At 29.1% G+C, this 113068-nt stretch overlaps 2 protein-coding genes across 6 annotated transcripts; both read left to right on the top strand.

Annotated features, from left to right (window-relative positions):
• The first annotated feature begins 8330 nt into the window (after nucleotides 1–8330).
• Nucleotides 8331–37917, top strand: Alp12 (Alkaline phosphatase 12). Of its 3 annotated transcripts, none has more exons than XM_075299719.1 (4): nucleotides 8331–8429; nucleotides 34053–34627; nucleotides 36413–37535; nucleotides 37608–37917. In XM_075299719.1, exons 2-4 carry the CDS (start codon nucleotides 34133–34135, stop codon nucleotides 37736–37738), a joined length of 1749 nt encoding a protein of 582 aa, XP_075155834.1. In that variant the 5' UTR covers nucleotides 8331–8429; nucleotides 34053–34132; the 3' UTR covers nucleotides 37739–37917. The 3 variants fall into 3 exon arrangements, with proteins under 3 accessions (XP_075155834.1, XP_075155836.1, XP_075155835.1); XM_075299721.1 differs by having other exon boundaries at nucleotides 8362–8429; nucleotides 34058–34627; XM_075299720.1 differs by lacking the exon at nucleotides 8331–8429 and adding an exon at nucleotides 26926–27008.
• Nucleotides 37918–38569: 652 nt separating this feature from the next.
• On the top strand, nucleotides 38570–110853 carry LOC142228461 (ceramide synthase). Of its 3 annotated transcripts, none has more exons than XM_075298899.1 (5): nucleotides 38570–38678; nucleotides 56292–56824; nucleotides 104206–104725; nucleotides 104790–105116; nucleotides 109498–110853. In XM_075298899.1, exons 2-5 carry the CDS (start codon nucleotides 56538–56540, stop codon nucleotides 109645–109647), a joined length of 1284 nt encoding a protein of 427 aa, XP_075155014.1. In that variant the 5' UTR covers nucleotides 38570–38678; nucleotides 56292–56537; the 3' UTR covers nucleotides 109648–110853. The 3 variants fall into 3 exon arrangements, with proteins under 3 accessions (XP_075155014.1, XP_075155016.1, XP_075155015.1); XM_075298901.1 differs by lacking the exon at nucleotides 38570–38678 and adding an exon at nucleotides 38881–38905; XM_075298900.1 differs by lacking the exon at nucleotides 38570–38678 and adding an exon at nucleotides 56003–56130.
• The last annotated feature ends 2215 nt before the right edge of the window (nucleotides 110854–113068 follow it).

Raw genomic sequence — 113068 nt, 5'->3', positions numbered from 1 at the left:
CAAAAAACATTCGATATTTTTATGCAATTCCCCATCAAATAAAATACACAATTATTAATAAAATAAATAATATTTGCAAAAAAAAAGAGTTTCTTTTGGTGGTAAGAATTCATGCCGATAAGGCAGTTTTTCTTTGTATTATAGTATAAATATCAGCATGAACTGCGCAGCTTTAGCGTTTGTGTATAACAAAACGCATTCGATAATTTTTTGCAATTACACGATAATTAATAAAAATCAATATGATTTACAAAAGAGCCCTTTGGGAAAAGATTGCATGTCGATAAAGAGGTTTTACTATTCAATTAGGTCAAATAAGCGTTACAATGTTACAAAAAAATTTAAAAAAAATGTAAAAGTAAACTGTAAACTACGCAGAATGCAGATCTAGTGTTAAAAAAACATGGTTTCACAATTTCATTGGAAAATATTCGAATTTTTGTCTCTTTTTTTTAATTTATGAACCACGTTCTAGAATATCCCTCAACGTTAACACTGCCAAGGGCAACTATCATTCATGTCTGTTCTGGGTCTCACCGCACTGCACACACAGTCTTCACACCTCTCAAAAAGTTGCGTTGTTTTGATTCACACGTGAGAATATTTTTTGGACCTCTGATCGTAAAATGTAAGCAGTTGATTTTTCCATGCAATGCATTTTATTTGCATACAGAAACTAAACCTATTTTGCCGGTAAAACTACAGTAGACTTTGAAATAAAAAGTTAAAACAACCTCTTAACATGTACACCAGTCAGAAAATATTTTTGTTAAAATTTTAGATAATTTTCTTAAATCGTATTTCGTGCCATATGTAAGGGATTTTGTTCAATAAAATGTGAATAAAGTCCGACATGCACTTCTATCGAAAATGTCGTTTTACTGTCGATAATACAGTTCAGTTACACATTTTTATGATGGCCATAATTGATATAGTTCGGGTACTGATAACACAGTTCAGTCAAAATTTTATGAGAGTAATACACATGCAGTTCGTGTGTCGATAACACAGTTCAACAATTTTAGATCAATCATGCCTGTTCTGGGTCACACCGCATTGTGCACCACACTATACACTTTCTACACACCACACACAAAGTTAGTTGTTCTGAGTCACACGTGTGAACACTTTTTTCGGACTTTTAATCGAAAAATGTGACAGCTGATTTTTTCTGCAAGCCATATTATTTGCAGACAGAATTTATAAACAAAACATATTTTGCCGGTATAAACATAAAAAATTAAAAGTAAGTGCGTAATTAAAAGCCATAAAATGCCTGCCGGATTTTTGTTAGCAGTGAATAATGTAAGGACAAGAGCAATTTATCAAGAACAAATAAGAAGGCGATTTCTACCTTTGTTTTGATTTGTTTTTTCTATCCCTCCTCAATGTTACTCATGAACAAACGATCGCCGTGTCGTTCTCGTTTTTGTTTTTGACGGCGGAGAAGTTTTTATTTTGGTTTTGGTCAAACAGTTTTTAACATCCATACATTAAAGGAAATTGAATTATAGTGCGCATAATTAACTATTCTGTTAAGGTTTTTCTCATTTGTATTGCTTAAATATTTACAATAATATTGAAAACAAATTTTCTATCGTGGCGGCCTCCATGTGCAGAAAGATATTGGCGGCGTTAGTTTTTTTTTTAATTTGCTCAGTGATTTGTGCACCAAGAACACTTTGCAGAATTGAAAATGCCATATTTTTCATGCAATAAATTTGGTAAAATTCACTTTTCTTAGCCCATTGATTTTGTAAAAGTTATAATTTAATTGCCTTACATTTTCAAAAAGACCTTTGATTTGTTTAGGAAAGCGGATAGTATTCACAAAAATCAAAGATAATTTTGCTTAAAACTTTTTTGTGTTAACTTTTAAAAATTGTGGCAACATTATACTTTCGAACACACTGAAAATCAGCTGATTAAAACAACCCCAAAATTTATACACCAATCAGAGGAAATTTCGGTTCAAATTTTAGATGGATTTTTAAAATCGTGGTTTCTGCCATATATAAGTGACTTTCCCAATAAAATTTGCAAATATTTATAAAAAACATATTAAAGTTTCAGAATCTGTTATTTATTTGTTATAAAAACTTCTAACTTTGCATACGATGGCTGTACACTAAGCCTACACAAAAGAAATGTTCGTGTACATTTTCAGGTCTATGACGGTGTATAGTGTTGGCCAGAACACCTTTTAAGTGTGACACCATACGTAACTTGTACATGTGTGTACCAGAACAGACACGTATATCATACAGTTCGAATATCGATAACACAGTCCATACATACCATTTGTATGAGACCTATAGTCTAATGCCTATATTCATAATAATTTACTGTAGGTTTATCGAAGGAATTTGTATGGTAATAGTAGGTTTAAAGTTTATGTTAACTTTTATGAATATGGGGGTATATAATGTGAGTATCGATAACACAGTTTGTTTTACATTTCTTATGGGAGCAACAGTCGTTTGAGTGTCAATAACACAGTTTGACAATTCTTATGGGAGCAATAGTCGATTTAGTAGTAAATGGTCGATAACAACACTCAGATAATTTCTGATATCAAAAATAAAATTAAGCGGAAATTTCATTAGAAGTGCACGACGGCCAATAGCAAAACTAGTCATGAATTTCTTAAATTGCGGCATGCACTTCTATCGAAAAATTACTGTGGATAATACACTTTAGTTACAAATTTTTATGATATAGTTATTGATATAGTTCGAGTACCGATAGCACAGTTCGATCAAAAAAATCTATAAGAGTAATAATATACAGTTCGAGTGCGATAACACAATCCATTCCTACAATTTGTATGAGACCTATAGTCTAAATAATTAGAGTATCGATAACACAGTTCGTTTTACATTTTTATGGAAGCAACAGTCGTTTGAGTGTCAATAACACAGTTTGACAATTCTTCTGGGAGCAGTAGTCGATATAGTAGTAAATAGTCGATAACAACAATCTGATAATTTCTGATATCAAAAATAAAATTAAGCGGAAATTTCATTAGAAGTGCACGACGGCCAATAGCAAAACTAGTCGAAAATGTCGGTTTACTGTGGATAATACAAATTAGTTACACATTTTTATAATATAGTTATTGCTATAGTTCGAGTACCGATAGCACAGTTGGATCAAAAAATCTATAAGAGTAATAATACACAGTTCGATTGCCGATAACACAGTCCATTCATATAATTTGATACATATAGTATAAATAATTTGAGTGTCGATAACACAGTTTGTTTTACATTTCTTATGGGAGCAACAGAAAATATTTTTGTTAAAATTTTAGATAATTTTCTTAAATAAAATTTCGTGCCATATGTAAGGGATTTTGTTCAATAAAATGTGAAGAAAGTCCGACATGCACTTCTAGCGAAAAAGTCGTTTTACTGTCGGTAATACAGTTTAGTTACACATCTTGATGAGAGTCATAATTGATATAGTTCGAGTACCGATAGCACAGTTCAGTCAAATTTTTATGAGAGTAATAATATATGAAGATAACACAGTTCAACAATTTTTTATAGTAATATTGTACAGTTCGAATGCCGATAACACAGTCCGTCCCTACAATTTGTATGATACATATATTCTAAATAATTTGAGTATCGATAACACAGTTTGGCATCTCTTATGGGAGCAATAGCCGATATAGTAGTAAATGCTCGATTACAACACTCAGATAATTTCTGATATCAAAAATAAAATTAAGCGGAAATTTCATTAGAATTGCACGACGGCCAATAGCAAAACTAGTAATGAAGTAAGTAATTATGGGAAAGTTGTAATTGCTATAAATTTCTTACAATTTGAAAATTATCCATACCGGGTCCAAAAAATACATAATAAAACTGCATTATCGGCACATACACGAAATTTCCGCTAGACGTGCATACCGAGCTTAACCTGCGCGGAGTTAGTGACATTGCTCCCTTTTAATAACAGAGTTCTAAAATGAAGGATGTAACTAAGATTCAGTGGGACGGATAGTTAATGTTGTTAATTTTATGGGTTTTAGTGTCAATTCCCACAAAAAATAGGATAAACTAGATTGGATTGGACTCTGTGTTACCGTTGATAATTTCTAAAATGTAACATAAAAAGTTTGAATTGCCATAATAGATAGATTTCATACTCACATGCCACAGTTTGCAATTGATTGCTGATTTGAGACAAGAATTGACCATAATATTTGGAAAGGCTCGACAAGGTGATTTTGCATAACGATAACGCGCGGTTGAGTTTTGCAAAAACTCTAAAACTTATTTGGAAACACACAAAAGGGAAGTTGCTTTACACTAAAGCATTATTATGGATTGTTTACATTTTACTCCAATAAAAAATGTATGGTGAGATACTGTATTATCGACATTTGCACGAAATATTCGCTAGAGGTGCGAAAGTATGAAAATATTTTCATTTACTTCTAAGGTTGAATATAAATTCTGCCCCCCGTACGAAATATATCGCAAAACTGTATTATGGGTACACAAACGAAACTCCGCAACGAATAGGCAGTCGATAAGACAGTTTCCTCATGTGTATCTTAAGCTCGCTACCCATAATAAATTCTGAAAATTCCGTAATGTGCTTTACAGACTATCAGCTATTCCGGACGACAGTGCTCGTGTCGAACATATCCCATATATTGTGCACATTATAAGTTAAGTCCGAAGGCATAATCGATACTGCTGCATGTTTATGGGATCGATAACACATTTACCGATTATTTAGTCATCGCCGCCAAGTCGTATCGATCCGACACACTGTTAGATTCTTTACAAACACCGACATTCGGTCCGGAATAATTGATAGTCTGTAAAGCGCATAAGGCGTTGGACTTGGGAGCCACCGTGGTGCAATGGTTAGCATGCCCGCCTTGCATACACAAGGTCGTGGGTTCGATTCCTGCTACGACCGAAGACCAAAAAGTTTTTCAGCGGTGGATTATCCCACCTCAGTAATGCTGGTGACATTTCTGAGGGTTTCAAAGCTTCTCTAAGTGGTTTCACTGGAATGTGGAACGCCGTTCGGACTCGGCTATAAAAAGGAGGTCCCTTGTCATTCAGCTTAACATGGAATCGGGCAGCACTCAGTGATAAGAGAGAAGTTCACCACTGTGGTATCACAATGGACTGAATAGTCTAAGTGAGCCTGATACATCGGGCTGCCACATAACCTAACCTAACCTAAGGCGTTGAGGTGGAGGTGCATAGTGGTCGGTAAGCGAAATTTTCGCTCACCCAAAGAAAATTGACCAATGTATCACGGTTGCCACTCGAGCAAAAATAATCTAAATTTTATTTTCTATCGAAAATTTTGTCAACATTTTATTTCTATAGAAAATTTTGTAAATTTTTTTTTTTATGGAAGATTTTGTCAAACTTTTAGTTGTAAAGAAAATCTGTCAAAATTTTAGTTGTATAGAAAATTCTGTCAAAATTTTGTCAAACTTTTGATTTTTACAGAAAATTTTGTCAAATTTTTATTTCTATAGAAATCAATAGAATATTCTATAAAAAAATTTGACAACATTTTGTCAAAATTTTATTTCTGTAGAAAATTTGTCAAAATTCTATTTCTATAGAAAATGTTGTAAAAATTTTATTTTCTTAGAAAATTTTGTTTCTATAGAACTTTTGTCTCAAAATTTTGTCAAAATTTCAATTCTATCGAAAATTTTGTCAAAATTTTATTTCTATAGAAAATTTTGTCAAAATTTCATTTTTATGGAAGATTTTGTCAAACTTTTAGTTGTAAAGAAAATTCTGTCAAAATTTTAGTTGTATAGAAAATTATGTCAAACTGTTGATTTCAACAAAAATTTTGTCAAATTTTTATTTCTATAGAAATCAATAGAAAATTCTAAAAAAAAAAATTGACAACATTTTGTCAAAATTTTATTTCTATAGAATATTTAGTAAAAATTTTATTTTTATAGAAAATTTTGTAAAAATTGTATTTGTATAGAACATTTTATTACTATAGAACTTTTGTCTCAAAATTTTGTCAAAATTTCATTTCTATCGAAAATTTTGTCAACATTTTATTTCTATAGAAAATTTTATTTCTATAAAAAATTTTATTTCTACAGAAAATTTGTCAAAATTTAATTTTTATGAAAGATTATGTCAAACTTTTAGTTGTAAAGAAAATTCTGTCAAAATTTTAGTTGTATAGAAAATTCTGTCAAAATTTTGTCAAACTTTTGATTCCTGCAGAAAATTTTGTCAAAATTTCATTTCTAAAGAAAATTTTGTCAAAATTTTATTTTTTTCTCTATAGAAAATTTTGTCCAAATTTTATGTCTTTAAAAAATTTTCAATATTTTATTTCTCAAGAAAATTTTGTCAAAATTTTATTTCAATAGAAAATTTTGTCAAATTTTTATTTCTCAAGAAAATTTTATTTCTATAGAGAATTTTGTCAAATTTTTATTTCTATAGAAATCAATAGAAAATTCTATAAAAAGATTTGACAAAATTTAGTCAAAATTTTATTTCTATAGAAAAATTTGTCAGAATTTTATTTTTCCCCCTATTGAACATTTTTTCAACATTTTATTTCTATAGAAAATTTGTCAAAATTTAATTTTTATGAAAGATTTTGTCAAATTTTTAGTTGTAAAGAAAATTCTGTCAAAATTTTAGTTGTATAGAAAATTCTGTCAAACTTTTGATTTCTACAGAAAATTTTGTCATATTTTTATTTCTATAGAAATCAGTAGAAAATTCTATAAAAAATTTGACAACATTTTGTCAAAATTTTATTTCTGTAGAAAATTTTGTCAAAATTTTATTTCTATAGAAAATTTTGTAAAAATTTTATTTTTATATAAATTTTTTTTTCTATAGAACTTTTGTCTCAAAATTTTGTCAAAATTTCATTTCTATCGAAAATTTTGTCAATATTTTATTTCTGTAGAAAATTTTATTTCTATAGAAAATTTTGTCAAAATTTTATTTTTATGGAAGATTTTGTCAAACTTTTAGTTGTACAGAAAATTCTGTCAAAATTTTAGTTGTTTAGAAAATTTTGTCAAACTTTTGATTTCAAAATTTCATTTCTATAGAAAATTTTGTCAAAATTTTATTTTTTCTCTATAGAAAATTTTGTCCAAATTTTATGCCTAAAAAAAATTTTCAATATTTTATTTCTCAAGAAAATTTTGTCAAAATTTTATTTCTATAGAGAATTTGTCAAATTTTTATTTCTCAAGAAAATTTTGTCAACATTTTATTTCTATAGAGAATTTTGTCAAATTTTTATTTCTATAGAAAATTTTGTCAAAACGTTATTTCTATAGAAAATTTTGTCAAAATTTTATTTCTATACAAAATTTTGTCAAAATTTTATTTCTGTAGAAAATTTTGTCAAAAGTTTATTTCTATAGAAAATTTTGTCAAAATTTTATTTCTGTAGAAAATTTTGTCAAAAGTTTATTTCTATAGAAAATTTTGTCAAAATTTTATTTCTGTAGAAAATTTTATTTCTATAGAAAATTTTGTCAAAATTTTATTTTGACAAACTTTTAGTTGTACAGAAAATTCTGTCAAAATTTTAGTTGTTTAGAAAATTTTGTCAAACTTTTGATTTCAAAATTTCATTTCTATAGAAAATTTTGTCAAAATTTTATTTTTTTCTCTATAGAAAATTTTGTCCAAATTTTATGCCTATAAAAAATTTTCAATATTTTATTTCTCAAGAAAATTTTGTCAAAATTTTATTTCTATAGAGAATTTGTCAAATTTTTATTTCTATAGAAATCAATAGAAAATTCTATAAAAGAATTTGACAAAATTTAGTCAAAATTTTATTTCTCAAGAAAATTTTGTCAAAATTTTATTTCTATAGAAAATTTTGTCAAAACGTTATTTCTATAGAAAATTTTGTCAAAATTTTATTTCTATACAAAATTTTGTCAAAATTTTATTTCTATAGAAAATTTTGTCAAAATTTTATTTCTGTAGAAAATTTTGTCAAAAGTTTATTTCTATAGAAAATTTTGTCAACATTTTATTTCTGTAGAAAATTTTGTCAAAATTTTATTTCTATAGAAAATTTTGTCAAAATTTTATTTCTATAGAAAATTTTGTCAAAATTTTATTTCTATAGAAAATTTTGTCAAAACGTTATTTCTTTAGAGAAAAATTTTGTCAAAATTTTATTTTATTTTATATATATTCGTTCCTAATATTTTATTAGATTTTCTAAATATCTATACAAGTTTAAAAAACACGACTATTACAATAAATGTAACCCATATACACTCTATATAAGTATATCCATGCCAGTATGAAATAGTTTCTCATTAGTTGCCCACCAACGGGTGTAAGTGATTGTTTTCTCTTCTTTGTGTTGTCGGATTGTGAACTAGGCATTTGATTAATATATGGCGATATATTGTGAGTAGAAATGAAAACATTCTTACATACTATAGTTTTTTTATGGCCACTCACGCTATTTGCTCATTGTCAATTAAGTAATATAAATAATTTATTTGAAAATGTATTTAAATATTAAGATTAACATTGCAAATATAACTCTGATTGGTTAAACATCACTTCCCTGGAATAAGGTTTAGAAATTAATTGGCTTTCTTCAAAAAAAAAAAAATAATCGAATAGAAAATGATTTTCACAAATTAGTGAGAATTTCATTAAATTCTGGCATTGTGCTATTTTCTCGTATATATTTTTAATAGAACGCAATACGCACCACTAAGAAAAATTTTCCCAGCATGCATATCTAGCGAATATTCATTCTTCTACTCTTAAAGTACAGGTACTAAGTTCACGTTTCACAAGTGAAAATCGAAAATGTTTTCTCAGTTATTTTTTTAAAGCTTGGTATGTACCTGTAGCGGAAATTTCGCTTGCCTGCCAATAACACAGTTTTGTCATGTATTTCTTATGGGAACTAAGATGTAAACAATCGATAACAGTGCCTCAGAGTATTTTGGGTAATAAAAGTGTCAATATATTTCTTATGATTAGCGGAAATTTCATTGCTATATTTGCTAGTGAAAATTCAGTAAAGCGTTGTTATCGACTTTTTATATTTTCTTCCCATAAAGCCCGGTATGCAGCTCTTGCGAAAATTCCTGTTGCATGCCGATAATACAATTTCACCATGTATTTCTTATGGTAGCTAAAATGCAAACAATCGATAACAGTGCCTCAGGGAATTTTCGGTAGCAAAAATACCAATACATTGGACTTGAAGAAAACAGGCCTATTATTTCGTTAAATTTTTATTTTCATAATCTTATCGTTTTTTTGTGAAATATCATCAATAAATTGAGACAACTAACTAAAATATATAATATTCACGTGCAAACATGCCGTTATTTTATCTCTACAAAAAGCCAATGAATATTATTTGATTTTTTTCAAAAAAAAAAAAAACTACGTAAGTGAGCAAAAAACCTTTTATGCTATGATAAAATCTGTACAATTCTGAAGTGGTCACTTTAATTTAAAGGGGAAATTAAAAACAAGACAGAATAACAAGCCATAGTGAACTCATCGATTTGATACAATGAGTTATCAAAAGATTATTTTCCATATTCAAAATATTTTTTTTTAACATTTTATCAATGGAATTTATATGGAAATGTAGGATTATGTTGATCACATTATGAGAGAAGAAGCCTACAAGTCGCGCCGAAAATTTTGTAGCTAGTCGACAACGCCGCCGACAACGCCGACGACTAAGTCCCCTTATCTAAAGTGAAATCTACCAGTCAAACAATTAACATATGTTACATACGGATACTTTTAGTTTGATATTTTAATGGTCCAAAAAGTATTGGAAAACTAGAGCGAAATATTAGTTAGATCTTTTACACGGTGATTAAATTTTAACAAATTTTTCTACAGAAATAACATTTTGAGAAAACTTTCTGTAGAAATAAAATTTTGAGAAAATTTTCTATAGAAATAAAATTTTGACAAAATTCTCTGGAAAATAAAATTTGGAAATTTTCATAGAAATACAATTTTGACAACATTTTTATAGAAATACAATTTTGACAAAATTTTCTATAAAAATAAAATTTTGACAAAATTTTCTATAAAAATAAAATTTTGACAAAATTTCCTATGGAAATAAAATTTTGACAAAATTTCCTATAAAAATAAAATTTTGACACAATTTTCTATGGAAATAAAATTTTGACAAAATTTCCTATAGAAATAAAAATTTGACAAATTTTTTTATATAAAGAAAATTTTGAAAATATTTTATTTCTATAGAAAATTTTGTCAAAATTTTATTTCTACAAAAAATCTTGACTAAATTATATTTATGGAAAATGTTGTCAAGTTTGACAAAAATTTCTATTGAAATTAAATTTGTACAAAATTTTCTATAGATATAAAATTTTGACAAAATAACATTTTTACAAAAGTTTCTATAGAAATAAAAATTTAGTCAAAATTTTGAACAGAAATAAAATTTTGTCAAAACTTTATTTCTATACAAACTTATCTCAAAATGTTATTACTATAAAATTTTATATAAAATTTTGAGAAAATTTTCTATAGAAATAAAATTTTGACCAAATTCTCTAAAAAATAAAATTTGGAAATTTTCTATAAAAATAAAATTTTGTCAAAATTTTCTATAGAAATAAAATGTTGACAAAATTTTCCATTGAAACAAAATTTTCTATAGAAATAAAATTTTAACAAAATTCTCTATAGAAATAAAATTAAGTCAAAATTTTGAACAGAAATAAAATTTTGTCAAAATTTTTTTGTCAAAATTTTATTTCTATACAAAATTTTCTATAGAAATAAAATTTTGACAACATTTTCTATAGAAATAAAAATTTGACAAATTTTTCTATATAAAGAAAATTTTGAAAAAATTTTATTTCTATAGAAAATTTTGTCAACATTTTATTTCTACAAAAAATCTTGACAAAATTATATTTATGGAAAATGTTGTCAAGTTTGACAAAAATTTCTATTGAAATTAAATTTGTACAAAATTTTCTATAGATATAAAATTTTGACAAAATAACATTTTTACAAAAGTTTCTATAGAAATAAAATTTAGTCAAAATTTTGAACAGAAATAAAATTTTGTCAAAATTTTATTTCTGTACAAACTTTTCTCAAAATTTTATTTCTATACAAAATTTGGACAAAATTATCTATAGAAAATGTTGTCAAAATTTTGTTGCTATAGAAAATTTTGGTAAAGTTTTATTTCTATAGAAAATGTTGTAAATTTAATTTCTATAGAAATTCTTGTCAAAACTTTATTTCCACAAAAATAAAATTTTGTCAAAATTTAATTTCCATAGAAAATTTTGTCAAAATTTTCTATAGAAAAAAATTTGACAAAGAATTTTCTATAGAAATAAAATGTTGGCAAAATTTTCTATAGAAATAGAATTTTGACAAAATTTTCCATTGAAACAAAATTTTCTATAGAAATAAAATTTTTACAAAATTCTCTATAGAATAAAAATTAAGTCAAAATTTTGAACAGAAATAAAATTTTGTCTAAATTTTATAAAATTTTGTCAAAATTATATTTCTATACAAAATTTGGACAAAATTTTATTTCTATACAAAATTTGGACAAAATTATATCTATAGAAAATGTTGTCAACATTTTATTTCTATAGAAAATTTTGGTCAAATTTTATTTCTATAGAAATTTTTGTCAAAACTTTATTTCTACAGAAATAATATATTGTCAAAATTTAATTTCTATAGAAAAAAATATATTTCTATAAAAAAATCTACAAAATTTTATTTCTATAGAAATAAAGTTTTGACAAAATTTTCTGTAGAAATAACACAAAATTAGTATAGAAAATTTTGTATAGAAAGCAGGGTTGTCCTGTCGCAAACTGTGACTTTTGCGACATACGTTTACGACGGTATAATACGTATGTCGCAAAAGTCGTAAACCAAATGTAAAAACCCTAATTTTGAATCAAAGAAATTGTGAATGTTTTTTAATTTAATTTAGTTAGGCTTCCCGATAAAAGGGATGCAAAAAATGCTTTGTTCAAAACTCCACTAGTTTTACATCTCTCATTCGCAACTCCAAACTATTCTTGGTTTGCGTGGTCCATAATGTCCAGTGGCATCAGCGAATGACTAGCTACAATATTTAAAATTTTTAATTTGTATGGAAATTGGCTCTAAGAAGCCAAAACGTGATTTTATAAAATTCTCCTTCTTCCTTCTAGTTTCTGCATAAATTTTGGAAAGAAAAGATGAGCGAATACCGGCCGTCACGTTTACTACACCATCAAGTAGTTCATTGTAATTTCGGCTTGGAGTCTCCAATTGAAATAACTCTATTCTCAGGTTTTTTTACTCATTAATAACTTCCTGAGAATTTAAATTTCTTCGCACATATCATCATCTTGGATATCATTCGCTGCCTAGCTGAAGGGACTGAAGTATTTTGAGTTTGCGACGTTTGTTACTTTTCTTACATTTACGACGCGTATGTTACGTTTACAACTTTGCGACAGTCGCAAACCTAAAATAGCTTAATACAGACCATCTCTGATAGAAAGTTGTTCCAAACGCACTACTTTAAAAGCACTTTAAAAAATTTCATCGTAAAAATATTCTTTATTTTAACTACACAGGAAGTTATTTTAATTCAGTTTTTTATAAATCGTTTTTCGTATTTTAAATGGGTAATTTTAATTTTTTTCTTAATAGTCAGAAAAAAACTAAGAATTAATAAAATGGTAAAAACTATTTTGTCGAAAAAAATGCTAAATCCAATCTAGAACAATTGCAAATTTTTGATAATATTTGAGGTCAAACGTTTCACACAAAAAATCATAAAAAATTATAAAAATTAGTTATTTGCCAAAATATTACGAAATGTTTTAATTCACGTCAAAAATACTGAATTCGAATCACACCTTAAGAAGTGATGCAAATTCAATGCAACGGCTGTTGAAATGGTGGACATCCGTCCTATGACAAGCCCATGTTAAATTCATCGCTTCTTCGTCAATTTTGCACCACTTCCAGATACAAAAGAATATTTTCACTACTCTTTTTGGCAACGCTTTTTTGCTGGGTAATTATTATAAATAAATTTAATAATTTTTGTCGTTTCTAGTATCGTTTTTAATTCAAAAATTTGTCTTGTAACAATATATAACAAATTTAAAAAAAAAAATAGTTATTATAATTTTACACTTGTGTACAATCTATAATTTTTTATTCAAAAATTTGTCATGTAACAATATATAACAAATTTAAAAAAAAAAATAGTTGTTATAATTTTACACTTGTGTACAATCTATCATTTAAGCTTATCATTACAATTTTAAAAAATTTATTATTTGTACGATAACTTGTCCACTTTTAAAAGTTCATTGAACTCAAATCAAATTATAATCAATATGGTGACGTATATAAAACAAGTAAGTAAAGTCTAAAGTCGGGCGGGGCCGACTATATTATACCCTGCACCACTTTGTAGATCTAAATTTTCGATACCATATCACATCCGTCAAATGTGTTGGGTGCTATATGTAAAGGTTTGTCCCAAATACATACATTTAAATATCACTCGATCTGGACAGAATTTGATAGACTTCTACAAAATCTATAGACTCAAAATTTAAGTCGGCTAATGCACTAGGGTGGAACACAACGTTAGTAAAAAAATATGGGAAATATTTAAATCTGAAGCAATTTTAAGGAAACTTCGCAAAAGTTTATTTATGATTTATCGCTCGATATATATGTATTAGAAGTTTAGGAAAATAGGAGTCATTTTTACAACTTTTCGACTAAGCAGTGGCGATTTTACAAGGAAAATATTGGTATTTTGACCATTTTTGTCGGAATCAGAAAAACATATATATGGGAGCTATATCTAAATCTGAACCGATTTCAACCAAATTTGGCACGCATAGCAACAATGCTAATTCTACTCCCTGTGCAAAATTTCAACTAAATCGGAGTTAAAAATTGGCCTCTGTGGTCATATGAGTGTAAATCGGGCGAAAGCTATATATGGGAGATATATCTAAATCTGAACCGATTTCAACCAAATTTGGCACGCATAGCTATAATGGTAATTCTACTACCTGTGCAAAATTTCAACTAAATCGGAGCAAAAAATTGGCCTCTGTGGTCATATGAGAGTAAATCGGGCGAAAGCTATGTATGGGAGCTATATATAAATCTGAACCGATTTCAACCAAATTTGGCACGCATAGCTACAATGCTAATTCCACTCTCTGTGCACAATTTCAACCAAATTGGGGTAAAACTCTGGCTTCTGAGACCGTATTAGTCCATATCGGGCGAAAAATATATATGGGAGCTATATCTAAATCTGAACCGATTTCAATAAAATTTGGCACACTTGACTATAGTACTAATTGTTCTTCTTGTGCAGAATTTTATGCAAATTAGTGTAAAACTCTGGCTTCTGGGACCATATAAGTCCATATCGGGCGAAATATATATATGGGAGCTATATCTAAATCTGAACCGATTTCTTACAAAATCAATAGGGATCTATTCTGAGCCCAAACACATACTTGTGCCAAATTTGAAGTCGATTGGACTAAAACTGCGACCTAGACTTTGATTACAAAAATGTGTTCACGGACAGACGGACATCGCTATATCGACTCAAGAGCCCACCCTGAGCATTTTTGCCAAAGACACCATGTGTCTATCTCGTCTCCTTCTGGGTGTTGCAAACATATGCATTAACTTATAATACCCTGTTCCACAGTGTGGAGCAGAGTATAAAAATTATAGACAATAAAGGGTAAATCTACACCTTAGAGAAGCTCACCACTGTGGTATAACAATGGATTGAATAGTCTAAATCAGCCTGAAATATCGGGATGCCACTATACCTGACCTAACCTAACCTACACCTTAGAGCAGGGCTGTGGAGCCGGAGTCGGAGTCGGAGTCTTGGAGTCGGAGTCTGAAGATTTTGCTGGAGTCAGAGTCGGAGTCGTAAAAATTTTGCTCGACTCCGACTCCGGCTAAACCAAATTTTTTAAAACACTTTACATTTTTGTAACTAAGCAAGTTTTTACGCAAATAAGTTTCCATTGCGTTATTCATTCGATCAATGTACTTGTAAATGTAATTGTAAATGAAAATCAACTTCCAATTACAGCTATCTTTTTATGTTTCCTAGAATGTTAGACTAGCAAATGGGCTGGATCGATCCATTTTAATGCCCATATCAATTTATTTGAAATATTTCGAACAATCGAAATTATTTTTTTTTAATTTTATTTTAAGGCCATGAATTCAAAGTTGTTTTTTTATAGAAAATTTTGTCAAAAGTGTTATTTCTATAAAAAATTTTGTCAACATTTTATTTCTATAGCAAATTTTGTCAAAATTTTATTTCTATAAAAAATTTATTCAAAATTTTATTACTATAGAAATATTTTTTTCTATAGAAAATTTAGTCAAAATTTTATTTCTATAGAAAATTGAGTCAAAATTTTGTTTCTATAGAATATTTTGCAAAATTTTATTTCTATAGAAAATTTTGTAAAATTTTGTTTGTTACACAAAAATTTTTTCAAAATTTTATTTCTATTGATAATTTTATTTCTATAAAAATTTAAGTCAAAATTTTATTTCTATAGAAAATTTTGGCAAAATTTTATAGTAATAGATTTTTTTATTAGAAAATTTGGTCAAATTTTTTTTCTATAGAAAATTTAGTCCAAAATTTTGTCTCTGTAGAATATTTTGCAGAATTTTATTTACTACACAAAAATTTTTCTAAAATTGTTTTTTATTGAAAAATTTCCAAAATTTTATTTCTATAAGAAAAAATTGTCAAATTTTATTTCTATAGCTAATTTTCTCAATTTTTTTTTCTTACTGATGCTCATTGATACTCACTGCTATAAAAAATGTATTCAAAATTTAATTACTATAGAATTATTTTTTTTCTATATAAAATTTAGTCTAAATTTTATTTCTATAGAAAATGTAGTCAAAATTTTGTTTCTATAGAATATTTCGCAAAATTTTATTTCTATAGAAAATTTTGCAAAATTTTGTTTGCTACACAATTTTTTAATTGTATTTCTATTGATAATTTTTTCAAACTTTTATTTCTATAAAAAATTTTGCCAAATTTTATTTCTATAAAAATTTTATTCAAAATATTATTTCTATATATTTGGTCAAAATTTGATTGCTATAGAAAATTTTGTCAAAATTTTATTTCTGTAGAAAATTTGGTCAAAATTTTGTTTCTGTAGAAAATTTTGCAAAATTTTATTTCTATATAAAATTTTGCAAAATTTTATTTACTAGACAAAAATTTTTCCAAAATTGTATGCTCACTGATACTCACTGCTAAGTCGAAAACTTGTAGAAATTACACAAATTTTCAAAATTTTCAATTAATGAATCATAAATGCATTTTTGCGATATTGTCTAAACAATTATAAATATTTCCCAAATATTGCTTGAGATTTTGTATAAGTCTGATTTGAAATTTTATCAAAATGTATATCTAAATACAAAGTATTGCAGAGTATATTATAATCGGCCCGCCCGACTTTAGACTTTCCTTGCATTTTTATTTTTTGTTAAAATTGTGTTACGTCCCATAACGTTAGATTTAAATTTTAAGTGCATAGATTTTGTAGAAGTATATACAATTTTGTCTAAATCGATTCAGATTCAAATTCATGCATATGGGAATATAAACCTTTATAAAGCTCGCAACAAATTTAAAGGATTTGAAATAGTATCAATAATTTTGGTCCACAAATACATAACATATACTGTTGGTATCTTCTCATATTATGATGGGTATTTATATCATTATTTTATTTATTAAACATTGCCCTAAATTGGAAATATAGAGTTCAATTGGCATCTAATGTGAAATTAAAACCTTTCTTTGCACACATAAATAAATACGATACTTTATATCGATCCACTTACGGTACCCCCACAATAGAACTACAAAGTAGTGGTATTAAAATGAGAGTTAGTTATATTACCCGGAGTCGACTCCGGAGTCGGAGTCGAGCTGATGAAAAATGCTGGAGTCGGAGTCGAGCACAATTGGCTCGACTCCACAGCCCTGCCTTAGAGTGCCCTGTTTTCACATAGATCAATTGGAGATCTCCTATTATGTGTGTAAACATAATCAGAGAGTAGGAAATACAAGAGCAGCGTTGCCACAAACGAATTTTTTTTTGACGAAATTTTTTTCCAACATCTGACCAAAAATTCACTCCATCGGACACAATTGCAAATTTCGAAAAAATGCCTTAATAAAATATTTGTCAAAATTTTATTTCCATAGAAAATTTTGTAAAAATTTTATTTCTATAGAAAATTTTGTGAAACTTGTATTTCTATAGAAAATTTTGTTAACATTTTTTATAGAAATTAATTTTTGACAAAATTTTGAATACAAATAAAATTTTTTCAAAATTTACTTTATATAGAAAATGTTGTCAATTTTTTTTTATATATAGAAAATTTTTTCAAAATTTTATTTGTATAACAAATTTGGACAAAATGATATCTATAGAAAATTGTGTCTATATTATATTTCTGTAGAAAATTCTGTCAAAATTTTATTTCTATAGAAAATTTTGTCAACATTTTAGAAAATTTTGTCAAAATTTTTTTATATACAGAAACTTTTTTCAAAATTTTATTTCTATAACAAACTTGGACAAAATTATATCTATTGAATATTTAGTCTATATTTTATTTCTATAGAAAATTTTGTCAAAATTTTATTTCTATAGAACATTTTGTCAAAATTTAATTTCTATAGAAAATTTTGTTAAAATTTTATTTCTATAGAAAATTTTGTCAAAATTTTATTTCTATAGAAAATTTTGTCAAAATTTTATTTCTATAGAAAATTGTGTCAAAATTTTATTTCTATAGAAAATTTTGTCAAAATTTTATTTCCATAGAAAATTTTGTAAAAATTTTATTTCTATAGAAAATTTTGTCAACATTTTAGAAAATTTTGTCAAATTTTTTTTATATACAGAAACTTTTTTCAAAATTTTATTTCTATAACAAACTTGGACAAAATTATATCTATTGACTATTTAGTCTATAGTTTATTTCTATAGAAAATTTTGTCAAAATTTTATTTCTATAGAAAATTTTGTCAAAATCTTATTTCTATAGAAAATTTTTCAAAATTTTATTTCTATAGAAAATTTTGTCAAAATTTTATTTCTATAGAAAATTTTGTCAAAATTTTATTTCTATAGAAAATTTTGTGAATATTTTATTTCAATAAAGAACTTGGACAAAATTATATCCATAGAAAATTTTGTCAACATTTAATTTCTATAGAAAATTTTGTCAAAATTTTATTTTTATAGAAAATTTTGTCAAAATTTTATTTCTATAGAAAATTTTGTTAAAATTTTATTTATATAGAAAATTTTGTCAAAATTTTATTTATATAGAAAATTTTATCAAAATTTTATTTCTATACAAAATTTTGTCAAAATTTTATTTCTATAGAAAATGTTGTCAATATTTTATTTCTATAGAAAAATTTGCCAAAATTTTATTTCTATAGAAAAATTTGCCAAAATTTTATTTCTATAGAAAATTTGGTCAAAATTTTATTTCTATAAAGATTTTTGTCAAAATTTTATTTTTAGAAAATTTTGTCAAAATTTTATTTCTATAGAAAATTTTGTAAAAATTTTATTTCTATAGAAAATTTTGTCAAAATTTTATTTTTAGAAAATTTTGTCAAAATTTTATTTCTATAGAAAGTTTGTCAAAATTTTATTTCTATAGAAAATTTGGTCAAAATTTTATTTCTATAGAATTTTTTTTTTAATTTTATTTCTATAGAAAATTTGGTCAAAATTTCTTCATTTGTCATTTTGGTATTTTGTATCAAAAACACTCGAAAATAAGAAAATAGGAAATTATGACCGACAATGTTATCGTAAATTCCATAAATTTTGACTTCTATAATTGTTTATTTATTGAGCATTATTAAAATAACAATGATATTTATTAATTTTATTATACTAATTGAATTAGAGGGTTCTTATCGCAGTCTGAGAATTTTAGTACTAATTGAGAATTATTTTTAGACGCTATTTGTGGAATGGAATTTTAAAGATTTAACTGCGGTAACTAAACGTTGTTAAACCAGTGAAAGTTTAATTAATCCATGTTAATTGTAATTATATTGGATTTATACAATTGTTATTATTGATTGTTTATTACACATTTATCTAGATTTTTATATTACACCAGATAAGCCGATAATCATATAATATGGAAAAAACAAATAACCCTCATATGAGCTCATATTTAAGTCTATAAACCTTTTTGAGCTACTCAGGGTAAATAAACTGCGATATACAGATTTCAAGTTGTAACATAGACCAAGAAAGTTGTAGACGTCCCAAGTCCATTCACAATGATTTTATTTATTGCAGTGCAGTGCCCTCTAAATTTGCAGTCAAGTGGCTCAATTTCTTTTTGAAGAACGAGAATTACCCTACACCCTCAAAAAAAATCGCTTCTTTAACATATGTTCCAAACATATTTTGCAGGAAGCACATATATTATTGCATACTGCCGAAACATTAATATGTTTGTTTTATGTGAACATATTATATGTTTGGAAGCATTTTGAGCCAAAAATATTATATGCTTGGAAGACTTTTTCCCAAACACGATTGTGCTCATTCCCTAACATACTCGTAATTTTCACTTCCACGAAATTTTTTAGTTATTGGCACCTTTCTCTGTAATACAAATAATGTTGAAGAAATTATTCACTTTTATAAATTTTTTAAATTTTACCTTTCGCCTGCACGGAGAATCGAACCGAGGACCATACAGTTTGTAAGCCAACACACTATCCACTGGGCTACGTAGCTGTTATAGTCACCAGTAGATAATTATCGTTTTAAGTTACATTTATATAGCATAGTTTGCAGCGCCCACGAGCCTATGCAAACATAACATTATTTAACAGAAACATACATTTGTTTGCCACGTGGAGCAGTGGTTAGCATGTCTGCCTTGCATGCAAAGGGTCGTGGGTTCAATCCCTGCTCCGACCGAACATTTTTTTTTTTTTTTTTTTAATTTAACATTTATATTTATACTATATTATTTTTTTTTTTTTTAATGAAACTTCGAAATGTGCGTTATTAAAGATTTATAGTCTGTAACAGTGCTTGATATAAACGAAATTGACTGATTTTTGGATAAAATATTATTTTTTTTGCAAAAATAACAATCTTGTAATAAAAAACTGTTTTTGTACAAAACTTTAAAATTTGGAAGGAATTCAAAAACTAACAAAAGAAGAACGTGGAGTCGAGTATAAACATACATACATAATTTTATAATATAAACATAAATTTATTTAGGAGTGAACAGTTTTTTACTAGCATTTAACACCATCGCTCTAAAATTCCTTTTATTTTTCTTTAATAATTCATTTTAAAGAAAATAAACTTTTTAAATTGTTTTAGCTGTAAAACTCGAACTTAATGCCCGCTTTTATATTTGATGGTGTCCGTCAACTCCTCGTGGACTACTTTTTAATAAAGAGGAACTAAAGTTTGTTTTTTTACATTTTACTGTGTAATTTTTCACTATTTCCTCCTTATTTCATTTTACTGTCCCAACTCTAAAAAGAGTATAGTGCCCTTTCGTTATTTTTATGAAGACCCCTGATTTCTTTTAAAGAACCAAGAAAAAAATTGTGTCCATAATGCCAAAATGATAAACAAAACACATGTCCACACATACATAAAATGCTGCTCTCAAGGCGAAAACATAAGCTGTTTGTTTTTCAAATGTCTATTCTCTTGGTTCAGAATGTATATTCTCTTTATTCAAATTAAATAATATTTAGACTTAAACATATCAAATTTTTGGCCTTATCATAACACAGTTTTCCGAAACAACATACAAGCGGTTTCACAGAAATTGTTCTTTTTTGACTCTTTTGCTGTGTTATATTGATATCTTTCGTCAACTCTCCCGGTTTCCATCTCTATTTCTCTCTATACTCTCTCTGTCGCTTTGAATAAAATATCACAACATATGTATGTTTAGTCGAAATTTGTAAATTTATATATGTTTGTATTCACACATATGATTTTTATGAAACATTCATGCCCCAAACATAATATTTTCTAACATATTAACATAGATGTCCCAAACATTTAGTGTTAGTTTAGGAACATTACATGTTCGCACTTAAATATATTGTGGTTTAAAATCGTGCCCGAAACACATTTTGTTTATATCGGAACATATGAAAAACATATTTTTCTAACAGTGTATAAATCAATCAATTTGCTAGATGTACGGAATTTTAATTTCTTTTACCATTTTTTTTTTTGTTTTATCAAAAGAAAAAAGGTACGCCAACAAACTACAGCTCTGTGAATGACCAAGAACCGTCTATAGATTTCTGGGTCAATGGCGTTTTTTTTTTCTTGTAAGATGTGTGCACTTTTTTTCTATAAACAATTGTGTCAAAATTTTATTTCTATAGAAAATTTTGTCAAAATTTTATTTCTATAAGAAATTTTGTCAAAATTTTTAGTTCTATGGAAAATTTGTCAAAATTTTATTCTATAGAAAATTTTTCGAAAATTTTATTGCTATAGAAAATTTTTCGAAAATTTTATTGCTATAGAATATTTTGCCAAAAATTTTATTTATATAGAAAATTTTGTCGAAATTTTATTTCATTGTTGTTGTTTTTGATTTTAGCTTAAAACCATGCATTGACTAAACCACAAGTGTAGCTTAACCAACAGAATGTTTGTCAAAATTATTTGGGCAAAAGAAAAGAATGTTTGTCAAATTTATTTGGGCAAAGCCTTATAGACTGCAAGATGGTTGGATGGACGCACCTTTCGGAATTACCACATTCCTCACCAGCATCCTCTACTTGCAGCAAAACTATCAACCAATTATCAGAATAAATTCATGCAGTTCACTAAACCCAAAGTGAACAACACTTGAACCTTCCGAAAAAAGGTTTATTTCCATAGAAAATTATGTTAAAATTTTATTTCAATAAAAACTTTTTTGTCAAAATTTTTTTTCAATAAACATTTTTTTTGTCAAAATTTTATTTCTATGGAAAATTTTGTCAACATTTTGAGTTCTATGGAAAATTTTGTCAAAATTTTTAGTTCTACAGAAACTTTGTCAGTTCTATACAAAATTTTCTCAAAATTTTATTTCTATAGAAAATTTTGTCAGAACTTTATTTCTATAAAAAATTGACAAAATTGACAAAATTTTATTTCTTTGGAAAATTTTGTCAAAATTTCATTTCTATAGACAATTTTGCCAAAATCTTATTTCTTTAGAAAATTTTGTCAAAATTTTATTTCTATAGAAAAATTTTGTCAAAATTTTATTTCTTTAGAAAATTTTTGTCAAAATTTTATTTATTTAGAAAATTTTGTCAAAATTTTATTTCTTTACAATTTTTTTTTCTATAGAAAATTTTGTCAGAACTTTATTTCTATAAAAAATTTTTGACAAAATTTTATTTCTATAGAAAATTTTTGCAAAATTTTATTTCTATAGAAAATTTTGTTAAAATGTTTAGTTCTATGGAAAATTTTTTCAAATTTTTATTTCTATAGAAAATTTTGTCAAAATTTTTTTTATAGAAAATTTTGTGAATTTTTTTTTCTATAGAAAAAATTAGTCAAAATTTTATTTCTATAGCAAAATTCTGTTAAAATTTTATTTATTTATTTATTTATAATTAATACTAAATTTATAGTAAATATAGTATTAGTATAAAAAACATAAAAAGCATTGGCAATTGAGGTCATCAGCTATTAATTTGTATACTCTCCACAATTTTTATAGAAATAAAATTTTTTCAAAATTTTTTATAGAAATAAATTTTTAACAAAATTTTATTTCTATCGAAAATTTTGTCAAAATTTTTTTGTAAATTTTTTCTTTTCTATAGGAAAGTTTCGTCAAAATTTGATTTCTATAGAAAAATTTTGTTAAAATTTGATTTATTTTTTTTATTTATAATTAATACTTAATTTATAGTAAATATAATATTAGTATAATAAACATAAAAAGCATTGGCAACTGAGGCCATCAGCTATTTATTTTTATACTCTCCATAATTTTTATAGAAATAAAATTTTGTCAAAATTTTTTATAGAAATAAATTTTTAACAAAATTTTATTTCTATCGAAAAGTTTGTCAAAATTTTTTTCTATACAAAATTTTGTACATTTTTTCTTTTCTATAGGAAAGTTTCGTCAAAATTTGATTTCTATAGCAAAATTTTGTTAATTTATACTTAATTTATAGTAAATATAATATTAGTATAAAATACATAAAAAGCATTGACAATTGAGGCCATCAGCTATTAATTTTTTTATTTTTATAGCAACATTTTGTCAAAAATTTTATTTCTATAGAAAATTTTGTCAAAATTTTATTTCTATAGAAAAATTTTGTCAAAATTTCATTTCTTTACAAAATTTTATTTCTATAGAAAATTTTGTCAAAATTTTATTTCTATAGAAAAATTTTGTCAAAATTTTATTTCTTTAGAAAATTTTTGTCAAAATTTTCTTTCTTTAGAAAATTTTGTCAAAATTTTCTTTCTTTAGAAAATTTTGCTGCAAGTAGAGGATGCTGATGAGGAATGTGGTAATTCCGAAACAGCTGTACATCCAACCATGTTGCCGTCTATAGGGCTTTGCCCAAATAAATATGACAAGCATACTTTTCCTCTGTACACTTGTAGTTTAGTCAATGCATGGCTTTAAGCTGAGATCAAAGACAATAATAACGATTGAAGAGAAGCCAACAATAACAAACAAAACGAAAATTTTATTTCTATAGAAAAATTTTGTCAAAAATTTATTTCTTTGGAAAATTTTGTCAAAATTTCATTTCTATAGAAAATTTTGTCAAAATTTTATTTCTATAGAAAATTTTGTCACAATTTTATTTCTCTGGAAAATTTTGTCAAAATTTTATTTCTTTGGAAAATTTTATCACAATTTCATTTCTATAGAAAATTTTGCCAAAATCTTATTTCTTTAGAAAATTTTGTCAAAATTTTAGTTCTATAGAAATATTTTGCCAAAATTTTATTTCTATAGAACATTTTGTAAAAATTTTATTTCTATAGAAAATTTTGTCAAAATTTTATTTCTCTGGAAAATTTTGTCAAAATTTTATTTCTTTGGAAAATTTTATCACAATTTCATTTCTATAGAAAATTTTGCCAAAATCTTATTTCTTTAGAAAATTTTGTCAAAATTTTATTTCTATAGAAAATTTTGTCAAAATTTTATTTCTCTGGAAAATTTTGTCAAAATTTCATTTCTATAGACAATTTTGTCAAAATTTTATTTCTTTAGAAAATTTTTGTCAAAATTTTATTTCTTTACAAAATTTTATTTTGTCAAAATTTTATTTCTTTACAAAATTTTATTTTGTCAAAAATTTTATTTCTATAGAAAATTTTGTCAAAATTTTATTTCTATAGAAAAATTTTGTCAAAATTTTATTTCTGTGGAAAATTTTATCAAAATTTCATTTCTATAGAAAATTTTGCCAAAATCTTATTTCTTTAGAAAATTTTGTCAAAATTTTATTTCTATAGAAAAATTTTGTCAACATTTTATTTCTTTAGAAAATTTTTGTCAAAATTTTATTTTTTTAGAAAATTTTGTCAAAATTTTATTTCTTTACAAAATTTTATTTCTATAGAAAATTTTGTCAAAATTTTATTTCTATAGAAAAATTTTGTCAAAATTTTATTTCTTTGGAAAATTTTGTCAAAATTTTATTTCCATAGAAAAATTTGTCAAAATTTTAGTTCTTTACAAAATTTTATTTCTATAGAAAATTCTGCCGAAATCTTATTTCTTTAGAAAATTTTGTCAAAATTTTATTTCTATAGAAAAATTTTGTCAAAATTTTATTTCGTTAGAAAATTTCTGTCAAAATTTTATTTTGTTAGAAAATTTTGTCAAAATTTTAGTTCTTTACAAAATTTTATTTCTATAGAAAATTTTGTCAAAATTTTAAATCTATAGAAAATTTTTGACAAAATTTTATTTCTTTGGAAAATTTTTTTAAAATTTCATTTCTATAGAAAATTTTGCCAAAATCTTATTTGTTTTGTTTTGTTAGTGTTGGTTTTGTTCTTTAAGCATTGTTGTTGTTTTTTTATTTCAGCTTAAAACCATACATTGACTAAACTACAAGAGTAGCTTAACCAACAAAGGAAAAGAATGTTTGTCAAATTTATTTGGGCAAAGCCCTATAGACTGCAAGATGGTTGGATGGACGCACGTTTCGGAATTACCACATTCCTCATCAGCATCCTCTACTTGCAGCAAAACTATCAACCAATTATCAGAATAAATTCAGGCAGTTTATTAAACCCAACAAAAACCACACTTGAACCCTCCGAAAAAAGGTTTTACATTGATAGCCGGCTTATGCCGAAATAAATTCGAAACAAACATATCTCTTTTCCTATGCCACTGTCAAATCATCGATTTGAATTCACATGGCTGGGTTTATTTTGAGCGTGCCTCCTCTTCTTTTTCCATTTGTTTTGTTTTGTTATTGTTGGTTTTGTTCTTTAAGCATTGTTGTTGTTTTTTTATTTCAGCTTAAAACCATACATTGACTAAACTACAAGAGTAGCTTAACCAACAGAGGAATTTATTTCGGCATAAGCCGGCTATCAATGTAAAACCTTTTTTCGGAGGGTTCAAGTGTGGTTTTTGTTGGGTTTAATAAACTGCCTGAATTTATTCTGATAATTGGTTGATAGTTTTGCTGCAAGTAGAGGATGCTGATGAGGAATGTGGTAATTCCGAAACGTGCGTCCATCCAACCATCTTGCAGTCTATAGGGCTTTGCCCAAATAAATTTGACAAACATTCTTTTCCTCTGTTGGTTAAGCTACTCTTGTAGTTTAGTCAATGTATGGTTTTAAGCTGAAATAAAAAAACAACAAAATCTTATTTCTATAGAAAATTTTGTCAAAATTTTATTTCTATAGAAAAATTTTGTCAAAATTTTATTTCTATAGAAAAATTTTGTCAAAATTTTATTTCTTTACAAAATTTTTGTCAAAATTTTATTTCTTTACAAAATTTTATTTCTATAGAAAATTTTTTCAAAATTTTTGACAAAATTTTATGCCACCCTAAGCTATAGTTCTTCCATTTGAATCTCTTCATTAATTTTTTAATACGTATGCGTTGCGCAGAGTACCGCCACCATATTGATTTGCACTCCATTCGTTTACTATGAATTGTTATAGGTGACATGCTATATAATAAATATAATAAATTTGGCCAAATTGTCTATACACTCGAAGAAAAACTACGATTATACAATATTTTGAAAAAAAAACATTATCATAAAATGTATATCCAATAAATTTTATGATAATGTTGTACTTAAAATGGAAATATTATTTTGGTGGTAGCCAATTCTTAAGGAGAACTGAAATTTCGATAGGAGGTGTCAAATACTCAACTCAAATATCTGAGACGCAAACACTTTTCTTGGCTTGCAAACAAGACTACGAGTTGCAAGTAACAAAGGCTTGACCTGGCTTGTTATCATTCGTTGATAAAAATTATTGCGACGTTTTTTTCCGAGTGTAAGCCATATAACTGAGAGTATGAGATTAAAATGCGTGTGCAGAATGAGGTGGCAATAAACTGTAAAGGTGGTAACGAAGTAGATAGTAATGAAGATAGCAGCAACAACAAAAACCATAATGATGACGATTATATCGTTGTTGTTAATTATTGTATTTTATTTTCTGATTTGTTTAAAAACACATTTCTCAAGAGAGTTGTGAGTTTAGTGTGTTTCAAAGCGTGTTCGGAACAAGTGCTCAATTGTCAAAAATTTTATAATTAAATATTTTTTTTTGGAATATTACCAAGAAAAAAGTATGTTTTCTTATTAAAGCTTTTATTTTTCAATTAAAAAACCGGCAAAATTCCAACATTATTATTGAGATTAATCTTTGGTGAAACAAGTGAAAATATTTTTAATAAAAAAATATAATAATACAAAGAAATGTGATTTTAACTAACTCCTATTTTTTGTTTAACAATCTCACCATTTAACTTATCAAGAGATGCACTATAAATTGTTTGTTTTTGTTTTTTTTTTTCTACAATCATCTGGAATATAAACATCTGTGTGTGTTTTTTTCATTCATGTCAAAGATGTGCTTATATTGGCTTTGGTGGAAGTTATTTTTTATTCCCCTTTGTCAATGACCAAACTTGTTTAGCTTGTTTTATTTTTAAATAATAATGCTTTTAAACGAATCTCCAAAGTATCAAACAAAACCATAATTTCTAGCAATTACTGAAGGCAAATGTCATGGGAAAAACATTTCGAAATTATTTAATTATGGTTCAATCTTGAACTAAGACCATTACTAAATGAAATTTCTGTTACCCATAAGTAAGCCATAGGCATTTTTGGTAGCGAATTTCTCCGTTAGTATGGTGCTACCGATTTTTATATATTTTTCCATAAGAAATGCATTGAAAATAGAAATAAAATTTTGACAAAATTTTCTATAGAAATAAAATTTTGACAAAATTTTCTATAGAAATAAAAATTTGACAAAATTTTCTATAGAAATAAAATTTTAACAAAATTTTCTATAGAAATAAAATTTTGACAACATTTTCTTTAAAAATAAAATGTTAACAAATTTTTCTATAGAAATAAAATTTTAACGAAATTTTCTATAGAAATCAAATTTTGACAAAATTTTCTATAGAAATGAAATTTTGACAAAATTTTCTATAGAAATAAAATTTTGACAAAATTTTCTATAGAAATAAAATTTTGACAAAATTTTCTATAGAAATAAAATTTTGACAAAATTTTCTATAGAAATAAAATTTTGACAAAATTTTCTATAGAAATAAACTTTTAACGAAATTTTCTATAGAAATAACATTTTGACAAAATTTTCTATAGAAATAAAATTTTGACAAAAATTTCTATTGAAATAAAACTAAAAAAGTTCTATAGAAATACAAGTGACAGGAAGTTGCAGAAATTTTCACAAGAGCTATATACAGAGCTTAGGGCCGTTCCATAAAAAAACTCGTTGTCACTTTTACAATCGAACATTATTGTTCGACGCTACTATCGACTGTTTACATTTTACTCGTATAGTGGTACATTATACGAGTAAATTGTAAACCTATAAGAAATAGCGTAAATTCCTGTGGCATAGCACAAATTAAGTTATGTCATGAATTTCATATAAAAGTCGATAAAAATTCCCACGGAATTTTGGGTAGTAAAAATACCAATACATTTTCCTTCTAAAGATATACAAAATATTCGCTTTTATTTACTGCTTTTCCTTTGGAGATTATAAGAATAAAAAGTTGACAAAATTTTCTATAGAAATAAAATTTTGACAAATTTTCTATAGAAATAAAATTTTGACAAAATTTTCTATAAAACTAAAACTTTAAAAAAATTTCTAAAGAAATAAAATATTGACAAAATGTTCTATAGAAATAAAATTTTGACAAAATTTTCCATAGATATAAAATTTTGACAAAAACTTCCATAGAAATAAAGTTTTGATAAAATTTTCTATAGAAATAAAATTGTGACAAAATTTTCTTTTGAAATAAAATGTTCACAAAATTTTCTTTTGAAATAAAATTTTAACAAACTTTTCTATAGAAATCCATATTTTAGAAAAATTTTCTATAGAAATAAAATTTTGATAAAATTCTCTATAGAAATAACATTTTGACAAAATTTTCTATAAAAATAAAATTTTGACAAAATTTTCTATAGAAATAAAATTTTAACAAAATTTTCTTTTGAAATAAAATTTTTACAAAATTTTCTATAGAAATTCATATTTGACAAAATTTTCTATAGAAATAAAATTTTGATAAAATTGTCTATAGAAACAAAATTTTCTATAGAAATAAAATTTTGACAAAATTTTCTATAGAAATAAAATTATGACAAAATTTTCTATGGAAATAAAATTTTGACAAAATTTTCTATAGAAATAAAATTTTGATAAAATTTTCTATAAAAATAAATCTTTTACAAAATATTCTATAGAAATAAAATCTTGACAAATAGTGAATTTACCGTTAGTACGGCATTACCGATTTCTTCCATAAGAAATCCAATGTAAAACTGTATTGTCTGCAACATATCAAGTATGTTATATAAGATTTTTTTATTTAAAGACCCACATGTAGATCTAGAGAAAATTCCTGACAAGTGCCGATAATGCAGTTTTGTATGTATTCCCTAAAGTAGTATTCAGTATGTAGTAGTATGGTAGTATTCAATCAAAAATGGTAGATTTTTTACTGTTTGGTAAAAAACCGACCATAAAAAATTTGACAAAATTTTCTATAGAAATAAAATTTTGACAAAATTTTCTATAGAAATAAAATTTTGATAAAATTTTCAATAGAAGTAAAATTTTGACAACATTTTTTTTTTAAATAAAATTTTCTACAGAAATAAAATATTGACGAAATGTTCTATAGAAATAAAATTTTGGGAAAATTTTGCTTTAGAAATAAAATTTTGACAAAATTTTCTATAGAAATAAAACTTTGTCAAAATTTTGCTATAAAAATAAAATTTTGACAAAATTTTCTATAGATATAACATTTTGACAAAATTTTCTATACAAATAATATTTTCACAAAATGTTCTATAGAAATAAAATTTTAACAAAATTTTGCTATAAAAATAAAATTTTGATAAAATTTTCTATAGAAATGAAATTTTTACAAAATTTTCCTATATAAATAAAATTTTGATAAAATTTTCTATATAATTTTAACAAAATTTTCTATAGAAATAAAATGTTGACAAATTTTTCTATAGAAATAAAATTTTGACAAAGTTTTCTATAGAAATAAAATTTTGACAAAGATTTCTATAGAAATATAATTTTGACAAAATTTTCTATACAAATAAAATGTTGACAAAATTTTCTATAGAAATAAAATTTTCACAAAATTTTCTTTAGAACTAAAATTTTGACAAAATTTTCTATAAAAGTAAAATTTTGACAGAATTTTATATAGAAATAAAATTTTGACAAATTTTTCTATAGAAATAAAATTTTGACAAAGTTTTCTATAGAAATAAAATTTTGACAAAGTTTTCTATAGAAATATAATGTTGACAAAATTTTCTATAGAAATAAAATTTTCACAAAATGTTCTATAGAAATAAAATTTTGACAAAATTTTCTATAAAAATAAAATTTTGACAGAATTTTATATAGAAATAAAATTTTGACAAATTTTTCTATAGAAATAAAATTTTGACAAAGTTTTCTATAGAAATAAAATTTTGACAAAGTTTTCTATAGAAATATAATTTTGACAAAATTTTCTATAGAAATAAAATGTTAACAAAATTTTGCTATATAAATAAAATTGTGATAAAATTTTCTATAGAAATAAAATTTTAACAAAATTTTCTATAGAAATAAAATTTTGACAAAATTTTATATAAGAATAAAATTTTGACAGAATTTTATATAGAAATAAAATTTTGACAAAATTTTCTATAAAAATAAAATTTTGACAGAATTTTATATAGAAATAAAATTTTGAAAAAATTTTATATAGAAATGAAATTTTAATAAAATTTTCTATAGAAATGAAATTTTCACAAAATGTTCTATAGAAATAAAATTTTGACAAAATTTTCTATAAAAAAAAATGTTGACAACATTTTCTATAGAAATAAAATTTTGAAAAAATTTTCTATAGAAATAAAGTTGTGTTAGGCTTTCGTTGCAAAAACAGACCCATTGTTATTCAAATTAATTGACACAATTATAATAATTGCCGCATTATTATTGTATTTTGTATATTTGTATTTTATTTAGGTATATTATTGACATAACATTAATGGTTTATAAATATAGAAATTAGTTACCAAAATTATTTAATTAGGGACCGAAAGAGGTTTGTATAGCCACCTTCCTTAAAAAAATAGTCATGGATTTTATAACAGTCTTGGCAAAAACAAAACCTAAAAATATTATAAAAATATATAAAAACTTAATAATGGCATATAACAGAAATATTCATGGGAGCTTAAAGTCCCATAAGCCCAAAAAAAAAAAACAAAAATGAACCACGAACAAAAATATTTTACTAATTGCAACATTTAGCCAAGTATTCATAGGGGAATTTTAATTCCCTTTGCGCAAGGGAATTCTCAAAATCTATAAAGCTAACTTCCTAGACATTCCTCAAAAACTCATGACCATAATCTAAGAACCACATACGCTTATAAATCTATACAAAGTTGCAAATTCTTTTATGAGGTCTATTTTAGGTATACTGATAAATTTGCCTAAATTATTTACTTTTTAATACCACTGAATCATAAAATGAAGCGGCTAATTTTAGCCTCCGTCGAGTCAATACTGCCACCTTCTCTCGACTTAAATAAAGTTGTTAATTAATAAAATTAGGTTTATAAATTCGGAAAAATTTAATATTTTCTACGACAAAATTCTATTTTTTTATGGACCGCACATACGAATAAAAATAAAATTTGAATTACGGTTAAGTTCTAAAATTAATTTCATAGAAGTTCGCATGCTTTTAATTTCATTTTAAATGGATACTTCCACATTGTCTTAGCGGCGCGCAAACAAATAAATACTGAAATCAAAGACCGGTATGCAACTGTAGCAAAATTTCTGGGATTTTCGCTTGGACGATATTATCGACTGTTTACATTTTGCTCTCACAAAGTAAATATAAAGTAATACCGGGCTTGAACAGGTCATGAATCAACGAAATAATTTAATAAATGCAATGAAATTATTCGTCATTGGTATGAATTTTCTATTTTGTAACGAATCACTACATACTGTTAATGAACAATTTCATTGTCCCTATGAACATACTTCGTTAACTCAATGAATTTCATTGGTTCAATTTTAATGAAATTTGAATTTCTGTGCACAAGGTTCAGTATGCATTCTCTATCGACATTTCTGATACCCAAACGAAATTCATTGAAATTTCGTTAGCAAAATTTTCGGCAGTACAATGTTATCGATCCTTTGAATTTTCTCCAATCAGAAGAACATGTAAAACCGTATTATTGGCATGCAACTTGAGCTGCATAGTGAGCTTAAATGTCGGTGGGAACCATGGTTCCCACTCAAGCCCAAAATAATCTACCAAAATTTTGGAGAAAATTTTACCATAACTAAACAAAAAAAAAAAACTTATATTGCAAAATTTTATTTCTATAGGAAATTTCGTCAATTTTTTTTTCTCTATGAAAATTTTGTCAAAATTTGTCAAAATTTTATTTCTATAGTAAATTTTGTCAATTTTTTTTTCTATAGAAAATTTTGTCAATTTTTTTTTCTACAGAAAATTTAATCAAAATTTTATTTCTATAAAAGATTTTGTCAAAATTTTATTTGTATATATATTGTCAAAATAGTCATTTGTGTGCCGATAACACAGTTGTGTCAAGTATTTCTTATGGAGACAAAATGTAAACAATCGATACAACGATTCATGGAATTATAAGACCTTGTATGTGTCACTAGTGGAAATTGTTTGCCGATAACACAGTCGGGACATGTATTTCTTATGAGAAGAAAATGTAAACTGCCGATAACAACGATCCATGGATGTTTAAGACTTGATATACGCCTCTAAAGGAAATTTCACTTGCGTGTCGATAACACAGTTGTATTTTGTATTTCTTATTGAGACAAAATGTAAACAATCGATAACACCTATTGTATATAGCCTTGCATATAAATGTATAAATTTCATCGAAGGAAAATTTCGTTTGTGTGCCGATAACGCAGTTTCGCTATACATTTCTTGTGGGGACAAAAATCTTACCAGTCGATAACAACGTTTCACGGAATTTTCGTAAGCAATGCATTTCTTATGGGTAGTGGAAATTCCATTAGAGTTGTATACCGGCTTTAAAGTAGCAAAATGTAAACAGCCGATAATGATGTTCATGTAATTTTAATATTAAAAATAGCCATGCTAGATATTCGGAAATACATGGCAAATTTTTTGTTATTGGGGTCTTTAAGAAACACAACTCAAATCTGCTATATCGGCATGCAGCATAAATTCTCACAAGAGCTGGAACAGAGAATGAAGCCGCCGAGTCGCGCCGCCGATTTCAGTCGCCGCCGGCCATTTTTTGCCAGTCGACGCCGCCGCCGAATATGTCGGCTCATCTCGACTCAAATTTAGCCGCCAATTAATCAAAAATATTAGTTTAAATCAAAAAACTTTATTAATATTGTAGTAATTTTAGTCAAAATTTTGAGCCTTTCACCCCCAATGAATCTATCTCAAAGTGTTATAATAATTTTGCAAAAATTTACCTCAGAAAATTTGAATGAAATGTAAATTTGATTGTAAGATTGGTTGTACAACTAATCTCATTACCATTCGAATAACTGCAAATTAATTTTATAATGGATAATTGTCCGCCGCCGAAGAGACTTATTTATATCGGCTTAGCCGTCAAGCCGCCGCCGCCGGATGCAAAAATTTAATGTCAGCCGCCGCCGATAAAAATAGGTCGGCTTCATTCTCTGAGCTGGAAACATTCGTTTGCATGCCACTAATGCAGTGTTCCTTAATGAAGCAAAATCGATTCCCCTTTTTCCCTATTGCAGGTACTTTAAGATTTTGTTGAATTTTCTAACCTTATGACCTAGAACTAATTCCTTAGCTCAGTACCATGTTCAAAAAATAAATTTAAAATTAATTCAGAAAACTTAGCTGAGTTTATTTTCTTCACCATGAATGCTTACAATTGAAATGTAAATTTGTATTAATATGCATAACTTTATACTGTGAAGACAGTATAAAAAATTACATACAAACAAATAGAATTTTTTTCTATCTAAACAAATAAATTTTGTTTCTTATCTTTTTCAGAGTAGTTGAATTAATTGAGGGACTGGACTAGTGGAATATCAACTTCTAAACAACTCAAATTACAACACTCCGTAGAGTCTATGGTCTACACTGTTGCAATGGATAACGATCGTAAACGTATCACAGCTGAAAGTATTAGCAGTTCTATGGAAGTGCCAATGGATGGCTATAGTCAGCACTCCAATGTCGAAATGAAACCAAAGAAACCACGTGTCTTCAAATCGAAAGTTTTCATTATAGCAGTATCATTTTCATCACTTTTGCTACTGGCTATGACAACAGCTTTCATTATCCATTATACAGTGGGATTTCCTTCATCGTCATTGCCAACTGCCGAATATAAGGATACCTTAGAATTGGATTTACCCATTGAACAACGCCAATGGGTCGAACGGGGTCTAAGAGAATTACATGTTGCCGTAAATCGTGTCGATAATAAAAGGAGAGCCAAAAATGTTATCTTATTTGTGGGAGATGGTATGGGTCCAAATACTGTGACGGCAGCACGTATAATGGGCTTCAAGGAGGAAGGATTAATGTCTTGGGAGCATTTTCCCGATATGGGACTACTGAAGGTAAGTCCGTGAGATAAATAATCGTTATCATTGTGTATGGATGAATTTGTAATCGATAAACAGATGATGGCGGAGCTAATTTTCGATAACAGAGTTACATAGAGACATCAAAAACTGATTTAATTGCAAACGGACGGACAGAATATTTCATGAAATTTACGCTAAATTTAGAGCCCAAAAAACGAATTCCAGTACCTAAAAATTGGTGTGCCACACATGGCCAATACAATTAAATTTATTCTATGGTTTGTGGATACTGGTGGTCAGGACACTATTTCCAGTGTGGAGTCCAAGAATGTAGTTACTGATGTCGCACCACTCTGTGGGGCTACGAGCATCAAGTTTAATATTATATAGCCCAAAAATTGAAGGACCAAGAGCATCTACCGGAGGGAAATAATTGTTAAACCGAAGGATCAACGATCGGCGGGTACGGGACTGGGTGCATACCAGATAGGCACAAATGCAGATATCCAATTTCGTTTTTCGTATACCAGCACAGTGATGTGGGCAGACACTAGTGGTCAGGACACTATTTCCTCAGCGGAATCCAAGAATGTAATTACGGATGCCACACCAATCCATGATCAGGTATCTGAGGGAGCGATGAGTGTCGAGTATAATATTCTATAGCCCAAAAACTTGAGAATTGGACCTAAGGGCATATACCAGAGGGAAATAATAGTTAAACCGCGGTATCAACGAGCACCGGATAGGGGACAAGCTGCACAGACACAGACACCGATATCGAATTCAGTTTTTCGGACCCCAGCACAGACATATGGGCAGAAATGTATCTGAAGAGAAATGCACGCTCTCCGTGTCAACTCCAACGATCCCAGAATATTTGAAATAAACCAGAGGAGAATTTAAGTTAAAAAAAATAAGAGAGGGAATATAACTTTGGGAGCCACCGTGGTGCAATGGTTAGCATGCCCGCCTTGCATACACAAGGTCGTGGGTTCTATTCCTGCTTCGACCGAACACCAAAAAAGTTTTTCAGCGGTGGATTATCCCACCTCAGTAATGCTGGTGACATTTCTGAGGGTTTCAAAGCTTCTAAGTGGTTTCACTGCAATGGGGAACGCCGTTCGGACTCGGCTATAAAAAGGAGGTCCCTTGTCATTGAGCTTAACATGGAATCGGGCAGCACTCAGTGATAAGAGAGAAGTTCACCAATGTGGTATCACAATGGACTGAATAGTCTAAGTGATCCTGATACATCGGGCTGACACTTTACCTAACCTAATCTAAGGACACAAAGGGAAGAGATCTTAGGGAATTTTACGCCCATAGAGAAGGAGAGTAAGGGCGTGTGTGTCACGATCGGAAATCTAGAGTTGAGGGAACTTATGTGACGAATAAGAAGGAATATACCTTAGAATACCTCATAAGTCTCTACCCTAGCACCAAGTCCCTTAAATGATGAAAGGCTACGAAGGAAATGAAAGAAGATCAATGGAAGTATTAGCTGATATTACTTAAAGGTTACGTACTGTATCGAAATCCATAACGATCATATGGGAGCGTGAACATGTCGCAATAAGAGGAAACGGAAGGACAAATGCAGGGCGATAAGAGCTAGGACCTTTAAGTTCTAACGAACTTAGGGAACACAAAGCCCATAGAGATCCTTATAATGAGAACACATTCTACAACAATTTCGGGCATTTTTATCAATCAATTAGACCAATTATCTAGCATGGTCAGACGAGAAGCTTATAGCTATAAAAAAAACTTTTACGTTGGGAAATTAGTATAATTTCTATTTTTTATACTTTACAGACTTTTTGCGCAAACAAACAAGTACCAGATTCATTTTCAACAGCTACCGCACTTTTCTCAGGCGTTAAAAACAACTATGAAACAGGTGGTGTTGATTCGACCGTAAGTTTGGGAAATTGTTCAGCGTCCTTGAATCCTGATCATCATGTACATTCCATACTAAAATTGGCTCAAGATGATGGCAAACTTACTGGTTTTGTAACAACGACACGGGTAACACATGCAACCCCTGCAGCTTTATATGCTCATACACCAGACCGCCGATGGGAATGCGAAAATACAATGCCAGCTACAGCTACCGCAGAAGGATGTCGTGACATTGCCCGACAATTAATTGAAGACCCCACCGGGCAAAAAATCAATGTTATAATGGGAGGTGGCAGACAAATGTTAGTATCGAATGTCACAGACTCCATGGAAGATCCCATAGATACATGGTCTTGCAAATCAACTGATGGCCGTAACCTGATCCAAGATTGGGTCAATGTGAAACAAGCCAATAACGAGGCTTATATTGTGGCCCAAAATACGGGAGAATTAGAAGCCATAGATGCTCAGAACACTGATTATGTCTTGGGTATTTTTGCGAATGGTCATTTGAAATATGATCATGAACGTAATACAACCGCTACAGGCATGCCTTCGTTAAAACAAATGACTTTGAAAGCCTTAGAAGTACTAAAACGGAAAAATCGGGGATTTTTATTAGTTGTAGAGGGAGGTATGATAGATCAAGCCCACCATAGGGGTACAGCACGCAAAGCTTTAAGTGAAGTTTTGGCTTTCAACGATGCAATTAATGCAACAATCAAAGCTTTGGGAAGAGATCTAAAGGACACTTTAGTTATAGTGACGGCTGATCATTCACATACCCTGACCATCAATGGTCATGCTGCCAAGGGTGCAAATATTCTAGGAATAGCGGGCAATTCAAAAACTGAAGGTACCCCCTACACAATATTGACATACGGCACAACCTATGAGGGATTCCAAGCAGATGCGAATGGTAATCGCGTCGATCCTACACTACAAAATACCACCGATTGGGAATACACACAACAGGGAGCAATCAATACAGATGAGAACTATCACGGAGGTAGTGATGTAACAATACATGCAACGGGTAAGTGATAGACATTTGCAAGGGAAATTCTTGGCCACTAATGGAATCAATTATTTTATTTATTTCTTTTAGGTGCCATGTCTTATCTGTTCCATGGGGTGCACGAACAGTCCTATGTGTCCCATGCTATACAATATGCTTTACGAATCGGGCGATTCAGTGATAGTACAATAGCAGAAAGTTTAGCAGACTTTTTACCTTAAGAGATTTTTATTAGCAAATATTGAAATTCCGTTTATTTTATGTACGTAACCCGATTTTAAATATTCTTAGTTTAGAAATGTAAAAAAACGTATTTTATTTAGCGTATTCTAAGCCTATTTGTGATATTACCTGCTCAGTTGTTTTTATTTTTTATAATAAAAATTCATGTTTTTAAGAAGATTGGGCTGATATTTATTTCATTGCGCCTAAAATTAATGGTGTTTTCTTTTCTGAAAAAAGAGCTTTGCCTTCATTTTGTCTGTAGAGAATGCGTATTTTTAAAATGCTGCCAACAACATAAAGAGTGCTATCATTTCAGCGGGCAGAAAAGAATTTAAAGAAGGAAACAGGGCAATCGCAGCACTCTCGTTTGTTGGCAGTGCAGAAAATGCCCGCAATTTGTCTCTATGCGTGGCACTATTTTCACAACAAAATGCCTTTTCCCATTTTTGTCTTTTTTAGAAAAGAACCTAAAAAGTAACTTTCCGGGCAAAATGCAAAAAAGTGCGCATTTTTTATAAGAAATGAAAACGTTATAAGTTTCTGACTGGGATGTTTTGAGTGTTCTTCGAACACATATTGATGAAATTCTGGAATTTCGCATAATTATTTTAGCAATCCTGAAGTTTGGACCCTATTGTCTGTGATATTTGCAGAAACGAATTTCGTACAAGTTTTCGCCTATCGCTATGGTTGTGTTTATACATTTAACGTCATATAATACAACGTCTCCAATTGAAAACGTTCCATTACTATCAGACCACGTAACGCCAACTCAAGCGATTGTGTTCTATCTCACCATCGCCAAAACATCTGTTTGTAGAGAACAAAGCCAATTGTCTGCATTGCCAGTAAGGCGTTCGATAACAAAATCTCCAATTGAGTTTCATTGTCTCATATGTTGTTCTTAAATGCTGTTGCGAGAGGATTTACAAAGTGGTTGGTGTTTTTCTTTAAACTAACGATTTCGTAAATAGATGCATTTTTGTGAAAGAATTATTATAACGAATCAATACGAAAGTTTAATAAAAAAGATGCAATTGAATAAAACCATATGTCGGTACATTTGACGGTGAAAAAAAAAAAACGAAGTAACAGCCGGGAAATAAAGTGAAAAATATCAGAGGGCGGTATAGGTCTTTGAGATAAGCAAGATAAAATGAAATGTAAAAAAGAAAATGTAAACTTACAAAGTGATTTCCAATGAATTTTTAAAGTGAACATATTGTATTCAAGTGTTGGTCTATTAACTCGTGTTAAGTGATTAGGTCATTTGCTTATTGCTGCTTTTTTCACTTTATTAAATTTCAATTATCAACAAATGTGAGAGCTGAACACAGTTACAACAACATCAAACATCAGTACCAAACACACATCAATAACAATAACAACTACAATAAAACACCAATATTCAGTGATGCCAACTTCCGAAAGACAAAAAGCACCAAAAATATAATATCGAACAACCCAGCCAATATCCTGCCATTTACAGAATCAGTCTGTCTATTGAGAAAGTCATATAAAGGAATAAATCTTCTATAGCAAATGTTGGGAACAAATCTACTTTAGCAAAAGTTGTTAAATAAAAATGGGGGCTAGGAAAAGGCATTTTAAAAAGAAAAGTAAAAAAATTGTTGGAAAATTGACGTAATGGTGCCCAGCATTCTGGGTTTTGAGACTTTCACCTATGGATAGAGTCCAAAGTGGGCTACTGCGAATCCAGGACCTCTCCGGGTCCATGGTTATGATAATGAAAACTTTAGGGGCCCGTAACTCCGAAAATAGGTCTTTCCGACAAAAAATGGTTTTAACATTTTGTGTTTAGAATCGAAAAGTCTATACGCTGGCCAAAATTTTGGCCAATCGGACAACTTGTTCTGAAGTAGATTTAAGCCATTAATATAAATATAATAGAACATTTTAAACATATTTTCGTCGAAGAATGTTATATAATTTTGTTCTTCATCATCTGGCAACAACAAAGATCTTATATAGTACTCAGATTTTTTATGTGTTTCGTTAGAATTAATCCAAAACAGCAACAATTTTGATACTTCAATCCATATTTGATATGAATTAAAGAATTGATTGTATTGTGATATATTCTCATTTAATCTTTAATTAAAAAATGCATAGCACTAAACGCTCTCTCTACTTCTGCATTAGAAATTGGATAACGGACACTTAGTCCAGCTCAACATTGTGAAGAAAAGAAAATCAAAAATATTGTGACAAAAGTAAATAAAAAAAACCATTTCATATCAAAGACAATAAACTTGAGGAAGATAGGAATTGGCTTGCGTCATACCAAATGTTGCATTTACCATGTTAGTTCAGTACATGTTTGTAATTTTTAAGTTGTTTTTCGTTTTTATTTTTTAAATGATTTTTTTTTTAATTTCCATAATGAAACAATGGTAAATTTTAGGCAACAACAAAAAAATTACGTTTTCCCCTTTATGGAAATTTATTTCGTGCTCTTAATTTCTGTTTATTTGCATTTTAATGCTATGTCAATACTTGTCGTATACGTGTTTGGTTCGAGTATTAAACTAACCCGGTAAATGGTTCGATCTCCTCAGTAGCTAATTTCCTATCTTCCTGAATCTGTAATCTTTGTTTCATATTGCTATCTTACTCAGCAAAATATTTTAAGGATTAGGATAGATCAGGCGTATTTTCGTATACTTGTGATAATCCTTTTGTACTTCGATTTAAGTAAAAATATCAAGGCATCACAATTTTTATCAGATAAACGCGATCTTGCCATATTGTCCATGGACCTTTTATCATAGCTTTTTATTTTATGAGGCACGAATTCCATTTCACATGAACTCTTTATTCATAGGACCTAATCGTTTACTTACGATTTTTGATGAAATTGTGCTGTTTAGTATACCCCATGGCATATCAATTAAAGGTAAAGTCATGAGCAGGCGTGTGTACACCCCATGATATTTAGAAAGTCAAACTAAAATGACACATCCCTTAAGTTGACATTTTGTGTATGTGTAGTGTTGTTGTATTGTAACACAATGTAAATAAAATCAATATTTATGTACACAAAGAATGTAAACAAACCTACTAAACGTAAACAAAGCCTTTGACAAGATGAATATCGATATTAGTCACCTGATTGCATGACTTTACCTCTTTAATATGCCTTGAGTATACCCCATGTATAATAAATTCTTACTCAATGTGTACCATAAATGTTTATTAACTCAATTTGTCGGGTATGAAATCTAAGGGCCGTTTACAGTGAGTGAAGACTCCAATTTATTAATAAAACAATCATAAAAACCCACAATTTTAACAACTTGGAATTATTTTTTCGGGATTCCGAAAAATCCCGGGATCCAAAATACTAAAATCCCGGGTGACAGCCCTGTTATTAACTCAATTTGTCGCATATGAAATTTAAGAGCCGTTTACACTGATTGAAGACTCCAATTTATTAATAAACAATCATAAAAATCCATAATTTCCACAAATTGAAATTATTTCTTCGGGATCCCAAAAAAACCCCGGTATTCAAAATAAAAAATCCCGGGATTTTCGGGAAGGTATTTATCCCGGGTGACAGCCCTAGTACATATTTTTAATACCTGTTTCAATTTCATTCAATTCATTTTGCCAATTCGAAAAAAATACTAAAAGGAAACGCCGATAAGCATCAAGTCGGAGCTTTTTTTTGAAAACACATTAAGAGACTAAAAGCACCAAATTGGCATTACTGCCAATAGTCATAACTTAAGAGAGAAGAAAAAAACTAATGAAATTGTTTTAAGAATTGCATGACATAACCAGTGGTGGGATACGTCTGTCCTAGCTCTATTGTTTATGATTACTAGAAAGTGGTTTTTACAATTCAAATAATGATAAAATGTCTCAGACTCTCAGGGAGAAAATACATTAGGGTTTTATTGACTCTTAGGTGGGGGGTATAAAGGTGGAATGTCTAGAGCAGATACCATTAGGCAAAAAACAAACAACAACAACAGCATTTATAAGTGCCTGAGAGTAATAACAATCATGTGACAATATTTCATTATTACAACAACAACATTTAAAATTGTAATAAATTTTTGTTTTTAAATTTTATTCACATCGCTTGTTGTGCTTAGTGGGGGGACAAGGTGTGGTGGTGTAAAGGTATCACCTACAAAAATGCCTTACCGCAATTCTGACCTAGTTTCTTGGTTTATTTTTTTTTTTGCCATTTTCTTAATGCTTAGTCTGCAATGTTGTAATTTGTTGTAATAATTTCGTTTAAAAAATAAATTTGTATGTGTTCATTGTTTAAACTAAAGGTATTTCTACATAGATGGGTATGTAAAAGTGTTTTTCCATTGTAAAACTAAGACCTAAGTGAAGGTTTTAACAAATGCCACCCAATTGTGGCCAACATTGGAATGACAACTGACTTTTTTTAATCTTTTCGGCGCCTGACTGTAGTTAAGTATTGTGGGAATTTCACACTAACCACCAACATATTATTGCTAACAATTTTTTTTTAATATTGACAGTTTGGATTGGCTGAGATGTCGTGCATGCAAAACGGTATAGCCGCCCCACTGTCAAAGCTAAATTTTCATTGCTCATTGAAGAAGTTTTTCCCTATAGTGGTGACGTCACGTTTTGTTGTTGAACTATACGTAGTTTGATCTGCCTTCCACTGGATGGTCACAAATGGACTAAATTCCGTTTGGTCCGACCATCGAACCAAATCTAAAAATTAAAAATCTTTTGGACCAATTTTGGTTCGATCCGACAAAATGGCAACGCTAGTGACGACCAATAGGGTCAAATGGAAAAAGATGGGCATTCAAATTTTGTTTGCGAAAGACAGATCCCCCTATCCGATAGTAAGAATGCATTTTGAAAAATGTGTTTGGGATTCTTTTTATATGACCTACAAAAAAAGTGGAGGCAGTGCTGCTCGAGAGAAATGTGACCACTATGGCTAAATGGAAATAGATAGGCATTGATTAAAATATGATTTTTCCATATTTTCCCGTTTGGCCAATTTACTAAAATTTCTCTGGGTCATATCGGAATTTTTTTTTATGGAAGTCAAAAAGTCAAACTGCATAGGTTCAAATCCCTGCGGAGGTGGTGGTTAGGTTAGATTGATGTGGCCAATCCTTAGGTTAGGTGGCAGCCCGGTGTGTCAGGCTCACTTAGACTATTCAGTCCATTGTGATACCACATTGGTGGTGAACTTCTCTCTTATCACTGAGTGCTGCCCGATTCCATGTTAAGCTCAATGACAAGGGACCTCCGAGTCCGAACGGTGTTCCACCTTGCAGTGAAACCACTTAGAGAAGCTTTGAAACCCTCAGAAATGTCACCAGCATTACTGAGGTGGGATTATCCACGGCTAAAAAGGTTTTTGGTGTTCGGTCGAAGCAGGTATCGAACTCACGACCTTGTGTATGCAAGGCGGGCATGCTAACCATTGCACCACGGTGGCTCCCAATCCCTAGAGGTGATATTTTTAATAATATTTTCTGTGTTTGTATTATTTTTTGCGACATATAGAAGTAGAAAATTTAAAGTTTCTCTTTAAATGGCCAAATAGAATATTTTTTCAAACTTGTCCAAAAAAGTTAATCGGAAGTGAGAATATAATGAAAGAGAGTCTCAGGATGGGCTTTAAAAGAAATGTTTGTAGAATAACTTCCAATTTACTTAGTCTTTCGGATAACGCACTGCCCCGTTTTTATACCCTTCACCACTACTGTGGTACAGGGTATAAGTTTGTGCATTTGTATGTAACGCCAAGAAGGAAAAGTCTGAGACTCATCGTTTAGTATACCGATCGTCTTAGAATTAAATTCTGAGTCGATTTAGCGATGTCCGTCTGTCTGTCTGTCTGTCGGTGTATTTTTGTGTGCAAAGTACAGCTCGCAGTTTTAGTCCGATTGTCCTAAAATTTGGTATAGGGTCCTGTTTCGGCTCAAAGACGATCCCTATTGATTTTGGAAAAAATCGGTTCAGATTTAGATATAGCTGCGATATATATTTTTCACCGATCTGGTCATAATTGGCGTGTATATCAACCGATCTTCCTCAAATTTCGTACATCCGAATATTTTATGAGTCTCGAAAAACTTGCAAAATATCAGCCAAATCGGTTCAGATTTAGATATAGCTCCCATATATAGCTTTCGCCCGATTTACACTCATTTGCCCACAGAGGCCAATTTTTTGCTCCGATTTAGTTGAAATTTTGCACAGGGAGTAGAATTTGCATTATAGCTATGCGTGTCAAATTTGGTTGAAATCGGTTTAGATCAGGGATCCGGAGCGGTCCATTTTTTTCGCTCCGCTCCGCTCCCGCTCCGGAGAAAAAAAAACCGCTCCGCTCCTCGCTCCGCTCCGAGAAAAAAAAATCGCTCCGCTCCGCTCCACGCTCCGCTCCGCTCCTCTTCGAGAAAATTATAGTACAAACATTGTATTATTTGTTCAATTGAGTTTTATTTTATTTAGAAAAATCGGGCGGTACATATATGGGAGCTATAGCTAAATCTGAACCGATTTCGATGATTTTTTGCACATATAGTTAGTGCTATAGAAGATTACATTTCGCCAACTTTGAGTAAGATCGGTTGATAAATAAGGGTTTTATGACCTAATTTGACAAAATCGGGCGATACATATATATGGGACCTATATCTAAATCTGAACCGATTTCGATGAAATTTTCAGACTTAAAGGGTGATACAGAAGATTATGTTGTGCTAAATTTGACGACGATCGGTTAGTAAAAAAAGTGCAACGTGACCCCATTCGTCGAAATCGGGCAATACATATATATGGGAGCTATATCTAAATTTGATCCGATTTCTTCCAAATTCAATAACGTTCGTCCTTGTGCCCAAAAAAACTCCCTGTACCAAATTTCATCAAAATCGGTTAATAATTGCGACCGAAATCCTGTGAACAACAAATACATGGACAGATGGACGGACGGACGGACAACAAGCGCTAGATCGACTCAGGAGGTGATTCTGAGTCGATCGGTATATATTTTATGGGGTCCAAAATCAATATTTCTGGTAGGCACATTTTTTGGCCGATCAAACTTATTATACCCAAACCACTATGTGGTTTAGGGTATAAAAACCATGCCCGGTTCCAAAGATTTTGTCTTTACTTTAACAGTTTGGGTATTAATTCCGAGCCAAAGAAGCGGAGAATACAAGTAAGGATTCTTTAAAGACGTAATTCTCTTTTAATTTTGGGGGTTATGTACTTGCTTCTGGGAAGCAAATGTTAATTTTTCATTTTTTTAGATTTTTTTCGTCAGTTGTTATCAAAATCCTTTAAAAACGAGTTGTTTTTTTCCATATTAAGACTCGACTTCGAGTAGAAATTATCCTATGTTTCAAGTAAAAAGCGTCTTTAAAATAAAGTGTTGAAAAACATGTCTTATTTTTTAACGATTTTTTGCTTTGTAGGCAAGATGCAAAAAGGAAACAAATTTAAAGACAATTTTATTAATTTTAAAGAATTTTTCTTAATTATTAAAGTCACGTTGACCTTACCTCAAAAATTTTATCTTTCATGTTATGATACACATTTTTAAGTAAAATCACTTAATTATAAGGACATTACAACTTCATTCAAAAGTTTATTGCCTTTTGGACAAGAAAAAAAACTTTATTTTAGAGAAATGCGTCTTCCATGTTAAGCAAAATTTGCATTCTTATTCTAAGGACATGGAATCTTTGACTTCACGACAATATTTTTTTCAGTGTAGAAAACTAAAAAATTAAATATAAATAAGATCGTTTAATTGCATTTATTTGACGTTCATTACAAACATCTTTGTAGTAATACGGGATGAAATTGATCGAAAGTACTGTTGTTACTTTTACAACACATACTAGATATATATTTTGACATTTGCCGTTTTTGAAAACAATTACTAAAAACACGTTGTGTTTTCCCCAATGTACGTACGTACAAAAATACATATCGTACATTTTAAACGTTTACTCACACTGCGCTAAGTACTAGCTAAATTTGAAATTACCTACACAGTGTAATTTCAAAGTTACACATTTCATTCAAGTAATATTTTATTCGGAGCGGAGCGGTTTTTCATTTGGAAACCGCTCCGCTCCCGCTCCGCTCCGGATTTTAGAAATGCCGCTCCCGCTCCGCTCCCGCTCCGGCAAAAAAAGGGCTTGCTCCGCTCCGCTCCACGCTCCGCTCCACGCTCCGCTCCACGCTCCGCTCCGCTCCGGATCCCTGGTTTAGATTTAAATATAGCTCCCATATATAGCTTTCACCCGATTTACACCCAAATGACCACAGAGGTCAATTTTTTGCTCCGATTTAGTTGAAATTTTGCACAGGGAGTAGAATTAGCATTGTAGCTATGCGTGCCAAATTTGGTTGAAATCGGTTCAGATTTAGATATAGCTCCCATATATAGCTTTCGCCCGATTTACACTCAAATGACCACAGAGGCCAATTTTTTGCTCCGATTTAGTTGAAATTTTGCACAGGGAGTAGAATTAGCATTGTAGCTCTGCGTGCAAAATTTGGTTGAAATCGGTTCAGATTTAGATATGTCTCCCATATATAGCTTTCGCCCGATTTACACTCATATGATCACAGAGGGCAATTTTTAACTCCGATTTAGTTGAAATTTTGCACAGGGAGTAGAATTAGCATTGTTGCTATGCGTGCCAAATTTGGATGAAGTCGGTTCAGATTTAGGTATAGCTCCAATATATATGTTTTTCTGATTTCGAGAAAAATGGTCAAAATACCAACATTTTCCTAGTAAAATCCCGCCTGTTTAATCGAAAAGCTGTAAAAATGACTCTAACTTTCCTAAACTTCTAATACATATATATCGAGCGATAAATCATAAATAAACTTTTGCGAAGTTTCCTTCAGATTTAATTGTTTCCCATATTTTTTTTTACTAAAATTGTGTTCCACCCTAGTGCATTAGCCAACTTAAATTTTGAGTCTATAGATTTTGTAAAAGTCTATCAAATTCTGTCCAAATCGAGTGATATTTAAATGTATGTATTTGGGAAAAACCCTTATATATGTGATATGGTATCGAAAATGTAGATCTACAAAGTGGTGCAGGGTATAATATAGTCGGCCCCGCCCGACTTTAGACTTTCCTTACTTGTTTCTTGTCTAGAATATAGAAGTTGAAAATTTAAAGTTTCTCTTTAAATGGCTAAATAGAGTATTTTTTCAAACTTGTCCAAAAAAGTTAATCGGAAGTGAGAATATAATGAAAGAGAGTCTCAGGATGGGCTTTAAAAGAAATGTTTGTAGAATAACTTCCAATTTATTTTGATGGGGACTTAGCCTTTCGGATAACGCACTGCCATTTATTTCTTGTCTAGAATATATATTTTGTTACCTCAAAGTGGCGCCAGTTGCTGAGATTTTTTAATGAGTATATTATAATTTTTGGTTACACACTTGATTAGCCATTTTATATTTACATTTACATGAGTTTTGTTTCATTCTTTATTCATTACCATTCAAGCAAATAATTTGTTCGTTAGATTGTTAGCTGCAGCTAAAACTCATATGTAGGTTCATCTGTAAAAAACGTGCCAGAACAAATCAATATTTGTTTATTTGAGAAATAAGCAAATACGCTTGTGTAATTCTATAAGTTATTCACACCAAGAAGATGACAAAATTGAAAACCTGTTTTATAGCTTATGTGTGCTTTTTTAATTACATACTTACATAGAGCGCCTTATAAATGGAATAGTTTTTGTAAATATCAGTGAATAAGAAACTAGTCAAACATTAATAAAATAATTAACAAATTATTTCACTAGATCAACGCCTCCTCTAACAGATGGGCAAAACAATTTCCGGTTACTAGATTTTGTTGTTGTTGTTGTTGTGATACAGTATTGGGGAAAAATAAAGAATTTATTTTTATTTAAATATTGAATTCTAATCTGAAATCAAAATTTCATATCATTAAGTTAGAATTTACCCATTTCCATACTAAGGTAACAATAGAAAAGATTACTATCTTATTATTACCCATAACACTATGGAAATATCTATTAAATACAAATTTTCCAAGTAATAAAAAATATTCATAAATCATTTAGTGATTATCCCCATGCTTATCTGAGTTAAAATTAACAATAAGATAAGAACGTTTGTACAAATGAACAAATGAACTTTGGAAGTTTTTTTTTTTTTTGAATCTAGATTCTAGAATGATGTGTGTCATTTTTCTATAGTCCATCACGATATCTATCCGTGTTTTCAGTTTGATGGATAATGATAGTGTAGCCATAGTTTAGAGGTGACAATAGACAAAGGGCGGAGGGAGGTATTGAAATAATTGAAAATTTATAAAAAATGCAGGAAAAATTGAGTGAAAATTTGTTTGTTATTGTCGACAATTATTTCTCATACTTTTGGGGGGAAATCTCACCCATAAATTTTTCTTAATTGAAATCAAGCTGTAAAAAAAAAAATATTCTATCAATTACATTCCCTCGTTCACCAGCTAATATAATTGCAAAAAATTTCAGCTGGGAACGTTAAACAAAACAATAAGGAATTTACTAAAATGTTCTCCTTCTATCTATACAAAAAAAATCTGATTCAATCACGAAATTAATTGAGACAATTAATGTTTTAATTGAAATGTCTTCGATTACAAAACTTATAGTATCAATCACTTTTGTAATTGGGCATAAAAAAAACACTTGTTTAAAATTTTAATTGATTTCTTTAGCAAATTTCAATTAGTTTGTTAAAAATTGAATTAATCAATTAATTTTTTAATTAAAAACATAACAATTTTGATTTAATATCTTAACTAACATTGTGTTTTTATTTTTATTAAAAAATTGATTGTTTGAAATAAAATTCCATCACTTTTTTAACTGACGTAGTATACCGAGTTTGATTAGAAATTTAATTGTATATATTAATTATACCCTCCACCATAGGATGGGGGATATATTAACTTTGTCATTCCGTTTGTAACACATCGAAATATTGCTCTAAGACCCCATAAAGTATATATATTCTGGGTCGTGGTGAAATTCTGAGTCGATCTGAGCATGTCCGTCCGTCCATCCGTCTGTTGAAATCACGCTAACTTCCGAACGAAACAAGCTATCGACTTGAAACTTGGCACAAGTAGTTGTTATTGATGTAGGTCGGATGGTATTGCAAATGGTCCATATCGGTCCACTTTTACGTATAGCCCCCATATAAACGGACCCCCAAATTTGGCTTGCGAGGCCTCTAAGAGAAGCAAATTTCATCCGATCCGGCTGAAATTTGGTACATGGTATTAGTATATGGTCTCTAACAACCATGCAAAAATTGGTCCACATCGGTCCATAATTATATATAGCCCCCATATAAACCGATCCCCTGATTTTGCTTGCGAGGCCTCTAAGAGAAGCAAATTTCATATGATCCGGCTGAAATTTGGTACATGGTGTTAGTATATGGTCTCTAATAACCATGCAAAAATTGGTCCACATCGGTCCATAATTATATATAGCCCCCATATAAACCGATCCCCCTATTTGGCTTGCGAGGCCTCTAAGAGAAGCAAATTTCATCCGATTCGGCTGAAATTTGGTACATGGTGTTAGTGTATGGTCTCTAACAACCATGCAAAAATTGGTCCACATCGGTCCATAATTATATATAGGCCCCATATAAACGGACCCCCAAATTTGGCTTGCGAGGCCTCTAAGAGAAGCAAATTTCATCCGATCCGGCTGAAATTTGGTACATGGTATTAGTATATGGTCTCTAACAACCATGCAAAAATTGGTCCACATCGGTCCATAATTATATATAGCCCCCATATAAACCGATCCCCCGATTTGGCTTGCGAGGCCTCTAAGAGAAGCAAATTTCATCCGATCCGGCTGGAACGAAACAAGCTATCGACTTGAAACTTGGCACAAGTAGTTGTTATTGATGTATGTCGGATAGTATTGCAAATGGTCCATATCGGTCCATTTTTACGTATAGGCCCCATATAAACCGATCCCCCGATTTGGCTTGCGAGGCCTCTAAGAGAAGCAAATTTCATCTGATCCGGCTGAAATTTGGTACATGGTGTTAGTATATGGTCTCTAACATCCGTGCAAAAATTGGTCCACATCGGTCCATAATTATATATAGCCCCCATATAAACCGATCACCAGATTTGACCTCCGGAGCCTCTTGGAAGCCCAAAATTCATCTGATTCAGTTGAAATTTGGTACGTGGTGTTAATATATGGCCTCAAACTCCCATGCAAAAATTGGTCGGTATCGGCCCATAATTATATATAGGCCCCATATTAACCGATCCCGAGATTTGGTTTTGGAGCCTTTTGGAGGAGCCAATGTACCAAGCCAAATCATCCGAGTGAGTTGAAATTTGGTACATTGTGCTAGTATATGGTCGTTAACAACCATGCCTAACTAGGTCCATATCGGTCTATAGTTATATATATCCCTCAGATAAATCGATTTCCTATCACACACAAATTGGGCCATATCAAGTTCATAATTGTATATAGCCCCCATATAAGCGACCCCCATATTTCAATTCTGGCTCTCTACGTACCGTTCAAAAAGTCCATATCGATTCGTAATTATTTGTAGTCTTAACTATACATAACTTTTTTGTCTAATATATACCACGTATGGACTAACTCACAATTTAGAAAACGATACCACAAGTTTTAAGATATACCAAGTAATTCGATTGTGGATGACAGTCTTTCGTAGAAGTTTCTACGCAATACATGGTGGAGGGTACATAAGATTCGGCCTGGCCGAACTTACGGCCGTATATACTTGTTTTTCAATTAAATAGTTACATTATTAAACATTTTTCCATCATTGACTTAATTAACTTAATGTTTCTATCTTGATTAAACATTTAATTGTATCAATTAATTTATTGATTGAAAATTTTTTCAACTTCAATCAACTTTTTAATTGGAACCAATTTGGTGATATTTTTTCTGTGTAGATACAATTGGTACAGAAATTTTCCATATTTTCAACTTCTCTATAGAAATTTATTTTCCAGAAGTTTTCTAAATTTCCCCCTCAGAAATGCTTATTATTCCATTCGATTATTCTTTGTGCCCTGGAAGCGATTTCTTTTCAATTTAATAAACATAAAAAAGTCGCTTCGAAACAACCCAATTTGATCGTGTCGGAGCTCTAGGTTTGAACTCTCTTATTATGGTGAAATAACCATGATGCTGAGAGTAAGTCATTACACCCAGGCATATGGTAATGCTAGACGCTATATACAACTGTTTTGACCCATGAAAATACCTTCGGATGTTAGGTTAGGTTGAAAAAGGATTAAGGTTCCACTGTCTCATGTCTGCCGACTTACACTAAGCCAGTATTCGACTTGTTGTGTGCTTTAACTTCTTCTTTCCATCGTACCCTTGTTTTATTCGAGGAACTCTGTGCCTCTAATGAATTCCCTACCTTGTTTTTAGTCCCAGGATTCAGGTTGCTCTTCCTTCATGTCGGCTGAGTTACACCTAAGCCAGTATTGGACTTGTTGTGTGCTTTAACTTCTTCTTTCCATCGTACCCTTCTTTTATTGGAGGAACTCTGTGTCTATAATGAATTCCCTACCTTGCTTTTAGTCCCAGGATTCAGGTTGCCCTTCCTTCATGTCGGCTGACTTACACCTACGCCTGTATTCGACTTGTAGTGTGCTCTAACTTCTTCTTCTCATGTCAGCTAACTTACAACTAAGCCAGTATATGACTTGTTGTGTGCTTTAACTTCTTCTTTCCATTGTACCCTTCTTTTTTCGAGGAACTCTGTGTCTCTCACGAATTAACTACCTTGTTTTTAGTCCCAGTTTCCCTGCTGGGTCAGGTGCCGAATCACCTCTTCGCCTATATGGTTAACTCTTAGCCTAGAAAAGACAGAGCAGGGACAAAGGTAGTATTCCAAAATTCTCATCATTTTCAAAACACGCCACAGATCTGTCTCAACTTTAAGTGGCCGGTCATTATTCCCACTGCCCTCCTCACTGCCGTCATACTCTCCTTGAGTAGATATCCAGTTTCATTGGTTCACATCGCTTGTCTGTCGTGCCATTCATCCAACTCGCCCCGTGTTCCCTGCTTTAAGTTCCTGTTGCCCAGTTGTGGAAACCGGCGCCCTACATGCAGCATCCTCTGCTGCTCCTATTCGTCACAGATCTGATCCCAATTCTAAGTGCCCGATCATTATTCCCACGGTCCTCCTGACTGTCGCCCTACTCTCCTTCAGTAGATCTCTAGTATTTTTCCTGGATCTGGATCATTCCATAGTATTCCGACCGTTTCATTGGTTTTCATCGTGTCATGGTCTCACGTGACATTCATCCAACTCGCCCCGTGTTCCCGTGGTCACTCTTTGCTAGTAAAGGTAGGGTAGTGTCAAAGATAGTGTTCCAAGGCCTCATCATTTTCAAAACACTCCCTACATGCACCATCCTCTGCTGCTCCTATTCGTCATAGATCTGACCTCAATTCTAAGTGCCTGTTAATTATTCCCACTCTACTCCTGGCTGTCGTCCTACTCTCCTTGAGTAGATCTTTCATTGGTTCACATCGCGTGTCTTTCGTGACATTCATCCAACTCGCCCCGTGTTCCCTGCTTTAAGTTCCTGTTTCCCAGTTGCGGAAACCGGCGCCCTACATGCACCACGCTTTGCTGCTCCTATTCTCCTGACTGTCGTCCTACTCTCCTTCAGTAGATCTCTAGTATTTTTCCTGGTTCTGGATCATTCCATAGTATTCCGACCGTTTATTGGTTCTCATCGTCTCATGGACTCACGTGCCATTCATCCAACTCGCCCCGTGTTCCCGTGGTCACTCTTTGCCTAGTAAAGGTAGGGTAGTGTCAAAGATAGTATTCCAAGGCCTAATCATTTTCAAAACACTCCCTACATGCACCATCCTCTGCTGCTGCTATTCGTCACAGATCTGACCTCAGTTCTAAGTGCCTGTTAATTATTCCCACTCTACTCCTGGCTGTCGTTCTACACTCCTTGAGTAGATCTCTAGTATTTTTCTGGTATTTTTCTTATCTGGGTCATCCCATAGTATTCCGATCGTTTCATTGTTCCACATCGCTTTATGTGTCTCCCGCGCCCACATCGCTTTATGTGTCTCGGCCCATGTTCCCTAATTTGTTTTCAGTCCCTGTTTCCCAGCTGAACCAGGCCCCGAATCACCACTTCACCGATATGACTAACGCTTTGCCTAGTATGGCAGTACCTAAGGTTGTGTTCCAAGATCTCATTATGCTTCAGATCTGCTCTCAATTCTAGGTACCCGATCTTTATTCCCATTGTCTTTCTCGCTGTCGTTCTACTCTCCTTGAGTAGTTCTCCAGTCTTTTTTCTTATCCGGGTCATAGTATTCCAACCGTTTCATTGGTCCACATCGCTTTAGGCGTCTCCTTTGCCCATTCATCCAAATCGGACCGTGTTGCCTTTTCGTTCTCTGAGTTCATTTCTCTATGTGTCCTAGCTATTGTCGCCAGTTCATTTGGTCTTTTGCCGCATTTACATTACACTTCGAAATTCACTATAAAAAAGTGATTAAAAGGAATTTGCATTCCAATATGGTTCTCGATCAAACCGTAATATCTACAATTGCCTTGCTTGCGCTCTGGCAATCCACTATAAAAAGGGATTAAAAGAGATTTGCATTCCAATATGGTTCGCGATCAAACCGTAATATCTACTATTGCCTTGGTTGCGCTCTGGCAATCTGTGAAAATGTTCACGTCTTGAGGCGTCGTTATATTTCTGTCTGCGGAATTGTGCTATGGTCCGGTAATCGGCATAGGATCTCGGTGTCTGGGTCCTCCACATATATGCCCAGTTCCTTCCTCTCATTCATCTTCGATCTATGGTCATTTATTTCCCTCTGGTATCTGTTCCGAAGTGCCATTCTTCCAGGACCATCTTACTGGCGTCAAAACGTAACATAGCCACAACGTGCTATGGTCCGGTAATCGGAATAGGATCTCGTTGTCTGGGTCCTCCACATATATACGCCCAATCCCTTCCTCTCACTCATCTTCAATCTATGGGCAGTTATTTCCCTCTGGTATCTGTTCCGAGGTGCCATTCTTCCAGTACCATCTTACTGGCGTCAAAATATCACACTCTGTAGCCATAACAGGTATACGATCATGGATTGTTGCGGCATCCGCTATTTTACCCACCGTCTCTCCTATTATCCTTGGTTTCGTCATGTTTCCGTCCATTCTTCCAATATCTTCACCTAACCTAACCTAATCGCGGCTATAGCAGCTACGCTTTTATCTGAATTTCAATAGGGGTTAAGTCCAGTATCGTGTCTAAAAATTTCTGTGCTGCGCTTCCTCTCCCTTCATGTCACACTCGGTAGCCATGGCCACCTCAAGTATACGATCATGGATTGTTGCGGCCTCCGCCATTTCACTCACCGTCTCCCCCTTTGATTCGTCTTGTTTTCTTCCAATCTCCCAATATATTCAATCTCATCGCAGCTATGGTGGCTAGGCTTTCTATCAGAACTTCTATAGGCCTTCCAGGCCAGTAACGGCTGCAACAAATTTCTATGTTGCACTTCCTCTCCATTAATATCACTTTCCCGGGTTTGGGTATCAAACCAAGTTATGCAAAACCAAAGTTATAAAGACCTTTTATTTCGTACATCATTTCTGCTGAAGATAATTGAACGAGTGGCCTATATGATAGTACCCATGAAAAAGTAGTGTGTGGTAATCGAATCTTTATATTAATAGTAAGTCATTACTCCCACACATATGGTAATGCTTCAATTTTTTTTTATTGAAACTTCTTCATACGCCTAAATTATAGTATCAATCACCAAAGCTAGAAGTGATTACAAAACTGCAATTCCCTCATTAATATAAGCCAGTAAGAAAGCGGTTTAGTAGTTGGTGTGAAAAAAACTAATTACCTAAAGCAGTTTTGTAATCACTTTTAGCTTTGGATACTATAATTTAGACGTATGAAGAAGTTTCAATAAAAAAAGTGCATATTTTAAATATTATAGTATCGTAATATGACATTAACATAACAAAAATCTTAACAAGTTTTTTTACTAACACATAGAAAAATTTGTTTTACTTTTATTTGTTAGTCTACTGTTTTTCGTGATGCTATCAATAATTTACTTTATTTAAATATGCATTTTTTAGAGATGACCCCATTATAAAAATCTAACCTATAGTCAGCAAAACGATCGCAATACAATGTTTTATGAAGCAAGTGCTACAAGAGTGCTTGTGCCTAATACTATTTCTGCCTAATACTATACTGATAGACAGCAACTATTTGGGATTTGCTTCTATAAAATATAAATTGAAAAATGAACTATTCTATAAATGAAAACTTTTAACACTTTGCTGCTTTTTTATTGTTTCCAACAGATAAGGAAATTTTAATGTCGCGTTTAGCCACAAAAATGATAATAAGAACAATTGAATAGGGGTTGATAGATTTCACATTTGCCTGTAAATTAACCTTGGAACGTAAAAAGATCTACATAAAAAAACGTGTTCACTATTGTAAGTAATTTTAAAAATAACCAGTAAGGAAAATACATACAAAAATATTGTTTATATTATTTCGAAATGGAAAAATATTATTTTAAAGAAATCTTGGCATCTTTGATTGATATTATCATTTCCGTGATTATAGTAATTTCAATTAAAAATTAATTTTATATAGTCGTAACTGAAGCTAAATTATATTTGGTGATGTGCAATAATGCAAAGATATTCTAATTAAGGTGCCGGATTCTATTTACGGCTCCTGGGCACTAACAAACCTAATTTAATAAGTCCTTGAATTCATAGGGAATCTTTAGGTATTAAAACTTAATTGTTGGCAACCCTGTACACTTACAGCTACCTCACTCTCACTCACTCACACTTTCGTTGTGAGTAATGATTTGCCGGTTTTGTTATTGTATTGATAGCAAGGTGTCATTTCGATGGGGGCTAGCTTATCACTTTTTAGCTTTTTTAGTGGGGTGTTTTGACAGGGTATTGAGTGCATGTGCACTCCTATCTATGCAATGGTATTTATTTATTGTGTTTTTCTTGGTGTTGTTATTGTAGTTTCTACTGTTGGTGACGAAAATACAATTGCGGTGCGACTTTTAGTATTACGGCGTCAATGTGATGTGATGTGGTTGTGTTTGTTGAATGTGTTGATATAATCGGTACGGGGGGTGACATTATAGTCTCGTGAGTGTATGCTCTATACCAGCTGTTACGCCGTTAGATTGATTTAATCGTTTGTTTGCATTAGAAAACGAAACAATCTAAAAGTTCGATGAGCTCTAAATTTCCGGTCGGTCGTGGGAAACGAAAACATTAAATTTTACGGAATATAACAAAATATTTTGGAAATTGGAAAATAATATTAATAATCGCATTTTTTTTTTATTTAATAATCCATATTGGTGTCTATCTGTATGAGTGTATGTGTGTGTGTGTTTTTTTATCTTCCAGAATTTCCTGAATGCATTTAAGCAACATGTGTTGAACCATTAACAACCCGCCTCCCACAAAACAAAACACCTCAAAATATCTCTTCCTACTGTTTTGGGACTAACCAAGAAATTTCTCCAGCAAACAAAACAATAACTAATCATCCCTTCATCCCGAAACAACAAAACATAAGCTTCCAGTTTCCGTATATAACTCCAGTACCTTTTGTCAATTGCCCTTCTGTAATTGTAGTTAGTTGTGTGAGCAATGGTTGCTGCAGGCTTAAAACAACAATTACGCGGCAATCGTTGCTATGTCTCATTGGCATGTTCCATAGGCTCGATTAGCCTGGCAGCTGGTAGTTTTTTGCAAATACCAAATACCACAGATCGGATATCACTGCAGCGCGGTTTATTCCTATCATCTTTGGGTTTCATCTATTTCATTTCATTGACGGATTTCTGCAACAAGTATTTGCTAGAAACTAGCCATGGCATAAAGTTTCGAAAGAAATACCGGCTCATGATGTCTGATGTCTTGGATATGACCAATAAGTAAGTACTATAAAAATTATATGAAAAAAAATTAAATGTTTAAAAGTGATATTGGAGAATTTTATGGCAAAAGATAATTTAGTTCTATGCTCTCTTTTGTGGAGAGAGCCAACTATGAGAAGGATTTTTTTTCAATTTTTCCCAAGGCAGTTCTGCCTACGAAAAAACACTTAAAAAGGCAATTTTCTCGAGAAGTCAAAATAAATATTAAATTTTGCAAACATTTTATTTTAATTTTCTGTCTTTATTTTTTATTATTTTTATGCTTTTTAATTTAGAAATTTATCAAACATCCAAATGTGTCTCAATCTAAAATGGCCTTCTTCTGTAGGGTTGCCAAATACTTTTGACTAAAAATCTTCATAAATTTGAAATTAATTATAAGCATACGAGTACTCAAAAATGGCTTATCAAGTATGTAAAAAAACTTATTAGAACAGTACAAATAATTATTATAACGGTATAAGTTATTTTAACTAATTTGTGGAATAGATTTTTGAGTACTCGTATGCGTATACTTAATTTAAAATTTATAAACTATACGCAACATGGTATATGCATTTGAAAATATACTATAGTAATATTTAAATTTAAATAAAATTTGTCCACAAACAGTGACTTAAAAACAATATTTTCATAGTAAAAAATATTTATTTATTTATTAACAAATTTAAAACCATAATAAATTATCATATTAAATGAGTAAAAAAAGATATTTTTGTCTTCAATCACGAAATTATAGTATCAATCACCATGATTAATTAAAAAATTACTTGTTATTGTTTTTTCCTTTAAATTGAAAAATTATTGAATTCATTACATTTTTAATTGAATATTTCAAAGATGATTTTTATTTATCACAAGTTTTTTTGTCAAAAAATTTCCATGACTATGCGTGACTGTGTTCAATCAAGTCAAAAATATGATAACATTTTCAAATTACTCCTGAAATATAAAAATGTGTTATTTTTATAACCAAACGAAGATTGTGTTCAAAATTTGATGATATGGTAAATAACAATCAATTTTCTAATTACTGTCCCATTAAACTATTAAAGACTTTTGGTTTTATGAATTTAGGCTTTCAGTGTTGCCAGAAGAGGCGTTTTATTATTACTTGTAGGATTTACCCCTGAAAACACATTTTTTTAGAAAATGCTATTTGGAGTGCAAGAGTTGTGATAAAGGTAGAACGGTCTTAAAATCACACAAATTTATATGTCGTACTCTATGTATGTTTTTGCCTTAAGTTGAGTATTAAGTTCGAGTTTAGCCGCTAATTTTCACTAAAGTGAAAACTAAATCAGTAAAAAAATGGTCATAAAATTATACATATTTGTTGCAGATTTCATGGGGAATATCCCAAAGCAATTTTTCACAAAGTTTGTATTCCTTAAAATGGAGTATTAAAGAAAAGTAATCGTGAAAAAATTACGATTTTAAGCTGAGTACTATGTTCAGTTTTCAAGCTGAAAACCAGCTTGTTTTCACGGTTACTTTTTTTAATTAATTAATATAGAAATATAAAATTATTTGCAATCAATTCCTTGGATCTTTTCCTTCCATTATTTGGTAAGACTTGATCAAAATATAATCGTCTTCATAGATATTTTTGTACTTTTAGTTTAGTGTTTTGGTGAAAACCCCGAACATAGTACTCACCTTTAGCGGCTAAACTCGAACTTAATACCCACCTTTAGTATTAAGAACCTTTCTCAGACCAACTTAGCATTGTGCTAAAATTCAAATTGAAAACATACTTATTTACGGACAATGATGAGTCAGCCTCATTAAGCAAACACTTTCAAATTCTCGACTTTATTATTATTCAGAGCATTGGCCTACAAACGATACGTTTATTAACATTATTGAATAAACCCCAATAAATAATACTTTTTGAATTTCAATTATTTTCAATTAAATTTTATGGATCTAAAGACCTGTAATAATTCTGTACCAGTTCATTGTATTATTCGTTTAACCTGAAACCTGGGATAATTTGCATTAATTTATTCAATACCAAGTCTGATCGAGCATTTAATTTATAAAAACAAACTTAGACATATTTGTCAAACTCTACAGTTCAATTTAAAAATATATACTGCTATTATGAGATCGAAAACTGTTTTCTATACACAGAAAAAAAATTCACGAAAAATTTTCCAATTAAAATTTTAATTGAGTTTGAAAAGATATTCAATTAAAAATTTAATTGAATCAACAAATTTTTTAATTGAAACAAAAATCAATCACAACAATTAATAGTATCAATTAATTTTTTAATTGGATCAATTAATTTTTTAATTGGCATTCAATTAATTTTTTAATTGATACTATCATTTCCGTGATTGAAGACATTTCAATTAAAAAATTAATTGGATCAATTAATTTCGTGATTGAATAAGAAAAAAATTTTTTTGTGTGTAGAAAATTTTGTCAACATTTTATTTCTATAGGAAATTTTTTCAAAACGTTATTTTTATAGAAAAAAAAAATTCCAAAATTTTATTTCTATAGAAAAGTTTGTAAAAATTTTATTTCCATAGAAAATTTTGTCAAAATTTTATTTCTATAGAAAATTTTGTCAAAATTTTATTTCTATAGAAAATTTTTGTCAAAATTTTATTTCTATAGAAAATTTTGTCAAAAATGTATTTCTATAGAAAATTTGTCAAAATATTATTTCTATAGACAACTTTTGTCAAACTTTTTCCAAAATTTTATTTCTATAGGAAATTTTGTCAAAATTTTATTTCTATAGAATATTTTGTCAACATTTTTTTATTGTAGAAATTTTTTCAAAATTTTATTTTTATAGAAAATTTTTCCGAAATGTTATTGCTACAGAAAAATTTTTCAAAATTATATTTCTATAGAAAATTTTGTCAAAATTTTATTTCTATTGAAAATTTTTGCCAAAATTTTATTTCTATTAAAAAAATTTGTCAAAATTTTATTTCCAAAGGATTTTTTTTTTCAAAATTTTATTTCCAAAGAAATTTTTTTCCAAAATTTTATTTCTATAGAAAATGTTGTCAAAATGTTATTCCTATAGAAAATTTTTCCAAAATGTTTATTTCTATAGAAAAATTTGTTAAAATTTTATTTCCATAGAAAATTTTGTCATAATTTAATTTATTTCTAAAGAAAATTTTGTCAAAAATGTATTTCTATAGAAAATTTGTCAAAATTTTATTTGTATAGACAACTTTTGTCAAACTTTTTCCAAAATTTTATTTCTATAGGAAATTTTGCCAAAATTTTATTTTTATAGAAAATTTTGACGAAATGTTATTGCTATAGAAAATTTTTTCAAAATTATATTTCTATAGAAAATTTTGTCAAAATTATATTTCTATTGAAAAATTTTTGTCAAAATTTTATTTCCAAAGGATTTTTTCCAAAGAAATTTTTTTCCAAAATTTTATTTCTATAGAAAATGTTGTCAAAATTTTACTCCTATAGAAAAATTTTCCAAAATGTTTATTGCTATAGAAAAGTTTGTTAAAATTTTATTTCCATAGAAAATTTTGTCATAATTATATTTATTTCTAAAGAAAATGTTGCCAAAATGTATTTCTATAGCAAAATTTTCAAAATTTTATTTCTATAGACAACTTTTGTCAAACTTTTTCCAAAATTTTATTTCTATAGGAAATTTTGTCAAAATTTTATTTCTATAGAATATTTTGTCAAAATTTTTTCATTGTAGAAAATTTTGTTAAAATTTTATTTCTATAGAAAATTTTGTCAAAATGTTATTTTTATCGAAAATTTTGCCGAAATGTTATTGCTATAGAAAATTTTTTCAAAATTATATTTCTATAGAAAATTTTGTCAAAATTTTATTTCTATTGAAAAATTTTGCCAAAATTTTATTTCTATTAAAAAATTTTGTCAAAATTTTATACCCAAAGGATTTTTTTTTCCAAAAATTTATTTCCAAGAATTTTTTTTCCAAAATGTTATTTCTATAGAAAATGTTGTCAAAATTTTATTTTTATAGAAAATTTTGCCGAAATGTTATTGCCATAGAATTTTTTTTCAAAATTATATTTCTATAGAAAATTTTGTCAAAATATTATTTCTATTGAAAAATTTTGCCAAAATTATTATTATGTTATTGCTATAGAATTTTTTTTCAAAATTATATTTCTATAGAAAATTTTGTCAAAATTTTATTTCTATTAAAAAATTTTGTCGAAATTTTATTTCCAAAGGATTTTTTTCCAAAGAATTTTTTTTCCCAAATTTTGTTTCTATAGAAAATGTCAAAATTTTATTCCTATAGAAAATTTTTCCAAAATGTTTATTGCGATAGAAAATTTTGTTAAAATTTTAGTTCCATAGAAAATTTTGTCATAATTTTATTTCCATAGAAAATTTTGTTAAAAATTTTTATTTGTATAAAAAATTTTAGCAAAATTTTCTTTCTATACCTCTAGAGGAAGCACGCTCAAAAACAAACCCAGCCAAATACATTCAAATCGATGATTTGAGTTTGACAAAGGAAAAGATATATGCTGGCAAATTTGTTTAGGCAGTAGCCGACTATCAAACCCTTTTTCGGGAGGTTCAAGTGTAGTTCACTTTGGGTTGAGTGAATTACCCGAATTTATTCTGATAATTGTTTGATAGTTTTGCTGCAAGTAGAGGATGCTGATGAGGAATGTGGTAATTCCGAAACAGCTGTACATCCAACCATCTTGCAGTCTATAGGGCTTTGCCCAAATAAATTTGACAAGCATACTTTTCCTCTGTTGGTTAAGCTTTACTTGTAGTTTAGTCAATGCATGGCTTTAAGCTGAGATCAAAAACAACAATAACGATTGAAGAGAAGCCAACAATAACAAACAAAACGAACATTTTCTTTCTATAAAAAATTTTGTCAAAATTTTATTTCTATTGAAAAATGTTGTTTGCTATAGAAGATTTTATTAATTTTTTTTCTATAGACAAATTCGTCAAAATTGTATTTCTTTAGGAAATGTTGTTAAAATTTTATTTGTATAGAAAATTTTCTTAAAATTTTATTTCTATAGAAAATTTTTTCCAAAATTTTATTTCTATAGAAAATTTTGTCAACATTTTATTTCTATGGAAATTTTGACAAAATTTTCTATAGAAATGAAATTTTGACAACAATTTCTATAGAAATAAAATTTTGACAAAATTTTATTATTTCTATAGAAAATTTTCCAAATTTTTTCCAAAATTTTTTTTCTATACAAAATTTTATTTCTATAGACAATTTTGTTAAAATTTTATTTCTATAGAAAATTTTGTCAAAATTTTTTGTTTTCTATAGAAAATGTTGTCAAAATTTTATTTCCATATAAAATTTTGTCAACATTTTGTTCTATAGAAAATTTTGTCAACATTTTGTTTCTATTAAAAAATTTGTTAAAATTTTGTTTCTATTGAAAATTTTTTTTTTTTCAAAATTTTATTTGCTATAGAAAATTTTGTTTGCTATAGAAGATTTTATTAATTTTTTTCTATAGACAAGTTTGTCAAAATTGTATTTCTTTAGCAAATTTTGTCAAAATTTTATTTCTATAGAAAATTTTCTCAAAATTTTATTTATATAAAAGTTTTTTTTTCCAAAATTTTATTTCTTTTGCAAATTTTTTTTCTGTTGTTTTTTGATTTCAGCTTAAAACCATGCATTGACTAAACTACAAATGTAGCTTAACCAACAGAGGAAAAGAATGTTTGTCAAATTTATTTGTGCAAAGCTCTATAGACTGCAAGATGGTTGGATGGACGCACGTTTCGGAATTACCATATTCCTCATCAGCATCCTCTACTTGCAGCAAAACTATCAACCAATTATCAGAATAAATTCAGGCAGTTCATTAAACCCAACAATGAACCACACTTGAACCTTCCGAAAAAAGGTTTTGCATGATAGCCGGCTTATGCCGAAATAAATTTGTACAAACATATCTCTTTTCCTACGCCACTGTCAAATCATCGATTTTCTATAGAAATTTTGATAAAATTTTCTATAGAAATAAAATTTTGACAAAAATTTCTATAGAAATAAAATTTTGACAAAATTTTAATCTTTCTATAGAAAAAATTTTCCAAAATTTTATTTCTATTGAAAATTTTGTCAAAATTTTATTTCTATAAACAATTTTGTTAAAATGTTATTTCTATAGAAAATTTAGTTAAAATTTTTTTTCTATAGAAAATTTTGTCAAAAGTTTATTTCCATAGAAAAATTTTTCAACATTTTTTTCTATAGAAAATTTTGTCAACATTTTATTTCTATTGAAAGGTTTTGTAAATTCTCTATGTTATTTTAATAGAAAATTTTGCAAAATTTTATTTCTATAGAAAATTTTTTCCAAAATTTTATTGCTATAGAATTTTTCTAAATTAAATGTATTTTTTATTTTTTTATTTATCGCTTATAACTTTCTAGAGTACTCTACAATTTATTTAAATATATTTTTATTTAGTTGTATGTGTTTGTGTGTGTTATTTGACCTCTTTTATTGATTGTAATTATTATTGTCAACAATTTAATTTTCAAATTTGTTTACGTATTTCAAAAACCCTACAGCTGTTATATGTACAGACACTTGTCATAAGTATTTAAAATATTAAATAATTTATTTCCAAACATCAATTCATACCATATTTGTTTGATGCCTATCAATATTACAATTTGGGTGATTTATTTCCTCTATATATCACAGATTTAAACAAATGACGATATGTGTTGTAGACAAAAAGTGGAAATTACTATTTTAAAATCCATTAGAAAATTAATGTCAATTTTAAATAAATTATTTAGATAGCACTCAAGTTCTATTGTTTTGCCATTTAGCTAGGTAGGCATTTAATTATGGGGTTGTGTGTGTGTTTTTTTTTTAATCACATCGCAATTTATTGAGTAAACATTAAGATATTAACCTAGGGTAATTATTTTTAAAACTGTTTAACACAAATTGTAATATATTTTGTATGCTTTTTGCATTTATTTAGTTTTTTAATGAAATTAGGTTAGATTTAAATTTTCTTTTGAATACAAAAATGCAATATGTTACTCATTGGCTTTCAATGAGTCAATGACAAATATCATAAACAACAAGAGCTTTACAAGCTAGCAAAATAGTAATTCTTTGCAAATTTGTCAATGAATTTCAATTGAAAAGAATTATAAATAAACATAAGCTTATTTTTAATTTCTCTTTCAAATCGTTTAGCCTTTTCGCTTTGGCCATCATTTCAATGTCAAAGATTTGCAATAGAAAACAATGTAAATCAAAAACTGTTTACTTGGACAAAGTACAAGTTTAAAGGTTCAAAATTTATGTATCAGCAAAAAACATTTCTGCAGTATGGGCTCAGGTGGGCCTAAGCTTTTTACCGAGATAAGAAAATTCCAAATGAAAATTTCTTTGAGAGGAAAGACCAATTCCATGATACTTCTATTAGATTTTAACTTTCAGTGCCGCACCATTTGGCTATACCACCAGTTACCAGCTTTATCCTTTGCTTATCCGATCCGATAAAAACAAATCTTCGGAGAAAGCAGTTATTTTTTCAGCCTAAATTTAATTTGCTTCAATTCGCTCCTTGGGGATGGAAACACCTTTCCCCAATTCGTAGGAACACAGAAAAAAAATTCACGAAAATTTTTCCAATTAAAATCTTAATTGAAATTTAAAAAATATTCAATTAAAAATTTAATTGAATCAACAAATTTTTTAATTGAAATAAAAATTAATAGTATCAATTAATTTTTTAATTGATACTATCATTTCTGTGATTGAAGACATTTCAATTAAAAAATTAATTGGATCAATTAATTTCGTGATTGAATCAGAAAATTTTTTTGTGTGAAGATACATATTTTAATTTATAGTACACACATTTTTCTTTGATTCAATCACGAAATTAATTGATTAGATTAATTGTTCAATTGAAATTGGGACCAGGTGGGCCTAAGCTTTTTACCGGGAAACGAAAATTCCCGATGATGTTCCTTGCACACTGAAAAAAGTTTTGTCTTCAATCACGAAATTAATTGAAATTTTAATTGAAATGTCTTCAACCACAGAAATGATAGTATCAATTAAAAAAATAATTGAAAGTCAATTAAAAAATTAATTGAAACTATTAATTTTTGTGATTATTTTTTTTTTTCAATTAAAAATTTTTTTTTAAAACTCTATTTAGACTTTAATTGGAAAAATATTCGTGAAATTTTTTTCTGTGTATTTTACTCTAATCATACATCAAATTCAATCAATTTTGTAATATAGTGAGATAAAAATCACTTAATTTTTGACTTAATGATCTATAGACACCCCCTGCAATTGGTAGACTAATCTATTTTATGAATAATTTAGCTGACAACTTAATGAAAAGCTTGAACCATGTAATGGAATTTTCACCTGTACTTGCCAACTCATGCTACTGTTGACGTCGTAACTGCTACCTGGTCATCCTTTGGTCTATCTCCATTGTTTGTTTTTTTTTATTGATAGGATTTTCCCCCATTTTCTTTATAAAATTTCTTTTTGGTAGGAATTTCAGACATAGTCGCATTCTATCCACACCCATTTGTTTGCCATTGTTTTACAACAATTTCCATTAGGGCCAACAAACTAATTAAACGGTCTACGGTTTCTTCTTGATGATAGTTTGTGAAGGAGTGGTAACTGTGTGCCCCCCTCTTCTCAAAACACAAAAATGTAATAATCACCCGTGGACTTAAGTACGTAGCGTGACTGGCTGGTATTTTAATATATTTTGGACATGGTAGCATGTAAATTCATCTACTATTGATTGTGATAATCCTAACGTTAGAAATATTGGATTTTTTATGAGGATATGTCTAATTTAAGAACAAAAACCAATGATTTAAGCTTTCTTTAATAATATGGATTTTTGAAATAATATAAATATAATTGAATACAAAAAAAAACTATAGAAAAATTAGTTTAATATACAGCTCGAAGGACCATTTTGTTTCTTCAATCAATATGAAAATAAATAATTCTGAAACCATCTTGCAGTCTAAAAGGCTTTATTCAAATAAATTTGACAAACATAATTTTCCTCTGTTGGTTAAGCTAAAGATAGTAAAAAAAACAGAAAACTTTGTTAAAATTAGTTTATTATATACCTCGAAGGACCATTTATTTTATTTCTTCAATCAATATGAAAAAAAAAAATAATTCTGAAACCATCTTGCAGTCTAAAAGGCTTTGCCCAAATAAATTTGACAAACACAATTTTCCTCTGTTTCCTCTGATAATAAAAAATCAAAAATACAAAAAACTTTGTTTAAATTACGGCTCGAAGGACCATTTTATTTTATATGGAAAATATATATGTAACAAGTATATACGGCCGCAAGTTCGGCCAGGCCGAATCTTATGTACCCACCACCATGGATTGCGTAGAAACTTCTACGAAAGACTGTCATCCACAATCGAATTACTTGGGTTGTGGTATCTTAAAACTTCTTAACATCGTTTTCTAAATTGTGATTTAGTCCATACATGGTATATATTAGACAAAAAAGTTATGTATAGTTGTCTATAAATAATTACGAATCGATATGGACTTTTTGTATGTAGAGAGCCAGAATTGAAATATGGGGGTCGCTTATATGGGGGCTATATACAATTATGAACTTGATATGGACCAATTTTTGTGTGATTGGGGACCGATTTATCTGAGGGCCATATATAACTATAGACCGATATGGACCTAGTTAGACATGGTTGTTAACGACCATATACTAGCACAATGTACCAAATTTCAAGCAGATCGGATGAATTTTGCTTCTCCAAAAGGCACCGGAGGTCAAATCTGGGGATCGGTTTATATGGGAGGACTGATAGGAACCAATTCCTGCATGGTTGTTGGATACCATATACTAACATCACGTACCAAATTCCAACCGAATGGGAAGAATTTTGCTCTTTCAAGGGGCTCTGGAGGTCAAATCTGGGGATCGGTTTATATGGGGCCTATATATAATTATGGACCGATATCGACCAATTTTTCCATGGCAGTTTGAGGCCATATATTAACACCACGTACCAAATTTCAACTGAATCAGATGAATTTTGGTCTTCCAAGAGGTTCCGGAGGTCAAATGTGGTGATCGGTTTATATGGGGGCTATATATAATTATGAACCGATGTGGACCAATTTTTGCATGGTTGTTAGAGACCATATACTAACACCATGTACCAAATTTCAGCCGGATCGGATGAAAGTTGCTTCTCTTAGAGGCCTCGCAAGCCAAATCGGGGGATCGGTTTATATGGGGGCTATATATAATTACGGACCGATGTCGACCAATTTTTGCATGGTTGTTCGAGACCATATACTAACACCATGTACCAAATTTCAGCCGGATCGGATGAAATTTGCTTCTCTTAGAGGCCTCGCAAGCCAAATCGGGGGATCGGTTTATATGGGGGCTATATATAATTATGAACCGATGTGGACCAATTTTTGCATGGTTGTAAGAGACTATATACTGATACCATGTACCAAATTTCAGCCGGATCGGATGAAATTTTCTTTTCTTAGGGGCCTCGCAAGCCAAATCGGGGGGTCGGTTTATATGGGGGCTATATATTATTATGGACCAATGTGGACCAATTTGTGCATGGTTGTTACAGGCCTTATACTAACACCATGTACCAAATTTCAGCCGGATCGGATGAAATTTCCTTCTCTTAGAGGCCTCGCAAGCCAAATTTTGGGGTCCGTTTATATGGGGGCTATACGTAAAAGTGGACCGATATGGCCCATTTGCAATACCATCCGACCTACACCAATAACAACTACTTGTGCCAAGTTTCAAGTCGATAGCTTGTTTCGTTCGGAAGTTAGCGTGATTTCAACAGACGGACGGACGGACGGACGGACATGCTCAGATCGACTCAGAATTTCACCACGACCCAGAATATATATACTTTATGGGGTCTTAGAGCAATATTTCGATGTGTTACAAACGGAATGACAAAGTTAATATACCCCCCATCCTATGGTGGTGGGTATAAAAATATAAGTCATAGATTTCGGGACTTACTTTTTCTTAACTGGGATATTATAAAAAATTGTATTAATTTCATCATTAATCATTTTGACAATAATTAAAAATATGGAGCAATAATATAGTGGGAGCTCAAATTAAAATTGCGTGATTGTTTTCAAATGTTTGAGAATTTATTCCGAAAAAAATCATAACAGATAAATCGAAGTATTGTCCATCGCTAGTCACTACTTTTTCCTATCTTTCTGGCAATATACGGATACCACAACGACAAAACGATTCGTATTTTGCGTCTATCCGCGAATAGACTCAATTAGTACATTACAAGTCGAAGGACCATTTTTTTTTTAATATGAGAAAAAAATATAGGTAAAGATATAAGTCATAGATTTTCGGACTCATTTTTCCCTAACATGGGTCATTATAAAAAAAAAATTAATACAAAAAAATTAGAATGAAACCTATTCAAATTTCTGCTTGAAGGTTAATTAATTGTATGAAATAAAGGGAAAAATTAAAAATATGAAACAATTTGTAATATAGTGATAGCGGAAATTAAAATTGGGGACTTTTTAAAAATTTTTTGATTATTTATTCCCCAAAAAATTGTAACAGACTGATCAATCGAAGTATTGTCCATCGCTAGCCTCTACATTTTCCCCATCTATCTGTCAATATACGGATACCACGTCGAAAAACGACTCGTCTTTCAAGTCTATCCGCGAGCAAACCCAGTTATTAAATTACAGATCGAAGGACCAATTTTTTTTTATAAAATATGGAAAAATTTACGTAAAGATTCGTAGACTTCAGAACTTATTTTTTCTGGGCATTAAAAAGAATTTAATGCGAAAAATTTAGAAGAAACAAACTAAATTTTCTGCCCGAAAGACCCTTTTTTTATGAAATAAGAGGAAAAAATTAAAAATGGAATTCATTAGAATATTTCCTCGAAGGACCATTTGTTATCAAATAAGAAAAAAATGGTACAAAAATAGTTAGGCATGGTTGTTAACGATCATATACTAGCACAATGTACCAAATTTCAACTCACTCGGATGAAATTTGCTCCTCCAAGAGGCTCCAAAACCAAATCTCGGGATCGGTTTATATGGGGCTATATATGATTATGGACTGATATAGACCACTTTTGGCATGGTTGTTAAATATGATATACTATCACCACGTACCAAATTTCAAGCAGATCTGATGAATTTTGCTTCTCCAAAAGGCACCGGAGGTCAAATGTGGGGATCGGTTTATATGGGAGCTATATATAATTATGGACTGATAGGAACCAATTCCTGCATGGTTGTTGGATACCATATACTAACATCACGTACCAAATTTCAACCGAATGGGAAGAATTTTGCTCTTCCAAGGGGCTCTGGAGGTCAAATATGGGGATCGGTTTATATATAATATAAACCGATATATAATTATGGACCGATACCGACCAATTTTTACATGGGAGTTTGAGGCCATATATTAACATCACGTACCAAATTTCAACTGAATCAGATGAATTTTGGTCTTCCAAGAGACTCCGGAGGTCAAATCTGGTGATCGGTTTATATGGGGACTATATATAATTATGGACCGATGTGGACCAATTTTTGCATGTTTGTTAGAGACCATATACTAACACCATGTACCAAATTTCAGCCGGATCGGATGAAATTTGCTTCTATTAGAGGCCTCGCAAGCCAAATTTGGGGGTCCGTTTATATGGGGGCTATACGTAAAAGTGGACCGATATGGCCCATTTGCAATACCATCCGACCTATATCAATAAAAACTACTTGTGCCAAGTTTCAAGTCGATAGCTTGTTTCGTTCGGAAGTTAGCGTGATTTCAACAGACAGACGGACGGACATGCTCAGATCGACTCAGAATTTCACCACAACCCAGAATATATACAGTAATCCCTCGATTTACGTCGTCTCGGTTTACGTTGTTTCGATTTACGTCCTCAAATTTTTTGTTCCATCAAACTTCGATATACGTCGCCATTCGATTTACGTCGTCGATATTTGGGCCCACTTTATCAGAAACGCCTTCCATAAGTAAAATAAGTATCAACGATGATGGCATCGAAATATTTTCTTCTGAAATTCATACCGAAATTACTGAATTACCTTTATTTTTGAAGTTTTTTATTATGTACATGCACATACATACATAAATGGACTTAGGAGTAAGTATGAACAATTTTTAATTCGGTTTACGTCGTTTCGATTAACGTCGTCAAATTCCGGAACCAATCACGACGTAAATCGAGGGATTACTGTATACTTTATGAGGTCTTAGAGCAATATTTCGATGTGTTACAAGGTTAGGTTAGGTTAGGTTAGGTGGCAGCCCGATGTATCAGGCTCACTTAGACTATTCAGTCCATTGTGATACCACATTGGTGAACTTAGGTTAGGTTAGGTTATGTGGCAGCCCGATGTATCCGGCTCACTTAGACTATTCAGTCCATTGTGATACCACAGTGGTGAACTTCTCTCTTATCAATGAGTGCTGCCCGATTCCATGTTAAGCTCAATGACAAGGGACCTCCTTTTTATAGCCGAGTCCGAACGGCGTTCCATATTGCAGTGAAACCACTTAGAGAAGCTTTGAAACCCTCAGAAATGTCACCAGCATTACTGAGGTGGGATAATCCACCGCTGAAAAACTTTTTGGTGTTTGAGTGCTGCCCGATTCCATGTTAAGCTCAATGACAAGGGACCTCCTTTTTATAGCCGAGTCCGAACGGCGTTCCACATTTCAGTGAAACCACTTAGAGAAGCTTTGAAACCCTCAGAAATGTCACCAGCATTACTGAGGTGGGATAATCCACCGCTGAAAAACTTTTTGGTGTTTGGTCGAAGCAGGAATCGAACCCACGACCTTGTGTATGCAAGGCGGGCATGCTAACCATTGCACCACGGTGGCTCCCAATGTGTTACAAACGGAATGACAAAGTTAATATACCCCCCCCATCCTATGGTGGAGGGTATAAAAATATAGAAACATCGTATAAATTTGTGCTCGAAGGACCATTTTGTATCAAATAAGGGAAAACATGTTAAATATGGAACAATAATATAATAATTATACCTATAAAGATATATGCCCTTTATGTTAGGAAATATATAAAATTATAGACTAAAGATGTGGAAATAAATTAGTACAAAAAAATGGAAAATTTCATTTAAATATCAGCTCGAAGGACCAATTTTCTTTATAAGATATTTTATTTTTTATATAAGTTATACATTTTATATATCTTATATACAAATTCCTTCAATAAACATTTTATTGAAGGAATTTGTATACGAAAAGTAGGTTTAAAGTTCAATTTAAGACTGTTCATAATTTAAATTTTTTTCAATGATTTTTTTTAAATTTGAAAAACAAAAAAATATAATTATTATATGCCTTTCATATTTCCTACATTTTTATACCCTCCATCATTGGATGGGGGTATATTAACTTTGTCATTCCGTTTGTAACACATCGAAATATTGCTCTAAGACCCCATAAAGTATATATATTCTGGGTCTAGATGAAATTCTGAGTCGATCTAAGCATGTCCGTCCGTCCGTCCGTCCGTCTGTTGAAATCACGTTAACTTCCGAACGAAACAAGCTATCGACTTGAAACTTGACACAAGTAGTTGTTATCGATGTAGGTCGGATGGTATTGAAAATGGGCCATATCGGTCCACTTTTACGTATAGCCCCCATATAAAGGGACCTCAGATTTGGCTTGTGGAGCCTCTAACAGAAGCATATTTCATCCGATCCGGCTGAAATTTGGTATATGGTGTTGGTATATAGTCTCTAACAACCATGCAAAAAGTGGTCCACATCGGTCCATAATTATATACAGCCCCCATATAAACCGATCTCCAGATTTGGCTTGCGGAGCCTAAAAGAGAAGCAAATTTCATCCGATCCGGCTGAAATTTGGTACATGGTGTTGGTATATGGTCTCTAACAACCATGCAAAAATTGGTTCACATCGGTCCATAATTATATATAGCCCCCATATAAACCGATCCCCAGATTTGGCTTGCGGAACCTCAAAGAGAAGCAAATTTCATCCGATCCGGCTGAAATTTGGTACATGGTGTTGGTATATGGTCTCTAATAACCATGCAAAAATTGGTCCACATCGGTCCATAATTATATATAGATCCCATATAAACCGATATCCAGATTTGGCTTGCGAAGCCTCAAAGAGGAGCAAATTGCATCCGATCCGGCTGAAATTTGGTACATGGTATTGGTATATGGTCTCTAACAACCGTGCAAAAATTGGTCCACATCGGTCAATAATTATATATGGCGCCCATATAAACCGATCCCCAGATTTGGGTTGCGGAGCCTCAAAGAGAAGCACATTTCATCCGATCCGCCTGAAATTTGGTACATGATATTGGTATATGGTCTCTAACAACCATGCAAAAATTGGTCACCATCGGTTTATAATTATATATAGCCCCCATATAAACCGATCCCCAGATTTGTCTTGCGAAGTCTCCAAGAGAAGCAATTTTCATCCAATCCGGTTGTAATTTGGAACATGGTGTTAGTATATGATCTTTAACAACCGTGCCAGAATTGGTCCATATCGGTCCATAATTATATATAGCCCCCATATAAAACATTCTCCAGAGTTGACCTCCGGAGCCTCTTGGAGGAGCAAAATTCATCCGATCCGGTTCAAATTAGGCACGTGGTGTTAGTATATGGTCGCTAACAACCATACCAAAATTGGTCCAATCACACAAAAATTGGTCGATAACGGTTCATAATCATGGTTGCCACTAGAGCCAAAAATAATCTACCAAAATTTTATTTCTATAGAAAATTTTGTCAAAATTTTATTTCTATAGAAAATTTTGTCAAAATTTTATTTCTGTAGAAATTTTTGTCAAAATTTTCTTTCTATAGAAAATTTTGTCAAAATTTTTATTTCTATAGAAAATTTTGTGAAAACTTTATTGCTATAGAAAATTTTGTTAAAATTTTATTTCTGTAGAAAATTTTGTCAAAATTGTATGTCTACTTTGTCAAACTGAATTATATACGTATTGGATCGATCTTTTTTGATCTAATATATACCACGTATGGACTTACATACAATTTAGAAGATGGTGTTAGGAGGTTTTAAGATACCTTGCCATCGGCAAGCGTTACCGCAACTTAAGTAATTCGATTGTGGATGGCAGTGTTTAGATGAAGTTTCTACGCAATCCATAATGGAGGGTACATAAGCTTCGGCCTGGCCGAACTTACGGCCGTATATACTTGTTTTTATTAAAATAATAGACTATATAGAAATAATAATAGTACAAAAAAAAGAAAAAATTCATTTAAACATCAGCTCGAAGGACCAATTTTTTTATATAAGATATTTTATTTTTTTTTATATAAGATTTAAAGATATATGCCGTACATTTTAGATCACACTATTGTGGGTAAAAGACAGTAATGCCCGCATTCAAAATAATTTATAAACATTTTTATTGAAGGAATTTGTATGGGAAAAGTAGGTTTAAAGTTCAATTTAACTTTTTTTCAATATGGCAGTAAGACTTTGTTTATAATTTAAATTTTATTCAATGATTTTTTTAATTTGAAAAACAAACCAAAAAACATGATAATTATACCTATAAAAATATATGCCCTTCATTTTGGGAAATATTTTTGTTTTTTTCAACTAACTAACGAAATATAGAAATAATTTAGTACAAGAAGATAGAAAAAAGTCATTTACATATCAGCTCGAAGGGCCAATTTTTTATGTGAGATATTTTATTTTTTTATAGAAGATAAACAGATATATGCCGTACATTTTAGACCACACTATTGTGAGTAAAAGACAGTAATGCCCGCATTCAAAATAATTTATAAACTTTTTATTAAGGGAACTTGCATGGGAAAAGTAGATTATATTTAATTTTTTTTTTCAATATTTGAGTAAGACTTTGTTCATAATTTAAACTTTTCAAATGATTTTTTTTTTTCATTTGAAAAATTAGAAATTTAATTGAATAAAAATTTGGTGATTTAATAATTTTTTGAGATTTTTAAAAGGTATTTCAATAAATTAATTTCCTAATTAAATTGTTTTAATTTTAATAGAAAATATTTTTGGTTATAGATGCTTCCGTAAAGATCAAAGTTTATTTACTGCATTTTTATAAATAATTTATATGATTATATTTGATATGATTTTTTTCTTATAAAATAACAATTTCTATTCAAAAATGATTATTCTGGAATAAAGCTTGTTCATAAGAGCAGAGTGTATTTCTTGTTAATTTTTCCTTGGGATTTTTCTTATTTATGGCTGGTAAATGACAGTGAACACCATTTGCTTTTGTTAAGGCGGAATGATCCATATGTTGATCATTGTTAACTGGTAATTTTTTTCTTAGGAATTTTGTAGGATCTGGTAGAATTTTGTTAATATTCTGAAAACGCTTAAAATCGGAACATTTATTTATCTTAGTAATTTTGGATTTTGATGAAATTAAATTACACTTCGTTTTTAATAAAGGAATTTTATGAGCTGGAGTTCTATTTAGTTTTGACTTTAAAGGGTTAAGGTTCATACCGTTTGGCATAATCACTTTTTTGGAATTTTCTAAAGCCTCCTTTTGGGAAGGGAGTTTATTTTGTTGCTTTATATCTTGTTTCTCCTTTTCTAATGTTTCTAGTTTTTCTTTTTGAAATATTTCTGTATTTTCCATTTTCTTCAAAATAGTTGGCACATCATCGATTTTCAAAAAATCAATTTTATGGGTATTTTTAGAATTGCATGTTATTGATTTTTGAACATGGGTGTCTTCTGATTGCCTCTCTATTTTGCTGGATAATTTTCGAGTTTTCTTTTCTAGAGATTTCTTGGAATTTTTTAAAAATGTTCTCCTTGTATTTTTATTCAAAATATCCGTAGATCTTACTTGCATATCTTTTGGCTCTTGGGCGACCATTAGAGGGTTTGGGGAAATTTGTAATTGTGTTTGAGATTTTCCTTGGCAACAAGAGGACTTTTTATATTGAATATCTTCAAGCTGTATACGACTATTGAAAAATTCCACAACAGTTCCATATTTCCTGAGGGATATTAAATTTTCATATTTAAATTTTGCTTGAGGTATATTCCTGCGCCTAGTTAACTGCTGGGTATATTCATCCATATCCGTAGATGATATACCTAGTGGATAACAATGGCTCAGGGATTGTAAGCGAATCTTATGAGATGGTTTCAACATTCTGGGTCTATGAGGTCGCCAAGAATCTAAAATATTTGGGGATTCCTCTGGGTTTGATTGCATCCCCAAAGATTCAATAGATTGCTGAGATAGTTTTTTAGATTTCAATTTCTTTAATCTATTTTTAGGTCCAAATTTATCCGCTTCATCCAAGCGACCTTCACAGACTTTCCTTTTCATAATCTCCAATGATTTATTTCCCGTTGTTTTTTGAAGTTTTGTAGATATTTCCTTTATTTCCGTGTGAGAATATCGGATACCATCTTTTATAGGTTTCATCAACCAAATCATGGAATCGTTTGCCCGTGTCATACCTCCTAAACAGTTTCGATTCGATTTCCTAAAGCTTTGTCGAAATATTCCCAATAAACTTGACCCTCTTTTATCCATTAAATTGCATCTTCTTGTCTCCTTAAATTCATCCAAACTGCAATGGCTTCCCCTTGATGTCGTCACAATATAGGAAAATATGCAATTATCCTTTCTCTGTAGAATTTCTCTATTACCTCCATCACCTGGTTCTTCTCCTCTACTATGATATCTTTTTCTCATTTCTCCCCAAGGACATTGACACTTCTCGCCATCACCATTTGATTTTCCACACATTCCACATGTAGTATGACAGGGTCCTAATTTTATTAAATGGCTTACTGTTGTAAGACGTATCGGTTGTGAATGATGATAGATTTTCTTAATATTTTGGACTATTTTATTGTGGCGACATAATTCGGGTGGTTCGATAAGGAAATCTTCATAAACTGAGAATTTAGACATTATATACTATATTTTAAATGATTTTTTTATTATTATTATTATGTTCTGAGTAATGTCATATGAATGATTGAGGTATATAAGGGTAGAACTTATTGTTAGAAACATTGTTTACAGAAAAACTGACATCTCGTTGGCCCGGCCAAGGGCCATAAAAAATTGGGGTTCATTTTATTTCTATAGAAAATTTTCTCAAAATTTTACTTCTATAGAAAATTTTGTTAAAAATTGTTATTCTATAGATAATTTTCTCAAAATTTTACTTCTATAGAAAATTTAGTCAAAATTTTATTTCTATAAACAAATTTGGCAAAATTTTATTTCTATAGACAAATTTTGTCAAAATTTTTTATTCTATAAAAAAAAATTTTGTCAAAAATCGTTATTCTATAGAAAATTTTGTCAAAAATCGTTATTCTATAGAAAATTTTGTCAAAAATCGTTATTCTATAGAAAATTTTGTCAAAATTTTATTTCTACAGACAAATTTTGTCAAAATTTTATTTCTATAGACAAATTTTGTCAAAATTTTTTATTCTATAGAAAATTTTGTCAAAATTTTTTATTCTATAGAAAATTTTGTCAAAATTTTTTATTCTATAGAAAATTTTGTCAAAAATCGTTATTCTATAGAAAATTTTGTCAAAAATCGTTATTCTATAGAAAATGTTGTCAAAATTTTATTTCTACAGACAAATTTTGTCAAAATTTTATTTCTATAGACAAATTTGGCAAAATTTTATTTCTATAGACAAATTTTGTCAAAATTTTTTATTCTATAGAAAATTTTGTCAAAAATTTATTTCTATAGAAAATTTTGTCAAATTTTTATTTCTATAGACAATTTTTTAAAAATTTCATTTCTTTATGGAATTTTATCAAAATTTTATATCTTTAGAAAATTTTGTCAAAATTTTATTTTAGAAAATTTTGTCAAAATTTTATTTCTTTAGAAAATTTTGTCAAAATTTTTTATTCTATAGAAAATTTTGTCAAAATTTTATTTCTATAGAAAATTTTGTCAAAATTTTATTTCTTTAGAAAATTTTGTCAAAATTTTTTATTCTATAGAAAATTTTGTCAAAATTTTATTTCTATAGAATATTTAAACAAAATTTTACTCCTTTAACAATTTTGTCACAATTTTATTTCTTTAGCAAATTTGGCAAAATTTTATTTTTATAGAAAATTTTGTCAAAATTTCATTTCTTTTGGAAATTTTGTCAAAATTTTATTACTATAGAAAATTTAAACAAAATTTTATATCTATAGAAAGTTTTCTAAAAATTTTATTTCTATAGAAAATTTTGTCCAAATTATTTCCTGTCGTTTTTTGAAGTTTTGTTCATATTTCCTTTATTTCCGTGTGAGAATATCTGTCAAAAATTTTGTCAAAAATTTATTTCTATAGAAAATTTTGTCAAAATTTTATTCCTATAGACAACTTTTTTAAAAATTTCATTTCTTTATGGAATTTTATCAAAATTTTATGTCTTTAGAAATTTTTGTCAAAATTCTATTTCTTTAGAAAATTTTTGTCAAAATTCTATTTCTTTAGAAAATTTTGTCAAAATTTTTTATTCTATTATACAAAATTTTGTGAAAATTTTATTTCTATAGAAAATTTAAACAAAATTTTACTTCTTTAACAATTTTGTCACAATTTTATTTCTTTAGAAAATTTGTCAAAATTTTATTTTTTTAGAAAATTTTGTCAAAATTTTATTTCGATAGGAAATTTTATCAAAATTTCATTTCTTTTGGAAATTTTGTCAAAATTTTATTTCTATAGAAAAAATTTTGTTTCTACAGCAAATTTTATCAAAATTTTATTACTATAGAAAATTTAAACACAATTTTATATCTATAGAAAGTTTTCTAAAAATTTTATTTCTATAGAAAATTTTGTCAAAATTTTATTTCGTGTTTTGTTTTTTATTGTTGGTTTGTAAAGGGTGGTTAAAATTTCAAGGGCCGATGTTGATTTTGAATAAAACACAAACTATTTAGGAAATTAGTGAAATTTTATTTTATTATGATATATTGGTATTACTCAATTATGTATGGAACAAAATATCGGCCAAATGGGCGCCGCGACCTCGGTGGCACACCTTCATCCGATGGTCCAAATTTTCGATGACGCTGAGGCATAATGGAGGTTCTCTGCCGTTAATGTGCCAAATTATCTCATCCTTTAGCTCTTGAATTTTTGCTGGCTTATCGACGTACACCTTTTCTTTCAAATAACCCCAAAAAAAGTCCAACGGTGTCAAATCACATGATCTTGGCGGCCAATTGACATCGTCATTACGTGAGATAACACGGCCATTAAATTTGTTGCGCAAAAGAGCCATTGTTTCGTTAGCTGTGTGGCAAGTGGCACCGTCCTGCTGAAACCACATATCGTCCACATCCATATCTTCCAATTCGGGCCATAAAAAGTTCGTTATCATCTCACGATAGCGAACACCATTCACAGTAACTGCCTGACCGGCCTCATTTTGGAAAAAAATACGGCACGATGATGCCGCCAGCCCATAAACCGCACCAAACAGTCACTCTTTGTGGGTGCATTGGTTTTTCGACAATCACTCTGGGATTCTCATTCGCCCAAATGCGGCAATTCTGTTTATTGACGAATCCACTGAGGTGAAAACGTGCCTCATCACTGAAGATGATTTTCTTCGAAAATTGATCATCCACTGTTGCCATTTAACACGTTGTTGGATTGTGTATCTCTCCATGGTTCAAATTGAGTAAGTCTGAAATAGAGAAAAGTCAAATAAAATTCGGAAAAAAAACTTGGCGTTTAGGTTCACATTCAACATCGGCCCTTACAATTTAACCACCCTGTACTTCAATCATATTTATTGTTTTGATCTCAGCTTTGTGTTGACTAAACTACAAGAGTAGTTTAAATTTTGTCAAAATTTTATTTCTATAGAAAATTTTGTCAAAATTTTATTTCTATAGAAAATTTTGTCAAAATTTTATTTCTATAGAAAATTTTGTCAAAATTTTATTTCTATAGAAAATTTTGTCAAAATTTTATTTCTATAGAAAATATTTGCAAAATTTTATTTCTATAAAAAATTTTGTGAATTTTTTTTTATAGAAAATTTTGACAACATTTTTTATAGAAATAAAATTTTGTCAAAATGTTCTATAGAAATAAAATTTTGACAAAATTTTCTATAGAAATAAAATTTTAACAAAATTTTCTATAGAAATAAAATTTTGACAAAATTTTCTTTGAAATAAAATTTTGACAAAATTTCCTATAGAAATAAAATTTTGACAAACATTTCTACAGAAATAAAATTTTGCCAAACATTTCTACAGAAATAAAATTTTGCCAAAATGTTCTATAGAAATAAATTTTTGACATAATTTTCTATAGAAATAAAATGTTGACAAAATTTTGTGTGTAATAAAATTTTGGACAAAAGTTTCTAAAGAAATAAAATTTTGACAACATTTTCTTTAGAAATAAAATTTTGACAAAATTTTCTATAGAAATGAAATTTTGACAAAATTTTCTATAGAAATAAAATTTTGCCAAAATTTTCTAAAGAAATAAAATTTTGACAAAATTTTCTATAGAAATGAAATTTTGACAAAATTTTCTATAGAAATAAAATTTTGCCAAAATTTTCTAAAGAAATAAAATTTTGACAAAATTTTCTATAGAAATAAAATTTTGACAAAATTCTCTATAAAAATAACATTTTGCCAAAATTTTCTAAAGAAATAAAATTTTGACAAAATTTTCTATAGAAATAAAATTTTGATCAAATTTTCTATAGAAATAAAATTTTGACAAAATTTTCTATAGAAATAAAATTATGACAAAATTTTCTATAGAAATAAATTTTTATGAAAATTTTCTATAGAAATAAAATTTTGTGAAAATGTTCTATAGAAATAAATTTTATGTGAAAATTTTCTATGGAAATAAAATTTTGTGAAAATTTTCTATAGAAATAACATTTTATTTGACAAAATTTTCGATAAAAATAAAATTTTGACAGTTTTCCATAGAAATAAAATTTTCACAAAATGTTCTATAGAAATAAAATTTTGTGACAATTTTCTATAGAAATAAAATTTTGTGAAAATTTTCTATAGAAATAAAATTTTGTGAAAATTTTCTATAGAAATAAAATTTTGACAAAATTTTCTATAGAAATAAAATTTTGAGAAAATTTTCTATAGAAATAAAATTTTGACAAAATTTTCTATAGAAATAACATTTTGACAAAATTTTCTATAGAAATAAAATTTTGACACAATTTTCTATAGAAATAAAATTTTAACAAAATTTTCTATAGAAATGAAATTTTAACAAAATTTTCTATAGAAATAAAATTTTGACAAAATTTTCTATAGAAATAAAATTTTGACAAAATTTTCTATAGAAATAAAATTTTGACAAAATTTTCTATAGAAATAAAATTTTGCAAAATTTTCTATAGAAATAAAATTTTGACAAAGTTTTCTATAGAAATAAAATTTTGACCAAATTTTCTATAGAAATAAAATTTTGACCAAATTTTCTATAGAAATAAAATTTTGAAAAACTTTTCTATAGAAAAAAAAAATAACATCCCAGAAATCAATTAAAAATAGTGAACTTTTCATAAAGTTTATGCTATACCGTAGTAAAGTAAAATCTTTTTAGTAAAGAATTATATTTGTGAAATGTATATTGTTCATGTATAAAGTTCATGGAATGCAGTCTACAATTTTTGTTGTGTAAAATAAAATTTTTGTAGTGTATATTTTATGAAGTTTTACATATTTGACACCTGATCTGAACTTTTAGAAAAAAATATTTTCAATTTTTTTCTGTTGAACAAAATTTAACAATTTCGCTGCGGTAGAGGAGGAAAAGCTGGTTAAAAATGTCAATGGAACAAGAAGATTGTCTCAATAAATCTAAAAAACCACCAGCAATACCACCAAAACCGCAGCGATTTGCAAAATCAAATTTTTTGGAATCTACAAATCTTTCATCTCCTGGTTTTTCTGAACAAATTAAATCTATAGAATCTCAAGATATCACCAACACATCTCGAGATTATAAAAAGAATCAAAACTTGGAAGTTGTTAAGCAACTTTCGGGCTATACTCCCAAAGAGCTACTGGAAATTCTTTTAACGGCCAGAAGTAAAACTCCATTAGGCTTGGAAGAATTCAAATATTTAATGGAATTTTTGAAAATCTTAACTCAACAGGATAAGGAAACCAGATATGATAATTTAAAAATATTATACAATGAGGGAGCTTTCCATGAGGACTCCTTATGGGTTATACTTAATATCCTTTTTGAATCTCATATCAAATGGACCATCAAAGAAAAAAGTTCTTTGATAGCGTCATTATTTCGATTGAAATTTGTTGAACCATTTCAAAGCCATTTGGAAGAACTTCATCCTCAAGATTTCGATCCTCTTCAGTTATATCGCAAGCTAAATAATTGTGAAAAAGAAGCCCTAAAAAATTGCTGGATTTTTATCTATATCTATAGGTTTTTGGAAAGTCTCAATATGTTGGAAGATGACGAACTGGAGGAGTATTTTAAAATTTTAAGAAATCAAGCTGTATTAAATCCCAATAATCTCCAAGACCTATTCAACTTTAATTGGAAATGGAAACCTCATAATTGGGAACAATTGGCCAAAGGCCTAACACGTGAAATGGAAAACTTTAGAATTCATGGACATTTAAATAAGAAACGAAAATGGCGAAACTATATCCCTAAGTCATCTAAATATGAAACCGTGGTCCACCATCATAACACCCAAGCTTTTCAGCATGTTATGGATTATTTACTTAAAGATGGTCCCTTGAATGATAAGAGATTAGGGGTATTAGAAGAATTTCTGGAAAATCTAACTACCATGAATGATGAAGAGGAAATCTGGCAATATTTGAATACTCTAAAACGTCGCCAGGCCTTCAGTGATAATGCTTGTCTATATCTCATAAATTTATTGCATAAAAATATGGTCTTGGAAAGTGTCAACATTCGTCAACATCTACTCCAGATATTATGCCAATTTATCGATTATAAAAAACCTTTGGGATCTTTGCACAAATTTCCCTCTATTACAAAATATCTTAAACTACAGAATTCAATACAATCTTTTGGATCAAAAAATTCGCAATATTCTAAAGGGGTTTCCACAAAAAGTAACAAATTAAAACTGGATGAAACTAAAAATTTAGAGGGTTCCCAAAAATTCCTTAAAATTACCCGTTATGAGGAACCATCTGTGAGTAGGGAATATAAAAATTCTTTATCCCCAATGGTCAAATTCAAATTCAAGCGAATAGTTAGACTAATGAAAATTGCAAAGAGATTTATTGAACTTTTAAGATTTTATACAAAACGATTTAAGGCTTAAATAGAATAAATAAATAAAATAAAAAATGTGAAATCAATACCACAACAAAAATTTTATTTCTAACGAAAATTTTGTCAACATTTCATTTCTATAGGAAATTTTGTCAAAATTATTTCTATAGAAAATTTTCTGAAAATTCCATTTTTATAGGAAATTTTCTGAAAATTTCATTTCTATAAAATATTTTCTGAAAATTTCATTTCTATAGGAAATTTTCTGAAAATTCCATTTTTATAGGAAATTTTCTGAAAATTTCATTTCTATAGGAAATTTTCTAAAAATTTCATTTCTATAGGAAATTTTCTGAAAATTTCATTTCTATAAAATATTTTCTGAAAATTTCATTTCTATAGGAAATTTTCTGAAATTTCATTTCTATAGGAAATTTTCTGAAATTTCATTTCTATAGGAAATTTTCTGAAAATTTCATTTCTATAGGCAATTTTCTAAAAATTTCATTTCTATAGGAAATTTTCTGAAAATTTTATTTCTATAGGAAATTTTCGGAAAATTTCATTTCTATAGGAAATTTTATGAAAATTTAATTTCTATAGGAAATTTTCTGAAAATTTCATTTCTATAGGAAATTTTCTGAAAATTTCATTTCTATAAGAAATTTTCTGAAAATTTCATTTCTATAGGATATTTTCTGAAAATTCCATTTCTATAGGAAATTTTCTGAAAATTTTATTTCTATAGGAAATTTTGTGAAAATTTCATTTTTATAGGAAATTTTGTGAAAATTTTATTTCTATAGGATATTTTCTGAAAGTTCCATTTCTATAGGAAATTTTGTGAAAATTTCATTTCTATAGGAAATTTTCTGAAAATGTCATTTCTATAGGAAATTTTCTGAAAATTTCATCTCTATAGAAAATTGTCTGAAAATTTTATATCTATAGAGAATTTTCTGAAAATTTTATTTCAATAGAGAATTTTGCAAACATTTTATTTTTATAGAAAATTTTATTTCTATAGAGAATTTTCTGAAAATTTTATTTCAATAGAGAATTTTGTCAAAATTTTATTTCTATAGAAAATTTTGTCAAAATTTTATTTCTATAGAAAATTTTGTCAAAATTTTATTTCTATAGAAAATTTTGTCAAAATTTTATTTCTATAGAAAGTTTTGTCAAAATTTTATTTCTATAGAAAATTTTGTCAAAATTTTATTTCATTCGTTTTGTTTTGTTATTGTTGGTCTTGTTCTTTAAGCATTGTTGTTGTTTTTTGATATCAGCTTAAAACCATGCATTGACTAAACTACAAGTGTAGCTTAACCAACAGAGGAAAAAAAATTATTTCAATAGAGAATTTTGTCAAAATTGAATTTCTATAGAAAATTGTGTCAAAATTTCATTGCTATAGAACATTTTATTTCTATAGGAAATTTTGTCAAAATTTCATTTCTTTACAAAATTTTCTCAAAAAATTGTTACTGTAGACACATTTTGTCAAAGTTTTATTTCTATAGAACATTTTGTCAAAATTTTATTACTATAGAACATTTTGTCAAAATTTTATTTCTATAGGAAATTTTCTGAAAATTTCATTTCTATAGAAAATTTTCTGAAAATTTTATTTTTATAAAAAAATTTCTGAAAATTTTATTTCTATAGAGAATTTTCTGAAAATTTTATTTCTGTAGAGTATTTTCTGAAAATTTTATTTCTATAGAAAATTTTGTGAAAAATTTATTTCTATAGGAGATTTTGTCAAAATTTTATTTCTGTAGAAGATTTTGTCAAAATTTTGTTTCTATAGGAAATTTTGTCAAAATTTTATTTCTATAGAAAATTTTGTCAAAATTTTATTTATATAGGCAATTTTTTTAAAATTTTATTTATTTAGGAAATTTTCAGAAAATTTCATTTCTATAGAAAATTGTCTGAAAATTTTATATCTATAGAAAATTGTCTGAAAATTTTATTTCTATAGCAAATTGTCTGAAAATTTTATTTCTATAGAAAATTTTCTTAAAATTTTATTTTTATAAAAAATTTTCTGAAAATTTTATTTCTATAGGGAATTTTCTGAAAATTTTATTTCTATAGAGAATTTTCTGAAAATTTTATTTCAATAGAGAATTTTGTCAAAATTTTATTTCTATAGAACATTTTGTCAAAATTTTATTTCTATAGAAAATTTTGTCAAAATTTCATTTCTATAGAAAATTTTGTCAAAATTTTATTTCTATAGAAAATTTTGTCAAAATTTTATTTCTATAGAACATTTTGTCAAAATTTTATTACTATAGAAAATTTTGTCAAAATTTTATTTCTATAGAAAATTTTGTCAAAATTTTATTAATATAGAAGATTTTGTCGAAATTTTATTGCTATAGGAAATTTTCTGAAAATTTCATTTCTATAGAAAATTTTCTGAAAATTTTATTTTTATAAAAAAAAATTCTGAAAATTTTATTTCTATAGAGAATTTTCTGAAAATTTTATTTCTGTAGAGTATTTTCTGAAAATTTTATTTCTATAGAAAATTTTATTTCTATAGAGCATTTTGTCAAAATTTTATTTCTATAGAAAATTTTGTCAAAATTTTAGTTCTATAGAAAATTTTGTCAAAATTTTATTTCTATAGAAAATTTTGTCAAATGTTTATTTCTATATAGTCTATAAAAAAAAGAAAACTCGTGACAATTTTATTTCTATGGAAACTGCAATAATGATCCATGACCCATTTTATTTACATAAAATTAATTATGGTTGGTATAGGTTTCTTGATTATTGGCATTGTAAAAGCTACCGTTGCTATCGGATTTGGTGGTGTTGAGGAGATTTTTTGTAATATTTTCATAAGCATCGATTTTTTTTCTTCACATCCTTCTCTATATTCTCGGCTGATATATGTATAAATAAATTTAAATTCTTCCACCGTAATAAGATGCATATTTTTCAATTGTAACAAAGTTTGCTCCAATATCTCATTATCCAATTGTAAAATATCTCGAATGAATTTCTTCAATTCCATAACATGTACAATATTTGGTATGCCACCTTTTAAAAGGCCTTTTAGGGATTTTTTAATCTTGAATATATCAAGAGTGACTGGAGGCATGGGGAGTTCTTTGTTACATATAGGAGTTTCAGGGAAACACGATTGCAAATCCATAAGATATTCAAAATGGGACCAAAGATTTTTAAGTTTTTGTGGATTGAATTTTTTCGCTTTCATTTTGAGATAAATTTCCAATTTATGAAGACACATAAAGGGTATAACATTTTTGTTGTGTAATTTTTCCAAAAATTGTATCATTTCTGTTTCGGGTAGCTCTTTTAATTTCTCTACAAAATTCAACAAATACAAGAACTCTTGAGTATTAAGCTCCTCTTGATTTTGACTATTCATAATATTTTTTAAATAGGTCAACTCGTAAGGATCCATTTCTCCTTGGACTTTCATAAATAAATTTTCGGGATTGAAATAATTACGTTTACCTATTGAATTCTCACGTTCAATTGATTTGTTTAAGATTTTGAAAAAACTATCATAATTCTGCAGTTCCTTTTCAGTTCTGAGATAATTACTTATCACTTTTATATAAGTCAATATTTCCATGTCCAATAATCCTTGATCATGTAATTTACCCATATATTCTTTTTGTTCGGCCATTTTCAATTGTCCCATATTTAGAATAAATGCTATTATAAGAAACATATCATCATTATTCAAAGATCCCACTGAAGGTATATATCTTTGGTATTGTTTAATTACTTCATTTGGAAAAGATTCTCTTTTCTTCAATGTTGGATCTTTATTCTGACCATAGATTTGTATTTTATACAAATAATTGGCAGTGGATTGTTCTTGAGCCTTGAGGAATTCCGACCAATAGGAATCAACGCGATCTGTCTTTTTGTTTTCATAGATTTTGCTTGAATTCTTTTCCATATCACAATGTTTATATTGACACTTTTCTATGGAACATAGGGGTATAGCTGTGGTTATTTTTGCAGATTTTGATATAATTTGTTTTGTGGGATTTGGAGTCATTATTGCAGTAATTTTTCTATTGATTTTTTAAGCTATAAGAAGAATTTTGATATAGGAAATCCAAAAAGAGTTAAGAAAGATTATTTTAGAAAAAGAAAAATTGCTATTATTTTTTAAATTTGAAAATTAAATCATAGCCTACAATTTATGCCCATGACAATTTTCTTGAATAAAGGGTTTCCAAAAAGCATATTAGAAGTTAATAGCCCATTCACATTAACATAGGCTCGAAATCTACTAAAAGTAGATTTGTAAGGCAAATGATAGTTGAAATCTAATTAAAGTGGATTTTGGAAGTTGTAGATGTCACCTCTACCATGATGCATCTACAGCTGATTACTATATGTATAGGAAATTTTTACAAAATTTCATTTCTATAGGAAATTTTCTGAAACTTCCATTCACATTTTCCTTAACTATAGAAATTTTTTTAACTATAGGGCATTTTCTGAAAATTCTATAGATTTTTTTTTTTAATTTGCTTAACTATAGGAAATTTTTTTGAAAATGTTTTCTGAAAAATCCCTTAATTATAGGAAATTTTCTGACAATTTCCATAAAATAGGAAATTAACCTTAACTATATGAAATTTGTTTATTTATAAGAAATTTTCTCAAAATTCCATTTCGATAGGAAATTTTCTTAAAATTTCCTTAAATATAAGAAATATTCTAAAAATTTCATTAACTATAGGAAATTTCATAACTATAGAATTTGTTCTGAAAATGTCCTTACTTTTCAGAAAATTTCCTAAAAGTATCATATGAAATGAAATTTTCAGAAAATTTCTTAACTATAGGATATTTTTTATAACTTTCCGTAACTATAGAAATTTTCTCAAAATTTCATACCTATAGGAAATTTTTTTATGTGTATAGGAAATGTTCTGAAAATTCCCTTATCTATAGGAAATGTTCTGAAAACTTCATTTAAATAAACAAATTTCTTTAACTATTGGAAATTTTCATTTCTGGAGGAAATTTTTGGGAAAATTTCCTCTCTATAGGATACTTTCTGAAAATTTCCCTAATTATAGGAAATATTCTAAAAATGTCCTTAACTATAAGAAATTTTCTCAAAACTTCATTTCTGTAGGAAATTTTCTAAAAATTTAATTTCTGTAGAAAATTTTCTGAAAATCTACTTAACTATAGGACATTTTGTGAAATTTTCTTATTTAGAAGAAATTTTCTCAAAATTTTATTTCGGTAGGGAATTTTATGAAAATTTCCTTAAATATAGGAAATATTCTAAAAATTTCCTTAACTATAGGAAATTTTCTGAAATTTTTTTATTTATTAGAATTTTTCTCAAAATAAAATTTCTATAGGATACTTTCTGAAAAAATTCTTAACTATAGGAAAATTTCTGAAAATTTCCTTAGCAATAGGAAATTTTTCTGAAATTTTCTTATTTATAAGAATTTTTTTTCAAAATTCCCTTTCCTATAGAAAGGGAATGGTTAGCATGCCCGCCTTGCATATACAAGGCGTGGGTTCGATTCTTGCTTCGACCGAACACCAAAAAGTTTTTCAGCGGTGGATTATCCCACCTCAGTAATGCTGGTGACATTTCTGAGGATTTCAAAACTTCTCAAAGTGGTTTCACGGCAATGTGGAACGCCGTTCAGACTCGGCTATAAAAAGGAGGTCCCTTGTCATTGAGCTTAACATGGAATCGGGCAGCACTCAGTGATAAGAGAGAAGTTCACCAATGTGGTATCACAATGGACTGAATAGTCTATGTGAGCCTGATACATCGGGCTGCCACCTAACCTAATCTAACTATAGGTTTTTTTTCAACTTTCCGTAACTATAGAAATTTTCTCGAAATTTCATACCTATAGGAAATTTTCTTATGTTTATACACTCAAAAAAAAAGTTTATTTGGATCCAAAGATTTTGACCTTCATATAAGGATTTTGATATTGATTCCGAGCCAGAGATGCGGCTTCTTTAAAATAAAGAAATTTTTTAGCGAACTATCTCCCTTTAAATTTAATAGAGGACCAATAAAATTAAAATTAGGATACAGATCTGATTTGTTAAATTTTCATTCTCTTTTCGCGGTTTATTAATAAAGGTACGTACAAACAAATGTCAGTTTAAAAATCCAAATTAGAACGCATGCTTCAAAATAAAAAATGTTTTATTAATTCCAAAACCAAAGACGCTAAATCCTCAAAAGAAGTCTTAGCCTATATTTGAAGAATTTTTTTCTTAAATTTAAATTTGTTGTCAGATTTTGTTAAGTAAGGGCTTAATTTCTTTATAAAGATTCCAACTACACGTAAAAAACCAAAATTGATGTTAGCATCGTGTTTTATATTTTATGTGAATTTTTATATGTTTTTTTCTGCCACATTTTTACTAAAAAAACGCCATTTTTAACCTTTTTAAGCCGCCAACATCCAAACTTCTTTCCCGATTTGAAAATTTTCTGAGAATGAGTTATAGACGGCTCAATTTTCTTTAATTTGAGTAGTATTAGGATCAAAAAGGTCAAAGAAAACGAAAGATATGCTCAAAATTGTAGGTGTACCTCCAAAAATTTAAAAAGAAAAAAAAATTAAAAAAATTGTATCTCGAAAACCAATCGACAGAAAATTTTTTAAAACTCATTTTCGTGTTTCGTAGGTCAAAATCAATAAGAAAAAATATGCTAGAAACAAATCACAAAACGACTGTTGGCTAGTGCTATCGGAAATGTTCTCAAAACTTCATTTCTGTAGGAAATTTACTAAAAATTTTATTTCTATAGGAAATTTTCTCAAAATTCCATTTCTATAGAAAATTCTAAAGGAAATGTTTAGAATATTTCCTATAGTTAAGGAAATTTTCAGAAAACTTCCTATAGAAATGAAATTTGGAGAAAATTTCTTATATTTTTTAAAATTTCAAGGAAATTTTCTAAAAATTTAATTACTATAAAAAATTTTCATTTCCATAGGATTTTTTTTGAAAATTTAATTTCCATAGGAAATTGTCAGAAATTTTCTTTTTTATAAGAAATTTTCTCAAAATTTCATTACGTGGGACGTTTTCTGAAAATCTCCTTAACTATAGGAAACGTTCTGAAAACTTCATTTATATAGGAAATTTTCTTAAACTTTCTATAACTGTAGGAAATTTTCATACAATTTCTTTAACTACGTATAGGAAATTTTCAGAAATTTTTATTTCTAGGGGAAATTTTAGGGAATATTTCATCTCTATAAGATAATTTCTGAAAATATAGGAAACATTCTAAAAATTTCCTTACCTATAGCAAATTTTCTGAAAATTTTTTTAACTATGGGAAAATTTCTCAAAATTTCCTTAACTATAGGAAATTGTCTCAAAATATCATTTTTGTAGTAAATTTTCTAAAACTTTGCATTTTCTTAAAAATTAATTTCAGTAGGAAATTTACTAAAAATTTAATTTCTGTAGGAAATTTTGTGCAAATTTCATATCTATAGGAAATTAGTTTCAAATTTCATATCTACAGGAAATTTTCGAAAAATTTCCTTAACTATAGGAAATTTTCGAAATTTCCTAAACATTTCATTTCTATTCCCTTAATTATAGGAAATTTCTGAAAATTTCCTAAAAATTTCATTTCTATTCCATTAATTATAGGAAATTTCTGAAAATTTCCTAAAAATTTCATTTCTATTCCCTTATAGGAAATTTTTTTCAAATTTCATATCTACAGAAAATTTTCGAAAATTGCCTTAACTATAGAAAATTTTCTAATAATGCAAATTTCATATCTATAGGAAATTAGATTCAAATTTCATATCTACAGGAAATTTTCGAAATTTCCTAAACATTTCATTTCTATTCCCTTAATTATAGGAAATTTCTGAAAATTTCCTAAAAATTTCATTTATATTCCCTTAATTATAGGAAATTTCTGAAAATTTGCTTAACTGTAGGAATTTTTGAAAATTTTCTTAACTTTTATAATTTTCTGAAAATTTTCTTTCTTCAGGAAATTTTCTAAAACTTTACATTTTCTTAAATCTTAATTTCAGTAGGAAATTTACTAAAAATTTAATTTCTATAGGAGATTTTCTAAAATTTTTCAAATTTCATACACAGGAAATTTTCCTTAACCATAGGAAATTTTCGAAAAATTGCCTTAACTATAGCAAATTTTCTAAACATTTCATTTCTATTCCCTTAATTATAGGAAATTTCTGAAAATTTCCTTAACTGTAGGAATTTTTGAAATTTTTTTTAACTTTTTTAATTTTCTGAAAATTTTCTTTCTTCAGGAAATTTTCTTAAAACTTTACATTTTCTTAAAACTTCATTTCATAGGAAATTTACTAAAAATTTAATTTCTATAGGAAATTTTCTAAAATTTCAAAATTTCTATAGGATTTTTTTTTTAAATTTCATATCTACAGGAAATTTTCCTTAACCATAGGAAATTTTCGAAAAATTGCCTTAACTATAGAAATTTTCTAAAAATTTAATTTCTATTCCCCATTTCATTCTATTCCTATAATTAAGAGAATAGAAATGAAATTTTTAGGAAATTTTCAGAATAGAAATGAAATTTTTAGGAAATTTTCAGAAATTTCCTATAATTAATTTCTGAAAATTTCCTAAAAATTTCATTTCTATTCTCTTAATTATAGCAAATTTCTGAAAATTTCTCTAACTGTAGGAAATTACCTAAAATTTTCCTTAGCTATAGGAATTTTTTGAAAATTTTCTTAACTTTTTTTAATTTCCTGAAAATTTCCTTTCTTCAGGGAATTTTCTGAAATTTACTTAACTATAAAACATTTTCTCAAACTTTCCTTTTCTATAGGAAATTTTTAAAAATTTAATTTCTATAGGAAATTTTATCAAAATTTCATTTCTATAGGAAATTTTATCAAAATTTCATTTCTGTAGGAAATTTTCTGAAAATTTCATTTCTATAGGAAATTTTCTCAAAATTTCATTTCTATAGGAAATTTTCTCAAAATTTCATTTCTATAGGAAATTTTTTGAAAATTTAATTTCTCTAGGAAATTTTCTCAAAATTTCATTTCTATAGGAAATTTTTTGAAAATTTCATTTCTCTAGGAAATTTTCTCAAAATTTCATTTCTGTAGGAAATTTTCTAAAAATTTCATTTCTATAGGAAATTTTCTGAAAATTTCATTTCTTAGGAAAATTTCTCAAAATTTCATTTCTATAGGAAATTTTGTCAAAATTTCATTTCTTAGGAAATTTTCTCAAAATTTCATTTCTATAGGAAATTTTTTCAAAATTTAATTTCTATAGCAAATTTTTTAAAATTTCATTTCTATAGGAAATTTTCTTAACTATAGAAAATTTTCTCAAAATTTCTTTAACTATAGAAAATTTTCTCAAAATTTCTTTAACTATAGGAAATTTTTTGAAATTTTCATGTAGCATCGATCCACCCTAGTATATTAATCAATATTAAAGAAAACTGCTAACTTCAAAAAATTTCTTTGGTTCAATATCACCTATCAAAATTTAATTTCGGAATATAGAAATTTCTTAGATTCACCTCTTTCCGCTGCTGCTTTAAAGTCAAAATAGACATGGGCCATTGCTCTCCCAGTTACAATCAAGGATATTGGATACAAAAGTTGGCAAAAATACCCTACACAAATATAAACGGTTCGATTTCCAAAATATGCTACAACTGCAATGAATGGCATCAACAAGAAGATATCAAGAATAAACTCAGCAATAATGAAAAACTCTCATCCATTAAAGGCAATGGAGATTATTTAAAATCTGCATATAAAAATCCTTATACAGATTGTGGACCTCTGTGTCGAATGATGGCCCAAAATGGTAATTGTACCGAAGGTTATATGAAATTTTTCCTACAATCACCATATTGTAGTATAAAAACATGTAGTTATGAACCCATTATGGATGATCCCTTTGAAAGGGCTCGCCAGTCTTTTTTAAATACGAAAGATAAATCTAATAGTCCTTTACTTGAACGCAATTTGGAAAATAATCTAGGTCATTGGTATGAACCGCGGTATGATGAATATGGAAATTCGACCAAGGATTGGTTTTCCAAATATCTGAAAAATCTCTTAAATCAACGTTCTCCCACAACATTGAACTGCAAGCAAACCGATATCTATCTGAGTAAACAGTGGCTTCAAAACTATTCGAATTTTTACAAAGATGCAGTAGGCGGTGAAGATTTCGGCAGACAAGATGTATCTATAAACTCTGGAGCTGCATATAAAAATTCTCGTTTGGAATTACGTGATATTGCCACAACTTCAGGAAAATCGTTTCTGACTGATATACCACCTAGAGAGTATGTTGATCAAAACAAATCTTTCTTTGAGGAATATTTTCCTAATTTCATCAAGAATCAAAAGAGATGATCAATATGATAAATCGGTTTTTGCTAACATTTATTCCAAGAATATTAAATCCAATATGTTCTTGGAATTAATGCTAGCCTTAATTGATTTTTTCTCAAATTTTTCAAAACCTGTTTATTGAAAGAATAAATAAAAAATCAGTTTAATAAAGACTTCAGATGTTGGGAACTACGAAGACTGATGGAACAGTAGATAGAATATTGACTTGGAGGTAGAATAAATATATTCTTGTTCAGTAGTTGGAATAAATATATTTTTGGGCTTCTACTCCTTATCGATTGCCAAACATTTCTCAATGAGATGGCTGAACAGTTGAGTATACTCTTACATGAATGACTGATTGTAGAACTGCAAATCATATCAGTTATCTTGCCTGGGTGGAGACAGATAGCTTAGTTCAGGTATGTATAGTTGGCATCTGGTTATTTTAGGTTCACTAACATTACATCAGTCCATGGCACTGAGCTTGGGCCTCGGAATATAACAGGTTGGCTGATAAGCCCCCGGTCTAACAAAGAAAAACCCATTTTTTGTCAAATTATTATTCAACATAGTTCCTTTCAAGAGCGATACAACGATTATAACGACCTTCCAATTTTTTGATAAAGGGTGATACGGTCAAAATTTGGTCAAGGGAAAACGCGTGTAAATCGGTGAAATCGTTTATTTAAAAAATCAAATTAAATTTCTTTTTCAATTAGTATAAAATTCAGGAAAAATATTCAGTTAGGCTTTCGCTTTTCCAAATCCGAATTGCCGGGCCTCACGCTTGAAACCTGCCATCAGATTTTGTACAGCCACCTTGTCCACCTTCTTCGCCGCAGAAACCCACTTTGCCTTGAACTGCTCGTCCTTAGCAGTTTTTTTTTTTGTCTTCTTTAGGTTCCGCTTGACAATAGCCCAGTATTTCTCAATTGGGCGGAGCTCTGGCGTGTTGGGAGGGTTCTTGTCCTTGGGAACCACCTGCACGTTGTTGGCGGCGTACCACTCCACGGCCTTTTTACCGTAATGGCAATATGCCAAATCCGGCCAAAACAGTACGGAACAACCGTGTTTCTTCAGGAAAGGCAGCAGACGTTTATTCAAACACTCTTTCACGTAAATTTCTTGGTTGACAGTCCCGGAAGCTATGAAAATGCTGCTTTTCAAGCCACAGGTACAGATGGCTTGCCAAACCAGATATTTCTTCGACAGTTTTATGTGCTTGAAAATATCTGCTACCTTTCCCCTTCCTTTTGCCGTATAAAACTCCTGTCCCGGAAGCTGCTTGTAGTCGGCTTTGACGTAGGTTTCGTCGTCCATTACCACGCAGTCAAACTTGGTCAGCCTCCGGGATCGCGCTTTGGCCGTCGTATTTTGTTTATCATCGCGATTGAGAGTCACTACCTTCTTGTAAGTCGATAGTCCGGCTCGTTTTTTGGCTCGATGCACGGTTGTAGACGCATCTCGGAGAGAGAGGTTAGGGTTTCGCTTGAAACTACCGGCAACTCTCTTTGTCGTCTCAGCGGCTTCCGGTTTTCGATTTCCCCCCGATCCAGACTTCCTGGCTGTCGACAAACGTTCCCCAAACACTTTAATTACATTTGTAACGGTTGATTTGGCAACTTTTAGCGATTTTGCGAGCTTTGCGTGCGAGTAGCTCGGATTTTCGCGATGCGCGAGCAAAATTTTGATACGCTGCTCTTCTTGCTTGGACGGCATTTTGACAACTGAAGAGTGAATTCCAAAATCAAAATAGGAGCAACATTCTACACACACACACACCTTCAAAATGAGGGGTGTTCAGGTTTTTTAAATGCAAAAATTGAAAGAAATACGTCAAGTTTATATTGACCAAATTTTGACCGTATCACCCTTTTCCATTTTGGTAGTACTCCTTCGGTTTTGCCTCAAAATAGGCCTCAGTTTCGGCGATCACTTCTTCATTGCAGCCAATTTTTTCCCTGCGAGAATCCTGAGAACAAGAAAAAGTCGCTGGGGCCAGATCTGGAGAATACGATGGGTGGGGAAGCAATTCGAAGCCCAATTCATGAATTTTTGCCATCGTTCTCAATGACTTAAAAATAATATGCATTTAATACTAGCGACGCCATCTATGTGTCAGACCGGGGACTTATCAGCAAGCCTGTTAGTCGATGTGAATTCCACAACATTGGCTTTGACCTTTCGGTGTGGTGGGAAAGTTTCGCCGTCATTGCCGTGTGGACATGTGGATTCCCATTTCCTCTAACATCCCGAAACGACACAGAAACGCCATTGGACTGAGTCGTTTGCTTGTTTCGGATCCATCTTAAGTAGCCTTTGGGAACATAGAGGTTCGATACGTTCTTAATCTACCAAAAAAGAAGCAGACACAATTAATCTTTATAGTACAACAGCTCTCGGAACTTTTTATCGCTTTCTAGGTAGTCGATATGAATTCCGGAACAGTGGGTGGAAAACTCTGCCTTCTTTCCAGTGTTTCCGGTGTGGACCTGTGGATTCGTGTTTCTTCGAATGTCGCGAAACGACACAGAAACTCTATTTGACTGATTTTAAATCTGTAAATTTCTCTTCCATCTTTGATCAGTCCGTTTCCGGTGTGGACCTGTGGATTCGTGTTTCTTCGAATGTCGCGAAACGACACAGAAACTCTATTTGACTGATTTTAAATCTGTAAATTTCTCTTCCATCTTTGATCAGTCCGTATACATGTTCAGGGTTCCGAAGGGTATCCTCCTGTCTTCCCACTCCTCCATACTTGGTATCGGTTTGGTGTCGGTTTGTGATGATAAACATGCTCCGTGACCATATGGTCCGTCTCTCTATAATGCCCGGCAAGAATTTCAGTATGCCTGCAGGCAGTACTCTCCAGCGTGCCCGAGCTCTTAAGTCTTAAAAGTCTTAGCTCTGCTGTTGGGATAACTCCCATCAGTACCTCCAAAGCGGCAGTGGCTGTGGTCCTCATAGCGTCTATCATAGTGCAGTCCTATTTATCCTATTGATTTATTGATGTCTCACGATTGTCCACCAATCATGACAACCATATGTGGCCACAGGTCTTATAACCGCGGTATAAAGCCATCCAAAAAGAGAAGGCCTCATTCCCCATCTTTCACCAACCAATTTCTGAGAAGAGTACAATGCCGCATAGGTCCTCTTTCTGCGATCCGCAGTATTCTCCACCCAGTTCAGTTTGAATTCCAAGAGAACTCCTAAGTACCTGGTTTTGAGAGTACAATGCCGCATAGGTCCTCTTTCTGCGATCCGCAGTATTCTCCATCCAGTTCTGTTTGAAATCCAAGAGAACTCCTAAGTACCTGATTTCGAGAGGCTCAACTTCTTTGCCACTTGGAATTCAGGAGCCTTGTATTCTTTCTGATTAATACGCCATTGCTTCGAGCGATGTCCTACAATGCACTATATTTTCTAAACAAAATCGATCTCCAAATGAAGAATGATTATTCAAAATAATCGATCGTAGAAAGAAGACGGAAATTTCTGCACAGCTTTTGACGGTTTCTCAAACACATCTTATTTATTTAAAACAAATTAATTTATACATTTAGTTTGAAAAAGAATTCGTGGTGCCACACAAACTCCAAGAAGAATACCTACAATTTTTCTTAGTTTGCCAGAAAAATAAGTCTTGTTGCGCCCAGTGTGACCATAACCTAATACGTATACGCTTATCCCTAAATAGATATGTACATACGTACGTAACGTAACGTTTTAGTGTTGCCACATTAAGAAAACAATTAGATCCCGTTAAGCACAATCTGTTAGAGATTTAATTGAATACAACTCATTTTCAAACAATAAAACTTGAAGATGAGTTGAATTCAAATAAAAATTTGTATTCATTGGGATTTAAATGCTTGCATGGAGAGAGTGATAACCAATTTTTTGGTCTCAATGGAAAGCCTTACATTTACACAAATTATCTTCTCATTTCGTGGCCACGATAATTACCATCACTTTCAGCACCTGATGAGCTTTTATAGCCAAGTTTATGATAAGGACTGCTACCTCGAGGGCTCATAGTTTTTTTGACCGTATATAAAGATTCATGGGGATCGTTATCAGCTGGGGAATATTTTGGCTTAGGACATTCCATGGTAGCCCACATGCGTAAGCGATGCTTTTTCTCCATATTTATTTGCTTTTCCTCGCGAGAAGGATAGTTTAAGCCTATATCTAACCTTTGGGATGATTCTTTGTAACGAGTTTTATCAAATGGTTGTCCATAGTTGGCCGATATTGGAGTCTTTGATTCCATAAAACATTTTCCCAATTTTGGGGGACGATTCTCTTTGGCTAATGCTTCGCTGGCTTTTATACATCTTAAATGGCTGGATTTTACTCTGGGCATATGGGCATCAGGTGTTTCACATGTGGGCAAATGTGTTCTACGAATATAGGCATCATCACTGGTATCATCAGCATTTGGTTTTTTCTTGGCAAGATATCTAGCCTGTCTAGATGTTATGGGACTACTATCCGATTCATAGTTTTTAGGGGAGCGAGAATTTCTTTTTGGAAAGTGTAAAACTGGAGTTATTGCTGGTTTCTTCAATATGCCTTGTGTTTGTTTACTCCTTGGAGGACTTGTATCCGAGGAGAGATCATGAAATCGTGGTCGTGTCACCGAGTAACGAGTCTGTGATAATTTTTGCCAACCGGTTTCCATACTTGGTTTACCTCTATGGAACACGGGCCCATATATATAATTTGGCTTAGGCTTCTTTTTAGGTTCCCTCACTCGTTTCGAATGACGATGGGTAAGGGAACTTTGAGAGCCAGGGTCTTGTACTATATATCTAGGCCTTAAATTGGGATAATGTAGTTTATCTTCGTCGGAGGTGATTTCAGTAATGTCTATCTCACTTTTAATACTATAACGGGGATTTAAATCGTTCTCAGGGAATCCTGGCGATGAACGTTTTCTTTTCAATGGTCTTTTTGGTTTTGTCATCTGAATTTCTGGACGTTTTCCCAAAACATAGGTACGTGGTTTAGGAGGACATTTTGTCGCTGCAATCTCTGGTTCTTGGTTTCTTTTAGCCACTTTAGTAGGCACAAAGACTCGGGGCATTAATGAAGCTTGGGATTCTCTGAGTTGCGTGGGATCGGTAACAGAATCACTTGTACCCCCCTTTAATAAGCGAAGACGTGGCATTAGATCGGTTTTTCGCTCAGGAGAAGCGAAACCCCAATCAGGAGAAGGTTCCTCAGTAAAAGGCTCTTCATTAATACAAACATGGCTATGGACCCTGGGTCTTTCTGGACTTTGGAATGTCTTTGACTCTTGGTGTTCCCCACTTGTTTTCTCTTCGGAGGGATGTTGATCATCATGTGCTCTAATTCTTGGTTGACTGCGTTCATAATGCAATAATTTCCTTTGACCTGATGGTCGGTAGTAATAATTATCATCTTCGGCTGGATATTTTTGATCTCGACTGCAGAAAAACCATTGGGCTAGAAAGCCTTTCTTGTGGGTTTTATGACGATTCATATGAGTATCACATTTCATTGGTTCCTCAGATCTGTTTTTACTCTCGGGGCCAGAAACTTCCTGGGCGGAAGGTTTTACCAGAGTTTGCTTTGTGCTATTTAAAATTTCCATAGCTAATCTCTTCTTTTGGAGAGCATCATGTTGCCGTAAAAGTTCTAGAAATTCTGGTGATATACGTTTAGCATTTTCCAGCTGGAATGATGGAGGCATTTGCTCCACCGATTCTATGGGCAATTTTAAATTCAAGCATTCAGTCGGTGGTGGTGTTGGCTGGTATTTAACATTTCCATAATAACGACATTGCAATTTCATTACTTCCTTTGGTGACATTTGACTGAGGCTATTCTTTAGTTTTCTCATTTGTTGTTGTTGCTGGCCATACCATGCAGTGGCATGATCTGGTATGAAACAACTTGATTTAGTAGTTGCCACATAAAGATCATTCCTTATGGAATCACATAATTTTTTATTTCTACACTGGCATTTCTCACGAGGTTGATATTGCCAGCGGCCCACATATTGTCCTACCCCTGGCCCATAATATTCGCCACCTCGGGCTGCAGAGAGAATGCGTGAGGTGAGCTGAGTATAGCAGCAGGTATTTTTAAACTTATGAACAAAACGTTGATATTCATGGGAATAGGGAAGGCGCATAATTTTATTTTTTATTATTTTTTTTTTTTAATTTGGAAAATTGAAAATTTTTTTATTTTTTATTTTTTTTTTTTTTTAATAAAGTGAAATTTTTCGAAAGATTGTCATTGGGGCCTATTTGACATGTCTAGGGTTATCATGGTACAAAATGGGAGGTAGTGTCTGTTCTTCTTCAAAAACAAAATTATTTGCTCTCTGAGAAGTCTAACCAAAAAAATTTCTGGTTTTTTCCTATATTTAAATTGAATTGTTTCACAAAATATATGGAATATATTTTTACTATTGTTACTAAAATATTTTTAGTAAATTCTTTCGTAATTTTAAATAATAAATCATCAACATGACGTTTAGTGTGCACTTCCAGCAGAGAGAATGAAAACACAAGAGAACGAAAATTTCTCTTCTACAAAAACAACAAATGCCACCATACAGATGTCGCACAATGCCTGCAGCTTTGGTATTAACGACGTTGCATAAAGGCATCGGCAGTTATAATTTCGAATTGTCTGCCAAAAAAAAATTAATAGAATGAAAAGATTTATATATATGAACATTTGTTATTGCAAAGTAAGTTCTAAATCCTATTTTCCTTACGTTTCGTAAAGCCGGCACTGAACTGACCTGGGTGAAGCCGACGCAAACTTTATGATATTGGAGAAAAGCGCCGACAAAAACTGCATGATATTAGAAAAAATTTCCTCATGACTGTCACCTACTGTTTCGCTTCACAGTTTCGTCCTCTTGTATTTTTATTCTCTCTGCTTCCAGCTGTTTCAGAGATACCACCTTGTCATTACTTCATGGTTGTCATATAACGTAGTGTGAACGTAGTATTATCAAACTTCGTTCATAATGTGAACGTATTATGAACGTTCACACTACAATTGAAATCTTCTTTTTTATATTTGATCTCTCGCTTATGTATGGAAATCTCGAAGAAGCAAAATTTCGAGCATAGTGTGAACGAAGTATAAAAGTAGAGAAGTTGTTGGTGTTACACAAAACAAAGATTGTAATTCTTTGAACATTAATAATGTTAACTTGGGAGGTGCATATTTTTTTATTTTTTTTTTTTTGAACAAATTTCGAAATTTTTAAATTTATTTATATTTGAAATTTTTTTTAAGTGCAATTCTTCAAAAGATTTATATAGTAATACAATTTTTCGAAAGATTTTCTATAGAAATAAAATTTTGAGAAATTTTTCTATAGAAATAAAATTCTGACAAAATTTTCTATAGAAATAAAATGTTGACAAAATTTTTTCTAAAAATAAAATTTTGAAAAAAATTTCCTATAGAAATAAAATTTTGAGAAAATTTGACAAAATTTCCTATAGAAATATAATTTTGACAAAATTTTCTATAGAAATAAAATTTTGACAAAATTTTCTATAGAAATAAAATTTTGACAAAATTTTCTATAGAAATAAAATTTTGACAAAATTTTCTATTGAAATAAAATTTTGACAAAATTTTCTATAGAAATAAAATTTTGACAATATTTTCTATAGAAATAACATTTTGACAAAATTTTCTATAGAAATAAAATTTTGAGAAAATTTGACAAAATTTTCTATAGAAATAAAATTTCGAGAAAATTTTCTATAGAAATAAAATTTTTGACAACATTTTCTATAGAAATAAAATTTTGACAAAATTTTCTATAGAAATAACATTTCTGACAAAATTGTCTATAGAGATAAAATTTTGACAAAAATGTCTATATAAACAAATTTTTGACAAAATTTCCTATAGAAATAAAATTTTAAGAAAATTTTCTATAGAAATAAAATTTTAAGAAAATTGTCTATAGCAATAAAATTAAAAAATATATATAGAAATAAAATTTTGACAAAATTTTCTATAGAAATACAATTTTGACAAAATTTTGAGAAAATTTGACAAAATTTTCTATAGAAATAAAATTTCGACAAAATTTTCTATAGAAATAAAATTTTTGACAACATTTTCTATAGAAATAAAATTTTGACAAAATTTTCTATAGAATAAAATTTTTGACAAAATTGTCTATAGAAATAAAATTTTGACAAAATTTCCTATAGAAATAAAATTTTAAGAAAATTTTCTATAGAAATAAAATTTTAAGAAAATTGTCTATAGAAATATAATTTAAAAAAAAATTATATAAAAATAAAATGTTGACAAATTTTTCTATAGAAAAAAAAATTTGAGAAAATCTGACAAAATTTTCTATAAAAATAAAATTTTGACAAAATTTTCTATTGAAATAAAATTTTGAGAAAATTTATCTATAGAAATAAAATTTTGACAAAATTTTCGGTAGAAATAAAATTTTGACAAAATTTTCTATAGAAACAAAATTTTGACAAAATTTTCTATAGAAACAAAATTTTGAGAAAATTTTCTATAGAAATAAAATTTTGAGAAAATTTTCTATAGAAATAAAATTTTGAGAAAATTTTCTATAGAAACAAAATTTTGACAAAATTTTCTATAGAAACAAAATTTTGAGAAAATTTTCTATAGAAATAAAATTTTGAGAAAATTTTCTATAGAAATAAAATTTTGAGAAAATTTTCTATAGGAATAAAATGTTGACAATTTTTTTATAGAAATAAAATGCTGACAAAATTTTCTATAGAAATAAAATTTTGCAAAATAAAAGAAACTATAAAATAAAATTTTAACAAAATTTTCTATGGAAATAAAATTTTGAGAAGATTTTCTATAAAAATAGCATTTTGAGAAATTTTTCTATAGAAATCAAATTTTGAGAAAATTTTCTAAAGAAATAAATTTTTGACAATATTTTCTATAGAATTAATTTTTTTAAATAAGAATTTTTTTGTTTGGTAGGTTTTTGATAAAATTTTCTCCAAATTTTGGCAGATTATTTTTGGCTCGAGTGGCAACGGTTTAATTGTTGAAGTTTCTTTATGAAAAAGTGTGCCACTTGTTTTAGAAATTCTCAACGGTAACGCCGGTGTTATGTCACATTGGATTCTCCTTACAATTTTCTACAATACCTTCTACATATTTATTTTGTCGAAACTAATCCAATTTTTATAAGAAAATAACATCTTATTACTTCCCAGTTACTGTGACATCATCATTCAAGTGTGCCTAAAGCAAATGTCGCCATGAGTTCTTATGTTATATGTATTGCATTGCATCCAATATCCTTGAAATTTGTTTACACTCCACACACACACACACTAAAAATTGCGTAGGTTTATTTAACAATCTTTTTTTTTGGGAATTCTTGTCAAAGATATTTTTTCTGGCATTGACCTCAATGGGCATAGTGCCAAACAAAAAATCAAAAAATATTCTTCATAATGCACGCATCATTTATTCCTTAAAGTATGCCATACATATTTGGTACTTTTATTATGGGACAAATGGGACATGCTGCCAAAATGTGATGAGTGATAAAAAAAAATAATGGGGACAAATCTTATAAATGCATTATACTTAAGAATGTGTTATAGTTGAATAATATGATACGTATTATTTATACTAGATTGCGACAAGAGGGCAAAATTAAGAGCATAGAGTTAGGCGCTAATAAAATGAGCTTTTTATGAGGCCTAATCTACTTTGAGAAATAATTGTATAATTAGATAAAAAATCTTTACTATAGAAATTTTCAAAAAATTTCTTTACTATAGGAAGTTTTCAGAAAACTTCTTTACTATAGGGAATTTTTAGAAAATTTCTTTTCTATAGGAATTTTTTAGAACATTTCATTACTATAGATAATTTTCAAAAATATCTTTACTATAGAAAATTTTTAAAAAATTTCTTTACTATAGGAAATTGGGAGCCACCGTGGTGCAATGGTTAGCATACCCGCCTTGCATACACAAGGTCGTGGATTCGATTCCTGCTTCGACCGAACACCAAAAAGTTTTTCAGCGGTGGATTATCCCACCTCAGTAATGCTGGTGACATTTCTGAGGGTTTCAAAGCTTCTCTAAGTGGTTTCACTGCAATGTGGAACGCCGTTCGGACTCGGCTATAAAAAGGAGGTCCCTTGTCATTGAGCTTAACATGGAATCGGGCAGCACTCAGTGATAAGAGAGAAGTTCACCAATGTGGTATCACAATGGACTGAATAGTCTAAGTGAGTCTGATACATCGGGCAGCCACCTAACCTAACCTAACCTACTATAGGAAATTTTCACAAAATTTCTGTACTATAGAAAGTTTTTAGAAAATTTTTCTTTACTATAAGAAATTTTGAGAAAATTACTATATAACATTTTAGAAAATTTCTTTAAATTTCCAAAAATTTTATTTACTATAAGACATTTTCAGAAAATTTCTTTACAATAAGAAATTTCCAGAAGATTTCTTTACTATAGGAAACTTTCAGAAAATTTCTTTACTATAGGAAATTTTTGGAAATTTCAAAAAATTTCCTATAGTAAGGAAATTTTCTTTTCTATAGGAAATTTTCACAAAATTTTTTTACTATAGGAGATTTTCAGAAAATTTCTTTACTATAGAAATTTTCAGAAAATTTAATTTATATGGGAATTTTTCAAAAAAAAATTCTTTACTATAAAAAATTTTTATGAAAATTTAATTTCTTTAAAATTTTTGAAAAATTTTTATTTCTTTAGAAATTTTTATAAAATATCTCTGTAATTTTTAATTTATGTTAACTCTCTTATTTTTTTTCGTTACAGAAATTTTCACGAAATTCCTTTACTATGAAAAATTTTTAGAAAATTTCTTTACTATAGGAAATTTTCACCAAATTTCTTTACTATAGGAGATTTTTAGAAAATTTAATTACTATAGAAAATTTTCAAAAAATTTCTTTACTATAGGAAATTTTCAGAAAACGTCTTTACTATAGGAAATTTTTAGAAAATTTATTTTCTATAGGAAATTTTTAGAAAATTTCATTACTATAGAAAATGTTCACAAAATTTCTTTATTATAGGATTTTTTTAGAAAATTTCTTTAAATTTTCAAAAAAATTTCTTTACTATAAGAAATTTTGAGAAAATTTCTTCACTATAGGAAGTTTTTAGAAATTTCTTTGTTATAGGAAATTTTCAGAAAATGTTTTTACTATAGGAAAATTTCTTTTCTATAGCAAATTTTTAGTACAATTTAATTTCTATATAAAATTTCTTGACTATAGGAAATTTTCAGAATTTTTTTTTACTTAGGAAATATTCAGAAAATTGCAAATTTTCAGAAAAATTCTTTACTATAGGAATTTCTCAGAATTTTTCATTTCTCTAGAGATTTTATTTTAAGGAAAATGAAATTTTATTTCTTTATAAATATTTATATTAAAAACTCTATAAATTTTAATTTAACTCTATTATTATTTTTTTTTTTTTTTCGTTACAGAATTGTTTCCGCAATACAAGCTTCATTCTCATTCCTTGTGGGTTTGATTGTTTGCAAATCGACCTGCAGCAAAACATTTGTCTATGCCTCCCATTGCCTAATGGAAGGATATGGCTGGTTTGGTACTGCATATTTCATGTACGACATTTGGTCCATGTACCAAGTGCATACACAGAAAATTGCAGACAAACTAAAGCTGATGAAGATTACATCCTCGGCCTCGTTTACTCCGAAACCCTTAGCGAATGGCCAATCAAATGGTGGCCTCTATGACAAGCATATAGCTCGGACATTTGGGGCTAATGGTAAACGTTTGATAGCCCTGAATGAAACCGATACCAATGGCAATGATGATATGCAGCATATACGCCATCATGAGGATGAAATCTATGATTATGATGGTGAGACAGTACAAATTCCCGAAAATGGTAAATGGGGTTTCTTCAAATATGTCTTTACGCATCCCGTCATGATGATCCATCATATCTTTGTGGGCACTGTTGGATTTTTAGTGGTTACGGTAGGTTAAATCAAAATTCTTAGAAATTTATTTCTCAAAAATGTCCAATTATATTTTTTTCCAGTACATCCGTGGCGGTGGCCATTGCATTTATAGCTACATGTTTATGATGGAATTCTCAACTCCCTTCGTTTCGTTGCGTAGCATTCTCAGTACATTGGGTTTGAAGGAATCTCGTCCATACATTGTAAATGGCCTGGTTATGTTATTCTCCTTTTTTGTATGCCGTGTCATTATGTGGCCCTACGTTATGTGGCGCTACAGCGTGGAAATAAATACAACATTTTGGCAGGCAATGGTAGGATTACCTATTGGTTGTATATTTGGCATACTGGTATTGTTCCTACCTCAACTGTATTGGTTCTTTTTGATGTCGAAAGGAGCTATGAAGGTAAGTTGATATTGAAAAGATTACCAGCTAAAGGTGGGTATTAAGTTCGAGTTTAGCCGCTAAAAACATGATTTTTTCACGATTACTTTTCTTTAATAATCCATTTTAAGGAATACAGACTTTGTGAAAATTTGCTTTGGGCTTTTCCCCATCAAGTTATAATAAAATTTGCAACAAATATGTATATTTTTCTTACTGATTTAGTTTTCACTTTAGCGATTTTAGCGGCTAAAATCGAACTTAATACTCACCTTAAGATGGAAAATTTCATTTCTATAGGAAATTTTCTGAAAATTTCAATTCTATAGGAAAATATCTGAAAATTTTGTTTCTATAGGAAATTTTCTGAAAATTTAATTTATAGGAATTTTTTGGAAAATTTCATTGCTATAGAAAATTTTCTGAAAATTTCATTTCTATAGGAAATTTTCTCAAAAATTCATTTCTATAGTTTTTTTTTTGAAAATTTCATTTCTATTGGATTTTTTCCTAAAAAAATTATTTCCTTAGGATTTTTTTCGGAAAATTTAATTTTTATAGGAAATTTCCTCAAAAATTTATTTTTATAGGAAATTTTCTGAAAATTTCATTTCTATAGGAAATTTTCTGAAAATTTTATTTTGCTAGGAAATTTTCTAAGAGTTTCATTTCTATAAGAAATTTTTGAAAAATTTAATTTCTATAGGAAATTTTCTGAAAATTTAATTTCTATAGAAAATTTTCTAAAAATTAGTTTTATAGGAAATTTTCTCAAAATTTCATTTCTATGAGAAATTTCTTTAGTATGGGAAATATTCAGAAAATTTTTTTACTATATAAAATTTTGTTTAGTTATGTTAGTGGACCTTTGGAATTTTACAATTTTGGGATTATTCGTTTGGCTTGAGGTCATGGACTAATGAAAAATACTGGTGTTGTTGTTTTTTATTACTTTTTTTATTGAAATGTTGCTGTTCTAGAATATTTCGATACACCATCGGTGATCCTCTTCAGCGAGATATTATATTTTTCAAAGTTATGTACTGTACATAACATTTCAATAAAATGTAATGAAAAACAACAACACCAGCATTTTTCTATATGAAATTTGCACACAATTTCCTTGCTATAGGAAGTTTTCTCAAATTTTCATTTCTATAGGAAATTTTCTGAAAATTTCATTTCTATAGGAAATTTTCTGAAAATTTCATTTGCATAGGAAATTTTCTGAAAATTTAATTTCTATGGGAAATTTTCTGAAAATTTCATTTCTATAGGAAATTTTCTCAAAATTTTATTTTTATAGAAAATTTTCTCAAAATTTCATGTTTATAGGAAATTTTCTCAAAATTTCATGTTTGTAAGAAATTTTCTCAAAATTTCTTTTTTATAGGAAATTTCCTCAAAAATTCATTTTTATAGGAAATTTTCTGAAAATTTCATTTCTATAAGAAATTTTTGAAAAATTTTATTCCTATAGGAAATTTTCTGAAAATTTAATTTCTATAGAAAATTTTCTAAAAATTATTTTTATAGGAAATTTTCTCAAAATTTCATTTCTATAAAGAAATTTTTGGAAAATTTAATTTCTATGAGAAATTTCTTTAGTATAGGAAATGTTCAGAAATTTTTTTTACTATAGTAAATTTTCACAAAATTTCCTTGCTATAGGAAGTTTTCTTAAAATTTCATGTTTATAGGAAATTTTCTCAAAATTTCATTTTTATAGAAAATTTTCTCAAAAATTCATTTTTATAGGAAATTTTCTGAAAATTTAATTATGTATAGGAAATTTTCGGAAAATTTCGTTACGTATAGGAAATTTTCTTAAATTAAAAAAAAAATCATTTCTAAGAAATTGTTTGTAAAATTTCATTTCTATAGGAAATTGTTTGTAAAATTTCATTTCTTTAGGAAGTTTTAGGAAAATTTCATTTCTATAGGAAATTTTCTCAAAGTTCCTTTCATTTCTATAGGACATTTTCTGAAAATTTGATTTCAATAGAAAATTTTTGGAAGATTTCATTTTTATAGGAAATTTTTGGAAGATTTCATTTCTATAGGATATTTCCTCAAAATTTCATTTCTATAGGAAATTTTTAAGAACATTTCATTTCTGAAAATTTCAGTCAATGAAAATTTTTTGGAAAATTCCATTTCGATAGACAATTTTTGGAGAATTTCATTTCTATGGCAAATTTTTTGAACATTTAAAGGAAATTTTCAGAAAATTTCATTTCCACCGAAACAGGCAATTGACGTACAAATGCATTATATCTAATTATACAATTATTTTTATTTCCTCAAAAATTTATTTATATAGGAAATTTTCTGAAAATTTCATTTTTATAGGAAATTTTCTGAAAACTTCATTTCTATAGGAAATTTTCTGAAAATTTCATTTCTATAGGAAATTTTCTGAAAATTTCATTTCTATAGGAAATTTTCTGAAAATTTCATTTCTATAGGAAATTTTCTGAAAAATTCATTTCTATAGGAAATTTGCTGAAAATTTTATTTCTATAGGAAATTTTTGAAAAATTTAATTTCTATAGGAAATTTTCTGAAAATTTCATTTCTATAGGAAATTTTTGAAAAATTTAATTTCTATAAGAAATTTTCTCAAAATTTTTGAAAATTTTTCCTTTTTATAGGAAATTTTTGGAAAATTTCATTTCTGTAGGAAATTTTTGAAAATTTAAAAAAATTAATTTCTATAAGAAATTTTCTCAAAATTATTGGAAATTTTTCCTTTTTATAGGAAATTTTTGGAAAATTTCATTTCTGTAGAAAATTTTTGAAAATTTTAAATTTCAAATTTTCTGAAAATTTCATTATGTATAGGAAATTTTCTGAAAATTTCGTTATGTATAGGAAATTTTCTGAAAATTTCGTTAGGTATAGGAAATTTCTGAAATTTTAAAAAATTCATTTATAAGAAAATTTTTGTAAAATTTCATTTCTATAGAACATTTTCTGAAAATTTGATTTGAATAGGAAATTTTTGGAAGATTTCATATTTACAGGAAATTTTTGGAAAATTTTATTTCTATAGGAAATTTCCAGAAAATTTCAGTCAATAGAAATTTTTTGGAAAATTCCATTTCGATAGGAAATTTTTGGAGAATTTAATTTCTATGGCAAATTTTTTGAACATTTACATTTCTAAAGGAAATTTTCTGAAAATTTCATTTCTATAGGAAATTTTCTGAAAATTTCATTTCTTTAGGAAATTTTCTGAAAATTTCATTTCTATAGGAAATTTTCTGAAAATTTCATGTTTGTAGGAAATTTTCTCAAAATTTCTTTTTTATAGGAAATTTCCTCAAAAATTCATTTTTATAGGAAATTTTCTGAAAATTTCATTTCTATAAGAAATTTTTGAAAAATTTCCTACAGAAATGAAATTTTACAAAAAGAAGATTTCATATTTATAGGAAATTTTTGGAAAATTTTATTTCTATAGGAAATTTCCAGAAAATTTCAGTCAATAAAAATTTTTTGGAAAATTCCATTTCGATAGGAAATTTTTGGAAAATTTCATTTCTATGACAAATTTTTTGAACAATTTCATTTCTATACAAAATTTTCTGAAAATTTCATTTCTATAGGAATTTTTTTGAAAAATTTAATTTCTATAAGAAACATTTTTGAAAATTTTTCCTTTTTATAGGAAATTTTTGCAAATTTCATTTCTGTAGGAAATTTTTGAAAATTTAAAAAAATTTCTATAAGAAATTTTCTCAACATTTTTGGAAATTTTTCCTTTTTATAGGAAATTTTTGGAAAATTTCATTCCTGTAGGAAATTTTTGAAAATTTTAAAATTCAAATTTTCTGAAAATTTCATTATGTATAGGAAATTTTCTGAAAATTTCGTTATGTATAGGCAATTTTCTGAAATTTTAAAAAATCCATTTATAAGAAAATTTTTTGTAAAATTTCATTTCTATAGGACATTTTCTGAAAATTTGATTTGAATAGGAAATTTTTGGAAAATTTTATTTCTAAAGAAAATTTTCTGAAAATTTCATTTCTATAGGAAACTTTCTGAAAATTTCATTTCTATAGAAAATTTTCAGAAAATTTCATTTCTATAGGATATTTTCTGAAAATTTCATTTCTGTAGGAAAGTTTTGAAAAAAATAATTTCTATAAGAAATTTTCTCAGAATTTCATTCTATAGGAAATTTTTCCTTTTTATAGGAAATTTTTGGAAAATTTAATTTCTGTAGAAGATTTTCTCAAAGTTTAATTTCTATAGGAGACTTCCTCGAAATTTAATTTCTATAGAAAATTTTCTGAAAATTACATTTCTATAGGAAATTTTATTTAGTCTCCATGTATTAATCTATCCCCTAAAGATTGCAATAATTTTTATTTTCGTTTTTTTGCTTTTTAAGGTTTTCTTCCCTACAAAAACATCCAAAAAACTAACGGCAAATGGAATGGATACTAATAACTCCAAAGTCTCAAATGGTAAAGCTGCAAAATTACCAAATGGAACAGCGTATACGACAAATGCTAGTCTGGTAGAAAACGAAACCACCTAAATTCTATTAGCGAAAGAAACTAAAACGAAAAAAATAACTGTAGCAGCAGCAACAATACAACAACAAAAATGTGTATTTATTTAAACGTGTTTTTGAGAAACTTTAAAAGGCAACAACAACAACTAACTAATCACAAATTTATTATAAGATTGCTAAAAACCAAGAAGATAGAACCTGAAAAGAAATCTTTTTTTTTTTTTAATTCATTTGACTATTCTTCTTATCGTTAACGTTTTGTTATAAGTGATTTTAGTTAAATATTATTTAAATATATTTTTTTTAAACTCACACAAAACCTATGTTAAAAAAAAAACTTTTATATGGAAGAATTCCACAAATTTGTTGCTTTTATCTTTGAATAGTTTTAAATGCATTTAAAATTTCACCATATTGTTTTTCCTACTATCCATATTCTAGTTAAATTATTCAAGCTCCACCCCCATCACTTGAAATATAAAATAAAACTAAAAAAATATTGGTTTTAAAAACTCAAGAAAGAGTGAAAGAAGACAAAAGAGATTCTTTAAGAATTATAGAAGAAGAAAAAAATATTTTTAAAATCTAAAATTATAAATCCTAAAATTATACAAATGAAAAAAACAAAAACAAAAACAGAATTAAAAAGCCAAGCCCCATTATTGCCTGAACAAAATAGGTTTACCTAAACGAAAATTAACAGCTACTGATTTTATTTAAATTTAATATTAACTATTATTATGTTTTTTTTTTAATATTTAATTTACTAATTAATTGAATTTAATGTGAAACAAAAAGACGTTTTTACACTCATACCTCCAATCTTAAAATAAAAAAAAAACAATCAACTCTTTGTTTTTCCATATTAAATAAATAATTATTATTTTTTTTTCATTCACCTCATTATTTTTATGATAATACTTACATATTGTTTCTTTGTTTTTTTTTTTTTTATAATATTTTATGCATTTTATATATTGTATATGTATTATGTGGAAAACTTTTACGAAACGAAAAACTATGTACTAATTGTTTACTAAATACTTTATATATAAAAATGAGTAAAATATATATATTGAAGTAATAAATAAAATTTGTTGAAAAAAAAAGAATATTACATAAATATTTGAGCTTGTTACATATGGTGTATATTCAAAACAAACAAAAAAAGAACAACTAAACTATATAAACAAATAAATCGATATGAAAACTATTGATTCATGAATAAAATCTTTTAACAAATTCAATTTTCGAATATGGTAGTATAATATGTTGTTATTAGTGGTGTGTAGCTATTATCTTTTTTTGTTTAATTGTCAAAATCTTCAGTTTGGTCCTTGTGCAGTCGTTTTTTTCGTTCATTTTACTACCATTAAGATGGCATTGCAATATATGAAATCGAGAATTCCGAGGGCCATTATTATCGATAAAAATTTGTCTATCACAAGAAATACATTATGAAACTGTGTTACCGATAAACGTTATCCATGTCGGACCACGGGAATAATATATTTTTATTGGAGCGTAATAGTAATTTTCACAAGAACAGCATATTTGGCCTAATAATACCAAAACCGTATTACCGACATATAAACAAAATTTTGGCTATACATGCCTCTAATTCAGGCGTTTCGCTTTTTCTTTTGATATCCACAGCAAATGTCATTTTACAAAAAACCACAATGTTTGTCTAGGCGAAATATTATTGACCAAATATAAACAAGAGATATTCGTAAGCAAAAATGAGTACATTTCCATAAACCCCCGGTATGTAACTCTTGCAAAAATTCCCACTACACCTTTATCGGAGCACAATTTAACCAATCGATACACAGTTTTATCGACACATGAAATATGTTTGTGTCGCCTCCACATGGATGGTAACAATCGATAACATAATTCCTCGAGAGTTTTGCTGTAAATTTCAGTTCGGTATGCACATCTAACGGAAATCAATTTTCCATGCCTATAAAACAGTTTTGACATGTACTTCATATGGGAGCAAAATTAAAAATCGATAAGAACACGACAAATAATCTTCACTTTTAGTTTTAATTATTCTAAAATAAGAAAAAAACTCTAAAACTGAACATAATATCGGCCTTTTATATGGACCATTAGCGAAAAATTTCCGTATATGCCGATAACACAGTTCTTCTATAATATATTAATAATTAACCGATAATGCAGTCCTTCTACGAGCCAATAATACAGTCATTGATAGTTTGCAGTAAATAATCCTGTGAATCAATAGGAAATGCATGCACAGTTTTATCGACACATGAAATATGTTTTTGTCTCCTACACCTCCATACGGACGGTAACGATCGATAACTTTTATATGGACCATTAGCGAAATTTTTCCGTATATGCCAATAACACAGTCCTTCTATAATAAATTAATAATTAACCAATAATACAGTCCTTACTAGTTTGCAGTAAATATTCCTGTGAATCAATAGGAGCTTTATCGACATATGAAATGTGTTTTTGTCTCCTACACCTCCATACGGACCAGTGTTGCCAGGTTGGGGGTTTCCCCCCCAAATTTTGGGATTTTTTACACGTTTAGGGAGATTTTTAGGGGTAACATTTATTTGGGGGGATTTTTGGGGGTAAAAAATATTTTAGATCTTATAAAGTAGAGCAATTCTCAACAAAATTTGGAACAATTCTGGCATGAATTTTGAGAAAAAAATAAGGGAAGTCAACCCATGTTCCTAAATACAAGCAAGTATGCACTGACATTCTTTTTTAAACGCATCTGTTGAAGGGGCATTTTTAATATTTGATACAATTAAAAGCAAGGTTAGCTTAGGTGGCAGCCCGATGTATCAGGCTCACTTAGACTATTCAGTCCATTGTGATACCACACTGGTGAATTTCTTTCGTTTCACTGCCCGATTCCAAGTTAAGCTCAATATAAAGGGACCTCCTTTTTATAGCCGAGTCCTAACGGCGTTCCACATTGCAATGCAACCACCTAGAGAAGCTTTGAAACCCTCAGATTTGTCATCAGCATTACTGAGGTGGGATAATCCACCGCTGAAAAACTTTTTGGTGTTCGGTAGAAGCAGGAATCGAACCCGAATTTGTGACAAGAGGTGTAATGATTTTATCTAATGATTTTTATTTACTTCAAAAGAAAATTTTTAGCATAAAAAACTTATTTTGTCTAAAATTTTGTTCCTCAGAAAAAATCTTCTTTCAGTTTATATATTTGTGTTAAATTTAATTTTTTAAGTGTATCACTACAGGATTTTTAACGAAATTTTGTGCCTCTTTTTGTATTATTTACATACTTAAATTTTTTGGAGGTTTTTGAAAAAAGTCTAGACCAATTTAGGGGTTTTTTTCATAAGGTTTGGGGGGGAGAATCAAAAATTACCTGGCAACACTGATACGGACGGTAACGATCGATAACATAATTTCTCGAGAGTTTTGT

This window comes from Haematobia irritans, chromosome 3 (genome assembly GCF_050003625.1).
Source record: "Haematobia irritans isolate KBUSLIRL chromosome 3, ASM5000362v1, whole genome shotgun sequence".
Lineage (NCBI taxonomy): Eukaryota > Metazoa > Arthropoda > Insecta > Diptera > Muscidae > Haematobia > Haematobia irritans.
Note: the sequence above shows the minus strand (reverse complement) of the source record. Positions and strands in the feature narration are given on the sequence as shown.

What these genes read in the sequence shown, in the direction of transcription:
- Alp12 (XM_075299719.1), top strand. Translation starts at nt 34,133, where the DNA reads ATGGTCTACACTGTTGCAATGGATAACGATCGTAAACGTATCACAGCT. An exon ending in CCGATATGGGACTACTGAAG is followed by an intron (nt 34,628 to 36,412) that starts GTAAGTCCGTGA and finishes TATACTTTACAG; the next exon opens with ACTTTTTGCGCAAACAAACA. An exon ending in TGTAACAATACATGCAACGG is followed by an intron (nt 37,536 to 37,607) that starts GTAAGTGATAGA and finishes TATTTCTTTTAG; the next exon opens with GTGCCATGTCTTATCTGTTC.
- LOC142228461 (XM_075298899.1), top strand. Translation starts at nt 56,538, where the DNA reads ATGGTTGCTGCAGGCTTAAAACAACAATTACGCGGCAATCGTTGCTAT. An exon ending in GTCTTGGATATGACCAATAA is followed by an intron (nt 56,825 to 104,205) that starts GTAAGTACTATA and finishes TTTTCGTTACAG; the next exon opens with AATTGTTTCCGCAATACAAG. An exon ending in TGTCGAAAGGAGCTATGAAG is followed by an intron (nt 105,117 to 109,497) that starts GTAAGTTGATAT and finishes TTGCTTTTTAAG; the next exon opens with GTTTTCTTCCCTACAAAAAC.